The sequence below is a fragment of the Psittacula echo genome (assembly GCF_963264785.1).
Source record: "Psittacula echo genome assembly, chromosome: 5".
NCBI lineage: Eukaryota > Metazoa > Chordata > Aves > Psittaciformes > Psittacidae > Psittacula > Psittacula echo.
The window spans coordinates 50,179,307-50,314,029 of NC_137739.1; the positions used below are offsets into that span (position 1 = coordinate 50,179,307).

The window sequence follows — 134,723 nt, forward strand, 5'->3', positions numbered from 1 at the left end:
CGCTACTCATGCAGCCTCAAGATAAGAGAAGGGAAAGCTGCCTCAGCGTTGTACTGCTTAGAAGTGGGCTTTGGAATTCAGAAATGGAAATTGCCTCTTGGAAATTGTTCTTGGTACAGCTGTGGAAAGAAGCCTTTGAATATGCATTTTGTAAATAATTAAAAAAGCTGTTCTTTAAACAATTTTCGTGTGCACAGTCTGTTTCTGGCTTGATACCGACACACACAACACATTCCAAAGTACTGACTTACTACTTGGGTCAAGAGAAGTAAAAATACTTTACAAGATTCTGAGGAAGAGTGTGTGATCACTGTTTAAACACCGACCTTCTCATGCTGAAGGGGTAAAGACAGAGGCAAGCAGGATAATTATTTCTGGGGGTTGACCTGCATGCGTTAGAATCCTGTTCAGTGCACAGCCTGGGCTCAATACCGTACCACCACTCCATCTAGCAAGCATCTACTTTCCTAGGAAAACTAAAATCAACGACAGAATGAGTGGGGTTTTTTAACATTCATTATTTATTGTTAATACATTTTTGTAGGACCAAACAACCTAAGTCAAAGAGTTGAGAAAAGGCTTCACAAGTAATAAAGAGACAAGTCCCTCTTCCAGGGAACAACTAAGTAATCCAGTTGATGGGCAGGATGACCATCTGAGGTGCACTTACAAAAAGTAAGGTTATATGGTGTCCAGCTGGTTCTGGGATCAGTTCAGTCATGTTTTGGATGGCTCAGGAGGGACATCAAAACAACAGCAGTGCTGTGGCTCTAAAGGTGCTCTGTACCAAATGACACCAAAACTGCCAAACAGCAATTCTATCCATGATTCTAATCTTTCATACAGCCTTGATCAACTTATCCCAGCTCCATATCTTGTCCTACTTCTGTCCCCATGCTCCTCTCCACTGGCAGAGCAATGCTTGCTGCAGGCTGTTTCTGCTTCAGCAGCTGGTAGATAGGTCATATATGCCACGGGGACACCCTAGCTGGTAGCTGGGAGATGAGCACTACCTCTTCTCAGTGCTCTTTTGGTCAAGGCTCAGTTTAACAAGCCTGCTCTGGGGCTGCAGGATCACATCCAGTTTCCACTGACAGCTGAGCCCACCCCACCTAAGGAGTTTCCATCTTGGCTGTTTACACAGTGACCTTGATGTCCACATAACAATAATAAACCAGGTCAATTGAACTAAATATAACCCAGCAAGAATGAAATTGCATATTGTAACTGAGGCAATCTTGACAGCCCTTTGGTACCATCACATTCCTCCCATCCTTCTTCACACACCTGGCTGTCTACTTTACACCAGCTCTGGTCTTCAGCAGGCTCTGACTCCAGTCTGTCTGTCACACCAGCAGACAAATTACACAGGATGAATGAAGGCAAAAGTGTTTTGACAGTGAGCTGCACTGGCTCTGAGGAGGATGCAGGAGTTTGAAGCCAGAAGAAAGGAAAGTCGAGGGACTTTCAAATGACATAGGATCATAGAATCATAGAATAGTTAGGGTTAGAAAGGACCTTAAGATCATCTAGTTCCAACCCCCCTGCCATGGGCAGGGACACCCCACATTAAACCATGTCACCCAAGGCCTCATCCAACCTGGCCTTGAACACCGCCAAGGATGGAGCACTCACAACCTCCCTGGGCAACCCATTCCAGTGCCTCACCACCCTCTCAGTAAAGAATTTCTTCCTTAGATCCAATCTAAACTTCCCCTGTTTACCTTTGAACCTTGAGAAATTACTCCCTTTACCAGCAACACCTCACTTTTGCTCCATGATGTGCTCTGATTCACTCGGCTACTCATCTTTTGACTCATTTTTAACTCCCTGTTTTCCTCATTTTTTCTTTTCGGGTACTGTGTTTTATTTTATCTCTTTTTTACCTGCTAAACTCTTGAGGCAGGGATTGTCATTAATCTGAGTTTACAGAGACAAAAGCAGAAAGAGGGACTGATCCTGCACCAATTAGGGGAAAACTGCTGCACTGTTGTAATGCATAGGTCTTCAGGTTTAAAAACATTCCCCTGCAAAGACTCATAATGTCAGTAGATGGTGCTATATACATATTTTTAGGAATGCTTCCCGGCTTTTCACCCAGCAAGTACTATTTCCTTGTGTTTGAGCGTGATATCCCTGGGAACCTGTGATATCTCTGGAAACCTAGAAGCCACACAATTTAATATTTTGGCTTTTATCAGAGAGTCACTGCAGAGATCTAAAGGTTTTCCACACCATGGCATCATGTCATATAGCACTACCTGTACTGTGTGACTAATCATGGAGTGATTCAATGAATGCATTTGATGCCTGCAAGCGCTGTAGTTCTGTTGTGGTTTATGATATTTCATTAGCTGATACGCATCTTTAAAAAGCGTGAGGAACTATTCTCCATGCACTTTTCTCTTTTGAGAAGTCTTTCGACCTTCCCTTCTAAACCAAATTAACTCTCAGTTTCCCTCAACCAATGTCATGTGTTGTTAATATGGAGCTCAAACACAGCATCTTGCAGACAAACTGTGGCCAGCAGGACCAGCTTTCCTGTATCTGTGCCAGACTGATTCCTCCTTTTTTGTCTTTGAGATGAAAATATTTTATTCCCTTACATACTTCATCTGAATTTTCTCTAGTGCTGATAACTGAAACTGTATTAAGGAACCATATCATTAAAGCTATATTGCAAGGCTTTTTGTGGCACAGCAGATAATTACATTTTAAAAAGATATATCAATATTTACCTCTTATTTCTGTTGAAAACTAGAGCTTTTGCGTGTAATATTTTCAGAGGATTAAGACTGAAGGAGAAAAAGGCTTCAAAGCCTTATTATAAAACCTGTCTGAAAAGCTTAGTTAGCAATAGAGGCTTTTTACCTGCTACATGGAGATAGGTAACTTCATAGCAGAAAATTACTATCAAACTGATCATATTGCTTTAGAAACACAAAGAGGATATAAGCTTTAGGATTAAAAGAACGGGGGGGGGGGGGAAAAAGTATGATATTCTAGAGAAGAAAGCAAAATATAGCTTAGTACATTATGTGCCAAGTAACTTTTAGCTACTCTGAGGAACAATAATTTCCATCAGAAAAAAAAAAAAAGAAAAAAATCTGTTTCCCAGTGTGGAATAGACTTCTGTGAATTCCAAAGCATAATGGGGCCATATGCAAATAATAAGGATGTGTGGGTTTCTATTCAGGCTGCAGGGACCCTGAAAAGGCTCACTCTGCACTTTTAAAAATCCTGGCCTCCTTGTGCCAGATGCTGGCTATACGTATGCATATAGATTGTAATGCAATTCAGCACACTTCTTCCCTACTAAAGAATCAGATTTTTTCTTTTTGCCTTTTTAAAATTCATTTACATGGCATTATAGACACATTCTGTCTTTGTCTGCCATGAATGACTTAATGCCTGTATACAGCTACACTGATGCAGAAAGCTGAACTATCTAAAGCCTCATTTTTCACCAAAGCCATGAACTAATGCCAAGAAGCTGTAAGGGGAAGAATATATTATGCAGTTAACAGAGGTAAAAATCCCTCATTCTGAGCTCTGAACCTTTTTTTTTTTTTTTTCATTCTTTGGATTGCATATTGTTATTAACCTAATTGTCATATTTCTATAAACAGATTGTAGGCAATCATTGCTCTACACAAATACTTCATTGCAAGTGGGTGCACAAGGAAACTGCATCTCCCATAGCCCCTATAAGGTTGTCTAGGAAAGAGCCTATAAAGCAGCTCTCTCCTTCCCTGGCACACAGGGATGCATAAAAATGTTTACAAATAAACTCACAGACTGATCAGCATTTCAGCTGCCTACTCTGGACTTCAAGCCATTGAACTCATCTCTTCCTAAACTCCAGTCCCTTCTCCTTTATAAACCAGATGAAACATGGAGCACTTCAGAGAATATTCTGAGAGAATCCTTTATTACTCTTCCCAATTCTTAATTTGTCTTTCTTCAAAAGAAAGCCAGAATTTCTGGCCTCACCTTTTCTTCAGACTAAGGGTTCTGCTTGTACCAAGTAGTTGCGCAAAATTCTTTAAATTATTTCAACAGAATTTATTATTACAACAGAAACAAAAACCTTTCTGTTTACATCATCAGCCTCAGTAATTGCGTGGTAGGAGCATTATGGGGGACTTCCCCAAAGCAGTTGTATTACTCTTTTCACATCAGATGTGGACGAGTCTGAGGTAAAAATATGGAAGGCCATTTACAGTAGTGCTTTCATCAGTGCTAACGCTGATGATTCTTGTCAGGGCTAGGGAATAGTAAAATCGATTCAGGAAAAAACCTCAGTATAAATAAGACCTTGTTGATGAAAGTGTGGCCAAGAAGGATAAAAAGCAGATTTGCTAACACTGACCTCATACACGTCATTCCTCAAAGGCCAGCTCTGCCCCAGCAGGGCAGCACCAGGCAGGGCAGACAAAGCAGCTCTTGTCATGTCTTGTCACTGGTACAATAATGGGTATCAGGAAGGACCGCACAATGCTGCTTATTTTGCCAGAACAGACTGAATGACACTTTCTGCCTAATTCAGTAGATACCTATTGTTGGGGACTATTAGTCATTATTATTTGTCTTTTGCTCCTTGTTATCTTATTTCCTTTTCTTTTACTACTTTTTTGTTTGCTTTTCAATTATTTTCCCCTCTTTCTATTATTTAGCATTTTCCCTTCCTAATCTATCATTCTCCTTCCAACTTGTCTCTTCCTTTCTCCTTGTTTGATCACCCCACTCGCTGCCCCAGTTTCCTTTGGTCTTGCCTGAGTATAACTGTTCTCTCTAGCTCATCAAAAAATGTCACCCCTCCCCTCACTCCCAAGGCTTCAGGTCCTCTGTAATCAGTCCCAGCTCGTTCCGTTTTTGTCTTTTCTTATTCTCAGTCTTACATTCAGTCTTCTGTTCTTCTCATGTGCTCTTCACTGGCTTCTTATCACAGAATCAACTAGGCTGGAAAAGACCTTTAAGATCTTAAAGTCCAAATTTTACCACAGCACTGCCAAGTTCACTAAACCATGTCACTGAGGGCCTCATCTACACATTTTTTTGAACACTTCCAGGGATGGTGATTCCACCACTCCCCCAGGCAGCCTGTTCCAATGCCTGACCACCCACTATGTAAAGAAATTTTATCTTGTATCCTGTATAAACCTTCCCTGGTGCAGCTTGAGGCCGTTACCTCTTGCCCTGTCACTTGCTAGTTGGGAGAAATGACCAGCCACCACCTCTCTCCATCCTCCTTTCAGGTAGCTGTAGAGAACAATAAGGTCCCCCCTTGAGCTTTCTCTTCTCCATACTAAACAACTCCAGTTCACTCGTAAGACTTGTGCTCCAGATCCTTCACCAGCTTTGCTGCCCTTCTTTGGACCTGCCCCAGCACCTCAATATCTTTCTTGTAGTGAGGGGCCCGGAACTGAGCACAGGATTTGAGGTGTGGCCTCACCAGTGCCGTGTACAGGGGGATGCTCACTGCCCTGGCTCTGCTGGCTGTGCTATTGCTGATACAGGCCAGGATGCTGTTGGCCTTCTTGGCTACCTGAGTGCAGGCTGGCTCATGTTCAGCAGCTGTCAGGCAGCACCCACAGGTCCCTTTCCACCAAGCAGCTTTCCAGCCACTCTTCCCCAAGCCTGTAGCGTTGCGTGCAGTTGTTGTGGCCCCGATGCAGGACCCACCACTTTGCCTTGTTGAACTTCATACCACTGGACACAGTCCATCAATCCAGTCTGTCCAGATCCCTCTGCAGCTTTCCTGAGATCTACACTCCCAGCCAACTCAGTGCCATCCACAAATTTACTGAAGGTGCACTCAATCTCCTCATCCAGATCACTAATGAAGATATTAAACAACACTGGCCCTAGCGCAGAGCCTTGAGGGACACCACTAGTGACCAGTCATCAACTAGATGTGACACCATTTACCTATCCTGTTACACCTATCAGGGCCATAGGCAGCCAGTTTCTTCAGGAGAATGATGTGGGAGACAGTGTCAAATGCTTTACTAAAGTCCAAACAGACAATATCTACAGCCTTTCTCTCTTCAACCAGGCAGTTCACTTGCTTACTTAAATTTCATTGTTACCCTCTTTTATGTCTGGCAGGTAACCACAATCTTCTGAGTTCTCCCCTGAAAACCTTGGATGAAAACCTAGCATGTACCATGAAGGACAGTAGTATTAGAGCATCACTTGCAGCATAAGACAATGTGATGACCACTGACCTGGTCTGCTTGAGGCAACATTCACAAGTTGGCTAAACAATAACAGTGCATCTTGTATCTTCCTGCACATATCAGGTGAGCCTATCTGACCATCATCCTAAAGGGACCAAAGGGGTCTCGTTCCAAATGATCAAAGATAAGCCAAGAAAATTAAAAACAAAAACAAAAAAAACCCCAAACACCTGCATCTCTTGTTCTCATTTCCTGACTTAACAGCTATGGAGATGTAGGTGCCTACTAATTTTAAATTGTGTTGAGTAGCCAGTAGGCATGGGTTAAAATGCAGCCACACAGAGCACTCACTGTTAGACTTACTGCAGTTTTACTTCCAGCTGTCTGGGTTTGAGTTAGTGTCTCCTGAGACAGCTTGATTTGACTGATGGTGCTTACTGCAAAACAGCCAGGATGTGCAGGGCAGTCGTAGCTGCTCTGAATAACTGATTCCCACAGTACAGCCACCACCACTAGAGCTGCAGCCCATCTTCCAGACAGGCACATTTTGTCTGGTTTATCACACAGACCTCTGGATCTGGAGATGCTCAATGTGAAACAACTATAGAGCATATTTTGGGTTAAGCCTCTCATGGTTTAACCTCAGTTGGCAACTAAGTATCACACAGCCGGTTGCTCACTCGCTACACACACCCCCCAGTGGGATGGGGAGGAGAATGAGAAAAAGGTAAAACCTGTGGGTTGAGGTAAGAACAGTTTAATAATTGAAATAAAGATAATGATGATGGTGGTGGTGGTGTTGAAGAAAAAGGAGATAACAAAAATAGAGAGAGGAATAAAACACAATAAACACAAATGATGCACAGTACAATTACCAGCCACTGACCGATACCCAGACCATCCCTGAGCAACTATTAGTCCCTCCCAGCCAACTCCCCCCAGTTTATATACAGGGCATGACATGCTGCGGTATGGAATACCCATCTGGCTAGTTTGGGTCAGGTGTCCTGTCTCTGCTCTCTCCCATCTTCTTGTGCCCCTCCTCACTGGCAGAGCATGAGACACTGAAAAGTCCTTGATCAGGGTAAGTGCTGCTGAGCAACAACTAAAATATTGGTGTGTTATTATTATTCTTGTACTAAATCCAAACACAGCACTGCACCAGCTACTAGGAAGAAAACTGTATTCCAGCTGAAAACAAGACACCCATCAAAGGCCACGCTGTTGCTGGAGGGGAAATCCTGCCTCCCCCTGAGCCCCTACTCCCACTGGTGTCCCAGTGCTCCCTCAGTGCAGCCCCAGGGACAGGCAAATGAGAGAGCTGTTCCAATTTACCTGTTTTTCTTGCAGGATCAGTTTCCAGCCAGCTCACTTAAGCCAGTACAATAGGAACAAAGGGGGAATATGAAGGGTCGCACCTCACGTTTCATCAGCAGAACCATCACCACCACTTTACATCGGCTTAAACCAATCAGGAAGCCTTGTGGCATTACTAATGGATTACTTCAACCTGCATGTCAGCAAAGATGAGCTCACAGGTACATTACAATAAAGGATCCTGCTGTGAAAACCCAGTGGGTACACCAGGAAAAATTCAAGTGGCTCCTGCTATGGTGTTTTAGAGTAGTGTAGTGGTCTTCACTGATGGACAAGATGTGCACCAGGCAAACACCAAGCCTGTCTCAGCCCAAATTCAGGTAGGATAGCTTGCATCACAACAGAGGTCTGCACAAAGCATGCATGCCTACAGCTAACAAAGGCACTTGTCCATCAGCGTCTACCCAGCACAGCTTTATGATGTTGACCAGGACAGGCTATAATCTGAAATAAAGGCTAATGGAATAGCATTTGGATCTCCATTAGCACTTTATTGAGTTGCAATAGTCCCGTGATGAAGGCAGCGGTAATATGATATTATGAGAGGCTGTATATTTGTAGGCAGAAATTAGAACTGTAATTCTGTATTTGAGAGCAAACAAGCCGCGTGTTGCAATGTGGGGATCTGAAGCATTCGGTATTTGAGACACTGACCTTCACTGCATGTATTCAGAAAGATACATACTTGTAACGTCCACAAGCAGGTCCAGGATGGGCTCTTCAGTGCTTCAGAGAGCACTGTTACAGGATCAGGTCTTCAGACAAGAACTGAGCAGTGGTACAGATGCTTTTTGTCCCAGATGTGCAATGTATGGAGGAGGGAAGAAAGAAAAGCAGAGGTGCTTTGGCTTTGTTCTTTATTTTTCCACACTCACGCCTTTTAACTTACAGATTTTTGCATCTGGGTGCATGGATCTGGTGGTGAACAGGTGAACCAGCCTCACTGAGAATTTTATATGTGGCCAAAGGAAATGCTGGGATACATGGGTGGCCCTGGAAACAGGGACTGAGCAATGGGAAACAGCCTAGGAAATGATTCCAGTCCTCCTGCTGGGATGAAGATCTCTCCTTCCCAAGGTAAATCAAATCTAGAACATTAGTTTAGGTTTAGTTTAACTCCTGTGTTCAGATCTGTTTGCAATTATCACAGCAACCGTGACATGTAGGGCCAAATCCTGCTGATACATGAAATAACATGGGCACCAAAAATTCTTCTATCAGAGCAGTGTTTGACTCCACGCAAAAGGCAGGGGTTCAGAGTCTTGTTCGTTGTTGCTGAGTTCCCAAGCCTCCCTGTTATGCCCTCTCTGCCCTTATGTTCACAAAGTTCACAGTTCACAAAGCAATACGTATCAGGAGTGGAGCAGGGAGCTGTGCCTCAGGACTGGTGAGGAATTCTCAGCCAGGCCAGGGGGAAAAAGGGAATAAATTCAGACCCTCTTCTGGAGTGGGTGCCTAGTGCACTCTGCACTAGGGCTGTAAATGACAGCTTTGGCACTGAAGGAAAAGGACCTGCGGAAAGGAGCTACAAAAGAAACACAGACCCTTAATAATCTTTATTCTTGAGAATTATTTCAGGGATATTACCTACATAAGCAGCACAGTCAGAAATGCACCTCCATCCACTCAGCTCTTCTGCTAGTGCGAATCAATATTTTTCCATTAAAGTCAATGGAGCTTTGCTGATTACATGAAGTCAAGATTATTATGTACAATTTATTGGCTCTAGTCATTTGATAATACTCTACATGGGAAATCTTTTACCTCTGCTTCTGTTCTAAAGCACAAAGGACCTGTACAGTTTCAGATCATTGTATTTTGCTCCAGTCCCACCTTCTCTTGAAAATTCCTTTTGTTATTTCTCACTTGAGGGGGCAGCTATGACTAAGTGGCTGAACAAAACCTTCAGATTTACCAAACCTGCAATGCAGATCATTTCCCACCATTTAAGGCAATGCTATTCTTGGAATTCGCACTTTGAAATCTCCCCACCCAGAGACTCAGTACTGTAGGACAAAGGTAGGCACCAGTGTAAAGCCCCATTGCAAATGCATCGCATACAAGTTTTATGTTAAGATTCGCCTTTCACATCTCATAGGAAAAAGAGTTTCTTTGCTGTATTTCTTATTTCACATCTCCATATAATCACCCAACTGTAACACTGAAGGCAGAGGAGTTGCAGTAATACATCCTAGCAATGGATTCCCCTTCCAGTCTGAGCTGACCTTTCTTAGCTCTGGACTTTATGTAATCCTGTCTCCCAGTCATACAGTCACAATATCAGCACTGAGCCACTAACAGCTAAGACTTTTACTTAACCATAACTACTTTATCTTAGAATGCACATTAATTTCTGCTCCATAAAACGTCTCAGTGTGCTGTAGTGGTACAATATGGTATCAAATCCTGCAAGTACAACAGAATTGAGTTACACAAAGTCGGTACCTGTGTGACAAGCTCATCGGAAACGACAGCAAAAAGTGTCATGCTGATTCATGAGGTGATGTTCTTCCCTGTGCAACAATTCTGAACCAGTGCCCTAAGGTACACAGGGCTCTGACTTCCACATGAATCATAAAATGTTTTGGCTGCTTAAGATGTGATTGTCTATGACATGCATAATCTTTGCGATGAGGTAAAGCAAATAACAAGAGCAAGTAAGGTTCAGTCAGGTTCAGTAAGGCTCTTTGTTACATCTGCATATTTTCAGCTCAAGTTCCCTCCTAGCATTCTAGCAATTCTTCTAACCCCCTCCTCTTTGAGTCACCTGCAGTTCACATCTGGTTCTGAATCTAAAACATATCAACACTGAAATTAATTTTAAGTATATTCAATGTAACAGCTTAGCATGAACTGTTACCAGCTCCTGATTCATATTGGGCAACAAGGCTATCACAGAGGGCTCCACAAGTAAGGTAACAGCATGCCCCATAGTTGAAAGTTGGCTAAGTGATGCTTATAGAATTTGGGAATTCCACCCACAATAAAGTTTACAGCTGTTTCATTCTTTTCATATTTCCCCTCTTTTGTACATTGCTGAGACACTGTTTTATAATTATTAATAGAATATTATAAAATCCCTTAATTTGTTATAATTCTTACCATATTTACTTTGAATAAAGTAGCAAATATTTGGGGCTTAATTTATTAACAATAAAGGTGAGATATCTCTTCATATTAATTTTTAGATATATTCAAGAAAGGGACTAAGTCAACTAGGCAGTTGCCAAAGCATGTGTGTCTGAGTTGAATGACAATCACATTTGGAAAGGAAACATAATAAAAGATAAAGAAGGATATGGACATGGGATGAAAATTCCCACTTCTCATTGCTAAATTATTCTAGACTTGTTTGATATATGTATTTGATAAAATGACTGCCTTTTCTTTACTGAGATAGACACTAGACCTAATCTTGCTGGAATCCTGAATGTATTTTGTATAACATTAATTAAGGTGAAAATCAAGACTAATATATGAACTGTAAAGCATATAAGAAACTGACTGGACAGGAGTATTCTGTCAGGAGAAAAGGGAATTATTAATGCAGTTTCCTAGATTCACTCTGGGAACAACCTTATTTAATCTTCTCATTAATGACCTTGGCACAAAAAATAGGAAGTAAATGAGCTAATGAAATCTGCTGACAACACAAAACTGGAAGGTACTACTGATACCGAAGAGGATTGGGGTATGGTGCAGGAAGACCTTCACGCCATTGAGGATTGCAGTAATAGAAATAGGATGGAATTTCATGGTAAATAATGCAAGGTGATGACCTTACGGGGCAAAAGAAATTTCTATAATCATGACGAAAAAGCAGCAGAAGAGAAAGAAGTAGAGGTTTCAGTCACAGGACATATATTAGGCTTTAATGGAGGAAAGCATAGGATCCTGTGATGCAGAGAAAGCAATGCAAGTCTTTCTAACATGTAGTGATAAGGCATAGTCAAACATGCTCAGAAAAGATGCAGACTGGACCAAGTACCAAGAAGTGCTGCTAGAACAATTGAGGGGATGAAGAATGTATTCAGTCTGGAATTAAAATAAGGCTTAAAGCCTCAAAGCAAGATTCTGGAACATCATCTCCTTGTAGTAGTAGAAAGAAAAATAATAACTAATTCTAAGGTGAACTTGCCAAATCTGGAAGGAAGAAAAAGAGCAGAGGGGCTATATGGCTTGATAACTGGCAATAGGTAGTTGCTGGAATGAAAGCCGCATTGGGTGGCATCAGGTTCTCTATTGCCTGTCAGTCTGATTTGCATAGAAAAATGATATGCAAACTTTCACATACACAGCATGGAGTCCTGACCTGTACCACACCTGAGCTCTGTGATCACTCACAGACATTTCAGGTGGTGTGGAACATCATCTGGCCAGTCCATGGGTAGAGGAGGTCTCTGTTCCTTTGGTTGTGGTAGGACTATGCTTCAGCAATGCACAAGACCAAACAATTCCCACATAGGAGGAAGTGGACAAAATAGCTTTGATCCACTCAGTGAGTCCACTCTGCAAGCCCAGCAGCGTGGGTAGTGCTGTATTTGCAGCAGGAATTGATTTTTATAGCTTACTGAGACACCTCTCACTTCCCAGATTGTGAGTGTGTGGAAATATTTCTTGGCATCTCATCACTGGAGCTTAGGCTGAGAAAAACACATTCACCTCCGTGCAAAGACAGTGTTTGAAAGATCATTTCTGGAGGAAGTAAATTAAACATGCATGATGCTATGCCAGAAAAATAAATATTCTTCTGACAACTGAAACTGATTCTTAAAAAACCTAGCAGGCTTATTGAAGAGAAGTACTGAACAGACATGAGTAAGGCATGTGTTAGGTGTGGAGATGTTAGTGTCCATGGATACTAGAGTTAGACCTGGTTAGGGCACTAACATATGAATTGGAACCATAACTAGTCAAGAGGGAGGTGGGTTGAGGCTTCCTCCATAATGGATGGATTTTGTTTTCTTATGGTTTCATATAAAAAATGGAGGGCACTCACCCATTTTCTAATTAATATGGCAATAAGACTGGGCTGTGCAATGTTTGTGCTGAATCCAGCACTGTCAGTGTGTGCTAGTCTTGTTTATAGTACCCTTACTACACTGGCCCATGGGGGAGACTCGGGTGGGAGAGCCCAGCTCCTGCCTTACAAATGGGCCTTGATGTCAATGCTGTTTTCTGAACACAAACTCACCAAAATGAGGTGCACTTCTGTGCATATATAGGACATGAGGAGACAATGCAGGGGTGCTGATCCAAAAAGCTCTTAACAGATATAAATGGCCACATGATAAGACAACAGCATTTATCCTTGTATTTCAGGCATTTAAAAAGTGAGCGCTATTGGGTTAAATTAATAATGCATATTTAACATAATATTTTGAGTAAAAGAATCATGGCTTCTTTTCCTTTATATATTGAGACCCATCATATTCCAGTCTGGACTATACTGTCTTTGTTGTCTAAAGCTGCAAATCCGTGATACGTGCTCTGAAATATGCATAATGCATGTAAAGTATTTGTCTTCATGTACTGTACACCCAGAGCATTCCCCTGCTGTCATTAACATCACACCATGCTGTTCTAATGATTCCAGACACTAATGAACTTGTAATAAGCATTTCTAACTTCCACTGATTTTAATGGAGCTGCCTCTGATTATGCCTGGATTACATTAATCCTGACAAAAAAAAAACCCAACATACAATATTTGCCCACTGTAGGAGAGGATCAGGTTCGAGTGTGACCAAATAGCAGCCTTCCATTATCTGAAGGGGGCCTACAAGGATGCTGGAGAGGGACTCTTCATAGGGGACTGTAGTGACAGGACAAGGGGTTTAAACTTAAACAGGGGAAGTTCAGGTTAGATCTAAGGAAGAAATTCTTTACTGAGAGGGTGGTGAGGCACTGGAATGGGTTGCCCAGGGAGGTTGTGAATGCTCCATCCTTGGCGGTGTTCAAGGCCAGCAGAACAGAGACAGAGCCTTGGGTGGCATGGTTTAGTGTGAGGCATCCCTGTCCATGGCAGGGGGGTTGGAACCATATGATCTTAAGGCCCTTTCCAACGCTAACCATTCTATGATTTTATGCGTGCTCTGACTGAATTCCAAATACACACCAGGTGAGCCATTTTGCCTATTACTCTTGTTTTCTAACTTGTCTGTAGTAAACTCATAATTTACTTTTCCACTCAAATCACCACTAGATACAATTCATCTAGAATGCTAACAGAGTGCTGAGGTTGAACAAAGTTTGTCTCACCAACTAAATGAACAAAGCAAACCCCAAACTCTTTAGAAGTGCTGCCCTTGGATATTCAGAGCTCTGTGATGTGCTGTACATGGAGCGTGCTTGCCTACACCACTGGGAATACTATGGCATGGCAGGACTCCCAGTCCCCGAAAAGCCTATAGTCAGAACTTTAGAATCTGAGGAATTCAGTTAATTCATATCACAGATCTTTGGGGGGAAGGGTGGCGAGAGTACTGTTAGAAAGAGTGAAGAAAGCAAGTGAGAGCTGGAGTCAGGCATGCACATGTCTGATAAGGTGAAACGGAGTTACTCTACAAGTTAAACATTAAAATGCCTTTACATGTCCGTGTGGCATTACCAGCAGCTGAGATTTGAGGAACTGAATTTCACCACTGCAGTAGTGAAAGCAGTAGGAGTCAGAGTACTGTAAAGTATGAACATGACAAGAAGCTGAGATGAAAGTAATCATTGGGCTTTCCTGCTTTTTGCCTGAGATTTCCCAGTAGACACCTGTGACTGTGTCAGAATCATTCATGTCACTTACTACACAAGATGTATATAATACAGTAGCCTGGTGTTGCCTGGAAATGGACAGAGCAACATGCAGGAGTACAGTGGCTGTCACAGACACCAACTTCAGCTCCTCCACAGACACCCTGCATACCATATACTGAATTACCAAGACCAAGGCAATTCTCAGAAGCATCTGGAAAATTTCAGGTGTTGTGCCTTCCTAAACAAGCTAAAAAAATAACCTTTCCAAAATAAGTGAGAAGTGTAGATTCCTAAATTCACTGCCTGATCAGGCAGGTATGGGCACCATACCTGGTAGAAAAGAGGGGGAGCATTCAGCCCAGCTTCTGGAGGAATCCCCCTCTCATTGCATATGTGTCATTAGATTGCCTTCACTATGTTGTCGAACAGCACCCTCAGATGGCCCTACTTCATATTTCTCTTTATCAGACTTACTTTCTTTTTAAGATCAAGAAAATGAAATAAATCCTCACTACAACGCTGTTGGTTTCTTATGCTTGTGACTCCAGAAAAAAGCCCAAGGAGACGAATAAGCATAATACAAGGTTTCAGAAAAGGAAGCAGAAGAAAACTCTTAGAAGATATTATATAACTATTATACAAGAAGCTACTTCATGATTATTGAACCTTTATTTTTTGAACACATAAGGGAGTAATACGGCCTTTAATCTTTGTCGCAGTTTATATACATATATATATACACATATATATACATTTTATAATACTGACATTTTCTTGATTAGCCTATGAAGCAGTGCATTTGACTATGAACTTATGAGCCATGCAATTAACTTTCGGGTTTCTATGTTGATACACAGTTTATTTCATACCATTTCTACAGCTTCAGTTTTCAATATACTCTAAATTCATGCATCTGTAGCATCTCCCCACACTGTAAGTACTTACCACTTTTGTGGAAGTTAACAGCTGAAACCAAATGCTTTAATGATTGCAAGAAATGACAGTTCGGACTTCTGGCACTGAGGAAAGCATAAAATAACCCAATACGGCAACTCCCCATCTAAATGGTGGAGTCTGGATTTTAGAGTTAAATCCTGTGGACAGAAAGGAACTGTTCAAACATCTGAGAGATTATTTCAGACTGTTTGCCACTTTGGCAAGCTGTAGCCAAGTTTACTCCTTGAACAATTTCTTCATAAGGTTACATATTTTTAACAAGAGAAGCCAGTAAATGGATCCAAGTGTTTGGGGTTTTTTCCTTCTTTGCTCTATGTTTATGATAAAGACTAAAGCACGCTGCTAATGTGAGGGAACAGGACCAGAGGAGAATTGGAGCTAACAGGGAGGAAAAAGGTGGTGATGAGCACAGGTGAAACTGGGGTAACTGAGAAAAATGTGAGGACGAGAGGCAGCAGGTGAGCAATTTCTGCATGTAGGTGAGAGGGGAGTAAAATGCTTTGGAGAAGGGACACAGAAAGCAAGTCAAATGAAGGGGAAAGGCTCAATTTCATTTTCCTGGTTAAGGAAACAGCAGGACAACTACCTGTTCAAAGGAAACTAAATGTTACTGACAAATTCTGATCTGAGAATATTTTTTATTCATTTTGCTTACAGCATGACTTGTAAATTCACCACCATTAAATTCATTTAATGTCAGTGATAACAGATACTATGCACCACCAACACCCTTTCTATGTACTCTTTCACACTGTGCCCAAAAGATGGAAAAGCAAGCCTGATGACATTATAGCAATTCCCAAAAATAGATTAAGTAAACTGGTGGCTTCTATAACATCCACTTATTTTTCAGCCCTGTAACAGACACTGAAGAACTACATTTCCACTAGTTAAGAATCATCTTTTTATAAACATAACATGTGAAAACATCAAAACATTTGTCGTGGTTTAAACCCAGCCACACAGCTCATTCACTCACTCTTCCCCTTCTTCCCCCACTCCCGGAGAGATGGGGAGGAGAATCAAAAGAATGTAACTCCCACGGGTTGAGATAAGAACAGTTTAGTAGCTAACGTATAACACAAATCACTACTGCTACCATCAATAATAATAGCGATAAAGGAAATAACAAGGGAAGAGAATACAACACCTCACGACCCATCGACAGATACCTTGCCCCCACCCCGCAGTGTGCTAGCCCTTCCGGATAACTCCCAGTTACATCCCTGGGCATGACGTGCTGTGGTATGGAATACCTCTTTGGCTAGTTTGGGTCAGGTGTCCTGTCCCTGCTTCCTCCCAGCTTCCCCTCCTCCCTGGCAGAGCATGAGACTCACAAAGTCCTTGGTCAGGGTAAACATTCTGACCAGCAACTGAAAACATTGGTTTTATCAGTACTGTCCCCAGGCTGAAAGTCAAAAACACAGCGCTGCACCAGCTACTAAGAAGGAGAAAAATGACTGCTACTGCTAAACCCAGGACAACATTCATCACAGGTATAAATACTCTATCTGGAGAGCTCCAGGTTTATAACAATGGCAAATTATCTCAGACTAATATCATAAAGTAGCTAGAATATTCATCTCAAATGCTGCCACAAGGCTGATGAGATGGTCTATGATTATTTCAGGATTAAGCACTACAATAATAATCTCATTCCCATTGAGTGCTCCTAAATACTCCCAGCAAACCCAGTAGTCGCTTTTCCTTAACTGTTATCCCATCCCTGTAAAAACGAATAGCTCCATAAAACTGGGTCAAGCAAACAATTTACTCTTTCCTACAGTAACTGTATATTTTATATACACAATACATCCTTCCTTTGATAACAATTTAATCCAGTCTGTATTAGACTGAAACATAATGCAGTGTGGAGAAAGGGAGAACACCAAACCCAAGTAACTAATAAACTAGAAAGAAGAGATTTTCATGGGCAACTTACAGCATAAGAAATTTGTTAGGAGAGAAAAATGCAAGTTTTTTGAAGTTACATTTTGTTCCTCCCAGAATATGCCCTTCAGTAATTTTAAGTTTTTATCTCATAGCTCAAAACCATGTGCATGTTCATATTAATACTGTAAAATGTGACCTACAAAAATCCTATGTTCTTGTCCGTTAACCACTGAATGTGATCCAAACACTATTTTGAGAAGAAACTGAGAGGCTCTGTATTTGCACACAACGTAAGATGCTGATGTAATGAGAAATAACTCTTCTCCTCTTCCCACAGTTAGCTGAAAAGTGGAAAGACTAGTTATTAATTCCAGGTTCCTTGAATATCTGGACAAATAATATTTAAAGCACAAGCATGAAAGTGTATTATCCTATTTCCTGGATATTAATTAGTAAACCTTGGGAAAAAACTTATCCTCCCTATTTTCCAAAGAAAACAGCTACTAAAGTAAGATTATAAACTACTATTGGTGTTAAATCTATTTTTATGTGGACAATTACTTTGTGCACAGGATAACTGCAGAATACATAGAGCCACGTGCTTCTTGAAGCTGGTGCGCACAAAGCTACTACTGGAAATATCTCAACTGTGTATTTCCGTATTAGAGCAACAGCAGTCCTAGTGCTCCTGAAGGCATCTCCAGCTGTCAGTCAGACTGACTTCTGGAGTAGAGAAGCAACGTACAGTTGCAGAAAGAGAAATTCTAGAGTAGGCCTTGCCTTTTGACGCTACAGAGATGCTGCAGAGACAGAGCTGGAGAGCCAGACACTCAGCCTCTCACCACAGCAATTTTCTGGAGGTCACCAGGACACACACACAACTCGAGTTTGACAAGGTCACATTTTGTACCTGCCACAATAGCTGGAAACAATTATGATGCCCAGATGTAATTCCAGTGCTGTATTTTGGCCTTATGTTGCGCAGTGCTATGAGAAGCGTTCTCTTTTGCCTTCTGACAATCAGGAAAAAATAAAATTCATAGCTGAAATGGTTGACTGAATAACTGTAAGAAAAAGCTGTAAGGGCAGTCTGCCAATTCTGTTTAGAATGAAAAAGGAGGTGAAATGCTTTAGACAGTGATACCACAGTAACCTCAACATGTCCCAGGACAGGAAATACATCCAGCTATGCAAGAAAGCAAAGCAAACTGCTCTGATGAGAATGCTCCAACACTTCTTCAACCCTACCATGAAGATCTATGGCATGTGTTCAGTCACGAGCTCTCTGGAAGGCCGCTTGATTTGTCATCCTCATTGCAAAACTGAGACCAAGCTATAGAAATAAAATCACCTTAAACTACTACTAATTTTGATGACGATGACTTTTAAATGTTTATGCTGTGTTATGAGCATAGTATTGGCAATGCTGGACTCTAGGCAGCTAGGCAGTTAATGCTATAATGGAATTAAAGGCACTGAATTAAAATAATAATGAGACCAAAGCAACTACCAGAATTATTGAAAGGTTTTATGCCTGAATATAGCTTGTCCTGAAGGTACTTCCAACCACTGCATCTGTTGAAGTGAACCTATAAAACTGGCTAGAACCAAAGCCAGGTGTTTTTGTCAGAACAGTTCCAGAAAAACATTTAAGAAGTGGTCATCACTGTGAGCCTGACAGCTGTTTCACTCAGCCGTACTAGTGAGCAAGGCATTCCGCCAGCTTGTAAAGCTTTTATCTGAGCAACATTAAGGCATTCTTTTCTGTTTCCACAAATCTCCTGGGTTGGGCTGTTACACACAAACCTGAACGGGCTGATGTTCCCATCAGAATAACCTAACAGTCACAGACAGCACACAGGGCCAAACATGTTTGGTGGCCATGCAGGCTAATGCCATGCATTTGTTTCCTATGGGTGTTCTACAAGATGCCTTTCTACTTTAGTCACGCTGAATAAATATTGTTTAGGAATTCTGGTTACTTGGAAGGAGAGTTCTGGGAACTCATTTTGAAGTGTGGATGCAGAGAAATAATGCAGCACCACAATGGGAATTCACCAGCGCAGAAGAATAAAAACCTTCAGGTGACAGATTCTGCATCAGCAGAGTCAACGAAGAGCTAAAATTATGCTACTGCTTCTTAAAAGAATTCATGCAGGCAGTGAATTCTGTGGACTGGGAAGTGTTTCATCTAAAAGTCATGCTTAAATAACAGGGCTGACTCTAAAATATGGCCATAAATTATATTTGTCACTTGCAGTCACCTAATTAACAACTACACCCTTTCATCCTCATTCCCAACCAATGTAATAGCTTCATTATTGTATTTGGCGTAATCAAAATATACACATTTTTAAAGAGCTGTTCAAAGGCAGTTTAAGTGCATCACCTGCATGGGATCTTTATCCTAGAGCCCCATTACAGCACGGCTTCATGCTTGTAGGAATAAAACAAATTTCACTGGTACAGAGCTGAATGTTCACATTGCATTACTTAAAAGCATTGAGATAGTGGGACTGTGGAATCAGTATGTTCAGGCAGAGTAAAACATAACATAACCTCAGCCTTTACAGCTGCAAGCTCATGCTGAAATTGAAAGGAAACTAATCCTCTGCTGTAACCCTTTTTTCCCCAGCAGATGCAAAGGTCTCTATGAAAAACTGCTTCTTCTAAACCTTCCTCTGCTTCTCTGCACCTTGTTTGCAACATGCACATTCCATTTTCTGTTGAAACAGCCAAAATGGAAGAAAAGCTTAGCTCTCACATTAGCTTTAATAGAAGGTCACAGATGAAAGCAGTGCTGCCACTAAGAGGAAGCAGACACAAATAAGGCTATCTAAACTGGTTCTCAAAAGCACCATCTCTTTTTTCAAGTCAATGTATACCCGGCAGCTGTGCTCACCAGAGAGTAACTGATGCTTTTAACTTTCTGCATAATAGAAAAGCTTTTGAGGAGCATAATATTACAGCATTTAGTTTTCCTAAATCAAACCCCTACAATCACAAACAACAGAGGGAAAAGATAGATACTAAAAGGTACAAGTGGAGATTGTCTGTAAAGCTTTACAGAAGATGGAGGGCAGCTGGTGGGGATTTGCAGTGACACAGCTGTTTTTAAAAATAAAGAGGTGGAAGAGGAGAGGCATGATTACAGCTACACACACATTCCTGAGCCTGTTCACACAAGAGTAAAAATTAAGCTAGCAGCAGGAAACTGAAGTTCGTGTATGTTATTTTTTTATCATCTGAATTGACATTTATAAAGTTTCTTTAATAATCGGTGACACTTTCAAATTCTTTTTCCAATCTAAGTAACCATGAAGGTGACAACAGAAATACTAACCTACTATCAGACATGAAAAAGGCAATGTCGAAACTACTTTCAGCTCCTCCAAATAGCACACATTTTTGCTGTATGCCTTACAATATAAGAGGAAAATGCTATCAAATAAACAACATAAATTGTTACCCATTTGATTTTCCTATGAAAGGCTTCAATTTTCCACTTTAGGGTTTATTTTTTTTTCTTTTCAGATGTTATCAGTAGATTGTGGAAATAAGCAATGCAAGAAATAGTAAGATGTATGGGAGTTATTGTTGATTCAGCACCATAGGAGGTGAGGCAGGGAAATGCCCAAATTCAACAGGGTATCAAGCACTGTATATTAATATACTAAGAACATTAGTTAACTAAGCAGTAATTTGTATTAAAATAATTTCATACAGAGACCTTTCACTCATTTTTAATGTGTATTTCCATATACGTCCCCTACAGCCACAGAGAAAGCATGTTAGGTAAACACTAAAAAGGCTGTCACTCTATAGCATAAAACCCTGTCTTCTCTAGAGAATCAAATGTAGCTGTTTCTTGACAGCTTTGTTTGCAACATGAACTCTCTTCCTATTAGTGATTCCTAGATCCAAGAAATTTTAGATTAAGAGGAGAGATACCACTGATTACAAGAGGATTACCTTTTGGTCATTCTTCTTGGAGCCACCATTTTCACACTACATCAGCTCACTTTCTTCACGAGTATTAAAAATGACTTGTCAAGTGTAAACATTATTTTTTGCTACCTTTTAAAAAAAAACCCAACCCATCCATCCCATTTTGTCAACGTATGAGCTAGGACCCAACACAAGAAAAAAGTTATCCAGCACCAACCCACTAAAAACTTCTCCATACCCACCTCCAGAGCCATCAGTGCTGGCTTTTTGTACAGCTGGGTACTGAACTGAACAGGCTGTAGGTGAAACCCATTGCAAAAGTGCACATATTCCTTCCACCCATTTACTCCATAATCTCTCCTTTCAGTTTCTGGGCTGCTCCCAATCCAAAGAGAACAGCGAAGTGAACGGTGTAGGTGCTGCCCAGCACACAAACACACTCAACAGCTGAGGACATTTAAATTAATTTTATTTATACCAGGTTTTCAAAATCAGAAATATTTCAAAGAAATTCAATACTTATAGACAGGTGCTACATTGATGATCTTTGATCCACCATTTAGTGCCATGTTCTCACTCTACAACCATTAACTCGCCACCACAAACTAAGGGGAATTTAACAGAAGTTTATAAAAAATAGGCAGACATGAAAATTTGGTTTATACTGGAATTGGCATAAGAGTAAAGCTTATTGTCAAACTGTGGCAACTGCTGTATTCCACCACTCATTCTGAGGGAATGGTACAACAGAAAAAGACTCTCCCACTTAGAGCAACACTTTGGGTTTTAACTGAACACACTCAAAATCCATTTAATGATCTGACTGGGAGTGATTCTTACACTCGAGTCCATATTAATTTCAAGGTTTGCATTTCTAAAAATCGCCACAAGCATAAACCTCACCTACTCATCCGGTCTTGGACCGATTTCCCTTTTTGGAGAAATCAAACCCGTATGTCTATACCTCTTCCAGGATTTACCAAATCAAGCAAACAGCTGCTGGTTTTAAAGTATATTTTAAGAAGAAAAATGCCATTTCTGCACAAGCTACCTTCATGAAAGTTTCATCTAACATTTCTTTATCAATAAAATAACTGCAGCCAAGATACCCAAAAGTCACGTCTACATGGAGATACACAGAAGATACTCGAGAAGACTTTCCTCCACTTCTCTATCACAATGAGGCCCTCACCATTTTGCATAATGACAGAAAACAACAGCTGACAAACCATTTTGGAACAGATGCCAGCTGTCTCTCATTTGTTTTACAATTCAAACAGTAACAGTTCTGTAGCACTTTATTGGTTTGGTTTTTGTTGGTTTGTTGGTTTTTTTTTTAAAGCAAGCCATCTGAATTGGACCTCGCATCAGTCAGTCAGTCATTTCAAGAACAAACTGAAGGCAGGCTGATCCATTTGGATCCACAACTTGTTTTGGTAGGAATCTTACATAAATACAATTTGTGCTTCAATTTTTTATCTACTTGGACTGAGTGAATATACACCTAAGCTAGTTTAAAAAAAATAAACTTGATTATTCAACTCGGAAGCCACAGACATCTTTCCAGACTGTTTGCAGCAGAGACAAACAATAAATTTAAACACAGTACTGCTTAAAAAAGTTTACTGTCTAAAATGAAATTCAAATGGTTTATTAAAAATCAACATTTTCCGTTTTGGCTTTTTTTAAAGAAAGCATATCTTGTGAAAAAAATCAGTTAAAAGATCATTTCAGGATACTGAACTCAAGTCAAACATAAAGCACAAAGTAGGTCTTTACATTAAACTGGGCTTTGCACACAACGTGAATAATCAGAAATAGACTATTTCTAGGAATAAAAACTTGATTATTTTTTTTTTTCTAGACAACATGCATACCATCAGTTACTTCTCCACCTTAAAAGGTACCTGAAAGGAGAGTTTTGTAGAAAACCAGGACTCATTAACACACTTAGTAAGTCAGTGGTCATCATGCCTTTTTAGTTAAATTCTAGTAAATTTTAGTCTACATAGAACAGCTAACACAATGAGGTGTGCAAGTCATAGGGACAGCCAGAAGCCTGAAGCAAAGTCTTAAAGTTCTACAGGACGAGAGAGACTAAACACAGTACCACCATGTTATTTGAACTGTTACAAAAAAGGGTATTTATTATTATCTGCTTCCTTGCTGAAAAAGGGGCAACGGACTGAATGCAAACGGCCCGCATTCAAAAGCTCCACAGTTCTACTCTACCAACTTTTTAAAATAAGGTAATGATAAAGAGCATTCCTTCCAGCAGCCTGTACAGTTCAGCTGCCAGTGGCTGCCTAACAGCGCTCCTTCATGCATACCAGGAGAATCATGTCCAGTTTTGCCATTTGTGGATAACGATGACAAGATACAAAAGCATGTGTTTGCCATAAATAGCTCTGGCTAACGGAGGATTGTTCACACAGAGCAGATCAAATTCTCTATAAGGAGAGCATTATTTGGCTCCCAGCCAAATCATGTCCCCAATGCAAGCCTTGGTAGTGGCAAACACTTTCCAGTTCTATTTACATAGAAGCTAACAAGCAGAACAGTTCACTTAGGCTGTTTCTTGTACCAAGTCCGTCTTAAATGCAACACTCAAAAAACCTCAAAGATTATTTACTGGCTTCATATTCTGTGTACAACTCACACTACAAATCACCTTACCCAAAAAAAGACGGCGAGCTGCAAGGTTTCGTGCAAGGTTTTACTCTGACATGTAGAACTTTAAGAACGCTCAGGTATGGAACACACTGTGTGGTTCATTACTTCGTACGTGTCTGACACAAGTGTTTCATGGAACAAATGGTCTCTAGTAGTGGTAGCTTCTTTAACAGTAAACTAGGAGCAAGTCCTTTATCAAATGATCGGAACAGAGCCACAAAGTATTGTAAAGCAGTACCTAAATCACAATTAGGAATGAAAAATTTGCATTATTCAAGAAGAGATTAATGACTGTTTACCTTTACAATACTTTCCACAGAAGTTATTTGAAATATGCTTAAATTAAACATACTTAAAAACTGTATTTTCCAATGAAAACAAGGCAACGTTCTGTAATAAGCCACAAGTTTTATTGCAACGTGGCCAGTTTTTGATCTCAAAAAACAATGTTCCATTTAAGGCTCTTTTTAATACAGAAATTGCCACCATGACTGATGTTTTACAAAACTTTAGTGTTTCAAGACTCATATGGTAAACAGATAACTTCTACTCCTGTTCAGTAGTGTACATTCAATGGAAAACAAAAAGGCATCGTAACAGCTACTTCATTTGTAAAGATATGCATGTAACAGGAATGAAACTGAGGTACTACAATAATTTGATGACACAGTTACAGCAACTTAATTGGCATTCCTTTGGGGGGGCAGGTCAAACATATTACAAAAAAGTGCTTTAAATGCATAGTGTTGTGTGCTGCCATGTCACAAAAATAGGCTTGTCAAGGCAGGTGAGGTGTATGAATGCACAAGAGCCTCATGGAACTGCAATCAAGTGCAACTGTAAATAATACTGTATAGAGTCTACCATCCGACCAGTGGACAATACTTTCAAGGCATTCCATTAGCTTACCTTTTGCTGTCTGCTAGACTATTTACATTAACTATCACATTCATTGTACATGTTGCAAGGAATGCCTGCGACGTCAGTTTTGGCTAAGAGTCTGACGTGAAAGCATTCCTTGGATCCTACATAAAACTACCAGGATTAAACAGTCTAATGGCAATCGCTGGTAGACTGCTTAACAATGACATCTCCTTCAGGGGCATTAGGGAAGGGCCTTATTTTTTGAGGAGGGAAGGGGATGGGGAGACTAATACTATTCCAATTGAACGAGCTGCAGAAATGGAAGCTCCTTAGATCCAGATGGCACTTGTTTGTCTTTTTATAAGGGTTTTCCTTCAAGTGAAACTACCACGTTGCCTCCCAATTTCTCTCCAAGCGTTGAACGGTCCTTAATATCATCCAAACCATTTACTTGCCACTCATGTTTAATACCTGGAAGACAGACGGACAACAATGTACTTGTGAGAACCTCAACATCTAACCAGCATTATAATAAATGAAGAAAACACTTCTAGATCCATACCTGTAAATTTCTTTTTAATGGCATCTTTAGAGCTTGCGTAGATCATCTTGCTTTTTAAAGGCGCGCTTTCAGGAGCCCTTTAAAGGAAAGAAGAAGACCACAACAAAGCAGTTATTTAGTCATCCAGCGTTAACTCCAGAATATTCAATTTTAACAGCAAGCTTTACTTTTACACACCAGAATATAAATACCAGGTCTTCTTTCTTAGATTCCTTTGTCTCATATGTGGCATCATACAAAGCGTATCGGCAATCATTCAAAGGTAGTAACTTCACAAAGGCTGTATAGGGGTCCTCCACTGTATCTCCAATGTCACCAACCAATATCTGCTTTGCCTCCTCTACAATTATTTGTTTTTTGTCATCACTTAAGCAGAAGAGAACGGCTTTCTTTCTTTTTTTAATCTCTTCTGGGGTTGAAGATTTCCTTACTTTCATGTCATTAAAAACCTTTATGACTTCATCGTTCACTGTTACTCCAGAAGCCTGTAAAATGAGATCAAAGGAATACCGTAAACAGCAAAAATTAACACTCACTAGAAAAGATGGTAGCCCACAGTGCTAGATAAACAAGTCTGCCTGCCCCCATAAGAATAAAAATACGACACTCAACCTGAACACACTATGGATTTAGCAATCTTTGCAGGATTGGAGCAGAAGAGATAAAAGAGGTGTAAATTCTGCACTCTCTTGTTGCAGATCTCAGCATCTTCAGCTGTGATTCTGGATAGCAGTTTTATAGAGCTAGGCACACAACTGTACTACTCAAGCAGTTTTCCATTACCTTATCATGCAGTTGGCTTATTTTGGGGAGGGGGAGAGTGTGGAGGGGAGTGGAAACTGAACACAGGAGAGGAAGGAGTCTGTAGCTTTGCGCTGGGATGGTGGGTGGCTTTTTGTTCGATTGGTTTTGTTGGGGTTTTTTTTAGCGGAACAAATGCCACAGCAGCAGCTCACATCCAGCACTGTCATTTTGCTGGGTGAGGTAAGGCTCTACAAGCAGCAGAAATGTTTTCTGCATTGTGTCAGCTTTAACACCGCGCTTTAAAAACTCCCGAATTTTACTTCTCGCTACTGCGCAAGCATTATTTAACTGCTCTTCCTTCACACAAAAACACCAGTTACAATGTGCTCAGTTCCCCGTGAGGCTGACAAGCCGTTCAAAACCCGAGCCTAAAGCAGAAAGGAAACAAAACACTGACACGGCAAGCGGGGAGATCACGGCAGAAAGCAAGCAGTTTAGCAAGCCCTACTGCGAGCGAGCCGAGCCCATCCGCAGCGCGCTTGCTCTCGGTCCAACAATTACATCCGAAGAGGCGGGCGCTGCCCGGGCAGGCTGCTCGGGAAGCAGGTGCACGGCTCGCTAGGAGCCGCGGCTTTGTGCCCGTGGAAGCCCGCTGCCCCCTTTCCCGGCTTTGTTCGCGGGGAACGGGCGTCCCACCGCCTGCCAGCCCTGGTCCCGGCCGCCCTCGCTCCGCCGGCAGCGCTCCCACACGATCGCTCCCGGGCTCCCCGCTCTCCTGCCGGCCGGGGCACCAATCCCTCCGGCCCGAGCCGCAGCAGCGGCTGCCGGGAGCCCCTCTTCCCGCACCCGCCCCCCACACCGCCGCCAAGCTACTCGCACGCCCGAGCCATGCCGCAGGGAGCGCTGCGCTGCCAGCCCGGCCCCGGCCCCAACGCCAACCCAAACCGCCGGGCCCGAGCCCGGGCCCCAGCCCCGCCGCGGTCCGCCCCGCCGCCCGCTCCTGCCCCGCGGCCGCCCCCACCGCCCCTTCCCCCCGCACACGGCTAAAATTAGACTAAAATGGCCGCCGAAAGGCCTCGGGGCCGCGTCGCTCGGAGCCGAGCCGAGCCGGGCCGGGCCTGCTCAGCTCAGCCCCGTGCCCCAGCGGGCCGCGCTGCTCGTTTCCCCGCGGGCCAACCCCGCCGCCCTCCCCGCTCGGCCGCGCCGCGTCCCCCTTACCATGGTGCTGGGGCGGCGGCGGCTGCCTGCTGTGCGAGGCTGCTGCACGCAGGGGAGCGCTGCGCTGCGCTGAGGGCGAGGCGGGCGGGGACTCGGGCCGGGCGGGGGATGAGCAGCGGCGGCCGGGGAGGGCCGGTCACATGGGCCGCGCCGCCACCACGTGCCGCCAGGCCAGGCCGGGCCGCGCCGCGCCGCGCCGTCCATCCGCGGGGCAGGGCCGGACTGGGCTGAGCCTGCAGGAGAACGGGATCGGCCACTCTCCTACCGCCCTGTGGCGGGGCCCGGCTGGGTGCGGGTGCTGTCCGAGCGTATGCCGGGCGGGCTGCGCTAGCAGCGTACGGGCGGGCCGCTCCCGCCGCCTCGGCCTCGCAGCCCCGGGCGTTCCTCTCTGCCGGCCCCAGGCCCCCCGCGGCGTGTCGCTGGCTGTTGGTGGGTGACGCAGCCCCTCAACCAGGCGTGGAGCAGAGCTGCCGGTAGCCGCTTCAGGTCGGGCACGGTGGTGACATGGCCCCTTCTGGAGCTAGCTACGACTGCCTGGAGCGGGGCTGTGCCCTGCCCTGGCCAGCCCAGCGCAGCTCCCTTCGCCGAGGCGCTTTGTCCTGCGCTAGAGTCACGGGTTTGCTTCGCTCGCCGGTTCACCCCTCATGCCTAGGCGCTGTCTGCCTCTTTGCCTGCACACACCTGACACGTCGGCATACATAGGGAGTATTTTGAAGTTGCAGCGTGCCACAATTCATTGTCCCCCCTGGAACAGGAGCTGCTGCCATGGTTGCCCTTGCTCTATGCAGGGAAAGGCCTAGGGCGTCTGGCGCAGACAGCGCGTTCTGTGGTTTCGGGAGAGCTGCTCAGACGATGGGGCGGCACACAACTTGTAAGGCAAAAGGAGGAACATTAAGAGATAGGAAGGTGCCTTACACGTAAACAAGGAAGGGTAACCTTCCTGAGAGTGTTTCACTTGTCCATACTGAGCTGGACTGGGTTTCAGCTGCAGGACACCAATCACGGAACATTTTATCTCTAGCCCGTAAAAGCGGACCAGAGGATTGTTAGCGCTGTGCGGTGCTCTGTGCCCTGGACTGGTGGTGTCTGAAAACCCAGAGTTCCTAAAAGTGCAGGATCTCAGCGTACATGTGAGCACCCAGCCTGCGCTGTAGCCACTCAGCCATCTCTCCCCATACGCCTGGATTGCTAGTAGTACCTTGGTGGAAACCAGCCAACTAGTGCTTGTCAGCATGCAGGTGCATATATACATACATAGACACATTCATGCTGCATTGTGTGGGAGATGTGGGACTTTTCCCCCTTTATCCATTACTGTTCACCACCGCATTGACCAGATGAGTCACGATGTTTCTAATCACTGTTCTGAGTTATGTCCTGCTCTGTCTGTATGCAGAATTCAAGACTGAATTGCATTCATCAGTATCCAGAATCTGGCCCATCAGCCTTGAAATCACTGAGCAGGAGCTGTATTACACCTCAGCTCCTCACAGCCATACGTTCAGGACTCAGTACTGCCACTAAGTCTGTTAGACTCTACCTTTTCCCGTCTGATGACCACTCATGTATTCTTGCTGCCTGTTCTGTGCCAGCAATGTGAGGCCCAGGGAGGAGTACCTTTATTGTGTGTTTGCATTTAAAGAGTCAGCCATTACCCAATTCAGTTTTCAAATACAATGTGTTGCTTTTGGATCAAACAAGTAACTGGTTAGGAGAGGTGAAAATTGTTAAGGGAATTAATAGCACAAATCCTGAAACGGATAACTCTCAAGAAAATGTTGTACGGTTGGTTTAAACCAACGTAAATCCATAGGATATCTTAACAGCCCTGTTTGCAGGTATCTGCAGCTCTTGTGCAGCTCCGTGGGGTGGACTTAAGTGGTTACACATCCTCATCATCACAATGGTTCTGTGTATCCCAAAACAGCCTTCATGACACTGCAGTGTGGCATGGGATGCTGCGTGTGGCACGGGCCGTTCTCAGCGTCCCAAACGGAGGTCTGTGTCCTTGCAGCCACACACAATGTCAGGAGGCCACTGTGGCAAGCAGCAGCAGGGGGGTTCCTTCACCTCTGTAAGCAGATACGCACGTGTGTGGTACATCCTCCAGTGCCAGTGGCCACAGCCACTGCCAGAGGCTCAGCAGGTTTCTCCTAATGCTTGTGCAATACCATGAAACTGCTGTGTGTGAGGGCCCTATGCCGCCATGGAGGGACTCTGCACTGCACATCCCAGGCTTTTAAACAAAAGCTGGAGAAGGAGTTACCAGCTCCAGAGCTGCATGGCCCGGTGGATGCTCTGGGGATGACAACTCCATGACTCACCCTCTGGCTTTACTGCCATGGAAACCGAGTAATGGGTCAGAAGTGCTTATTATACTCTTCACCTCTCAGGGTGCGCACCTGAGGCGTGCAGGCACACTGGGCTGCTGCTGCACATCACTGACCAGTGCCTGCCAGTTGTCAGAGTACAGAAGCAGCAAGGGTGAAGAAGGAGGATTTTGTGATTTTACAGACACCTCTAAGAAAGAAATGAGTTTACCAGAACTGGAGAGCATTTCTCAGGGGTGAAAAATGGGTCACAGGTGAACAGGAAGGGGCCTCTCATTTTCAAGAAAATGAGCAATGGACTCCTGGTGACTGCAGCAATCAGAGAAGGAGCTTGTGGTAGAGCCCGGTGGTGACCTTGGAAGCAACAGAAATGGCCGGTATCCAGCTAAGAGCAATAGTGACCAAGCAAATCTTACTGCTGGAGCACACTCAGACAAAGCTGGTTCCTCACCTTGGCATCTTGCTGCACTCAGGAAGCATCGAGTTTCACTACCCTTGTACCACAAGGCCTGCATCCCACCAGGCACCACTGAAATAGCCCTATGATTCAGAGATCCCAGCAGCAGCAGCAGCACTAAAACCTTTGTGAATGATACCCTATGTGGAGCGCATGCCTCTGAGGAAGCCCTCTAAGCCTCCCCTCACCCTCTGTGGATGGAAGTAATGACTCACCATGAAGCAGAAGGCACTGTTTGTTTGGATTCAACTCCTGGATGCTCTTTAGTGTGAAGTGATTAGAGTGGACCAAGTTGCCTTATGTATTGAAGCTCTCTGAAATCACAGTCCTTTTCTTCTGTATGCTGTACATCCTCTTTGCTTCTCTGTCTGTGTCACTAAACTCAGCATTACCATTTCAGCCTCATTTCCCATGGAAGCAAGGCTTCTGCTTGGCCTCCTTGGGCACCCCCTCTCTCACTTGGGCTAGTCCTTGTCCCGGTGACTTTTTAACTTGTTAGCTGATTTGAGTTAAAGCTGGCAGAAGAATAGGGGGATCACAAAAGTAATTAAGATCCTTAATTAAGTAATTAAGTTTCATAAAATAATTCATTTGAGATAGGAGAAAGTGGGGCTGCATGTCTGCTGATTCAGCTCAGGAACTTGCTGGTTTCTGCTAGGAGACATCAGATCTCCTATGGTGTAGCCAGATTATCTTCAGGAAGAGGACTGCAGAGGGAAAGCAGAGGAACTTGTGTAGGTGTACACTGAAATAACAGGAAATCGTAATACCATTCAGTTAAAAGATTTGATCTGTTGTGGGAGAAGTCCATAGGAGACTGCATTTGATGAGATGTGTCACTCAGGGCACTTGATTTGCCCCTTTCCTCTCCTGCCTCCCCCTGGAAAATGTCTGGTTTCCCTCCAACAATTCTGTATTTTCAGTGGGAGTGCAAAGAATGCCGGATAAAATCTTAACTTCTTGTAATGTAAGAGAGTGTTAGAGAAAACCCTGGTGAAAGGCAAACACTGAGGTTTTATGTGTTTCCTTACACTGCGGATACATTTCCTTTAAACAATTATATAGCAAATATATTTGACTGTAGGTGGTGGATCCTGGCACGATTTTGCTGCAAGTGTCTCCCATGTACAGTGATCCTGGGAGCCCACAGCAAGGGTCAGGATGCGTGCTGGTGTGGAGTGCGGGTCCCCATCAAGCCTAGCTGTCGGACCAAGAGATGGATTTTCCCCCAGGGGAAACTCCGGCTCCACCGTCCTTGGCAGGGTCCCTTCTGCTGGCTTCAGCAGCCTCTGCCACCGGTGTGGTCCCAAAATCCCGCGGGGACTCCGAGCTATCAGGCAGCTTCTTAACGGCGAGGGCTGGCTGAGGATGAGCGAGGCGCTGGCCGCCGCTCCCCGAGGAGCCGGGCCGTGCCCACCGCGGGGATGGGAGCCGGGCTGTTGCGTCACCCTCGCCGGGCGCCCCGGCTCCCCGTGCCAGGACATTCCTGCGGCTGAGTCATGGCCCGGCTGCCACCCCGCTCCCACCACGCTCGATCGAGGGTGTTGCTGGCTGCCAGCGGCTGCTCAGGCGTGTGGAGCTGCCGGCCTTCCCAACGCCTTCCCAGCGCCTTCCCGGCCTCCACCCGGCACTCCAGGGATCCTCCCTGCCAACCCCTCGCTGCACTGAGGAGACACCGCCGTAAGACCTGGGGTAAGATTTCTCCGAGCTGCGATGCCAGCTAGGGTGCTGTGATACTTCAGTTGGTTTAAGCAGCCCCTTTCCCTGCCAAGTGGAGCTGCTTTTCTGACTGTGCAGGGATGCGGCTGAAGAAAAGCCTTTTTTTGTTCCCTTGGAACGCTGTTCGGCTGTGCGCATTCCCTGGCCAAGTTCGCCTTCCGGCCGTCTGCCAGGGCAGCGGGCAGAGGGAGGCCGGAGGAAGCAGCAGCAGCAGCGTGAGGCCGGCCTGGCCAGCACGGGCGCCCGAGGAGCAGCAGCCGCAGGCTCTTCGGGCAGGGTGGAATTCCCCCCTCTCCCCCCGTGACTCTGAGCGCTGTGCTGGTAAGTCACACGTGCCGGTGAATCATAACGCCGGGCGGCCGCGGGCCTGTCATTGCTCAGCGGGCAGTAAAAGAGAGGTTTAATTAAAACGTTATGTCTTGTAATGACATCATGTTAGGGGTGGTGGTTGAACACAACAAAAAAGGAAATAAAAGCTCGTCCAATGAGAGAAACGTGGAAACTGACAGCAGAAACATGGCCAAACAGAATACAAATTTCCCCTGAAGTCTAAAATACAGGAACTCTGCTCAGCCTTGTTCATACAACCAGGAGATAAAAGTTGTATGTAACTAACTGGCATGTGTTCGACATTCACAAAGGTTTGCACATTCATGACACTAGTAAAAGTAACTACCATTTACCCTGCTACCCTTCATGAATTCCTGTGTGCCCTGCAAAGTCCATTTTCCCCATGAGCAGTTTCTTCCCAAGTCTCTCTTCTTGCTGCCTCTTGTTCACAGCTGAGATAAATTTATAGCATAACCTCGAGTAAGGAGGATTTATAAGATCAGCCACTGACTATAGCGGTTGTTCAATTTATTCACTGTTTTTTCCACAGACAGCTTTCACTTCCAAGCTGAAGACAGTATTTCTTCTTTTCTTCTTATTTCTTCACCCGTAGCATTTTTATTTCAAGGTCTCAAAGCTCTTCGTTAACGTCATTAATGAGGTGTCTCTGCCTGGTCAGTATTAAATCCCCTGATGGACGGGTTGCCTGGGGTCATCCAGGAAGGCTGCAGTGAGCCCTGGTGCCAGGCAGGGAGGCTTGGATCCCCATCCCTGAGTGACACCCCAGACCATCCCTCCTCCTAGGGAAGGAAATGTAGGCCAGGCAGAACAATTATTTTCTTGAAGCCTCTGTTTCAAGCAAACAGCAAAGTCAGCCTTTCCTTCTCATAAGCATCCTCTAACAAGAGTAGGTGTGAGGAGTTTGATGTTGGCTGTTATTTCCCTACTACTGATGTGTCAGTATATAGCCCTGCTATATAGCAGATGTGGATGCTATTTGGTAAGTCCTACCTAAAGAGAGGAAATGTAAAAAGCAGCACAACTTTCTGGGAGCACGGTAGTGGCTGTGCACCACAGAATAATGTTTATTACAGTGAAATGGCAAGAAAGGAGCCAAAGTGACCTTTAGAAAACCAGGCATCTGTGGCTGACCTATACGCTGGGTAAGTGGATTAAGGGGAGAGCTGCCAGAGCACTTTGGAAGAATGGGCTGTAATACTAAACAAGATAAAGATTATATCATTTGATTATTCTAACAAAATGAAAGACCAGAAATGTTCTTCAGGCAGCCAAAACGCAACAGCACAATGTGCGGGATGTATCAGTCACCCGGAAAAAGCTCTTTTGGATAATCCATTCCCTTTGGGTTCTTGTTTTGTATACATGACTTTTTCATGCAAAATGAGCTATTGGCAGAGTCCCCTAAAAGTGAGAATCTCCCACAGGAATAGCGTGCCAGTGTGAAAACAGTATGAAGAAAACCCAGACTGTTCTCTGGCACTGCCAGCATGTTTCCAGCTGAACTGCACCGTTTGTAGCTTGAAACGCGTTATTCTCCCCCTGTCTGTGTGTGCAGAAGGAGCTGCTGCGCAGGGGAGGTAACGCGCCTTCCCACGCCTGGGAGCTCCTGCAAGCACCTTCCCCGGCCCACGGCATCCACTCGTGGCTTCAGAGGAATCCTCGCACTCCTCATACGCCGTCCTGGCGCTGTTCAAGGGCACACACACCGGTCACACAGAGGAGATGCCGTTAATAGTTCTGCTGGTTTCTGTCAGGAGTTCCTAGTGCAGCTATAAAACCGGGATGCCAAGGTTAGCAGGGATGTTAATCAATGTGAGGGCCCCAGGAGGTGCTTCTTCAATAGCATTTGCACCCCTTGCTGGCCTCTTCATGTTTATGGCAAAAACGCCCTGCCTTTGCCCCCAGAAGAAAGTTGTCTGTTACTACAGTGGGTGTGCAGCACTGTCGTGCACCTTGCTCGAGCCGTGTGTCTTTTCCTGCCGCAGGTTCCTGAAAACTTGTCCAGCCACGGAGCAGGGATTCCTCTCCGGGGAGGAGCAGGACAGCTGGAAGGGGTGATGTCCTGAACGGCTTCAGCCTGGTTCATAGGAGAATGACTGCCAACAGCTAGGATGTGGTTGGACATCTTGGCAGATGATATGGTTTAAACTGGTGTCCCTCCAGGAAAAGGTGGCAATGGTGTCAGAAAGCCCTTTCCCTCTGGGTAGATGCATGCGGACCTTCAGGATGCTGGGGAGGGCTGGCACATAAGGAATATAATGACTCAACTTTGTTACATTCTTCTTTACAGAAGAGCCCCCCCAAAATGATCCCATCCAGGGTTCCTGGTGGGACAAGGAATCCTTGTTTTCCTGCGGCTAGACAAGTGCATAGCAGCACTGTCCACAGATTGTGCACAGATTTTGGGCACTTATCCCAAGTCTTGCAGCCTTGGCCTGCTTTTGCTACTAACCTTTCATTGCTCCGTGCTTCCCCTCCAACTGGGGTTGTGTTGTCTCACATTGGAATAAGGTCCTTGTCAAATGGGCTGTTTCTAATCGTGATCAGCACTTCTGTGCCATTGTAGGTCTGATTTAAGGAGACATCTTTGCAATACATAAAAATAATCACCAGGAAGGGAACCAATCCTCTCCAGGAGATGGAGGAAGCCATCAAGAAAGTGCCAAGACAGGGGAGATTGATTCATATGGCCTGCTTAGATTGGAAGTTGCAAAGGCCAGACAAAAAGGAGCATAGACACCTTTGGTTCTGAAGTTTTAACACTATTAAAATTACTCCAGACAGACAGACCTAGTACCCATTTTGCAGCATCACATCTGAATGGAAGGAAATTCTGTCCGCTGAAGGTTGAACCCGAGGACTGACTTAAGAAACCTCTTAGAAGCAGAGATGGACAACTGTGGAAACAAAAGACGCACTGACTAAACCTTCTCAAGCATTGCGAAGCCCCCTCACAAAGCATCTTGCTTAGAAATTTGATCTCGCCTGTTAAAACCGCTACGTTTTTCTTCTTCAGATAGCAATACTAAAAATACAGCACTAGCTAAGCCAAACATGCTAAATACATGAGTTGAGATCACTTGCTGGTGGTTGAGGATGGGCTTTAGGATGACAGGGCCACAGGAATATTTATAACCCTTCCTGGATTGCAGGACCTGTCGGTCAGTGCGAAAGTGTCCTCTGGTGACAGCAGCACGGTCGAGCGGTGCCAGCACTGCAGGGCCGAGCATGTGACTGATGGTGGGATCTGCACTGGAACGCTCGCGAAAGGCAGCTATGAAGCCCTGATCCCACAGGCAAATCCCTGTGCTGCCGAGAATCAGGTGCAGAACTGATCCAAAACGCAAACGTTTCAGCATCCTGGCTCACGTTTCTGCCATTTCAAACACATGATGCACAGCACAGCCCGTCTCTTCGAGGTCCTTTCCTCCCCAGACTAATTTCATCTGTAAGCTGCTTGGAGAATAAAAATTGGAAAGGACACAGATTATTATATACGCTCTTATAGGACTGTTAACCTAGGAAATACCTGTATAAAGCCTAAAGAAACTGGTAAGCTAAGAATAGCAAACTGACAAAACTCAAGTTGGACCATGTGTCACCCTAGCAGAGCAGGAATATCCTCTACGAGACAACTGTTGTTACAAGGGGAACGATGGCACAAGCGTGCCATTTTCTGCTCCTCCACGGGGCACTGTTAAGCCCAGCTGCATACTGTGCCAGAGTAACTCTGTGCTGTGACACGGTGCTAGGGCAGTGGCACTCCGCTGCTCGAATAAAGACCATTGCTTTTGTGGTTCCTTGAAACAAACCTGAGAAAGGAAAGGTGAGCAGCTGTGGAGGAGAGTAAGTGAAAGCTGGTCTTCCACAGGCAGCGGCTATGGAGAGTCCAGTATCCCTGTAGGAAACTTGGCCCAATCAAACGTTTCTGTCATCAAATGAGAGTGACCTGAACAGCTGGATGCACCCTGCAAGCAGCGGGGAGGGTGCAGGCTCAGCCCCAGGCTTGGTGCCTTCTTCCTTCCAGCAGAGGCTGGGGGGACCTCACCTGGGGCCAGCCTGCCGCATGCCCAGAGCTTCTCCCTGGATACGCTGTTCTGTGTGCCCAGAAAACATGTATTTTCCCCTCTTCTTTCGTACCTAAAAACTGTTAAAGGTGGAGTCGCACCTGAAAGAAGTAATCTAAAATCAGTTTTAGCCATTTTCTAGAAAGCAGCACCACAAACCCGGGAAACCAATGTATTGTGGTAGAGAAACAAACCCAAAGTTGGCCTTAGTGCACTTTTTGGGAAACATAAGCAGCCTGTGGCCTTCTGCCACTGTGAACGTGTCAGGTATAGTCTCTACTGATGCTGAACATTTTAATGCACTCTAAGTATTAAAAAGCATTGGTTTGGAAAAGTGTCTGTTTGCCAGAACACAGCTGCAGATGATGGAGTGCTTCACCAACAGCAGGTCAGGTATGTTTGATTACTTAGGAAAAATAAGCCCAAGTTTAAGCACAACCCCAGCCACACATTGTCACTGAAGCTAGGGCAAGGGGATGCTGCTGGGAGCATGGAGGCAGGAGGACACCGGGCTTTACTCCCAGCACCACTCATGGTCTGAGTAAATCACAGTTCCAGTGGCACCTTCCCAGGTACTGGAGATAAACCTTGAATGAAGTACAGCATTAATGATAAACATTGTTTAATAGACAGGGGCTTACAGCAGTTAAACGTACAAAACTTCGCACAAGTATACACACATAAACCCACAAACACATTTTAGGGATGTTGCTATTATAGCATCCCTCTTAGGCAACAAATCTGAAACAAGGTGATGGCGTTACATACCTGTCTTTATAATTCTTCTGATTTACAGCACAAGTCATTTCACCTTTTGCATTGGACTTAATCCAAACATCTTCAAACCTGAGTGCCCCAAACCAGGAAACTTTCTTACTGGTAGTAACTGGAGATTCTCCAACAGGGGTTGTTACACAGGCCTGATACATACATACAATCGAGCTCTTAAAGGCAAAGTTTTACTAGGGTGCTGTTTAAGGAGGCATCAAATTAAGGGAAGTACACTGCTTGTTGAAGGGCAGGTGGGAGGAAGAAGACATCACATGGGCCTGATGGCAGAAGACTAAGAAACCTCAGAACATCCCCTCACAGCAAGCTGGGTAAAGCACAAGGAGCACCTCTGCAGAGCTGGACCTAGAAGTCACTGCTGTGGCGATGAAACTGCCTGCAGTCATCTGGACACTGGCAGTTTCTTCAGTGAAATGGCTCTCCCAGGGTGGAAAGAGTTCTTGGTAGCCTCAGGAAGCGTTAGCTGGAACTGGTGCTGTTATGACAGTGATCCGCACAAGGCAACATGATCAGGGCAAGGTATTATTCATTTGAATGTACACAGATAAAACGAGATAACCAGTTCAGCAGCAGCATGGCGCTGGGCAGGACGCCACCATGGTGTGGTGTCCACAGAGATCTGCTCCCTGCGCTCATCCCTAGCACAATCTCCACTTCTGGACTGTGCTTGTTCCATGGATGGTTGCGGGGCCGCTGGCAACTGTTGGGCTGTTCAGGGTCTGTCAGTCTCTTCCTCCTTGTAATTACACATGGTGCCATAGTCAGGGGTTTGGGTGTTTTGAACACGGAACCCAAGTTAGTAGGCCAGGTCTACTGGGGGCTGGTGGAGCTGGTCTGACAAAGAAGAGGAAGAGTGGTTTTGGTAGGAGGCTTGCCAGGCTGGTCAAGGTTTCTTTAAACTAGATGTGTTGGGGGAGGGAGGCATCATTCCATCCCAACACACCCAGTCTGTTGCCAGCACCTACAATAAATGCTCGGAGCAATGTAGAGATATTCCAGCCGCTCCAGCCAATGAGCCGGCTTCATTTGGAGCTCGGCTCAGATGCCTCTATACAAACACCTGTAGCATGGGGAACAAACAAGAGGAATTAGAGATGTGTGCACATCTACAGGGATATGTTATAATAGGCATCACAGAAACATGGTGGGATGGCTCCTACAACTGGAGTGTTGGAATGGAAGGTTACAGGCTCTATAGAAAAGACAGGCCTGGCAGGCGGGGAGGGGGAGTTGCTATTTATGTTAGGGATAGGCTAGAGAGTATGGAACTCTGTCTGGGGACTGGTGAGCAGTCGACAGAGAGTTTGTGGGTCAGGGTTAAAGGGAGGACAGTGATGGGAGACATTACTGTGGGGATCTGTTACAGACCGCCTGATCAAGAGGAATCTGTGGATGAAGTGCTCTATAGGCAGATAGGAACAGCCTCACGCTCACAGGCCCTTGTTCTCATGGGGGACTTCAACCACCCTGACATCTGTTGGAGTGAAGGTACAGCCCGGCACAAGCAATCCAGGAGGTTCCTCGATTGTGTGGAAGACAACTTCCTTCTGCAAGTAACAGAGGAGCTGACAAGGAGAGGTGCCGTGCTTGACCTCGTGCTCACCAACAGGGAAGGGCTGGTTGGAAATGTGACGCTCCAGGGCAGCCTTGGTTGCAGTGACCACGAGATGGTCGAGTTCGAGATCCTCGGGACAGTGAGAAGAGCGTGCAGCAAGCTCACTGCCCTGGACTTCAAGAGAGCAGACTTTGGCCTCTTCAGTAACCTGCTTAGTAAGGTTCCATGGGACACAGCCCTAGAGGGCAGGGGGACCCAAGACTGTTGGTTGTTATTCAAGGATCACCTGCTCCAAGCTCAGGAGTGTTGCATCCCAACTAGAAGGAAGGGCAGCAGGAGGGCCAGGAGACCTCCTTGGATGGATAAGGAGCTGCTCAGGAAAATTCAAAGGAAAAAAGAGGCTCATAGAAGGTGGAAGCAGGGACAGGCAGCCTGGGAAGCATACAGGGATGTTGTCCGGGAAGCTAGGGACCAGGTGAGGAAGGCTAAGGCCCAGTTAGAATTGAACTTGGCTAGGGATGTTAAGGATAACAGGAAGGGATTCTGTAGGTACGTAGCGAATAAAAGACAGACTAGGGACAACGTAGGCCCCCTCCAGAAGATATCGGGAGAACTGGCTACCCTGGATTTGGAGAAGGCTGAGGTTCTTAATGACTTCTTTGCCTCGGTCTTCACTCGCAAAGGCTCTGACTGCACCACCCAAGTCTTGGAAGGCAGAAGCAGGGACTGTGAGAATGAAGACCCTAGGCCCACTGCAGGAGAGGATCTGGTTAGAGACCATCTTAAGAACCTGAACGTGCAGAAGTCCATGGGACCTGATGAAATCCATCCACGGGTCCTGAAGGAGCTGGCGAATGAAGTTGCTAAGCCACTGGCCATCATATTTGAAAAGTCATGGCAGTCAGGTGAAGTTCCTGATGACTGGAAAAAGGGAAATATAACCCCCATTTTCAAGAAGGGGAAAATGGATGACCCAGGGAATTACAGACCAGTCAGTCTCACCTCTGTGCCTGGCAAAATCTTGGAGCAGATTCTCCTGGAAGGCATGCTAAGGCACATGAAAAACAAGGAGGTGGTTGGTGACAGCCAGCATGGCTTCACTAAGGGGAAATCCTGCCTGACCAATTTGGTGGCCTTCTATGATGGGGCTACAAAACTGATGGACAGGGGCAGAGCAGTTGACGTCATCTACCTGGACTTGTGCAAAGCCTTTGACACTGTCCCACACGACATCCTTGTCTCGAAATTGCAGAGACATCAATTTGATGGGTGGACCACTCGGTGGATAAAGAACTGGCTGGATGGCCGCACGCAAAGAGTTGTGGTCAATGGCTCGATGTCCGGCTGGAGACCGGTAACGAGTGGTGTCCCTCAGGGATCGGTGTTGGGACCGGTCTTGTTCAACATCTTTGTCGGTGACATGGACAGTGGGATTGAGCGCGCCCTCAGCAAGTTTGCCGATGACACCAAGCTGTGTGGTTCGGTTCATACGCCGGAGGGAAGGGATGCCATCCAGAGGGACCTCGACATGTTTGTGAGATGGGCTGATGCCAACCTGATGAAGTTTAACCATGCCAAGTGCAAGGTCCTACACCTGGGTCAGAGCAATCCCAGGCACAGCTACAGGTTGGGCAGAGAAGAGATTCAGAGCAGCCCTGCTGAGAAGGACTTGGGGGTGTTGGTCGATCAGAAAATGAACATGAGCCGGCTTCAGTGTGCGCTCGCAGCCCAGAAAGCCAACCGTATCCTGGGCTGCATCAAGAGGGGCATGACCAGCAGGTCGAAGGAGGTGATCCTGCCCCTAGAGGGACGGATCTGCTCTCATGAGACCTCACTTGGAGCACTGTGTGCAGTTCTGGTGTCCTCAACATAAAAAGGACATGGAACTGTTGGAACAAGTCCAGAGGAGGGCCACGAGGATGATCAGGGGACTGGAGCACCTCCCGTATGAAGACAGGCTGAGAAAGTTGGGGCTGTTCAGCCTGGAGAAGAGAAGGCTGCGTGGAGACCTCATAGCAGCCTTCCAGTATCTGAAGGGGGCCTACAATGATGCTGGAGAGGGACTATTCATTATGGACTGTAGTGACAGGACAAGGGGCAATGGGGTAAAACTTAAACAGGGGAAGTTTAGATTGGATCTAAGGAAGAAATTCTTTACTGAGAGGGTGGTGAAGCACTGGAAGGGGTTGCCCAGGGAGGTTGTGAATGCTCCATCCCTGGCAGCGTTCAAGGCCAGGTTGGACAAAGCCTTTGGTGGCATGGTTTAGTGTGGGGTGTCCCTGCCCATGGCAGGGGGGTTGGAACTAGATGATATTAAGGTCCTTTCCAACCCTAACTATTCTATGATTCTATGTAAGTTCAGGCTGGTTTTTGGCTGCTTCTTGCTGTTTTCTAATGCCCCTATTTGCTAAGATTATGCTAAGAACATCTTCCTTTACTGTTAATACTAACATTTATGCGCTCTCTCCTATGATAGTGAAAACTTCACCCTCCACACAAGAGCCATCCAGCGCTTCGGTGCTGGCCACAGCCCAAACCCCACAAAAAGAGCGCTGGCTCACATCTGCCATGCACTCTGCCCTCCCAAAGCAGCTCGAACTTTGTTAAGGTTTTCAGAAGCTAAGCTTCCAGCAAGCAAATGTGACACTGAATATGCCAGCCAAGGTGATCACCTGCCTCTGAATACAACTTCGGTACTCTGGTGCTGCTGTCTGACACCCAAGCCTGAACAGCAAGCATCGGCTTGATGCAATCAATCATCAAACAAGGCTGCATCCAGCCTTCTCCTCCTGAACTCACCCTCCTTGGGTAGGAAGGGCAGCTTCCAGTAACAGCAGCCACTGCAGGGATTTGTCTTCTGCATCTTCATCAGTCTGTGGTGGCCAGGAGGTGAGCAAGTTGTATTTGAGGAAACACCGAGATCTGCTGGAAGAGAGAGTCCTTTGGGTTGGAGCCCGATTCCTTCAAAGGACCTGGCCCCATGGTTATGAGAGAGTTACATACAAAAACCATCAGAAATGGCCCAGGGTGATTACCCTGTAATTCCTAGCCCTGACGTGAATGAAAGGGGCTGAATTTGCACAACAGGAAAGCCAGCAGGTATAGCAGCCTCTGGGTACCTGCCAGGGTAAGATATATATGAGCTGCCAAGAAGGGAAAGACTTTCACTACTGGATCTTGTCAAAATGCTGCTTGGTGGACAGGCACTGGACTTGGAGCCTGTTTTCCTGCAGTGTCTGGTACAGCCTGATTAGTGCAGCTCTGAATCGGAGATGAAGCCGTTGACCCTATCCATTTCTGCACCTTTATGAGACTTTGGCTTGGAGCCCTCTGCAGATACTGCACAACGCTTCGCCTGGTGGTAACAGCACATGGCATGGCTGGTCATGGTATGACGTGAGTTTGTTTTGGTGGATAGGTGGACATGGAGCACAACTATGCCATGATTATGACCAGTAGGGAGATATTAAGCAATTCCCCTTTTTCCAAAGGGATATGCCTGAGGGAAATAAACAGCCATAGAAAGACATCTTGACATAACTGAGAGAAAACATAGCTGAAGTCTGAAAATGCTGCACTGAAAGTACTGACTCAGGCAGTCTACTACCAGGAACCAAAGGCTCGACCCATGCCCTGTGAGCACCACCGAAGCCGAGGGCATCTCCACTGCACATGCAGCATGCATTTAAACACAGCTGATCAAAGGACAAGTGGCCACTTTTCTGATTCAGGGTGTTTAAGTAAGGCTTTAGGCTTGCAAACCTCATGACAATTTGCTAATTTAGTTCATGGGACAAGCATACAAACACCACGTCACAAGCAGAGAGCTGGGTTAAACTGTTCCCACCGGCTCTACCTAAACTCAGACTGACCATGGTGTTGCTGAGGGGAAGCTTTCGAAGGAAATAACCTTGGTGGAACAGCGATAGGAATGAACAGCTGGAAGGTTGGGGACAGTAACCATTTAAATTGCATCTGCCACAGATGGACTTGCTCAGCCGGCAGCACTCCCCCCCACACGAAGTATTCACATTTAAGTCAATGGAGACTATTCATGTGAACAAGAACTCGCACAAGTGTCTGTGCAACCTGCTAGTCAGGATGTTCACATCCTCTTGGGACTAGACAGATGCAGGGGTATCAAGTACCACCTACACCATGCAAAGAAGTCTTCTGCTGCTCACGTTCCTTGTGGAGTTTGGCATTCTTTGTGGTGGGAACAAGAAATGCATCTTTAGACAGGAGAGATGTCAGCTCTGAACAAGGGAAGGCTCGCACAGAAACTCTGAAGTATGAACAGACATTTCTAAACAATATCCCCACTGTTCTCAGGCTTAGATTATTTTAGATTTGTTTTTTTAAGAAAACACCCCCACCCCACCCCCAATCCAGCATTTCAATCTGATCAGTCCCCTATGTGTTGCCATCCACTCCCTAGACTCAAGGGAATGCCCATTCTAGCCACCTCTTGCTACCCCCAGACTTCTGATCCATGCCATTTTTTCAGTGTAGCATACCTCCAGGTGGGCAAAACTGATTTTTAAAGGGTCTTAAAGGTATTGACTCAAACAGAGTTTAATACATTTAAGTTAATATATACTGAAAGTAAAATTGTCGAGAAGCGCAAGTAGTTTAAAGAAGGTGCTGGTCAGCTAACAAAGCTATGAGGTTTTACATTCTTAGGATAAAGATCCAAATTAAGTAACTATACAACTTATGCATATAATTCTTACATTACTCCTTACACGCTGGTGAACATTTGCATCACTCAGAGACCAGGTGTCACAGTGGCTGCAGTTGCTGAAAATGCTGACTGGGGTACTCACATGGAAACCAAGTTCTGCCATGTTCTCTCCAGCAGCTTGTCCTGGTAGGTTAACAGGGAAGATGGTGCAGCAGTGTAACACAGAAGGAAATGCCAGTAAGCTCAAAATACTTTGAAAAATGTGTCATTTTATTTGTGCACTTCCAAAGTTGTACGTAGAAACTTATAGTACAGTCCTGTAAATTTACTCATTGCTAGAAGAACTGCCAGGGCCATGGGCAGGTGTTTATTGATTGATCATCAAGTTAGAGGGGAATAAACAAACAAAAAAAAAACCCCAGAAAAAAAAAATTTAAAAAGTTATGGAACTCCTCTTTTTTTTTGTGTGTGTTTTTTTTTGTTTTTAATCCCCAAGTACAAATTTTATAAATACAAAACAAATTCACAAATTACTTTGAATGCTAAATAAATATCTACTTAATAAACTCAGACTGAATACCTCCAGCCAGCACTGGTACAGTACTTAAAAAGATATGCAGTTGTACTCACTCATGTGTAGTGTTGAGAAGATATGCTCAAAGAAGTTTCAAACACACACACACACACACACAGTTTCCTCAACTGTGCTACAGCAGAAGATTTTATCTGAGTTGATAAAGCCCTCCATACCACAGCTCCTACAAAATCTAGAGGATGAAACAAGGTCATTTTGTGCAGGAAAAAAAACAATGTTCTTCTGGAAGATATTTGGACACATGAATGTATTAAAAATGTACAAAACCTCTGTAAACCAGTACTGTATCCAGTACATCTATCAAAATTATCAGACACTGAATAAAACTGTAGCAAAGGTAATCTTTCCTACGTTCTCCTGAGTGCTTAATATTACATTGAGAATATAGTGCAGGCCACACTTCAAGGTGGTTAAACAGTTGTTATTGCTTTATACAGGTATGACGACTGCGTGATTTAAGATTTAACATTTCATTTTAATGAACATAGCAGATTCCTCAAAAAAATCCTTTGGAAGGTAGAGGTTAGATTCGTGACTTCTTCGCTGCAGGAGCGGCGTGGTCCACATTACCAGATGTGATTGGAAGTCCAAGCTTTTGAGCCTGAATGTGGAAGAAAGCTTGAAGTCTAGTTCCAGCTTTTGCTTCACTTGTGTTACGAGGGTTGTATTCAAAGCAGTTTGAAAACATCAGCTCAATGTCTTCAATGAATTCCGCTAGGAAATAAAAAGTAAATCAACTGAGCGTGTCTCAGAGAAGTACAATAAAGTAGTATGACACCACCGAATCACTACATTGATCCTACAGTCACAACACAAAAATGTCTTTGCATGTGTCAAATGTCTATCATTATATTAGTGCCATGTAAACTTTCTTGAAATTTCTCTTATTATCAATAAAAACTACAAATCCAGCAGTAACAACAGGACCTTTTCTAAATATTTTGGTGCCACTCAAACGCTTGAGAAATTACCAGCAGCTCCTCAGCTGCTCATTTCTTACCTATCTGTACGTCACACACCTTGTAGTAAAAGAACTGTTCAACAAATCTTATTTTAAAATATCAGTAAATGCTCTTTCAAAAAAAACCAAACCAAAACCACCAAAACACACCACGAAGCCCCAAACCAATTTCAGCTTCCTAATCCTCTGACACAGCTCTATTTTATGACAAGAATTTATTTTAAAGTGAGAGAAGAGGGTTCGTTACCTCTCTCATCAGTTATACTTACATGCTAACTTGTATTCACATTTATTCACTTTTTCACGGATAATATTTAAGGCAATAGGTTTTTTGATGATATCATAGTAGTCTGGTACCTAAAAAAAAAAAAAAAAAAAAAATTTCCATAGACAAATGGAAGCTTAAAATTCTACCTATAAACAAATGATGTATTATCAAAAGCATTTTGGTTTTGCTTTTAAACACAGGAGTCACAAGCAAACACCTCTATCTCCTGAACTGAATGTTAGTTTTCAGGTATTGCTTCTTCATTTCTGTATCATTCAAGTAGTAGACCACAGCAAATATTAGCCAGTGAATAAATCTAACCCTAAATACCCTGTGAACAACTGTAAGAAAACTGCATGAACAGATAAGCATTACAGTGTTCCCGTCTGTCAAGCGCAAAATGATTTCCAAGATTTAAGAACCTTTCATTTTCCTGCAACATATTACAATATTAAAAGCTCCTCAATCATGAATAATGACCATTTTCACTCCACTACTATTCACTGTCTTAAAGGAGAAGTGAAATCCTAATGCTCCATTTCGTTGTGTTGAACAGGAAGTAGCGAACTTTTCCGTAGCAAGAACACAGTATTCAAGTACCAGAGAGAAGCAGTATTTATGTGATGAATGTGAGGGGAGGAAAAGGATTGCCTAACTGACCATTTGGACCACAGATTTTGAATTCCAGGTAAGTACCAAGCTTAGGCTGAGTGTCTCATTCACAAAGCAGGGCAGGGGGGTAAAAGAAAAGGATATCTGATCCAAATGTGACTCCTCCCCTCAAGAAAAGATACCCACATGCACCATCATATATGTTTTTAAACCAAGGTCTTGTTTGTGGCCTGTAACTTTACTATATAAAGTGCAACCTGCAAATGAACCTAAAGAAAGAATTAATGGAGATACAGAATTAGATTGACACATTTTACCTTCCTTTCCCTTTAGAAGTGCAGTTCACATGAGGACTAAAAAGAGAGTTTTCTTTTACTGGCTTGCTGTGCACTGACCACTCAGTGTATTCTTTACATTGTCTTAAAGGCAGCAAAAAAATTAAACCAGAATTTCTGTCATGATGAAGAAAATCTGAACTACTCAGGAATGGATTTTTCTTTCCAAACTATACAGAGAATGACCCTTAGTGATTGATTCAGGCAAACAGTAACACACTGAATTCTAGCAGTTTCTTTTTAGAATCAAAATTAAGCTGAATTCTCCATCCCTCCTTACATTCACCAGATTCTTGCACTATCCAGTGTAATTACTGTATATGAGTAGGCAGACACTAGTGTCTCATTTCATTCAGGATTCCTCTCCTCCTCCTCTGCACTTACATCTTTCATACATGTTTGAACATCATTCTTTTTGTCCAGATACATTAATCCTTCCAGCTATATGTGACTCTGAATTCAGTTTCAAGTCTTCATTTAACAGTCTCAAAAATACCTTTGTGTAAATTGAAGGTTACTCAAAATAATTAATTAATCAACATAAATGTACCTTTAGCAGTCCCATGCTCTACCTTTTTTCCCCCCAAATCAAGGCATTTCATATTTTTTAATGCCTGACAAATACTTGAAAATTTCCCAACAACATGTCAATTGTAGAAGTTATTTCTGGCACCATATTTGAGCTGAAAGGCAAGCGTTCTCCTGAATCACATTGCTTATCTGTATCCCCCTGTTTGAGCAAGACTATAAAATCCCAAATTTCTACTGGCAGCAAACACGATTCTTAACCATTATCATTCCCCTCTACAGTTCTATCAGTTACCTGGATTTTGGAAACCAGTTTCATGAAAGGCCAGCTGTCATCATGTCGTACCAGTTCCACTACGAGTTGTTCGAAAGCTGAGAGTTCATGGACTCCCCCTTGACGTCCTGAACTTCTTCTGTTCAATGAGGTTTGAGGAGATGATTCTGAAAAAAAAAACCAAAACCAAAACCCACAAAAATCACCCCAACAGATAAAAATAAAAACCTGACAAGAAAAAAGTTTCAAAAAGTAGTAAAACACCATTATTCTTGGGTAGTAAAACTGTAGCTTCAAGACAAAACTTATGTAGTTTGGCTTCAGGTATTAACTATACTACAGCCTTGTTATTAACCACTAAATGTCTCTCTTGCAGTACAAAATGCAAAGTACCAGGGCTTAGCTGGGTTCCTCCTCCATTCTCCTGCATCACATTAATTTTGGAAAGGATTTTTTTCCACTGATTTCAATTTTAAGACAATTTGTTAAACACTGAAAGAAAAGCCCTATTAGAGAAAAACAGAATAAGGTGCCTGCTCATAACTTTTGCTTCCACAAAACCTCTATTCAGAGTGGTTTTATCTGCTTTCAAGAGTAGTCAGCAGGGTGGTTAGAGGATAAGCCCAGAAACTCCCAATGGTGAAGGACAGAAATGGCACAAAATACAAGGCTGCCGCACTGGAGTGCAAGCTCTTTCACACTCTTCAGTCTCTCATTGGGGCCTTTCTGTTTTTAAAAGGTTATTGTAGCTTTCCAAGTATTCCCCTACCATCAAATACTTGTTATTAGCTTAACAAGCAAGAACACTGTTAGCCCTATACCAGATAGATGACATTTTTCTTCTGGCAGCAGCTTCTTGTGGTTTGTGTATATTCCAAATTTCGCTACCTTGCCTACATCTGTGTTCTGCACTGTTTAATCAAACAAAACCATAAAAGCTGTAAGTAAGCATTTGCATTTTTAAGGGTTAAGGCATAAGTATCATTTTCACATTTTCTATCCACTTATTAGCAATTGCTCCATATTGTTAGCAAATATGAACCTTCAAATATGGGTATGATAAATCTCCTTGGCAATTTAAGTATTTGTTCTTTAGATGACTGAATTTTTCTTTTTGAGGTTCATTTCTGTCACTGCAAAAGAAGGGATCTGCCTTGTTGGAAGAGGTAAAACGGCCTTCAAGCATCATTTCTAGTCTCCTTGCTCTACCACACAAATATTTTAGCAAGGAACAGAACATGGTTTTCGTTTTGGGCAAACACATTTTTCTAACCTGTGGATTGTCGTTTCCTGCCTCTTCTCTTGGGTTCAGTAACAGGAAGAGAAAGCTTTGAAGTAGAAACTGGATACTTCCGAAGCCGCTCGGTTGGGTCTACAGTATCAACAATTCTAAATCCGAGAGAATTGGAAGGGCTGTTTTCCAGTGTGTTATCAGCATTCTTTCTTCCTCTTCGTCTTCTTCGAGGACTGAGTAATTCCACGAATACATCTGCTTGCAATGAACTTTGGGTCTGACGAGTGGTCCGGCTATTAAGTCTTAAAGAAGGCTTTGTCACTGACGGAGGGGCTGATTTTACCTTTCTCAACCCCCTCCTGGTAACTTTAGATGAAGTTTCAGTTTGCTTAGGTGTGTTTTGCTGACTCCGAGAAGCGTATCTTGCCTGACGCTGGCTGTTCTGACTTGAGAATGGATTGTTGAGTTTGGCTGCTCTCATTTTTAATGGAAACTTGACCTGAGGTCTTCCTGGCTTGGATGGGCTACAAAAAGTGAACAATTATGTTTATTTATCCCCAAATTCCCTGTGTCCCTCTTCCCTCAGTTTTCTAATTCAGCATTTAAAAAACCGAACCATTCAAGGTTGGACTGGTAAGCAGTTGCCTTTCAAGCTGATGCAGCCATCCAGCTACCATTATCTTAAATACTGAAATCTCTTAATTAGATACTATGTGAAGCACCTACTATAAAGAAATGCTTGGAAGTTCCATCACCCTTGCAGCTTGTGCAATACAAATGCATTAACTGGAGCACCAGCTATCAATTTCTTTAAATCACTTGCTTATTTCTCACAGCAACTATAAGTAACTAGGATTTTTAAACTGTATTACCAGCTATGTAAATAAACTGCAGTTGTAAAATACTCAATATAGAAGTTACGCTCTAGTCAGGGTTTATAACTAATAGTCAAGACTCTCCTTCCATTATAGGACAGAAGGAAGATCCCAGAGATAAATTTACTTCTCAAGGAGATGCAAGTTTTCTCTAGCTATTGCATTCCAACTGTCAGAGCCACAACAGTCTTGCTTCAGTCAACAGGTTTTCTACTGTTTGAAACTCTCTCCACTTTACATTGAAATAGTAGCCGTACAGAACTGCAACTCTGATGGCCATCTTACTTATACATCCTAGGCTGGAATTTTCATCCTGAAAAGTGAGTCTAAGTCCACTGGACTTAAGTTTTGTTAATATTAAACCCATTAGTAAGAGCCAAATTCCTAACAAGCTGCAATTTTTTAAAATAAACATCTTTTTCAGACTGGATTTTCAAGATATGGCTTATGTGAACAATTACTCCACCTAATAGTAAAGGTATTTCCGTAAGACACCTGCTAAAGGGGTTTCTATTTACCTCATCTCTTCTTCCTCTTGAGATTCATCTTCCTCATCTTGCTCTTCTTCATAATGCTCTTCCTCACTTTGCCCCATTTCATCATAATTTGCCTCTTCTTCCCCTTCTCCTAGTCGTTCAGCAGTCTCTTCATCACTTTCCACAGAAGGTCTTTGTCTGGAAGAGAGGCGTCTAGAGCGCTGTTTTGGTCGGCACTCTGGGCAAAACCAGTCTCCTTCAGGGATGACCTAGAAGAAGACGTTAAAAAAAAAAGAAAAAAAAAAGAAGAAAGAAGAAAACATTAATAGTATGCAATTAATCTGTAAGAACTACTCAAGTTTTGTGTGAAAATGAAGTGCTTCTTTTTCCTCAGATACCTTCAGCCTGGGCCTGATGCAGTAAGTATGATAGCCTCGATCGCAGCCATCACACAGCACCATGCTTTCTGCATCGCCTTTCTTCCGACACACTTTACAGCGAGCATTGAGGATGGACTTTGACCAGATGACACTTCGATCCAGTGTAGACAAATGAAGGAAGACTTGGGACAAGCTGGTAGAAGAAAGAAGTGACTCTCTCCAGCGATCCAAAACTGTTTTATAGGCCCGTCCACCATCACTGGCATCTTCCATTAAAGAGACGTATTGAAAAAAAAACCAAACAAAACAAAACACCAGAATGATCAAACTTGTTAAATATCCATGTTATTTTAGACTATGAGGTAAGGCTCTGATTCTCAATACAGCAGTAGTAAACTGGGATAATATTATAACCTTTGTCTTATCTCTTCAATACTTAAATATTTCCCCTTTATTTTCCAAGCTGCTGATGCCATTAAGAATTTTCTCTTCAATACCACTTCAATTTCAACTTGCACATACATGGCACATAAGGAAGACATAAAAGTATTACTCAGATAACAACCTGGAAGCCCAACAATTTGATTAAATTTGTAAATGAAGATTACTTAAGATTAAAAACGGACACTCCCAATTTACTTTCCCTTGTAGGTACATTTTGAAACCACAAAATTATTTATATTTAAATATTGTACCTAGCATTAACCAGAGACTTCGCTGACAAAAAACAGCTTAAAAGGCTTTTCTCACCTACACTTCTCGGCATAATCTAGCAGACAATCTTTTAGTCCTCTCTCCACACCTCTATGCCCTTATTCCTGTCCTGCACTTCACAAGAACCTGCATGTCAGTCCAGCTAACCAGACTGGGTGACTGCTGTAGCTGAAATATTACTGTTTTCTTGGTATTTTATAAGCAAGGGAGTACACATGAATCTGTGGTGCACACCTAGTGGCAAACCAAGTCAGACCTGGGATCCTAATTCAGTTAGAAATAAACGGGGGGGCAGGGGATGAGAGATTATATTGTATTTTCACATGTTTGGTTTGCAACCCAGGCCACCAAAGCAGACACACAAATACACATACATGATAGTGAGGGAGGAGGTACTGAATGGGAATGAGCAGCTGGAAATTACAGAATCAAACAGGCTGTTCGAAGAGCTAGAGAAATGAGAAGGCATAAATGACACCCTACATTGCTGCTGCTGAGCAGAAAGGGTATTTCTTTATGAATGTTGAAAGTTATTTCTTGCATTTTAAAGAAAGAAGGTTTAAGGAAAGGAAGACACAATATAGTAGTACTTTTGATTATGGAAATGTTCAAAGATTTCCCTTCTAGAAGGAGATAGTCCAGTTATTACTGTGACCTCCATCTGATTAATGCTGCATTCTAGTATAAAATGCCACCTTGCCTGACTTGCTATAGTCACAGTGGGCACAGAAATGGCACATGATCCACCTGCCAAATGATTTCTCCTCAGCAATAGGATGAGAAAACATCTAATAACAACCAAAATTAAAGAACAAAAATGAGACTAATTGCTCTCCTGGCAAGGCCTTTTTGCCTCTCATCAACTGGCTGCCAGGATTTGCCTTATCTTGCATACATCTGCATTAGCAGCAAGCAGCACAAGAGGAGTGATGGGAGAAGGCAAAGGATAAACAGGCAACACAGATTCATAAATAAAATGTAGCCACTCCTGAACTGTAAATTCAAACCTGGATTTCCTAAATTTTCCTATTACCTTATCCTTAGGTTTCCTGTCTGATGTTCAGTCTAAGGATAGTGGTCAAGTGCAAAGGCAGCACTACAGTCTATCTTCCTGGTGTGTTTTTAAAAATCAGCAAGAAGAAATTAAATCCACTTGTCAGGACACTAGACTAACATGAGACCCAATTCAGTTCTGCTGCAAATTTCTACTATACCTCTGGCAAAGACACTTTATCTTAAGCATGTATATATATATATATATATATATACACATGTATATATATCAGATTGGCAAGCATTTCCTTTGCTGACAGTGGCAGCTTGAGCACAATTACTGGGTTTTTTTGGTGGTTATTTTTAGCCTGAATTGGTTCACCAATATAGTTCATGACATAACACAACAAATATTTGCACTGCAAAACTGCAAATGCAATATAGAGATAGAAATTACTGACCACGACCTGCTTCAGCACGTCCTGCTGCTGAAACATGCCAAACAACACTTGCTGCTTCAGATCCCAATTTGTAAAATAACACTTTTTTCTTCCATCCATCATCTTTCTCATTTATATTGTTAACTTAGAGGGAGAAACGGCCTCTTCCTTTGTGTCTCAGCAGCTCTACACTGCGCAGTGGGATACCCCTCTGTCTGCTAAGCCCTCCAAGCCTTGCTACAATGCAAATTAAGTTGTTTGACAGATCTATGCACTCATCTATCAATAGCTATTGAGTTCAGGGAAGGGTTTCCATTTTAGTATTCCTAGAAAGGATATGCAATTGCACAATGCTGCAAAGTTTCAAAAAACCCAAAAACACCCAGAGGCATTAAAGGTGTGGGGGGAAAGGATTACATGAACATGCAAATTTCTGTTCCAAACTGATAAAATGAAAATATAGGGGTTTTGTGGGGTTTTTGTTTTTTTGGTTTTTGTTTTGTTTTTTGTTTTTTTGTTTTTTTAATCTGTGAGTTGTATTTTACTACAAACAAAACTATAAAACAAAGGTTTTATATTACTATCCATGTTTAAACCTTTGGCTTCAATAAAAAATTTCTTCAGTTTAAGGAATTGGCTACAAAATTATTAAACAAAAAAACTGATAAAATATTTAATAGTTTCTAATTCTTAGCAATACGAGTAACATTTAAAATTTACCATCTCTCTGACTACTGTTGTCTTCCCTCTCCTCTTTTTATCCCCTCAGTGCTTCCGTTCATTATCTTCTGCATTACCCAACATAAATGCAGTTATTTCAAATACCTTTTTGAAGTGTGGTGAATTATTTCTTTATTAATTTTTCTCATCCATGCTTGTGGAGCCCAAAAATATAACTAGAGCAGTGTTTCCCAACATGTGCATGTGGAAAAAGGTAGGCAGGGAAGGGTAAGAGAATAACATGCATGAAAGAATTGCTCATCCCAGGATTTACTTTGACTCCCACTACAAACAGAAGGCTTAAACCTACCCTCCCTTATCTTCCTGTCCCTCTCCAGTACAAGTGGCTATAGCAGCAGCTTACTGACCACTGGTTTCTCTCTCAGCAAACACTTTGGCCTATGCTACCACAAACCTCCTAACATCTCAAAAACAGCCAGTTTCTGGGCACACTCCTCAAGGACCAAGACAACTAGCTCACCTGCCATGTGAAACAACATTCTTAAGACATTTTTGTGCAGGAGTGTTCTTGAGTATTAAAATTATGTGTAATGAAATGATTTCTAAAACACAATTCACAATTAAGAAATGCATATAATTCATGTTACATTTAATCACCAAACAGCAGATTAGGGGCCACCTAGCAGCTCTTAAAGGCAGAGGGTGTAGTTTCTGGGGTTTCTAGATCTCCTTTTGCATTGCTATCTTCTGTGCCAGTCTTTTCTTGCTCTTCCACTTGAATATTTGGTATGCACCTCAACGCTAAACTTATCAGAATCACCAGTGAGGCTCTTGGCAGCCTGATAGAGGCTCAGAACAAAAACGAAGCAGAGAGGAGCAGCTGGTCCTTTTATTGCTGTGCTGGGTCCCTTTGTCTGCTCTGCACCCTGGAGGCCACCGGGATAAACTTGCCAGTGACTGCAGTGAATTTCACTGTGCTGTCTTTAGTACTAGAAGCTGTAAATAGACTGAAAACTAAAAATTCTGAATTATGGCGCCATTCCCTAATAGGAACTGAGCACAGTGAAGGGGGGCGGGAAGACAGAAGGGGGAGCAGAGAGGGAAAAGAAACTCCACAGTGAAGGGAACGACTGAAATAACAATAAAGCAGGTTCAACTTGGTTTAAAGCAGAAATGCAGGGGTACTCTTTTTACCAAGTGTTCCCCTGTGCTACCAAACAGAACTCCTAGCACTTGCTTGACTGCCAGTGTTTTTACCTCAATATAATTAAATCAGCCTAAACAGGTTGGGCTTGTCAGGTTTAACATTAGAAACAGATAGGCAGGCATTTGGTCTAGCGATGGTTCCATTAAGCAGTTAGAACAACTATTAAAAAAACCCTCCTGTTAGAAAAGAAATGAGTGTATGGACACAAGGGACTAGATAAGATTAAGCATAACAAGACAGCAAACAAACCCAAAACCCCCACAAACCAAAACGCAGTGGTTACAAACCAGAAGTTAATTTCTATTGTCAGAGTACTGCTGGCCGCTTTCTAGAGGGGCCAACAAAAGAGGGTATCACAGTTCTGAGCATAAGGCAGTTCCCCAGCAGGCAGCAATGTCCACTTTGTATACAAAGTTTTAGTAACACTACTAACACCTCCTTGTCAAGCTAAGTAGAAAACTCTTCTTTGCCTGTTATACATACACAAGTTGCAATCTAAGAAATAGAACCTGCTGCAGTAGCATGCAAAGACACTGTTTCCAACTGAGGAGCTTAAGCTCAATATAAGATGATGCAAATTTTACACTCTTGGTTTTTTAAACATCTGAAACACCGAATATAACGAAGAGTTATATCCAGAAAGGTGTGCATCCAGAACTGCTGCTTGAGTGCTGAAGTGCCCAAGTTTGACAGATGCCCCTCAAACAGGCTCCCTTGACATTTGCAGTCGCACCTTCTGGTCACATCCACAAGTTCCCAAGTCAGAGCACTTTTCATCTAACTAACTGCCTAGTGGTCATAAAATCAGAAGTGAATAGGTGTTTTAAGCTTTCTTTGCTACAGAGTCACGCAAAGCCAAGGCTCCTCCAAGAGCTCTCTAATGACAAAACTAAAACCTTGCCTTCAGTCAGACTCATCTCCTGCTAAAAGCAGCTCATTACGCAAGCAAAAACATAAGACACTTGGCACCAAAGGGAAAGCAAGGAAGAGGGAACATGACACCATCCCTTAATGGTTAGGACAGTAAGCCCAAGCAGAGCACACCTGGGATCCTTCCTGCTCCTTCAGCTATGCAGGTTGTTCTACATATTACTGTAAGCTTACAGCAGTACCATTCTTCAGAGCAGAAGAGGTACACAGGCACAGTACAATATACAAATATACAAGATTTAAGACGTTCAAATAATATAAAATTACTTTCCCTACATACTTTCTTTGTCACACAGTATAAGGTATCCAAAGGAAAACAGGATTCCTGAGTTAAAAACAAACAAGAAACCCCAGCATCATTCAAAGGGTCAGGCAAAAAGATGAACCAGCATTAGATTATGGCAGAGTTCGGACCACTGGAAAAAAGATGCAGGAGGATTGCTAAAAAAACCTTTACCTCCAATACTTCAGGGACATTTCTCTTTTAATCAGTTTCCTCTAACTCAGGACACCCAGTCTATTGCTATAGCCTACTAATAACCATGCCTTTCTCCTTAAGGGCACACTGTAGTAAACTTACAGCTGTCAGCAAGATGCTGTTGCCAAAATACCCTCAGAGAGAGTTTGGAAGTGCAGCACATGCAAAGTAAATACAACAAACATTGGATGTACTGTTAATTAACTGTCTCATGCACATATTATAAATCTAGTCATATAGCAGGAAATAAGTCCTGCTATGCCTGGCTTGGAAAAGGCAGACATACCTGAGTTGATGACTTTGCCGAGTAACGCTTTTAAACAGATGCAGTTTAAACTACTCCTGTGCTCTCCCCTTTCATCTCAATCATTTACCACATTTCCCTCTTCCAGAGGTCATCACAATGATAATGAAATCTTGTGGAAGGGAACCCATGCCTGTGTGTCAAAAGTCTCTGGCACAAATTTAGCTCAAACTCATCTTCAGTGGCAACTGATACCCAGACACTAGACTCTGTGCAGCAGCAGAGGCGCAGAAACAGTTTTAGGTCAACTGTGCCATGGGGCACTAACGTCTAATGTTAATGCACCAAAACCTGCATTTTCCCCAGAAAACAAAGGGACTTTATGCACTTTGACTCTCACCCTCAGAGCACATCAGAGGAGTCCAAACGATGAATGTGTGTTAAAGTCAAGCTATAATCTTGCTTTAGTTTATATTTTTCTTACAACATTTTACTTCCAGGTTTTACAGCTTAAATTCAAAACCTGAGGATCTGAAAGTTTATAATGTAAATCTTTGCTATGTTATACCATAAATATTCTGTTACTGATGAACAACGTGATCCAGACAAACCAGACCTATATTGCTTTCACCAAAACAGTATAAAAAGGAATATACATTTTTGCTACCTAAAAACCACACAGAATAAACTCATTGTATAGTTGCATGACACATTGGCCTCAACAGTAAAGATGAATTAAGAGAGTATTCCCTCAGTAAGCCTACTAATTTCTGCATAAGCATTTCCCAATGATCATTATAATTGTAGGGCCACATAAACAAGATCACTGCAATGATCCAGGTTAAATATACACATATTTAAGAGTAAAATACGCTGTTACTTAATACATGTAATTCAGGACACAGAGAATAATGAGAGAAATATTAGTATTTCCTCATGATCTAGGGCCTTATAAACAGACCATTTTTTAAATTTTAATTTTTAATTTAATGACATTTCAATATTTTACAATGATAGATGGTCATAGGTTAGTTATTTGTTCTTTTCCCAACATGTCCCTCTAAGGCATCCAGTCTTATGTAAGAAGCCATTGGGCTTGGGTGGTTTTCTTTTTTGGTATAAAATCTCACACAAAATTAGAGACATACAGTTTCAATTCAGAAAGCTTACCAAGAGGTGCTTTGAGGAACCTGCGCTCAATTCCTTGTTCTATCTGAAGAAGTGCAGATGCCAAGCAGTGGACCACATTATTAACTGGCTGAGGAGTACTTGTACTTGTTGATGCAGCACTTGGAGCTTCAGTTTTTAACCCAACGAGTCTAGAATAGAAATGTAGTAAACGATATTACTGGGTTTTTTTTTTTTAACAGAATTAAACACCACAGATACTTGTTTAGGTCTGTATCCACAGTAGATTTTTATTTTTGCTTATGTGCATGGACTATAGACTTGAACAGGTACTACACAGGTGTGATTAAGCTATCCCAGTTCTCAAGTTTGCTTAATTAGTTAATCTAGATAAAACAGCTTTAGGTAACAAAGTTAATAATTGTATTGAAATATAGAGAAGATTTCCAGAAGACTGGATGCAACATCCATCGGCTAGCTCATGAGAGATTTTCGTGAAGACTATAGTCTCAATAATTCTTCAGTGAAAACACTTCTACTGGTGAGGTGTAGCCTTTTACAACACTTCCATCTGCAGAAGTTCAGCTACATATATCCCCACAATTAATAAGATTCTTTAAAATAAAATAAATGAAGTAAAACCAGGAAGTAATTTTAGAATGTTAAATCAAGAATTGTTAACTTACACATTCTCATCCTTGGAGGATTCTTCTAAATTAACACTTCAAGTAAGGAGGAGGATGGGGGGGGGGAAGTTAGGTTTCCAATAAAACAGCCTTTTTTTGACCAAAGACTAAGTAATCATTTTAAAGTGCAATTTTCCTGAACCACAAATATTAAGTATAGTGTAGGAGAGCAACTCACACGAATGAAAATAAAATTCAATTTCTACTGGGGGTTTATTAAAAAAAAAAAAAAAAAAAGCAGCTAATTAGACTGTCTGGATTCTGCTTTATTCTGGTGAATGAGCAATGCTTTTGGTTATCCCTGTTCTTTTTTTCCACACTTAAAAGCTGTTCATTATATTTTGCAGTCACACACATTTTGAGAGCCTGAAAGCAAACAGAAAAAAAGCTGTGCAGTTATTTACATTTCACTAGTCAGACTCCAAGGTCTTAATGAGATGTCACTAGCTGTGAGGTGGATAAAAAGCCCAGCATCAAAAGCAATCTGTCACATGCTTTCAGAATCCCATAGTCTTTCTTTTAATATGCAAGACATTATTAGAGTAGACTTTATTCAGAAACTTTGACAGAGTCAGTATCAAATGGAAAAAAAATGAAGCAACAAGCTTCTGCAGCTGCATCAAGTTGGCAATGGAGCAAGTGCCCAAGGTAACCGAAGACAGATAAATTTTATCTTCTTAATTAAAACAGTGGAATATTTCTATGCTGCGGCTTTCATAAGGCAAATATCTACAAATTGTGTCATTAATATAAAGTAGGCTGACCCTCTCCATTCTGCGTGTAACTAGAGAACTCAGATTCAAAAGGCAGCGTTGTACAAAAACACTAATTCATCGAACTGAAATAAAAAGGGGAAAACCTCAAAGAAATTTGAATTCCTGTATCGAACAGAGCATCCAAGAGTTCATCCAAAAATACAGCTTTCATAAAATAGAAGTCTAATTCCTCTCTCAAAGAAAAACTTCACAGAATACACAAGCAAGTAGTATGTTAGTACAATGATAGCCTTCAGTGAACCTTTTTCCTGCAATATTTCAACATGCACATCGTATCAAGGTATACAATTAAATGTATTAAGTAAATTAAGGTAGAACTTTATTTCTGTGAAGTAGGTAACTTCTAAGAATTAAATATTTCAAAATCTTCACAGTTTCTATAGTTTGACTTATAACACACACTGATATGGAGAGTCCCACATCTGTCTCAAAGAAACACCAAAACAAAGCCAACAAAACACTTGTACTGTAGCAACACTATATGATTTGATGTTTCCTCTCTTTTACTATGTTGCAGCTCGCTCTTCAGAAGGGCAGTTATTCATGAAGTTGTAAGATACCTCTGTTTTGCTGCAGTGCTAAAGGTTAATGCAGACCATGGCCTTTTCCACTGATGGTTCTTACTGTGACACATGAAAAGGTGTACTGGACGGTTCAACCAACGATTTGTTACTATTCCCATTTTCCCTTTTAAACACTCCCACTTCTTCCACAAAGTGGATTGTTACTTTTTTTTTAACTCCCCTCCTGCTGGTAAGCAAACCAGAATTTTCTAGATTAAATTTTCTGTGCATTTTAAACATTTTCATAATGAATTTACATATCTCTTGTTTGACAATTAACATCCACTTTGAGCAGTGTAATATCTGAATAGAAGTAAAAATTGGTGCCTTAGTTTTACAGGGTAATAGAACAGTGCCATGTGAAAATATATGAAATTATTTTCATATATAAGTATAAATAATGTAATTTAAATAATATAAACTAAGGCAAAAATCTCATGTTACAACTCAAATCTTAAAAAAAATACCATTCCAAAGAATTTGAGGGTAAAAACAATTTTAAAGTTGAAAAAACAGAGCACTGCTACATAGGGAAGAGCCATTATTTAAATCACAGCTCTTACCTGTCTTTCACAATAAATTTATCTTGATCATCAGTTTCCATTTCTTCAGATTCTTCATTCACAGTCTTAATTATACCATTTTCTTTGTTTTCATCATTCAGGAACTCATACCGCCCATGTTCTAAGGCTGCTCTCCAAGCCTGTCTGTCTGTAACCTGAAGCAAACATACAAATCTGAAGTTTCTGAAGAATCAAAGGGTACAAAACTTTTAGTGCCAATTACTGTCTACACAATTTAATTATGCTTTCAGTAAAACCTGTAACATGCAAGAGTTCTCATGTAAGTTACAGACTCGCCGGCACCACTGTGCTTCTAGGTATTCTACAATTCACAAATACCTTAATAGCCCCCAGTGTTCCTTGGTAGATCCTGTCTTCAATGTCCAAAAGAAAGTCTCTAAGTCTCAGTTCAAGCTGCTTCTCTGCAGATACATGAGATCCATCATGGGCATTCTGCATCCTTCCCCGTCCTGAAGGAGGTCTGACGTCACTTTGAGGTTTATCTGCAAGAATACCAAGCAACTTCACATTAGTGGACTTTGTTCCTTGAAGTAGCCACTGGTGGAGAGAACAATAGTAGTACAGGGCAGAACAAACTAAACACACAGGTTCAAAATTCCCTTCTTATATGTAGTGACAGTTGCCAACACCAACATCTCCACACCAACTAAGGATTCAGATCCAACCAAGCAGAGTACAATTTTAAGGGAAGACCTATAGATTAGCATCTACTTATCCCAACACACAAGACAAGAAATCCTTGTCAATTTAAAAGTCATTACTTTGCCTTAAAATACTTTCTAAAGGAGTAGATAATCAACAGTAACTCTGTTGTAAGTGCAAGGAATAAAGTCCATTTCATTTGACAACCCTTACTTTAGAGGAGAGCTCCTCAGTTTTCTTTCCCACACAGATCTTTATCATGGCAACATTTAAAACAAGCTTATGCAACTGACAGCTGCAAAAACTAACAGAACAATACCTAATCCCTTTTAAAAACCTAACTTTAAAACAAAGCAGAAAGGAAACATGACACAGGCACAGACTAGACTGACTGTCCCCTCTAATTAAAGGTTTTGGGAAAAAAAAGGAACAAGACAGCAAGATAATTTATTAAAAAGAGCTGATGATGGGCTGTCAAGCAAAAACCTCTTCATAAAATAACTCAAAATTAATGCAAAACCTCAAAAGCCACAAAGAGCTGAAAGGATGCCCAGATCCTAAATTAGTGCTTGCAAATCTGCATAGGTGGCAAACATTCCTGTTCACAGGATCTACCTTAAATCCTATGAATGCAGTACTGAGGAGGTATATGCAAGAACCTGGAGATATTTAATAAAAAGTTACCATAACACTGTTGTTAAGGAAGTACAGGATAAATTTCTAAGATGCTCTCAATTGCAGAAACAATTCCCTGTAAGCGAAAGTAACTACGCAAATGTTCCCAAAATGCATGCTAGCATACTCTGATGTTTGGACGTGGGAAATATCCTTTCTGAATTAAAAATCTTTTCTTTTTCTTGAGCAGAACTGAAACAGCAGCAATAAGCTTGCAAATAACTGATGAGGAAAAGTTAGTGGATACTGGAATAGAATCAAGTGATAGCACACATCAACTTTATTTCCATTCTCTCCTGAATGGGAACTTAAAAAGGGAGAAGGGCAGCCTACAGCTTAAGAGTGATTCGCACTTGTCCTGCAAGTTATTTGAGTGAAGGGAATAGGGTAGCAGTTGGAGTCCACAGCAGTAAAGCTCCCTCCAAAGTACAGCTACACACCGTCACTTATCACTGCCTATGCCGCTTCCTCTGTGTAACTGGTATTGAACCACTGCATTTGAATTTTTTTGATTTCTGTTTAAGTTCAAAGCTACTTAAAAAAAAAAAAAAAAAAAATCAGTGTTATTCTACAATTCACAAGAGATGAAACATCTATGGCTGTGAAAATCAAGTTGCTTCAGGGCAGAAAGCAACATGAAATGCAACACACAAAATACAGATAAAGGTGCAGCAACTAGGAACAGAAGGAACCACACACATACATAAATTTATCAGAAAATTACAGAGATTTTCTCACCAAACCCCACAAACATAGCCATAAACCTCCAAATAAAGCTTAATTACTATGCAGAAACTCTGTCCCATACTAGTTTCCACTGAAAGAAATGGTAAATCAGCTATGAATTTACATATGTGATGCATTCATGGCATGCCCTGGCATATACACACTCCAGTAAAACAGACCTCAGTTCTGATACAAGTAATTCTCCCTTGCCCCAGTACAGCTAACATGAAGTCTTCTCAGTAATTTTGCATAATTCAAAACAAAATGCAATTTCTTAAACATTCCTCTCAAAGGAATTAGTATGACCCTGCAGTACGCATTCCCTTGTTCACAATAGGCCAATAAAGGCTTTTGAAAGATTTTCATGCATTATAATGGTATGAAAGAGCGTGTCCTACTCAGAAATCAAGGTAATAGTAATTGCCTCTCTTTGCAGTGTTTCTGTTTCCAGTGTCGTATCTTGTGTCTGCTTTCATCAGACTGGAAATGAGGACATCAGATGATCAATACTATGATTTATCTTTAGCAGATAGTAATCTTTATTCCTCAGTTAATCTTTTCCCAAAGCTCAAATTACTTCCTAGGGATGCTTGTCCAAAATCCAATCCCATTTTACTAAGCAGTGAGATAACCGAAAAATTACTGCTTTTTTTAGCATAAGCCGCCAGAAAAATACCAAAGATCTATCAGAAAAAAAACAACAAAACTAAAAAATAAACCCAAATCCATTTTTCAGAGTGAAACAATTCTTAAGAATAATTCTTATCTCTTAGCAATTGCAATTAAATGAGAATTAGGGGTTTCTAAAAATATTATATAGAAGTTAGAGCTGCAGAAGCAAGACCAAGAATTCTTCATTTCATTTACCTGGAATATGGAATTTTTCCACAGGAAAACTGCTTAGTTGTTCATATATTCTACTTTTCTCTTGTAAAAGAGTTTCTTTTAAGGCACTCTCCCTATGTCCTCGGGAATTGAGAGCCTCTAGGAGTTGGTCCAGTTGTTCCCGAGAATTGTAAAAGCACCAACGGTTTGGTTTATATACTGGCCTTGGCACCTCTACGACAACACTGGTGTGTGAATCTTGGTCAATATTGGAGGTAGATTCAGAAGATTTCAAAGACTCTCCAGTTTTACTGAATACCTGAGGTTCATTTGTGCAAGACTGTACACTATTCTGAAAGGAAGAGGTTCGAGGCAACAACATGTCTTCTGTGAGACCAGAATAGTCCTCTTCTATAAACAATCCAGGAACAGAGGGGAAAATCCAGTAACGTCGGTACAGACGATCACGACCCAGTGGGGTGATATTTGTGCAGGCGGTTGCATTCTGAATCTTTTCTAACAGTTCCTTCTCTTTCTTTTGTTGCTCCTGCTTTAAAGCTTCTTCATCTTCAGCAGTAAGAGGTTCACTCTTTTCACAAGCAGTCTCTTCTTGTCTTGTAAATTCTTTATATCCATTTTGCCCTCTCCTTCCTAAAAGTTAAAGGAAGAAGTATGACAGCAATGCACTTATAAATTCTTTCCTTAACCAAAAACTCAAGGAAAGGGTGGGGTTTTGAGCTGTCCCTTTGTGATTATCAAAACTCACACTCTAAGACCATCAGATTAGTCAAGAAGCAAAACTAGTTTTGTTAAAGAAAAATTCAAGTGATTATTCCCCTTCCCATGATAAAGGGGTAGCCATCTTTAGCATACTTTCAATTTACAGAACCTAGACCAAGTCTCATTTACTGACATTGTCATTTTTAGCACTATAAAAAGCCTAGAATTTTAAGAAAAGTATGTTATAGAAGTACTCTATCAGGATAAAGTGAAATTCTAGCAATTTCATTACTGAGTGCAAACTGATCTGGATTTAATTTATCATACTCAAAATGATAAACTTAAGCCTAACAAAAGCCTCAAGCAAGACCAGAATCCCTAGATAAGGAGTTTTATGACAAACTCAGTTACGTTACCGCTTCTTTTTTTTTTTCCCCCAATATACATACTACTATTATGCCTCCTCAACTTACGCCAGCTGAATATACTCCAGCTTACATTTTAGTTTATCAAAGAATAAGGGCCTAACAGTCATCTAGAAAAGTACATCTTATAACTGACACATGCAACAGTGAACGATGCTGTTGGCACTCAATTTCTACCAATTTCCAGTGTGACCTTCAGCTTCCCCAACTGCAGGAATGAAATAACAGTTATGTGCCCTCCCATCACAATGCCTCAAACATGGGCATTCAAGAATCTTGAAATTCTGTTTAAGATGAGTGCACTACTCATAACTTTGTCAGGCAACAGCCTGGGCTTTAGACTATAAGGAGTCCAGAGATCAAGTAACGGAAGAAACTGGAGTGTGAAAGGACATACAGCCCAATGCTTTAACATCAGACTAGCTCGACGCAGTTAACAGCCCATTATGATCTTGTTTGGGTGGGGTTTTTTTGGTTTTGCTTGTGGGTTTCAGGGTTTTTTTCCCCTTTTTCTTTAAAAAGTTTACAAGAAAGATTGATACTTTATAAGAATTTACTATAAACCCCAAGAACTTCCCAGGTGCATGCAAGCGTGTGTGCATACATGTACACAAATGAACAAATCCATTATAGTATTACCCCTTCTTCGTTTTTTGTTTGGTCCCAACTCTTCTTCATCCTCTGTCACTGTGTCCACATCTTGCTCTTTACGTTCGACTTCTTTGCTCTCTGTACTAGTATCAAGGTCTTCCCGTTCCTCCTCCCTGACACATAAAAAAATAACCAAAAGGTGACTAAGTGACCAGTCATTAAAAGCTGAATAGAATGAAAAAAAAAAAAATACACAATATGGCACTTTCAACACAAACGGCACTTTCAACACAAACTGCATTTTCCTCTCAGAAGTACTTAAGCTAGTAGAAGACCTATAATGCTTTAAAAAAAAAATAATTTTAAGTCATATTATATTAAAACCCAAAAGAAACCCACTGAACTGTAAATGGAAAGTTCCGTATTGAAGACAAAAACCTGCTCTTTGGTATTCATTCTTTCATTTGAAGAGCATTATTATTATCAGATCTTTTGTCAAGATATTTTATAGTATAGTTCTACTGATCTCAATTTTTTTCATGACTAAAAAAATGCTTCCTCAGTAAAATGTACACTGTTCTATAAAACGCTTACTACACATTTTTCCCCTCATGTAGCAAATATAATGAAAAACCTAAAGAACTTACATGCAATCATTACAGGATAATATTCCTCCCCCTCCCCTCCCAACTGGAGCTTCAAAAACATAGCACAAATCTGCCTTTGGCCCATACTTACTTTTTGCAAGCAAATATACTTAACTAACACCCTTCCTCAAACAGGTAAAGATATGCTGTTGTATTTACACTTTGCCTTTTTTTTTTTTTTTATGGAATCAGATACAGCTGCATGAATCTTACCATCTGAAGCCATACAGCTTTACTAACAGAATAAAAAAATCTTAGTTTTATGGAAATCACCTCGGATAGCATGGTATTTTTTAAAAAAACAAACAAAAACCACTATTTAATTTTATTTATGAACTGTCGTGTGAGGTCAGTATTATGTAGCTCAGATCAGACCAGTTCCACAAACTAGAATGGTCTATTATGATGATATTCATAAATCTGAAATCAATGCAAGACAAAGTAATACAAAAACCACCCCAACCTTTTTTAAGTTTCTCGTGTCAGTAGCTTTTTACAGAATTATGAGTATAATAATAATGAATTGATTTTAAAAATAAAAAGCTCTTTCACAGAGCAATTCTAGAACACTGGGAAGAAAAACGAAATCAACATTGATGGCCATATACTTAAAATATACCTTAAAATATGACTGAGAAAATTAAAACTAAGTAAGGAAGGTCTGGCCACATCACTAAGTGCTTTATCATATGTATCATAGTAATAGCATGTATCATACCCAACAGATACTTCTACTGCAGCATTTCTTTGCTCCTCTTCCTTCAGCTTTTCTTGTTTCTCTTTCATTTTTAACTCTTGTTCTTTTAACCTTTCTTCTTTCCTCTTACGTATCCTAATAGTAATAAGGATATAGAAAACCAGTTGCAATTAGTCTAGTACCTGATCTGTCTGCATCTACTTTCTTTTATACTACAGCATCATCTAAAAAAACAACAGTTAATGTGGGAAAGCACAATGCGAGGTTTCACTCCTCATTGTGAAAACCTAGGGGTCTCAGGAAATCACCACAAAACACAAACACTACTACTGGTTGTCACATACCTTTTTGTAGCTGAGGAATTAATCTAATTTGTAGCAATAAAATTTAGCTTTCCATATCCTAGTTTTACCTTGCTGCTGCCGCCTCTCGCTCTTTGCGATGCTGTTCTGCTTTTAATTCTCTGAACTCTTGTTTTGCCTGTCGTAACACATCAACAGAGTCCTCAATGAAATCTCGAGTGGAGACGAGAGTCAGAAGTTTCCCACAGAGGGCATGAAGGATCTTCATCTTCTCTCCTAATAAAATTTAGACCACTTCATTATACCACTGATAAATAAGCCTTATGCTTACACGCTCCAGACTGATGATTGGCTCTCACTTGAGAAAAAATGAACAGTCAAACATTTGTAGTGTAAGTGTACCGGATGCATTTGTAAAGCAGCATTTCCTGAAAAAGATATGCTTTGCTCAGAGATGCAAGCCTTTATTTTTAATTTATTAAAGCACTGAAAGAACTACAATGCAATATTATCTTCAAAATGGAGATAAGTAACAGTAGGTAGTATTTCTTTTCTCCATTTCCAAATAACATACAACAGACCTAAACCAGAACAGCAAGAAAACGCAGGGGCTGAATGAAACACTCAGATGCTTCTCCCAGAGAGATTCCCTTCTGCAAGTGAAACTGACATTTCTCTAAATGAGATTTTAAAAAGCTACTCAGAAGTAATGAGACTGCCTATCTCTGCAATCTCTGATCTGCTTGTAGGGGCCAGAGCATAGGGGGTGGCTGTTCGTCTAGGTGACCTCCAGAGGTCCTTTCCAATCTGGATTATTCCATGATACAGTAAATTTCAACCATTATTGATCTGAAGCGGTTACAAAACCAATCACTTGATGAGCAATCTAATAATCTCTAACATTTATTGTCTTGTATTACCTGGCAACAAATCATACACTGAGGTACTTGAAAGCTTCTTCAAGAGACCAGGATTACTTAGTCTCAGCTCCATGCAAGCATCATCAGTAGCATCAAACCCTCCTCGTTTCTGGTAACGGTATTTTGCATTGGCTGATGTTACATCAGCGCCTGACGCTAGAATGTGAAGTCTGAGAATCTCAGAAAGAGTGCAGCTATCAAGATCCAAGTTTTTCAGATTGCAGCCTACAGTTGAGAAGAATGAACAGTTATTTTATAGAGGTATTTAAACGTATATGCGTATTTAAAAATGTGCTTTAAAATACAGAGCAAATTAATAACAGCAACAAAATAAGAAGTGAAACCCACACATACCCTGATGTAACTGGGGCCATGCAGCTGCCAAAGTTGCAACTGCAGACAGTGCAGATTTTGTGGGGTCTGTATCTTCATCCAAAGCCTCTGTTAAATCTTTAAGGAAATAAACACTTTATTCTAGTGCAAATTAAGACTTGTACTGTGGAGGGGAGGAAAGCAAGCTGGTTTTTTGTAAGTTGCAGACAAAGCAGGAAGAGGGCCAAATATTTACAAAAGCATCAATGTATTCAAAACTCAATTCAACATCCAAATTAAAATTTACATGTCTTTAAATGAAACTAAAAATCCAACTAAAAGCTAAGGACATGCACCACACGCTATATGCTGTTTTCCCTATGAGCTGTTAAAGCAACCACAATGCACAAAACATGCACAATGGCAACATAAAAGGCAGCAAAAAACAAATCCATAAACACGCTTGAAAGCAAAACCAACCAACAATGCAAGAAAACCTGTATTTCATTCCCTCAAATTAGCTGTTATTTCCTATTGTCATTTTGCTTTTTAGGAAAGGCCATCCAAACCAATCACACATTTTGATACTGGTTATCACCATTCACTGTATACTTCTAATCTGTTACTCAGACATAGCCTTACTGTCTTGCACAAATACAATTAAAACTAGCATCTGCACTTCATAAGGAGCATCACACATTAGCAAACTGACCAGGAAAGCAGGGCGGTGAAAGGGAGAAACAGCAAAATTCCTGTTTCTTAGACAAAAGTTTCCTTAGCACTTACAGGTATTTCTCCAGAGGGTTGGCAGATTTTTTCCAGTGTTGTATGCGGTTTCATCTATTTTAACTTATTCAAATCCAAATCATTAAGCAGTTATATAGCCACCAAGTCAGTAAAGAGTCACAAACCCAAACTAAGACTACATCAAAAGCAAATCCACAAGAGTCTCATATGATGATTGATGTTTGACAACTGTCACCCAGACACTGCAAAAGTAACCTGTGCACCTCCCCTCTCACTGTATAAGATGGTTCGAGAACATACTGCATACACCAAAACCTGTACACCCATGGTGTTTGCTGTTGCAGAAACACTGTCGGTACAAAATTGCAGTGAGCAAACATGCTGCTTACTACTAGTTTGGTTATCCAGAACTATAAAGCCAAGAACATATAATTCTTTTACAGGAAAGAAGATGTCTAAAGGTGACAAGACATGAAAGTTCCAAGGCAAGTACCAGATAAAGTGCCCTTCCCACAGCTCTGCTAAATTAGAACCGGCAGATTTTTTGCAATTGCCAGCCCCATATCATCTAAATAATACATGAAAGTTACGATTTTTCTGATCAGTCCTACGAGCAGTAAAGAAACTAATCAACTATTCTATGATTACCTGATAATGGGATCCTTCCTTATATTGCCCAAGCAATGCTCTGAGTAGTTAAAAGATACCATTTAATTGCTAAATGCAACAGTAATCAACATTCAGTTTAAATTTCTTAACACCATATCAAATCTGTAACTTTATTCAATTAAAAAGAGCAGACTCCACTGCTGAAGATACTGCCCATATTTTATACAAAGGCATTTTATAGATTGCACATAAATCTTAAGAATGAGAATATTCCTAGATTTCAAGGAGGGAATTGAAGGAACTCCCTGTACCTCATGTATCTGTCTTACAGGAGCACCACAGGATTCACTTGACCTCAAACAGGGAGTGCTCTGATGTTCCTATCTACTGCTAATGAAATAAACATTAGCAGAAGGGTCAAAACTTCTCCTTTAATTAGTCAGCAAATCTAGCAGTCCATAAACAAAGGACCACATAAATTTGGAACAAAGCCTGTACTTTCTTCTCATCAGTGGTTAGCACACAGTAAATACCTCTGAAAAAGTGGGCAACTTCAGCTTTAGAGTCCAAAGGCAGAGGGACTCCAAGATCCTTTATTGGAAAAACATGGAGACAGAGTAGCATCTGGGAGTTGTGGATGCATACTTTTGAGTCTTGAAGGGCAATGAATATTGAATTCTTGATTACAGTCATGCTGGGGAGTTTTAAGTTTTCATCCAGCTAGGTCCAGAATAATTTTTTTTTTAGGTACAGATAGAGACCTTTGAGAAGATTTAGGAAAATGCCTTGTTTCCTGACCCTTAGGAGAAACATCTCATAGTGCTGAAGGAAGAGGAGGAAGGTGAAGACAAGTTTTCCTCACTTCCAAAACATAAGCAGTGCTGTTAAAAGCTTATTATGCTTTGCTGGATACAATCGTAGCAACAATAAGCTTGTTTTTTCTCTATTGCCCCCAGAACCCACCCTCCATGCCCAGTTTAAAGCTTTAATTTCAGACAAAAGAGAAAAAACAAGTCCATTTACATAGAATATCCATGCATAATAAGACAAGGTTAAACAAAGAAATGCCATAAATCATGCAGTTTAAAGTTAATTCCAGTGGAATTTCAGTTTTTCAACAGTAAGCTAAGGATCTGACCTTTGGTCTCAGCATCAGCTATTTGATCTTTGGCCACTTCTTCTTCCTCTTCGGCCATTGCCTGAAAGATGGCAGTCAGGAAGAAAAACAGCAATTCACATAGTGGGCCTTCAGTGTCATTTCCTACAAGAGCTTCCTCTAAAACTTCTGTGAATAAAGTTTAAGAAGCGTCACTTTTGCCGCAAAGTTGGAAAACGATTATGTACTGAAGAACGAAAACATTTTTTTTTTTTTCCTTCAGGTATAAGTTACTTTTCCATAATTTACTGCAAATATTCCTAAAGTGATGGTGTCAGAAACATGGTGTCCCACAAAACATTATTTTCTTAATATATAACTGCACAGGTAAAGTACAAGTAGACATTTTAATAAGTAGATTAACAACTTCTACATCAAAATTTTGATTTTCATAAACATTGCAGAAGTTGACCGTGAAGAGCAAACTACATTGCTATGCACATGAAAGCACTGACATATTAAAGCTGCAGAGAAGATTTTGTAGCACAGGTACTTGGGTGCACCTAAGATGTTTGGCTGTTTGGTGGGAGAAGGAACATCAAGCAAATCAAGGCACCTTGCCACATAAATGACAACTTGCCTAAAGTCACTCCTTCAGGAAATTCATCTTGAAGATCAAAAAGTTCCCCAAAAGCATACAGAAACTCCAAAACCATCAGAGCATCACCAAAGATCTCAGGAGGAAGCCTTGTCTTCACTGGCACTGGAATAGGAAGTTCCTGCAATCCAAATGGGACAACTTAATATTGTCTTTGGTTTCTGCACAGTACACAACTGATTAAAACAAAACAATCTATGATTCTAAGAAGTGTATCTGTCAGGTTTCTTTACATTTTACTGAAAGTAGTTCTTCAAGACACAAACAGTTATTGTGGTAACATCTGTGGCAGTACTAACTTTAAAAACTGGCATGCATGCAACTTGGATGATATCTCAACCTTTTGAGATAAAAATTTATTCATGTTCATGCAGTTGAATGATTTTGTGTATTTGTTTAAAGGAGCTCAAACCCACTACAAGTTAAGAACATCAGCTGCCAAGATTTTTCCTTTAAACCTGTATTATTTCACAAGAGTTTTGTATTGAAGTTTGCCAGAACTGCCCAGACAAGCAAAAATAAACATATTCTTAAGAAGTTACTCAGTATTGCTTGCAAAGACAAGCAAACAAAACCCCAACATGTTCACATAAAACCACACCCATCTAGTACTAGGATATGCAAGATCATGTCTAATGACTGTTTTGGTATTTGGGTTTTTGCACTGGTAAGGCAGTTATGATAGCTACAGACACTTTAAAGGGAGCTGATGTAACCATGTATCAAGACCACTTAACAGAGACACCACTTCCAAGTCAGAGACAGCAGTTCCCAATACCAAGTCTGATTTTTCAAATTAACATCTTGGTGTAAGTCTCCCAAGATTTGTCTTCAGTTAATGTTTCTTAGTGGACAGTCAAAAAATTTCAATGAAGATGGCTCCTTGTCACAAAGGTGGTAGTTCACAAACATCAACGAGAAGAATGCCAAACACTGTGCTTTCAGAAGAACATGGTAAGGCATTTCACACATTTCTGGAGAAGGGAATTTTTTGAAAAGCAGTTCTTACCTAAACTCATTTTTATTTATAGTCTTGCTAATTTTCACTGTAGTGATACTACTTTCCCACCCCTCCCTTTTTCTTATCCAATTGAAACACAGCAGCACTGTTTTGCTCAGCTTTGTCTTGTTTTGGCAATGCTCTTCCCTTTCTTGTTTCTTCTCCCTTTCTAAACACAGCCAATAGTTTTCACTCTCATCTTCACGGGACTACACAGCTCTCCTCGAAAATACATTCAATTCTCATATTGCTCCCAGTCAGTGCTACCCCTTCAATTCATTTACCACTCTTCTCTGTTCTCACTTGTCCTCCTTGTACTTCTCACGTTTCCATGTGAATTCCAAATAAACCCCACCCTTGTGTTTCTGACATTTTTCCTACCTTTTCTACCCCCTGCCAAAATTAATCATAATAAAGTGTAAATAAATACATATCACTAGACAATCTTCTATTATGTACAACTGCACAAGAATATTCTTGTTTAAAACATTATACTCTTTGGGAAGTAAATTCTTGTTACTTTCTACATGTTTCCAGGATCATCCAGAAAGATGCTCATTAAGCAAGGATACTGCTAGAGTTTAAATCAAAAGAATGCCATAGTCTTTCTATCTTTTGCAGCCAAAAACTTCATTTCATTACTCCAGTCTTTTAAGTAACACAGGTCTATTTGAGGTGAACACATCTTGTATATTTAACAGAAAAGTCAGGCATGCTTAAAACCCTCCATACTAAGGTCAGCGTTTTAAGAACTCATCTGTTCCATGTTAAGACTGGGAACAGCCTGTCAAGTTTTTTTGGAGGGTGAAAACACAGATGATCCTATTAGCATCACCACTGGGAAATATTACATGACTGCAGGTGATGCACAACCTCCTGAATTTGGATCAGATCTAGATCCACCTCTGCATTTGGGAATCTACCTTGGGGACTCCTGTGAAGTACAAGCTTGACCTATTCACAATTCAGTCATACCTTAAGATCATCACACTCCATATCCTCCCTAGGCTTACTCCATTGTTTCAGATATTCCACATATTTTCTTTTTTCTTCACGCAGCTTCTCTCTTTCCTGAAACATGTCACAATTGTATATAAAATATGGTCAGAATGCCCTATTACAGTTTCTAGAATTGCATTACTTACTATCTCAATCAAAAAATAGTATCAAATTTCAATTAAATTAATGTTGTTGGGTTTTTGTTGTTAGGTTAGTTTTGGGTTTTGTTGGTGGGGTTTTTTTGTTTTGATTTTTATTAATGGAAGCAGATAAGGGAAAAAAAAAATATTTTAAAAAAGTATTTATGCAAGCTGCCACAAAAAAGATCACCAAAATAGGTAGTGGATGTGGCAAAGTACAGTGGAATAAGTAATTTCTTCATATTCAAGGCGACAAAAAGTTATCTAGCAGTTCCCATCCAAAGACAAAACACAACGAAACCCACAACTTTCTAACACACTGTGAATCTGATCCAATACAATCTTTAACATTTAAATAGAAGACAACCATCAAATCAAATACTATCATGCATTACTAACAAAAAAAACCCCACCACATTACTTCAGAAGTTCAAAGAGAACTCTATGATTCTAACTTCTTGTGAACTAAAATTTTAATATAGAGAATTTTATCCAGAAATACAAATCCATGTGATCTGATAACTGCCTATTCTTCTAAAAGTGCATTTCTCTGACTGAAAACAGTTAAAGGAAAATAACTTGAAGCAGATAGCACCTAAGAAACAAGTAAACTAAAAAGCCATTGTACTGTTTCCTGTGAAATATATATACTGCAAATGCATTACTTTTTCCTTTTCTATTTTGAGCCTCTCTTTTTCTTCTTTCTTCTTCATCCTTTCTTCTTCCACAATCTTCTTTAATTCTTCTCTCTTTTTTTCCTTATCTTCTTTCTCCTTTTTCTTGGCTTCTATAGCATTTGCCTTCTCTTGTTTTAATTTAGCTTTTTCAAAAGCTATAAAGGGGAGAAAAAAAAAAGAAAAAAACCACAAAACAAACAAACCACAGTTATTTTTTCTTTTACAAAATGTTAATTTTATTTATGTGTGCTAAATAATCTGATGCTTTTATAATTACCATATGAAGAAGATATTGTTATGAAGACTGAACTGTTTCTATGCCAACCAGAAATTCAATCACTTGAAAGTTCTTTACAGAATCAGAATTTTGAGCCTGTTACACGTTTTACAAGGTTATCATCACTGTAATAAAGTCAAATTTCTGTTTTATGAGTATACAGAAGTTTATTAGTTGTTTATTGGTTTCTATCAAGTGACATATAAAGATAAGAACTGATTCCAACCACATATAATTACAGCAACATATTTCATATTTAGTAATGACTACTTAATAGAAGCATGTCAAAACTAGGTATCGCATAAACCCATGAAATATCTGTTATAGTAAAAACCTTTAAACGAGTGATCTTTAAATATTTAAAAATTACTGAATTGCTGAAAAATCAGTATGTTTGAAACCTACTTAGTATTTCAGTGGGTTTTGTCTAAGTTTCACTTTTTACACAGTTTAACTGCAACTCTAATTAGTAATAAATGTTACTGCCTGAGGAAACCCTGATTTCTTTGTAGTTGTCTGAAGAAGAACAGCAGGATACAAATTTCCACTTTCTGTGGACAGACAATGCCTGTCAACCCACTGACAGGCTAACAAATACAAGCAGGTCAGGGAGCTTAACATTTTAAATGAATAAAAAAGAAAGCTAGAATCAGAAGTGAAGAAAATTAAAAAAGAACCTTACTTCCTGTTACCAAGTGGACACCACTTCAAAAGGATTTTGATTACATTTTCCTGTAAAATTCTGAAAATGGGCTAGATTGATTATACAGATAGCTACTACACATGCCAGCAATGTCTTTCACTCAGCAAACTGGGTTTTCAGGTACAACAGGACAAAACAAAGATAAAATTAAGCCAGAACATCTTAACCTGCCTTCTAGAAGCTGTAGTTAACACCGCACAAGAAAGGAAGCAGCTTTGATGTTGATCAGCTATTACCTTGTTCTGTGCTGTTCTTTCCAGCACATAAACAAATACATGCTAGGTGTACAAAACAGTGGACACACAAGTTTAGTGGAGCCCGTTAAGCCTGGTGTCCCAATCTCCTATGAGGAAAACAGCCCTGAGCAGCCCCAAACAGCTTTGCATTTATTTAAGCAGAGCTGTACTAGATAATTTCCAGGTGTCCCTGCCATCCTAAAGCATTCTATGATAATGGAAATGAGAGGTAAAAACCAGAAGTTCACTGAAGTATTTCCACAGATGAAAGCCTTTCCTTAGGAAGGACATCACTGATTAAAATCCAGAAGAATATTTCCTTGTATGAGCTTTATCTCCTCAAGATGCACCACTTTACCTACTTAGACCCATACAAAAGACATGTGGGTCACCTTATTTCATTTGAAATCAAGTTTAAATAGATCTGAAACAGGTCAAAACCAAGCTAAAATAATTCAGTCCATCCAAAATAAAAGCATCTTAAGTGATTTGTGCTCTTTTAATTGGAAAAAAACTGAAAACACATTCTAAGTAATCTTGCAAAACATTTAGACATACCTTAAATATCTACACAGAGACATCTTCAGAAAGACTCAACAATTCCCTTAAGGATTATTACAGGTTTAGGAAGAACTACAGTTTTTTTAAATTCTGAGGCAAGTTTTCCATTTACATATTTTCCTCATACAACAGATTGTGTTAAATGTTCATGTTTTGATATAAATGATTTCACAATCCAAACCTATGCAAAAATTTATTTTGCTCTTTATCTGAGATAGAAAGCAACATAGCTGCACCGCAAGCTTCCTACATTTCCCCAGTTCAGTAAAATAAATACGACAACCAAACAACACATACTAATTCAGGAAATAACCATTCTAACCACCAAAAGGAGCACCTTGCAATAGTGCTGTGGCAGTGCACTCTTATCATATTTTCCCTTTGAAAAGTACAACCTCAAAAATATTCTACTTATGGCCTCCCTGCAGACCTGTAAAAACTGGCTCTACTAGTCATAAGACTAAACCTTGACTTACCCATGGCCTGCGTATCTTCTTTTTGCTTCTGGAACCTTGTCTTTTCCCTTGCTACTTTAGTTTTGTTTCCTTGTGGATTTCGTTTAGCCACAATCTCGTCCTCCTAATAGAGAATTCGGAGGTGGCGTGGAAAAAAACCAAAAAAAGAGCATAATATCTACAGTGAAAGGACCAACAACAGATATTCCAATTTTTTTCTAACAGTTCTCTAAAGAATAAAAGTGGGTTCTAAGAGTTTCCCACAAAGTCCTCAGAGGTTTTGATTAATAGTTCAGGGGAGCAGTGACACACAACCTCATTCTTCCAGCTTTCTGTTTAAATAGCTTAGTGCACTAAGCTTTGCTGTGTTTAAAGATAGGCAAGTCACAGAACTGCAGCTGAGGGCAAGTGACATAGCTGTATCTGAAAGTATAAATTAAAGTTTTTTAGCAAATTCCAGAAGGGACAAGTACTTTATGCATCTTCACAACACACTGAAAAACTAGTTTCTTGGTGAGATCACAGAAATAAGATAGATAAAATTAAGAAGATAACGTATCAATCATGGTCCCTTCTACCAGCTTAACTATATTAACTATTAATAGCAATTATGTAATATATCCCAATTCATCCTGAAAAAATAAAACTTGACAACGTTATATTCCGACTGTTATGAAAGTTCAGAAAAAACAGAGGAACTTACAGACTATGCTGATATGTCTTCAAATAGAATTAAAACTGTTATTACTTACAAGACTACTGGATGCCCTCTTTGGAGGTCTCCCTCGCCGTTTGCTTGCAGGACTGAAGATAAATGTGGGTGGGTCATCAGGAAATAAGTAGGAGAAATTTTGTTCTGCTAGATTATATTTTGCAATTGATGTTGCCTTAATAAGAAAGATGAAAACAGATATTCATTGTGAAATTCTTACCTTTTCATAGTCTTAAGCTAATTAATGAATCATTAATTTGCAAAAGATGACTGTAAAAGCCCATTCCAGCCACCAGAACTCTTCAGTACTTTCGTCTCACTGGAGAACTGGAGACTGAATTCCATCTACAGTAAAATACTTTCCAGCTAAAAGCACTACAACAGGATAGTATGAGCTTACTGTACCAAAACAGAAATAGTTAATTTTTATTTCACTTAGAAATACCAGCTGCATACCTTGAAGAACGAAAACAACTCATGTGCTAGACTAAGCAAAAATATGTTTTAATAAGCAACATTTTTCTAGATAAAAGCTTCCATTTTTATTTTGCGGACTTTTCTAAACTGGTAGCTAAAGAATAAATTAGAGCATAGAGAACTCTGCTTCATGTACAGAAAAACTACCATCCTGTTTACAAGCAAAAGTTAACAAAAAACCTGGTTTTACAAGTTTACAGAGTTCAGTATTCATCCTTTTATTCTGGAGAAGTAAAATACTAACTCATTATATTATACTTAGAAAAAGCTCTATCCCACAAATTATTCCTTCTTATTTACCTTAGTTTTAATGATTCCATCATGCGGCTCACAGTGTTGTTTCAGAAAAAGTTTAAGTCTATCACGAGAAAAGAGATGTTTCCTCCGGCTGTATTAGGAAAAAAAGGTAGCGTTATCAACTACATCTTTAATTATCATTTAAGTACAGCTGACAATATGTGCAAGAACACATGTAACATCAGGATTGACCTTTTTTTCTCATTTTCCTATTTATAAATTACACTCTCACCATTGTAACAAATAGCCATTCTTTGCAACCCCAATTCAATGAAAAATTTCCTTATGAATAAAACAAAACCCAAGTTACACTTCGACAATTGGTTTACACATCTGTAATTTTTGTTTGGAAGATCTGGTATGTCCTCTTTTATACAAAGATACAGACCAACTCCACAGCCTATTCATCTCTCCTAGATCTTCCAAACATTCTTTTGTATCACAATAGCTTTTAAAATCCCTAAATAAAACTGAAGTCCAACTGCTTCAGAAGACAAGGAAAACAAACAAGCAAACAAGAACAGCAGGAAAGCAGCATTCACACTTCTCAAAGGGGGAAGTAAGGCATGGGCATTTCAAGCCACCAAGCGAGAGGGGTGAATCCACACACTGCTTTATCAGGCTGTGGCACTCCTCACTCCAGGACAGTATGTGCTCTAAATGCTTCCTGGCATCCCAGGGAATGTGCACTACTTCATGAGCAGGAGAAAATTAACTACACAGGAGTAGTTAATGAAAAAAATTAATCTCTATTCATGCTGGAAACTAAAAGACATGAAATCACTTAAGGGTTGGGGTTTTTTTCAAAGTATCCTGTTTAAAGAGTTTCGATGCACAAGCCACTCTTGAAACAAAAAAAGTTTTAACTAAGTTCAAGACACAACTGTTATTTAAGCAGCAAAACCTCTTTGCAGCTTCTACTTTAAAGCAGCTAAGCAGTCTGATTGTCAGTATCTGCTCTAACATTTCTAAACCAGTAATGCTACCAGCCAGAGCAAGCTCCCAATGCCATTAGTTCATCAATATTAGAGAAAAGGGTTCTCAAACTTTTTTCCATCTATTCCCATCAGACACAGCAGTACGCACAGGTATCAGCAGCAACACCAGCTCTCTTCCATTTGCCAACAAAAGCAGAGACTTGTAAAGAGTGGGTATCTGTGTTAACGTTAGTAAAGCTTAGAACCCTTGCTACAGAAAGCCTGTGAAACACAGTATTTTGTTGCAGTTCCTCTAATTAATAGTTCTAACATACTATTTTAAAATGCCATTTCACATCAAAAACAACTTACAGTGACGTAAACAACTCACAGTTATAAAGTACAATTTTAACTTTCATATACTAATTTTTACCTTAGTTGAGATGCTTTAACGATAACAGTTTCATATAAATCTTTTTTAATAGGTTGGACTTTGTATTTAAACAAAGAAGGATCAGTTATGGCTTTCTTCTCCCTAAATAAATAAATAAATAAATAAATACGTTAACTGTATTGACAAAACACCAGTCTTACATTGTACACATTTTTTATTTGCATACACAATGGAACTCCTCAAAATACCCAGCCATATTTAATACAGGCTTTAACTTCCACTGGTACCAAGGAGGACCTGTCCACTTCTGCCAACTTTCCTGCCACTACATTTAGATCTGCATCAAAGACAGTTCCTGCAAGGAACAGCAAAAGGGACAGGGGATGTTGCTTTTCTTAGCTGGAAGATGGGAGATAAGAAGGGAGGTGAGAACAAAGAGGGAGATGAACAATGAGTACACCCCTATCTGTTAGAAAATCATCTTCTTAACACTCTCAGTACTCATGATGGCAACAGAAAGGCAGGAAAACAGAGAAAGAGATGATGAGAGACAAGAGTTAAATACAGTAAGAATAGCAGCCACAGACCTACGGATCACATATCAAAATGAATGAAAACCAGACAGCACATTTTTCTGAAATACTGATTTAGAAAAGACACTCTCACTAACAACATTCTGAAAATCACAGGAATCACAAGGCTATAAATCTATGCTTTAAAATAAATGCTTATCAAGTTACGTACTTTTTTCCCCAAAGCATACTTCCCTTTTACAGCTATTAGCCACAGAGAACTAGATTTTTTTCTCCCCCATGGAAAATATTTCTTCAGTTTTAACATAAGAGAAACTGTTTCCTACACCTCTTCCCAGGAGAATAACCACCCAAGTCTCATGTGCTACCAAAACAAAATTCACTCATGTAAAAAACAAAGAGAAGCTTTTTGCTATAGACAATATACTTTAAATAGTGTGATATATTTATGGACAAGTTTCATGAACAGAGCTGAACTACTGAGATTTTCTTTAAATAATGTTACGTTTTGCTATTAAATAACAGCACTAACTTATCATTTAATGGTAATTTTTTATCAGAAGTCATATTGCTTTATCAGGAAGAATTCAACTGTCATCTTGTTTCATCAGTAGGGACAATGAAGAAGTTACGTGGATGAACTAGGAGATTTACAGCTATGCATTTCATCATCAACAGTCCTTGTGGCATTTACAAAATGTCTGAAGGTGCAGTCTATGACAAAACAAAATACATCAATATACCACTTGCTATTCTTTACCCCTATGAAGAACACACAAAATACAGCAAACTGTACTTTGCAAGGTTGTTGAATGTGCAATTTGCTTCAATTCTTAGTTTTTCCCCACTAACTCTGTGAAACAGAAGTCCAAAAAATGCAACATTCAGATGTCTAATAACAAACATATTAATTCATATAAATGAAGCATAAAAGAAACAGTACTAGTGTTAGTGTCATTTTAGATACGAATAATTTCCAAATTTCTGGATAAAAATAGTTTACAATGATTAAATGATCAACACATAGTTAAAAACAAATGAAAGGACAGAAGATTCAGAGTTGGAAACCACAACACATCTACTGGACCTATAGATCAGCACTGTGATATACACTATTTGCTTTGCATAATGCTATCCAAGTTAAAGTCTCAGGCTGAGTTACTCTGACCAACTCCAATTTAAGAAAAATAATACAAACCCCCAACCAGTTAGTCATATTAGCAAGAGAGATAAGCTATATGAACAAAGTATACCTATCGGTAAGGTTTTAACATCTCTGCCTATAATTTTACATTTGTTAAAAGAGGCTCCATATTTTGCTCATACTGTGACTTGGTCTTCCATGATCACCTTCACTTTCAAGATAGGAAAGCTAAAGTAACAAAAGTTGATTCTTTAGGAACTTCTGGATAGTATCAAATACTAACTTGTTCCCTCACCATTCACACCTGCATCTCCAGCCCTTTGGTTTAATAAGTTAAAGAAAGGCCTAAATAGATAATGTTCAGGTACAAAATAAAAGGCATCAGAGCACCAATGTTATACCAAAAGTGTATCAGTTGATTTATACATTTTTAATAGATTTTAAGCTCCAATACTATCTGTAGTCAAAAGCAGGGCCCAAAAATAATCAAATGGTTAACTCTCATATCATTAACCTTTATTTTCTTGTTTGAGTAAATCTTTCTCTCACCTTTAGTGGATCACATATAATAGCCCCAGCCTAATTCCAAACACACTCAGTTTTTTCTGCTTAGTTTCTGAGTTTCCAATGATTATCCTAAGAAATTAACATATTCCCAAAATTCTTCTCCATAAATCCAAACTTAAAGTCAAAATTTTGCTTAGCACAGAGAGAAAGAAAAAGGTCATTCAGTACCTGTAGAAAGCTTTAAAAATTATATATCTGATTTAGTCACTTCAGCATAAAAGTCATAACATTCTATTTTGTTATATTTTACTTTATAAAGCATTACATAAACCACTTAAGAGTGTTGTGGTTTAAGCCCAGACGGTAACTCAGAACCATGCAGCCGCTTGCTCACTCCTTCCCTTTCTTCCCCCCAGTTCCCAGCAGCATGGGGAGAACTGAAAGAATGTAAATCTCACAGGTTGAAATAAGAACAGTCCAGTAAGGTGCAATACAAAACTACTACAACTACCACTAATAATAATAACAATAAGGGAAATAATAAGGGGAGAGAATATAAAACTAAAAAGAAAATAAAAACAATAAACAAGCGATGTACAATACAACTGCTCACCACCAACCCTGACCCCGAACACTGATCTGGGCCTCCCGGGTTAACTCCCCCCAGTTTATATACTGGGCATGATGTGCTGTGGTATGGAATACCCCTTTGGTTAGTTTGGGTCAGGTGTCCTCTCTCAGCTCCCTCCCAGTTTCTTGTGCCCCTTCTCACTGGTAGAACATGACAGACTGAAAAGTCCTTGATCAGGGTAAGCATTACTTAGCAACAACTAAAAACATCAGTGTTATCAGTGTTGTTCTCAGACTAAAGTCGAAAACACAGCACTGCACCATGAAGGAAAAACATGACTGTTACAGCTGAACCCAGGACAGTATCCACCCCTTATTTCATACGATTCACATCATGCTCAGATCCCACATATTTAAATATACCATTGCTTTTTGTCTCTTGATATATACATAGACACACACACACACAAAGAGACAGATATCATTCTATGATTCATTAGTCCATGGACTATCCCTATTAAAGCTCGCGGAGTTCATTCAGTTCACGTCAGGCTCCATGTGTTGTAACAGTCTTTCAGGGCAGGAGGGACAGTGTGTAGTGTTGGACTGTTGCCTGCTGACAACACTGCTAAACTCATCTGGTTCCATCAAAGTTTATTGTTTGTTGGGGTGATGATCGAAGGGAAGTCAGGGTCAGCCAGTGGTGACCTGAGGACAGTTCTGCTGCTGATGGCTTTTCCCATGATTTCATTCTTTGCTGATGATCATGACAGCAGGTATCTCCTTTTCAAAGCCCAGAGTGACAGAGATGGCCATCTAGTTGATGTGCTATAGAAGTGTTATATAGCAGGCAACAGCATACAATTGAGTTCACTGGTTGTTTTCCCTGAAAATCAAATCCCCTTGAGGTACACATCGGACTTCCCCATCCTTCCACATTACCCACCAAGTGTATTTGGGCCCCTGAGCAAAGCAATCCCACGAGTGGGTTTGCCTTTACCTGAAGCAGGAATAACCCAGACTGTCTTCCCCAGCAAATTCTTCATGTGCACCACAGGAACTTTGTCCCCCTCTACAATATGTAAAAGTTCTGACTGGGCTGGGCCAGCCCTGTTGGCAGATCCTCTGGTGTTGACCAACCAGGTGGCCTTTGGTAAGTGTGTATCCCAATGCTTGGAAGTTCCCCCACCCATTGCTCTCAGTGTAGTTTTTAACAGCCCATTGTACCGTTCGATTTTCCCAGAGGCTGGTGCATGGTAGGGGATGTGATATACCCACTCAATGCCATGCTCTTTGGCCCAAGTGTCTACAAGGTTATTCCGGAAATGAGTCCCATTGCCTGACTCAGTTCTCTCTGGGGTGCCATGACACCACAAAATCTGTTTCTCAAGGCCCAGGATAGTGTTCCAGGCAGTGACGTGGGGCACAGCGTATGTTTCCAGCCATCCAGTGGTTGCTCCCACAATGGTAAGCACATGGCGCTTGCCTTGGTGGGTTGGTGGGAGTGTAATATAGTCAATCTGCCAGGCCTCCCTAAATCTGTACTTCAGCCATTGTTCTCCATACTAGAGAGGATTTAGCAGCTTGGCTTACTTAGCTGCAGCACGTTTCACATTCATGAATAACCTGGGCAATAGTGTCCATTGTTAAGTTCACTCCCAGATCACAAGCCCATCTGTATGTTGCATCTCTGCCCTGATGGCCTGAGGTGTCATGGGCCCACGGGGCTAAAAATAATTCATCTTTATGTTGTAAATCGCTCTGCTTCAATTGCTGCAACCACCACCCCAGGGCATTTGCCACCATCCATGAGTCAGTATAGAGATAAAGTACTGGCCACTTTTCTCGTTCAGCAATGTCCAAGGCCAGCTGGATGGCTTTCACCTCAGCAAACGGACTCGATTCACCCTCTCCTTCAGCAGTTTCTGCAACTTGTCGTCGGGGACTCCATATGGCTGCCTTCCATCTCCGATGCTTTCCCATGATACGGCAGGACCCATCAGTAAACAGGGCATACTGCTTTTCACTTTCTGACAGTTTATTATATGGTGGGGCCTCTTCAGCACACATCACCTCCTCCTCTGGTGACATTCCAAAATCTTTGCCTTCTGGCCAGTCAATGATGACTTCCAGAATTCCTGGATGACTGGGATTTCCTGTTCCAGCTCGCTGTGTAATTAGTGCAGCCCACTTACTCCACGCAGCATCAGTTGCACGATGTTCAAAGGCAGGGTCTCCTCTACATCCCAGCACGGGCAACTGGGATGCCGGGAGGAGCTGTGCTTCAGTGCCAATCACTTCTGAAGCAGCTCGAACCCCTTCATAGGCTGCCAGTATCTCTTTTTCAGTTGGGGTATAGCTGGCCTCGGATCTTCTGTATCTCCGACTCCAAAAGCCGAGGGGTCGACCTCGAGTCTCCCCTGGAGCTTTCTGACAGAGGCTCCAGCCAGGACCACTCTCCCCAGCTGCGGTGTACAGTACATTTTTCACATCTGGCCAGGTCTGGACTGGTCCAAGGGCTACTGCATGAACTATCTCACGTTTAATTTGCTCAAAGGCCTGTTGCTCATGGCCCCATTTGAAATCACTCCTCTTCTGGGTCATGTGATAGAGGTGGCTTACAATCAGATTGTGATTTGGGATGTGCTGGCATGTGGAGCTCTCCAGAACTCCAGAACACCTAAGAAAGCTTGAGTTTCTTTATTATTAGTTGGTGGAGACACTGCTATTATCTCAACCATTCATGCCTCACATTGGGTGCCACAAAGGACTGTTGTGGTTTAAGCCCAGCCAGTAACTCAGAACCACACAGCCGCTCGCTTGCTCCCTCCCTTCCTCCCTGAACCCAGGACAGCATGGTCTTAAGGTAGCTTTACCAAGAAATGTCTGAGTCCTTCTTCTTCTGAGTTACTCATGTCCAGTACATGACTATCTAGTCTGAGTCCTGCTGGAACTATAATACGTATATATCTGAGTCCTGCTGGAATATAATACCTATATCTTGCTTTTACTGCAGAACATAATAAAAAAAGGTCAGCAGGAACGCTAGTACTGAACACGGGGCTATTTCTGCTCCACACAGACAGGAGTAGGGTCAGAGAAAGGTTGGGATCTCTAATAACGTCTATTTTCAGTTAAGATTCTCAAGCTTTACAGATTCTTTAGGAAAAAATATTTGCAGATGGCCCATCAATCTGTGCTGCACTCCCCTCCCCCCCCTCACAAACACACTGAGCATCTGCTGCACCATTGTTTAACAGCACTGCAGCTTTGCATGAAGGCTGGGTCTCAAAACCTGGAGATCTGTCTGCAGATGGAGGCAAAACTGTGGTTCTGCACATATCAACTTAATATTGGTCCCAAGGCAAATAACATCCATACTCTCTACAGTTTCTCCATGAGCAGCAAAATATAGACCCTGAAGAATTGGGGCTGCAAAACCATGTAATTGAGTTCAGTGGGATTTCTTATTGTTACAAATAAGGGTATAAAGAACCATAAATGCCAACATACAAAACCTGACAACAATGCTCTACCTTTAGATAGGTTTTACAGGTACAACAAATACTTCCAAAGTTTGCATATACCCAGAATATATCCAGAAACTAATTTAACTGTTATTACACTCTTGATTTGTTAAAGACTCACTTAAGTGAGAGGTTTGTAAGAGGACTGCAATTTAAGTTTGTAGCATAAATGTCAGTTATGTATGTCATAAAACAGTGCTTCAGAATTTAGTCTATTTTCACCAGATTTCCCTAAGAAATGATCTTCCCTCCCGTCTCTGCATTGTCAAAATAAGTAATCAGCTGGGGAGAACCACAGACAGAGTGTAAGACTCAGTCTTACTACCAGCTCTGTATGCATGGAACTGACAGCAACATAAAGGGATCAATCCCACAGTCAGCTCTCTGCATGCTTGCGTAATTCCAAGAATAACCTCCTCTCAAATGCCACATGCCTTGTGGAATACAGAAAATGCATTTATTTTCTCAAAGACGTAGGACGTCTTCATGAACAAGTTGGACACTGCCTTCAAGAGACAGTAGAGAATTTTTCAGGTTATTTATCCCATGTTCCTTTCTTAGCCAAGCCAGAAGCTCCACCCTGCTTATTCAAGGCATGTCAGGACATGGAAGTCCTCTTGCAGCCAACAATGAGAGTAACTTCTGTATCCACATGACATCTCAAAGTCAATAACAGTTCATGTAAAGCCTGTATGTTTCTTGATACAAGACTGGGGCCCACTTAAAAACCTCTTTCATCAACATTGTGCTTGTGAAGCACAGAAACCTTTCCTTTTGTTATACTGCTAGGATAAGCTGCATGTATAACTCAATTATTGGTCAGTAAAGGGATACTCCACATTAAACATCACAATTAAAGCCAAAAACCTTATTCAATGTTATTAAGCTACTCCAGCCTACAGGCAAGTCCTTAAGACAAAACATACACTGCTGTTTCATTGAACCTAAAATCATAATCAATTCATTAAACCTAAAATCATAATCAATTCATTAAACGCAGTGGTATATGTTTATATGGACACATGCACAATGAAGAAAGCTTTGTACATTTTTATATTTTGTATACAAACACATTAAGTCTCTGGAAAGCCTTTGCAGAGAGTTCCAGCGAGAGCACATCCTCTTACTGTAAGGCAATCCCAACTCAGCCCTATGACGGATGTCAAGTAATACATCATGCTAAGTCATACCAGACTGTAGAAATGCAGAACATGACTGCATTTTCCAGGCTATAGCAGGACAGGTTCTGCAGCACAAAGAAGACTAAGCATACATGGCCCTTCCACCATCTCTCAACAGAAACACTGTCACTGTCATTCCAAATAAATTAAACAATTATTATTGTGTAGGTACTCCATTTCTCATAACACACAGCTCTCTGGTGGATTACGCACAGCACAACTGGCACCCATGAATGTTCAGCTTATCACCTTCAGCTGAACACTCATGATCCATACAGATCAAGTAACCTGTTTCAGTCAGACCCTGCCATGTCTGCTTTAGTCTCATTTCCACCCAGCCCACATGCTTTGCACTGTCAAAGTATCATTTACCCATTTTGTGCAGAGTTATTGTGCGTTTCTGAGTCGTCACTGTCGCTGATGACAATTGTGTCTCCATCAGTGCTGCTGGCGTGGCCATTTGCCATTCCATTGTGATGGGCTGGAGCTATGACTTCCAAAATCTTACACTGCAACCTGAAATAAAACACAGACATTTATTACTATCAAAGTGTTTCACTAGTGAAAGGAGTCTAAAGTTGTAGATGTAATTTTAAGAGCATATTTATAACTGAACATTGTATTGTCCACTAAATAAATCCTTAAGAGCCTTGTACCGAAATATCAGGTAAAATACTAATTTGATGAGTTCCATCTAATAAATGAACAATTTCATCTGCTTTCACAGCTATCAGCTTAACTAGCCAAGACAAGAAATCAAGTCACTGGTAGAATAATTTATGGTTGTATTTTTTTTTCCAGTTCTCACTTAAGCAAACTAAAAAGTTAACTTTATGTGTTTCTTTAAAACTAGACACCAAATCTTTACATTTGTTTTGATAGCAGTCTAAGAAAGCAAAAGATTTTCAGATCGCAAAGTATTTTTACTTATAAGAGATCATCTTCTACTGCTGTTGATGACCTAAATAAACAAGGCTGAAATGATCATTATGCATCTAATCTTAATAATGGCCCATTTATCTGCTGACACATATTAAGGCTCCATCTGGCATGCACACAATTGACAAAACAAGTCTATCCCTTAGCTATCCTGAATGCTAGTTAGAAAAGGCAGAATTAACTACATATTAAAAAGTATAATTAATCGACACTTTGTGCTGGATAACTGTATTACAGCTGGTTCTTGAACACTAACTTTCACCCCATTCTGGAATTCCAGGGTACATATTTTTTAGTTTAATTTCCTAAAGCCTTGTCTGCTTCATGAAAACTAACTATTACAGTCAATGGATGCTGTCACACACAAAGAATGGGGGGAGAAAAAAAACACAGTGATTCTCTTCTCTGGGCACCAAACACTGCCAATAGAAATGAAGAAAATGGAGAATACATGAAGCACAGGGCTTGAATTAGTGTGGCATCATGTCCAAATCAGAAACAAACAGAAAAAAATACCAGCAAATCTATGGCAGGCAAACTCTAAGTGTTCTTCTATGCAAACACTAGCAAAAAGGAAACAAGGTCAAAATATTTCTTAGACACCTCTTTCTGTAAGCAGAGACTACCATCCAAAACCTGCAGATATTTGAGGGGGTGAGAGAGGGGGGAAGGAGGAAAGGAAGGGGAGCATAGGGAGAAAAGTTGAAAACATTAAAATATCCTGTGTCATATTCACTTGCGAACTTAGCTAGGACCAGTAACACAGTTAGCTGTACATAGCTGTCCTCCCCAAGCCTCTCTCCAACAGGAACAGACCTCCAGAATGCTCCAATGGGGCACGCTATTTAAAAAAAAAAAAAATTAAAAATCCCCAAACAACTATTAATATCCTTATATATTCCTAAAGACAACAATATGACCACGGGGACACCAGAGCTGCCTGCACAGAGGCAGCCCAAACCTGCTGGCCTCAATGACCACAGGCACATTGCCAGTCCAATGCAGCCAGTTTCCAAAGCTGGTCTGAGGCTGGAAGACACATTTTCCTGGTGAATGGAGCCCAAACTAATTAACTGTGCAAAAAAATAAATAGGCTTCATGAACAGAACCAAGAGCACCCAAGTATGTAACGGAGACAGAGCCTCATGGATGCTCACAAAATCAGTCCAAGTCCAACAGGGCTTATTAAGATCTGGCCCAGCACCAGACTTTGCCTGAGTCCTAAGAGAAAAGTCTATCACTAAAGTACCTTGGTTTTCAATATTCAGAACCTCACAGCTTCCCTTTCATATTAAATAATATAGAGCTGACTGCATGTCAGAATGTATATCATTAGGCTGGCTTTTTTAAATCCAACGAAGATCACCTGCTAAATTGTAGAATTGGTTTTGTTTCATATTATAAGGTACGTTTCCTAGAAAGTTCAATTCAACTTTAAAAACACTTTAAAATTAATTTCTAATGGAAAGCAATCAAAAGCACCAATGCTTAAAGCTACTGACACTTCTTCAATTTCATTCACTACTAGAAGACCACTAGAGGGAGCGCATACACACTCAATTCGCAATCACAGTAAAACAGCCACGAGAAGGCTAAATCGGAACCTATGCTACCCAATGACATGAAGGGACAAAGAGGCTGAAACACACACACGCGAATCAATCCTCATGGACAAAAATATTTGAGTATTTAGCCACCAAGTGTTTTTCCAACGCTTAATTTCCCTGCTTATCCATTGGACAGCTCTGTAATTTACAGGGTATCCTATCACCTTCTGTGAGAACCAAAGTTAAATATTCTATACACTTGATTCAGTAAGTAGCAAAATCACCAATAGACCTACTTCCTCCCATCCTCCCCCGCCTTTTTATTACTAAACAGGAAGAATGACTAATGGAACCAGTTATCACAGAAAGCAAGTGATTCTCCATCATCTATGCCTTCATTCAAATCATTACCATAAATCTTTGGGGAAGGAATCAAATGAAACACACATTACCTGTCTCAATAAAAACATAATTCAATGAAATTTAACAGTTACTAATAGGAGACTGAAGAAAGTGATTCAAATCCTTCCTTCTGGCACTAAACAAATAATCTACAAATGACTCTTTTTAGCCTTGCTACACTCAAGCCATGGGTAGTAGCAGCCAAGTCCCTGGGCTAAGAGAGACAGACACTCTGCCTCTAGTGCGAATAAAAGTCTGCTTTTCCCAATAACCTAATCATTCCCCAAGTTCACTTATTACAACTCTTCTTCTATTGGGCACAAAAAACAGTAGAGATGAAAGCTGAAGCAAGACACTCAAATGAAGCATGCTATTTAAAATACTTTCTAAAAAGGATGCCTTAAGATCTCTACAGGACTCATGTCAAAGTCAAATCATGCTCACTCACCATTTCCCATAAAAAAAGGACTGGGGGCACCTGAATTTAAACAGACAGCAGCATTAAAGTAAATACATACTCTAATATCCCCCTTAGTCAGGAAGCACTTTCTTCAAACAATAATAAATATCATGGAGAAACTTAAGAGCCAAATTACGTGAATGCCACAGGTATTCAGAAAATGATCAGGTAAATAGAAAATACAGCTATCATGAACTTCTACACAACAGTCCCAGCAACTAGCTCACACTGACAGCCAAAAGCTAGAGAAGTAAGCCTGCAATAGAATTATTCTGTACTCAAGCAGTTTTGCATACCCTTTCTGCACTACAAGCTGCTAGCAACAACAGGTACATGTCCTCTGACCTATCTCAAGGATGGCCTTTATGCCTACAGCTTTATTTCCTGCTATGCTCAGAAACCAAGCTCTTTGAGGTCTTTTCATGTTATCAGAAAGGTCCCAAGAAGGGCTTGGCCTATGTTAAGGGGAGAGGGGAAATATGTTGAACAACAATACAGGAGCCCCAAAAAGTTTTAAACACAAAGCCAGAGGAGGCATCACCAACATGAATGTAACCTTTTTTTTTTTAAATACCAGGGCACATCTTTCTCAAATGAAAAAAAAAACCAAACAAAACAAAACAAAAAACCAACAACAAAAAACCACTGCCATACAACAACAACAAAAACCCACGACATTTTCCACTGACTTCCATGAATTTTGGGTATGGCTGGTCAACTGCATAAGTGAAAAGAACATAACTGATTCCAGCTAAGGTAAGAAACACTGACAAAACTGTGGCACAGGACATAGTTTCTCTCGAAACCTAACTCCATAAGTATCTCTCTAGAAGAACAACTCTGGGCTCTGCTTTGAAAAGCAGCTTGACACAACGAGCAGAAAACTTTAAGTCTGACTGAACATTGTCACTGCCAGAAGAATGGTAAGGAAGCAGCAGTGTGAAGGTGTACAAAAGCAAACTGCTCCTGCAGTCTCTGGCTGCTGTTCCACAAGATGCAGAGACGCCTTAATAGTTCAACACCACCAAAACCTTCCCTTGCCAATCCTCATTCCAGCCACATACTTGGTGCTTGCTTTTTGTAGCTCCGGCACTCTTTATCATTTTTTGATTGCCATTAAACTGAATTCAACCACCTGACAAAAAACCCCAAACAAAAAAAAACCAAAACAACAAAAACCAAACACCACTACCACCCCCCCAAAAAAAAACCCCAAAGCCCCAAGCTGTATCAGCTGTCATATCACCTACATCAGGTGGCTCACTGAATGATCTGATGAGAACTAAGAGCAAGAGACAAATATTGGCCACAGACAAAAGCAGAGAAGGAAGGAAGAAGTAGCAAGACCTCATTCATTTAGAAACCCCAATACTTACAACTTCTTGAGTAGCTCAGTGATTTCAACAGTTCATCCTTACTAACTGAAAGTGACATCTAGGCAAGTGAATACTGGAATATCAGGAAAGCCTGTTCCAGGGAGACCACACACCTAACAAGGTAGTTGGGCAAGACATGGTACATGCTTCAAACTCACCAGCAGCCCAAGATGAGAGTGATTCTGGAAAACCCAGCACAAATGGTAATTGTAACTTACTTGCCAAATTTCACTTTCATTCAGCTCAGCAACTCAAAAGCATGTACACAAGCTATTACAAGTTACAGGACAAGCAGGTATCTCCATCTACCTCTGCTGAAGCAGTAGAACACCACAATCTGAAGAGAAAGAAAAGACACACTCCATCCTAACGGTCCAAATCCAGCCATCACAGGATGTCGAGTGGAAACCTTGACCCTGACATTATTCACACTTGCACTTACTCAGAAGTTCTTCCCAAATGCTAAGTAGGCCCCTTTACATCCAACCAAGGCTGAAGTTACAGGCTGTGAGAAGGGAGACCACTGCCCATCAATTGAGAGTTCTGTGTAACAGCTTTTGATCTGGCTCATGCTAACTACCGTGATACAATAGTCTGGCACTCTGCTATGTCCTCATTTCAAGTCAAAAAACAAGATCCCTTGGAGGCTCAGATGAGTTACAAACATGCCTCTATGCTTTGTAGTAAGCAGACAAAAAAACATCCCTTGGATGCAGAAGGTTGTTTCTTGTGCAGAAGGTGGGGCAATACTGGAATTCATTGGGGCCAACTTTTAACATAAAAACCAAGATCAGCAGGTCAGATGAAAAATAATTTTTAAAGAGACACCCAAATAAAAACAGTTTTTCAAATACCAAGATTTTAAAAGCACACCTTTTCTAACAGTATGTAAAGTTAGTTGAATACAGAAAACCCCAAGAGTAACACAAGAAGCCATAGCAGCTAGTACCAAGAAGAACCAAAAAAGCTACAGCCTCATTCTGTTTTGTCAACTTTTAGTAAGTTTTTAAGACATAAATGTCAGATAAGTGCAGCAATTCATATCTTTGTCCTAACAGTTCTCGTACACTTGAAAGTAATTAGAGATAAAAGCAAGACAAGATCTGAAGAAGTGACATCTTTTACTAAGCTAACTGGCACAGTTTAATGCACACACATAACAAAAGCACACAACAAGGAGACAAGTTTTATGCACATAGTGGCTCCCTGAAGTACAGCAAGAGCTGCTATTTTCGAGTTCTAGCATCTTCATTTGTCTGTCAGTCATATGTTTCGAAGAAACTAGTAAGAAGCATGATTTAAAAACCACACAACAAAAATTGTAACACAAACCAAAACCTGTACCTTTAAATTTATAGTTTAAAAAGCAGAGTGTGTGCACAGAAATGAGAGCTAACAGAGTGGCAGTGCCCAAAAATAGTTGTATAACAGCTGTTCAATAATCTATAAGAAAGGAGTTGCAGGTTCCTTCCCAGATACCATCATCTCAGCTTCCCTTAGTCAAACACAAATACAATTATTAGTCAACAAATATGAATATATTTATATCTCAAAGGACTGAAGGGCAATGGAAAGTAAAATCTTGTAAGCATGATTTTCCCAAGCCAGGAGTTTACTGATCCATAAACAGCAATGCTGGAAGAGTGCAAACTGTCCTTGCTCTATGAATGCACAAGCTGCTCCCCCGTAATGTCAGCTATGCTGTTTCATGGGCACCACACTAACTTTGCTACTTGAATTCAAACTCACCTTTCCAAATAAAGTAGGAAACTTTCTTAGTATGCACTTATGCTTAAGCCTTATTACTACAACAAACACTCTATAACAACTTTCTGATTCTCTAGACATTAGCCCCAGTGCCTCTGCATCCAGTCAGCTTTGCAGCCTGCATGTCAAAGGGGAAAATGTAAATTATTTTCTAGTCCACCAACACATTCACTGTAACTCATTAGAGTGGAAGACATTGCCTTCTACTACCTAGTGGTCTCATATTAACTTATCCTAGTGCTCAGAAAACAACTATATGTAAAAGCCAGTAATATCTTGTTCCCAGTTTGAATGAAAAAGTTGGAAAATCAGCTGTATCCTTATCTCTCACAAGGTTTATCTTCTACCATCCTAACTCCTTATCAGCTAGGCACAGTCTTGACCAGCAACACACTTCCTGTGTATCAGTTAAGATTTACAGAGATGAAACCAGTATGCAAATCTTTTAATTAGCCTAATGCAGTGGTTAATCCACTACGAACACCTACAGCACTAGAACACCAGCCAAACAATTGATGAGTTAAAAAAGAAGTTTCACTTACAGAGAAGGCTGCTCTACCATTATTTATGTTTCCTACAGGTTGACAGTGGTCGACATCAGATCATTCAGAGCAGAGAAAGGATGTCAACCTATACCCAGTGTGTGATCAGATGCAGCAATCTTCCCAACAGAGAACTTTGTCTACTACTTCTGTAAGTAGGCTCATTTTAAAAACACTATATTATCTTAAAGCATTCTGGTGTTGCTCACTCACAAGCATTTGGCAAATACCCTTTCGCAGTGCTGTCATCTAGTGGTCAAATCCAAAGAAAAAAGATATTCCTTTTTAGTATCTGCCATGTTCTGTATGATTTTTTTCTTTCTTATACACTACCTTTAAGCAACCTTTAAGACTTTCAATTAAGTTGCACATTAATTGATGGACAACAACTGGTTGTCCCCCAACCTCCATGGGGAAGGGAAGGCATTGTCATATAAGCTATTTTTAAGGGCAGGTGGAGGGGGAGCTGAAGAGCTAGTAGAGTTGCCCAACCTAAAACCTCAGATCTCTTCATTGCTCAAGTCAGACTGCAAGCTTACAGATTAATGAGCTACTTATCACATTGCTCACTTGTATACCCTAATAAAAACAAACATTATTTATTGTGATAGCACCAGACTCAGAACACTGATGAGAAATCAGAGTTGGCTGTTTATACATGCTTTAAATCTAGTTTTTGCTCCAACAAATTACAATCATTAAAAAAAAAAAAAACCAAAACACCACACCGCTGACCTCAAACAGAAAAGAACAGGTCCTACAGCTGACTGAGTTAGGCTGTTGAAGGTTTTATTTGGTGTGCCTGAGGCATTCACTGAGGTTATTTCAGGTAGGCCTTCCACACCACATAGTTCCAACTTTCAGGTAACTGCCAAAATATTGAAAATCGATTTCACAAATTTTAAGTACCAATAATACAACACAGTTCTGAGACAGCAATGGATGGACAGGTTACTGCAAGAGATGCCATTCCTTGTGGAAAAAAAAAAGACAACTGGTATGTTATGGGTCTTCAACTAAGTTCTGATGCACAAATACAGGAAGCAGTTCCAGGATGTGGTCCACTTTTTTCCTCTTCTTCAATAAAATGTAAGCTAAAACACCGGCTACTTATTTTACATCTTAAGTGATCATGTTTAACATGAAATATTGCTCTATTTTTTCCCCCCAACAATTTGAGATAATATTATATATTACATAATAATGATTTCCATGCCTTTTTCAATAAATTACTTTCCATAAGCAGCAAATTGACATTCTGAATAACAGTACTTACAGTGTCAGCTGTTTTCAGTTCCTTGGCAACCCAGACAAATTTAAACTTGATTTCAGATTAGGTTTTATGTTTATATTATGTTTCAGACCAATATTTCAAATAATTTTGTCTTGTACAAAGACACTACTAGAAAAATGTTGTTACACAACTCCTACAGTTCTTTAAATGGAAATTCAAGTGCCTCCTGTTTTAAAGCTTAGCACAGCTGCCACTTTGGAGAAAAGTCACACCCAGTTTGGCCAGAAAAGCTGGACATGTATAAACAAACAAACAAAACCTGGTCATTTTTAATCAATACATCATCAGAAAGGATTAAAAAGAAGCAGAATTCTCTCTTTGTTGTTTCTGATTACCAAATTGCACATAATTTTCAGAGATGACCTGAACAAGACACATCAGGACTGGGGGAGATTTCTCTACAATTTATTTCTGGTTGATAAGGTCTGTTAAGACACCAGACATACCAAAACAAAAGGAAGACAGAAGAACATCTCCCAGAATGAATTCCTCCCACCAGACTTCAGCAACAAGGCAGAAGCAGCCAAATTCAAAATTGAGCAGCACAACAAAGGGCTAGAAACGCAAAGAGCCTGATAGAGATGTTAAGGCCAGAAAAAGCAATAGGACATCAGATTCTGTAACCAGAACTCACAGGTTGGATACAAGAACAAGTCTCAACCAAAATCATCTTCTACCTAGCCTCTGCACAAAGCACTTGACCTCTTACTACTTCTAGATCACCTGTCTACTGCTTACTGTACCACAGACCACTTCATAAGCTCAAGACAAAACAATCTGCTTTAAGCCAAAATACTAACCCTTCTAGTGTTTGAGTCCCTCCAATTTACTTGGTTCAAAATCTAGAAAGCTGCATCAAAGCAACCTATCCTTCAAGAATATTACATGTGCAAAGTTAGGGGTTATAAAATGTCAATACTTAAATTGCTTGAGTCATCCCCGGTTACATGTACATTATGTTGTAGGCTTTGCGTTAAGCTATGCAAATAAAAGATCCTGCTGACATGTGCAAAAAACTCCATACATAAATTCAGTGGAAGAGTTCACAACACCATGACACAACTGGGTTTTCATGACCTGCCAAATTCTGTTAGTTTTATAGGATGCTACTACACTGTAGATGGACTGTGATCATTTTTGCTAGAAAAGATCACAAAAAAGTAGCTGCATGACAGACGTGCAAATTGCTCTGTTCGACAGCCATGTTATTTACAAGTAACATGAATCGGTATACTTAATCCCCAACGTAGTACTTCAAAATACAGGTCAAAGTCAACTGTTAATTGAGCAGAATAACAACGCCTCACTTCCTCCCACTTCATATTCTTTAATTATGTATCTGTAAGCATACGAATCCCTCTGCATTAGTGTTATTTGCTCTATTTCCTGGATTTAGTATTAAAGGTCTGAACTAACTCTCTGCTGTCATTTGGCTAAAATATCAGTGGCATACAATCAGCTTCAGCAAATTTTTCATGCTTCATTTCACTAGACAGAATTTTATACTTATGTAGTTTAAAACATACAACCTCTAGCAGGGTAATTTTTGATGAAAGTAGATTCTGTCTGTATCTTAGAGTCATAGAATAGTTAGGGTTGGAAAGGACCTTAAGATCATCTAGTTCCAACCCCCCTGCCATGGGCAGGGACACCTAGCCTACCCCAAAGGCTTAAGAAATCTAGCTTATATTCTATAAATACATTGATATGTGAAAGTGGAACACAAACACAAGATTTTTAGATACATACTTCAACACAACTTTGAATGACCAAGAAGACTGAATTAAAGTCTGGTAAAAAAAAAAAAAATTATAGTGATCCTCATGAGAGATAATCATGTCACAACTTTATCTGAACAGAATTTAGCTTACATGGTAAGTAGAAACCGTTTTGTTAATCAAACTTAAGAACTGATTAATGGTGGTCTAAAAAGAAAAGCAAAATAATTGGGATTTCGAAAGACGAAGAAACAAGACAGACTTATTTATCACATAAGCCTACTTTTAAGCTTTAAAAAAAATCCAAGAGGCATATGTATAAATATTTTAGCAAAAGAGTTTAGAAAAGTAATAGATTGATCTCTTAGGGGGGAGGAGGAGTTTGTTCTTCTAAAGCATTCTTTTTGCCATTAGCTTGGAAACTGACAGTATCTTCAAGGATTGAAAACAAAGGCATTTCATTGAGCAAACAAAAACCAGCACCTGAATTACACTGACAGTTGACAATATTCAGGTTTCTAGTTTAAAAAAAAAAAAAAAAAGAACACCACCACAAAAGCAAAACATACGACTTCACGCAAAATGACTGTAATACTAGTGGTAACCTGAGTCTAGTCATTAGACATATATAAAGATGAGAAAGATAGAAACAAACATTCAGATACATTCAGAAAGCAGTATCAGAAATACATTCAGAAAGAAATTCAGAAAACAACTTAAGCACTCAGTACCTAATTTATTCTTGTCCTGACTCTGCAGACTGGGACTTCACTGGTTGAAAGGAATAGAGCAGGGAAGAGACAGAAAGCTTTTCTATTAAGTACTGACCTTATGTACATGCTCATACAAATTTCCATACAACTTATCCCCTGAAGCTCACCACAGATTTTAATTCCTGGAGTACTACAAAATTTGCCTCAAATAAAATCTGTATCAGCCACTAAAAAGTCTCATATAGAATAACTGTTCCGCAACGACCATTTTGAACTAGCCCATTCTTACCACCAGATTACGTGCTGAGACCTCAGGCTACCCATGCAAACCCCATCGACTCCGTAGTATAAGCTGGTACCTTCCTCCTGAATAAAGCAAAACAAAACAACCCCACAACAACAAAACAGCAACAGCTGAACCCACAAAGGCTTTAGCACACGTTCTGCAGGTACTTCCAAGTTGAGCATGTTGAGCCTTTCCCATTTTAATGCGTTAGCTGAAACTACAAACTCATTTAGACAAAACATTGACCTTCTCTACCCCTCTCCCAGAAGCTGCTTTAAAAAAAGACTCAAGCTAGTTACATACTGTAAAACTTCTCTATATTACAGAGCACATGTACCAGCGACATGAGAAAACAAGCATCTGAAGCTCAAAATTCTTCCATGTTTTTAATCAAACTAGGATAACAATAAAAACATTCGCTATATAAACATCAGTATAAGAGTAAGCACAACACTAACCCCAAGTGTGAAAAAACCCCCCATCACACTAAATCCCAGATAATTGCCTACTATAAACATTTTACAATTAATTCCCGACTTCTGAGAATGCAGTAACAATTTTCACTACTACCTAAAAAGAAAAATTCCAACTTCTATTGATACTTCAAAGCTTTTAGTAGTTAGGCCATTCTGAGTACACAAAACACCATGTGATGAATTACATTCTGGACGATTCATCAAAACTTTCATATGATTCTTAATTCATAGCTTCCCCTAGTTTCTCATTAAACGCCATTCTACAAACAATCCACCTTTCTCACATGTGGGAGCTGACATACCTTTGCAAATCCACCACACAGACCAAAAAACTGCAGTGGCCAGACCCGAGACAACTGTTCTGCTTCCACAGCTGCTTCTAAGGAAATCTCAAGCCCAGCAATTCAATCCTACTTTTAATTAAGAGCAGGGAGGAACAGTGACAGTACCACTAGCTTAAGCATCCCACCTCACTTAGGGTGCATTTGATGGAGTTTATTATCCTGATTTTGGTTTAAAAGAAGCACACATAAAAATTACCCTCACCAAAAGGAAATACGTATTTATTTTTAAGTATACTTACCTTGCACCATTATTTCTAACTACTTCCACTGTTTCACCAACAAAATAACGATCCTTGACATAAGCAAAGATTTCATCACAGATCTCATGCAGTCGGGAGCAACGGGTAAGGGTGGCCAAGTAGAGAACTGGAATGATGAGTGCTTCTGGAAAACTCTGAAGATTCTGTCTGGCTTTCTTCTCCGATTCCAGTGCTTCCTGATATGTGAGTCCTGGTTTACCTGTGACAGCACAGCTCCACACCAGGCTGTTGCACAGAATAATGCGTTCAAAAAAATCACTGAAAGGCAAGGAAGAGAGAGAAAGAAAACAGTTCAGTTCTGAGAAACATTTTCAATTTGCTCACAATTACTACAAAGGCAAATTTCCTTTACAAGGCTGAAATGAAAAGGCAGCTCTACTCCTGCACAGGCTTTTGGATAATTATAAAATCATAGAATAGTTAGGGTTGGAAAGGACCTTAAGATCATCTAGTTCCAATCCCCCTGCCATGGGCAGGGACACCCCACACTAAACCATGCCACCGAAGGCCTCATCCATCAAGAGTTATTTACCACTTTTTAGCCACAGCATGGTAAATTGCTATTGTAAAACCAAAGTCTCGTCTCACTACAGGCTACGCTAATAATATCAAGACCTGGAAGTGCTGCAAACAAATGTTCATATAGAAGAAGCCTTACACATGAGAATAATCACGCTGTGTTTAATAGGTGTCACATCCTCCTCACATCCCCCACATTTCCACAAATATTTTCAAGAGGAGGGTCTAAAAGTGCACAAACATAAAATAACCTTAAGATCACAGAAACACGTCGAAACTTGAGTAACTTTCAGATTCTGAGTGCCCTAGCTCACAAATGAAAAGATGGGAGAGGTAAAATATTAATGTCAAGTAGTTCTCTAAATAGTTTTTATTCCTTCACTGTTTGCCTTTCTCTCAGAAGAAGCATTAAAGTATTTTCTAACTAGATTCTTCTCCTCCCTTATTCCATTAGCAAATATTGATTCTCTTCCTTACCTGTATTATTTCTAACTAATGCTAAAATTACATTGCTATTGCTTGCTTATTAGTCATTGGAATCAAGAAAGAGCAGCTTTCGTTAGTCAATATCTATCAATTTTTGACAAGTATCAGACAAAGAGCAGTTTGTTAAAACACTGTAGATGAAGTAGATGATATAGCTATTCACAAAACCATGTTAAAAACATATCATACACTATGGATCAGTGATTGGTCAGCAGAGTATTTCAACATGCTCCATCCAATTCAGACAATGATTTTTATCTGCCCTCCTTTAAAAATCTTAATGGACTAGTATGGATAAGTAGGCAACACACAACATGACAAACGCAGGTTTGCTCTGCCTTGTATCAGTCCAACAGCTATTTCATAGGAGACACTCAGTACTTTCAGAACACTGAATGCTACACAAGATATCTACACTGAAAATTCATTCATTTAAAAAAAAATAATAATAAAAATACACTGTGCAGGGTTCCCATTTTTAACAGGGTAGAACAGTATAAATCATTCCTAGTAGTGCGGTTGGAGAACTGGGCAGTTAACACTGAGGTTTTTCTTGCAGGCTCCCTTGCAAATTCAAGCTGGCAAACGTGCATCAGTTTGTAGATAACAATGTTCACTGCAGATGGATAGATGAACCATAACATTTTGTAAATGAAAATGGAAATTCCAGATTGAGGACAATGGAGGGTCCTGGCTCAGATAATCCTTTCTGCATGAGCACAGGATTCCTCTGAGTGAGAGATGCTTTAGGAAGAACATCAGCTGCAAGAAGTGGAAAAGTACAGAAGAGATATATTATCTGAATAATATTTAATAGCTACCAAATTTCAGATTTTTATACTATATCTAAAATATTTTACAGTACTTGGGTCCAACACTCACAAGTAAAACAGAATAATTTGGGTTTGCTTATTCTAAACAAGAAAAGGAGAATAACAAAGGAAAGAGAACGAGATAAATTATTCTTTGACATTCTGACACTCATTCTTTGTGTATCTTTATTGCATTTTTTCATGTGTTACCTTTAAGGTATAGTTACTTTGACATTTTGAAGAACAGGTTAGACAAAAACCTATTTTTCTTTAGGGTTTTTTTTTTTTTTTAGGTGATGGAATACATAAAACATGATCTCTTCAGGTCTCTTCCTGCCCAACATTTCTATACTTCTATATTAGACTGACAATTTTAGTAGTCTTAGACTTCAGTGGATGAAGTAACATTGATTCAATCTTCATGCAGCTGTGTGTCTCTACATATATTTTTGTGTCTCATCAAAGAGGTTCCTGATCATTATCTTTAGCTAGAAAAGTGAAAAACACCCTGAGAGTTATTAAAAAAAGCACTGGAACATAATTTTCAAAAAGTATGACATTAAAAGGAAATTAAAAAAAAAAAAAAGAAAAAAAGAAAAAAAGAAAAGAGGAAGGGAGCTCAGAGAATGAGCACAGCCTCTCTCAGAGAGGCTGAGGCTGATGCTGGCAGTGTTCCTTTAAGAGCTGCTGTTATTCTTTGTGAAGGGACACCGGGCAGTCATGCTATTTAAAGCAACAGCATTGAACTTACAGGAAGAAAAAAAAAATGGGGACGGGGGGGGCAGAAAAAAAACCAACCAAACACTTTAAAAAAAAAAAAAAAAAACACACCAAAAACCCCACAATAAATCCACTCTCAAAAAATTTTTGAACATTATTATCACAAGTGCAAAATTCTAAGATTAATTTAACTGAAACATATTTGAGGAAAGCCTGTTCCATTTGCATACAAGAGTAGTTTGCGCCTCTAGTTTCATTCTCTCTCATTCCCTCTTTTGTTTTGTGTGGATTTTTCTCCTGTCAACTTACAGGTAAAAAAAAAAAATACATTCTATTTTGAAAGCATTGTCTTTAGCTAGTCATTACCTATAGCACATCAAAACCACCTGTGGCTTAGCCTGTTAACACAGTTTTATTGCAATGTTTTAAGGATCTCACTTTAATTTGGTTTGAGAGAGAGGAGAAAACAAAAACCCAGTAGCAGAGCACTAGATGTTGTGGTACTCTTTCTGTCCCTCAGTGTCCGTTATCACAAAACTATTTACGAAGAGCAGACACAACAGCTAGCAAACCATGTGAATGGTAGCAACAACCATGATACCCCTTCCCTTTACTTAAAGAGTAATAATGCACTTGATCATATTCTACATTCAACTTCAATTCACAACAGCAAATGCATCTGCTGCTACATCACATCTGAAGCCTTACATACATATTTAACCAAGGTATTATCATCTTTGGGGCTTCCTCACTGGTTCAAGATCTAACTCATGACAACATGGAGAAAGAAGTTTATACAAAACACGTCCACAAAGCTCACTTGCATGGTCCCACCTGCCTGCAAGTAGTCAAATGGGGCTGCAGTGTCCTGGTGAAGATGCCAGTATCAGCTCAACTACTGGAGGAGCAGGGACTAAAAGCAACAGAGTTGCCTTTGTAGTAGTAATTAATGCTAACTTCTCAGCTGAATGTCTTTTTTCATTTATATTATAGTTTTCTGTCCAAGGTAGTGTAAACAGAAAAATTGTCAGCAAATCATTGAGAAGTAGTTTAATACTGCTACTTGGTAGGTATTTGATAGGAGGCAGTTCTTTAACAGAAGTAAATTACTTGGCATCTCCGTGCTGACTTGCACTGGATGTAAAAATTCAGCCTAGAAACAACTTCCATTAACCAACTATTTCCATTGAGTCTAAGATCTACTTTATTTTTACTGTGCTGCAAGGAACAAGTTTCTTTCAAACCATTTACTTTTATTCATTTTCTTAGCATATATTGAAAACAAACTAGTAAGTTATTTTTTTAAACAGAAGAATTATATAGTGGAGAATGTAAAATATGAGAAAGTCGCATTAAGTGAAATTAGAGGAAAAAGCAGCAAGAAAAAACCCAATGGAATGGCTAATTTATAATAATTATTAATTTCAATCCTGAAGCCCCTATGAGCCCCTAACATATACAATCTATTTAGTCTATGGTAGGAGGGTCATCACAGAACACCAACCCTGCCATTCTGTATCACAAAAGTATTCTTGTACTCTGCCTTGTCTCCCCAAGTGATCAATAACACATATTACAAAATAATGCCCAAAAGAAACAAGAGGAGAAGGGGAAGGACATTTATTCTTTAATATTTACAGGTTAATCATGCATTCAGGAATATATTTCAAGTTATAAGTTTCTCTTCAACAACAGAAAAAATACCTAATTTAACTAAGGGCACTTTAAAACGTCTTTTGAACAGATCTGTTTTTTACTGTAACTGAGAACTCCACAGGCCAATCTATAAAGAAGTTTCAGTAAGTTTTGAAGATGCAAAGCAGCTCTTTGCTCCCTGCGTTTTAGAATGAGGAATGTTCCTACCATGTATCTTTACTACTCATCGTTTTCTTTTTCAGGCCATTTTCACAAGGAAGACTTCCCATACTCTAATAGTTGCTTTCACAACACGTCTCCATCAGCTATTAACTTTCACAGACAAGGTGTCAAAAGACTGGTGGTAACATCTCACTGCTTTAATGTGTTTCTCATACATCCCCCGTAATTGCATTTCCAGCTACTACTGTGACTCTGGAGACTCTTACTGCGTCTGTCCCCAAGTCTGCCCCTCTAACCAGGAGTACAACCAAGCACAAAGAACATCAGTTCCTCTAGTTCCTGTTACTCCTGATAAATGTAATCAAACACTGCCACCTCACTGCACCCCCTTTTGAAGGGTTACAAAATTATGTGATGGCATTTCAGACTATAAAGGAAACTGGGGCTGTTCAGCCTGAAGAAGAGAAGGCTGCTTGGAGACCTCATAGCAGCCTTCCAATATCTGAAGGGGGCCTACAAGGATGCCTAAGAGGATGATGAAGAGGGACTCTTCACGATGAAGAGGGACTCTTCATCAGGGCCTGCAGCAGTAGGACAAGGGGCAATGAGTTTAAACTTAAACAGGGGAAGTTCAGGTTAGATCTAATGAAGAAGTTCTTTATGTGAGGGTGGTGAGGCACTGGAATGGGTTGCCCAAAATGGTAAATGTTCCATCCCTGGCAGTGTTCAAGGCCAGGCTGGACGGATCCTTCAGCGACATGGTATAGTATGCAGTGTCTATGGCAGGGGGGTTGGAACTAGATGATCTTAAGGCCCTTTCCAACCCTAACTATTCTATGATTCTAAATACATGATTAACGGGAAAGTCACTTTACAAAATATTCATCTTACCAAATTCTCCTCACATTAGCATAACGATTTCTTATACAGAGGAGAGTAATACTGATGTAAGATTTGTATTCATCTCTACTAAAGTTGTCATGAGCATGAACAAGTCTTTTCAATACTAAGTTTGTGCTCTACAAGAGAAAAAAAAAGCTAATCGAAAAACCCAACAAAAACCAGAGAACAGCTTAAGTCTTAACCTTTGTCACAATTGTGCTCATACAGTTGAGGAAGGGGTTAAATCCAGGTTACCACATGTATTCTTCACAGCCCCCTTAGATCTAGCCACTATAATTTTTAAATCCTCCTCTCAAAAAAAAAAAAAAAAATCAAGTTTCTATTGCAAAACTAGATTCAGCCCAATTTAGACAAAGGTTTTCTTTCATGAAACAGCTAATACAATTTTTAAAAGTGGGCCTTCCCTATGCCTATTAATCTAATTGCCCTTGCTTAGGCAAAGAAATAGGAAATGCTGTTTCCAGAAGACATTAGCTTCTTGAAGCATCGCTTTGCAAGCAGCAGAGAAAAACTTGCTGACAGATGACCCTATTTTCTCCAGTAGATTATGCCACGAGCAACTAACATCAATCTAAACTTACTCATCTGTTTCAGGACACCTTGCTAAATAAAAAATGCTAAACTTTTCAATCCAAAGCACCAATTTTACCTAATCTAAAAAAAAAAACAAAAAACAAACAAACAAGCAAAAAAAAAAAAAGCCAGAAAAGAATTAGAGGAAAAAAAAAGGGGGGGGGGGGGAATACCACACCACAAACCAACAAACAAACAAACCCCACCCCACACATCCAGAAAACCCAGGCATAGCAGAATTTTCTGCAGAGTTTTCCCAAATACCATATTCTAAGCTCTGACCCCTGAGCTAACCACCCGCTGACATTTCTAGGTATTGCCTGTGTGAACACAAGTCTAAATTTATCCCTTAATTTGTGAATGTTGGTTAACTATGGAATTCAGTCTTTCATACTACTTCTTAGTGACAGCATCTTTGCAGTATAAATAAGGCTGTCAGAGGACTTAAAATATTCACCAAACCCTCTGAGAGGAGAAAGATGTTTTAAAAGCATACTTTTCATGCTGAAATTTTAACAAAGCTACACATACCTGAAGCATATTTCAGCACAGTGTCAACAAATACGTGGGACTCATCTAACTATGTGATAATAATAATTGTAACCAGAAAAGCAGCTTTCCGAATATTAGAAGTTGGGGGAGGGGGAGTTAATTCCTTCAAGGACAGGAGGCTGTCAGCTCTTGCTCCTTAGGTTCTTACACACCCTATAATGAAAACACTCCTTACAAAGCTTCCAACATCACATTCTACACCCCCTTTGCCCCCCACAGTATATTGTCCAGGAAACAGGAAAGCATTACTCTTCAAAGTTACCTAATCCAGCTTCTTTAAAAATTTTATTAGGTGAAGTGTACTTGAGTAAGGAAAACAAGCCTAAACACGAAAAAGATTTAGGTGTGCTCTAATTTCATATGCTGCAAATGAAAAGTATTTCAGATTTAATCTCATTAGCCTGCACGTCTTTTAAAAAAAGGAGAGTTCGGATGTGGGGGCCTTTCTGAGGGCGGGGATGCGGCTGGATCAGACTGGGGGGCGGAGGGGGTGAAAACAGATTTACCAGCCTTTGAAAAAAAGTCTCGCTAAATACTTTCTGTTCGTTGTTCTTACAAGCGATAAAGTCAGCGCGGCAAGTTCGGGACTCCCCGTGCAATACGCTCGGATGTCGTTAACGCCGTTAACGACAATTGCGTAATTCCTACTAGTCTCTTTAGATACAGAGAAAGGGGGAAAGGGTAAAAAGGGACGGAATGAGAGGGACAAACCTCTCTAAGAGGAGAGGTCCTGAGGGGAGGGGTGTTCCCGCTCGGTTTCAGGCCGTGTTTAAGCTCTGGCGGTGGGAAGGGAGGGCTCGCGCTGCGGGACCCGCACCCGCCGAACAGGTGCACTAAACCCTCGCTCCCCATTACCTGGCCGGGCCGTGGGGCCCGCCAGCCATTTCCAACCGGGTGAGCCAGCGGCTCCCCGTGAAGGCAGAGGGAGCGCGGCCCTGGGAGCTGCGGCGGCCCCGGCTCCCCGGCCCGGCCGACGGCCGGTAACAAGAGGTTAACCGCAGCGGGAGCCGGCCGGGAAGCCGAGCCCAGGGGGATCCGCAGGCGGCGGCGGCGCCCCCCGCCCGGCCGCCACCACCACAATAGGGCGGTCGGCACATGCCGGCCGGGCTGCCCCGCTGCCCCGGCTGAATGCGGGCCCGACGCGGCTTCTTCCGCGGGGCGGCCTAGCGCCGTCCGCCGCCGACACGCGGCTGCCGTTGGAGAGGCGGAGAGGGGGAGAGCCCGGGCCCGGCAGACGCTCGTTACCGCCCGCCACCTCCCACAAGCGCAACTTTCACTTCCCTAGAGGGGGCAGGGGCAACACCGCCGAAGGAGCGGGGGGGAGGGGAAGGAGCCGGCTCCCCTCCTTTCCCGCGAGGGGAGGGGGCCGTGGGATACCCCGCCGAGGAGGGGCAGGGATTCCCCCTGCCCCGGGCGAGAGATCCGCCCTCTCCCCTGCTCCTCGGGAGGCAGCGGGCTCGCCGTCAGCCGCGCCCCCCCTCACGCCCCGCGCTTCCCCCCCAGCCGGGCTCCCCGCGGCGCTGCCGGGGAATCCCCTCCCTGCCCGCCCAGGTGTCAGCCGTTCGGCGTTCAACCGCTCCCGCCGCCGGAGTGGGGGGGGGGGGGGGGGGGCAGGACGGACACAGACAGAGGGGTTGTCTCTTACTCGTAGTCCCTGAAGATCTCATTAGTGACCCTGCAGTAGAAAACGCGCTCGTCCGGGCGAAGGTCGGCGGGGGGCTTCTGCCTCACGAAGGGCTTTCGGTGCAGCAGCGGCATCGCCCCACTCCGCGCTCTCTTCCTGCCCCAGGACCCGCTTCGAGGGCGACGGAAAAAAGAAAAATATACAATATGCGGAGAGTGAGCGAGTGCGGAAAGCGGCGGCCCCCGGCCCGGGGAGGAGGGAGCGGGCTCGGCGTGTCCCTCCCCCCGGGGGGGCCGAAGAAGGAGCAGGAGAAAGCGGCGACGGCACGGCAGTCTTTTGTGTGCCTGACGCGCCGCTGCCTGCCGGGGACTGAGAGCGGAGCGAACGGCGGATCCTTCCTCCCGCCTCCGCCTCCCTCTGCCTCACAATGGGGCCATGACGCCGAGCAGCGGGCGGAGGCGGCGCCCCCCGCCCCAGCGGCGCAATGTGCTCGGCTCGGGGATACCCCGACCGCCGCCGCGCTTTGTCTCCTCTGGCTCCCCTGCCCCCGGGCCGCCCCCTTCCCCCGCCTCTGACCCACACACGCCGGGCCGGACACCAACTTCCACTCCCCCACCGCCTCCGCCTCCTCCCCGCAAAGCAAACACTCTGGAGGGGCAGCGCCGACCACTTATCGCCCTTCTTCCTTCCTCCCTTTCCTGCCGGGCCGCTGCCCGATGGGGGTCCTCGCCCTTCCCGCCCCAAGCCGCGCCCCGGCCGGGCCGCCGCCGAGCTCTGCCGCCGCAAGACAGCGCGGCCGCGGCACGGGGGACTGCTACCGTCCGGCCCGCCGCAGAGCGATCCCCCCCTGCCCTGCTCTGGGGCCCACCTGGCGCGGCCGCAAGCTGCCCTCGCTGCTCGGCCGGTGCGGAGCGCCGTGCCCTCGCCGCGTTTCTGCCCTTTCCTCTGCCCCCCCGGCTCCTGGGAAGTTTTTGATCTACTTCTTCAAGCCCTCAATCAGGAAGAGCTGCGGGGAGGAGCCTTCCCTTGCTCTCCCCTACATCTTTATTGGCCGCTCGGTGCCTTCCAGCGTGTGTCACACAGGAAGACAGCGAGCTACATTATTAATTAATGGCTGAGAGGGCGCATCCTCCATTTTTGAATTATCAGCCGGAGATCTCCGGTGCGGGGGGTGGGCCTGTGCCGGCTGACTGCGCTGGGGAAGGCGGCTCTTCCCGCACGGCGCTGCCGGCCGGGCTGCGGACGGCACGGCACGGTACGGTATGGCGCGGCAAGGCAATGCGGGGCGGCCCAGCCTGCGGCGCTGCTCGCCCGGCCGCGGCTCCTGCCACCGGCACGAGCAGCGCTTCCCAACCGGGCGCCGAGGAGCAGCCGAGCAGCTGGGGACCACCAGCCCCGGGCGACCTTCTCGCTCTCCTCAGTAGCTGCCCTGCCCAGCAGGGCGAGGCGCGTCCCCGGTCGGGCTGGCTGGCTGGCTGTCCGCTCGGGCTCGTCCGCAGTGGTTTCGGTCTTTGACAGTCCAGTTCCGGAGACATTTCTCTGTTACAGCCCAAAAGCCAAGAGCGTAGTGCTGTGAGAGCGTACAGGGGCACAGGAATAGATTTCGCTGAAAGTGAGGTTATATACAGTTAAGATGAGCGTAAACGTTGTACGTGGGCCCTTTAACATTTTTTCCTGTTCACCGAAAATCTCACTACATGGTTTTCATTTTCCACCCCTCTTTTTACTTTTTCTTTTCTTTTTTCCTTTTTTTTTTTTTTACACTAATGCATTTACAGTGCCATTGGTAATTAAAAATTAAAACTGGGGTGTTAATTTAATTGTGTTCTCAAAAGTGCTAGTCAGCTCGAAGACACAAAAACACATAAAGTGCACATCCATTATAGTTCACTATTGCGGAGTCCAGCGCTTACACGAAAAAAAACCTACCAAATAATTGTAGAAACTCCACAGAACTCTTATGTGAATATTATCTGAAAGCTGATCTCTAAATAATTTAAGCTTACAACTTCAAGTGCTGCTCCTGCAAATAATGGTGTCGCGCTGTTTCCTGCACCTGTACATAGGTTGTTTTCTTTACCTCTGCAAGTAAAGGCAATGATCGGTGCTGCTGTAGCATGCATGACTAAAACCTGAAAGAATGTTTACATCCAATTCATGAATTACTTGGTTTAAAAAGTGCTCAGGTTTAATCAAAAGCACTGAGAAATGTTAATTCTGGCTCTTTCTAGTTCACAAAATACGAAGCTTGAGCTACAAAACAGGTTAACTCCTGAGTCCCACCGGTTTATTTACATTTGCCAGCTGGCTTCACTTTCAGTTTTTAATTACTTTCTAGCAAAGGGCACAAACACAGCTTGAGTTAATGCACTTCTACCTAACATCTGGTAATTTTTAGTTAGTTTTGCATCAAAACTGTACAGTACACCGTGGTTATGACATTGAGTGTTGCCAGCTCTTATGATTACAATGAGATTTCACAACACTGAGCTTTGTTTCAAGCTCTAGCTCTTCAGCAGATGTGATTAAATAGGAACCTCAGGTCTCCTTAAAAATAATTGTATTGCTAAATATCAAGTTTAAGAGAAAAGCTTGAATATTTGAACCTGAAAGACTCACAAGTTAGAAGGGAAATAAAAGCTTTGAGCTTTGAATTTCTCATTATTTAAAATCTCATTATTTTTAAGCCAGTATCGTGGTGTTTGGGAACTTAGCTGATTGTTTCTGTGCTCATGTTGTCAGCACAGCCTTATTTTAGCTCTAGTTGGTACCCATGAAAAATGCATGAGTTGATAGAACTGTGACATCAAAAGCAAATTCCCCCTTCCTTCTTGCTCACTCTTGCCCTCTTCCTCTTTTCTTCTCACCTTTTCCTCCTCCTCTTGTTCTTCCTCCCTCATTATTCTCTCGGTGATTTTCCAGGGAACAGATCCTCTCTGAGTAATAAGGTTGCACTCTGTTTTCATGTTCATAGGATACACAGGAGCAGTTCGTTCAGTTTTCACCTCCAAATCCAGCTCTGTTCTTTGAAATCCATAAATCCAAGCTCTGATTCTGCTCCCACTAAGGTGATCAGGAACTAGAACAATGTTTTATGACAGCAGCTAATGTCTATTAAGTCTATTGAAGATTCACTGGGTTTTAATTCTGAGAAATCAGAAAATAAGTTGCTTTCCTTCCATGGAAATATTTACTGTGTTTTTACACTGTGTTTAATTTTTGCAATAATTTGTGTGGATTTTTTTTTTTAACACATCACTGAAAGTATAGCTTTGATTCAAGGTACAAGAATGGAATTTATGACAATAACTGGGGTTGTTGATGTGTATTTTGCCACAAAGCAGCAAAAAAGAAGCTGCTTTCTTTTTAAAAGATGACTTACATCCAACAGCCATACTAACAGAGTTCCCTAGCCAGGGAGACTGGCTCTCATTCGTGGCAGTTCATGGAACTTTAAAAATAGTTATATTGGGAACATAAAACCTTATAAAACACTTAGTCTCTTTGTTTTACAAAGGTAGAGTGATTTCCCCAGGACAGAGTCAGCCCAGGCTTGGGGCAGCCCCCCAGCTGCTCCTTCAGCTCTCCCCACAATTTACAAATTCTTTATTTCTTTTCACTTGCTCCTTGCTTTATCACAGATATCATTCCTTGTCCTATCCTGTTTCTTCTTGTCTTGAAATCACCAACAACTGCTTTATGCAAAGATAATCTGAATATCTATTCAGATATTCCCAAATATCCATTCAGCTATATCCATTACCAAATGTATCTATACCACATGTATACCATTGTTATTCTGGAACAAGTAGAGCACATGGAATCATTTTACTAGATCATTGCCACTTTAAATTCACACCTAAGTTTACATTGGAATAACTAATGTTAAGCCAAATCATATACCTGGAACCATGCAAAAGCAAAATTTTAGTCGGTTTTACCTGTGTTGTCATGCAATTGGGAGAGGTTTTTTTCTGTACAGTATGTTTAGCTGCTTGCTTGTTTTTTTGTTCTTTTTATTTTACTCACAAAGTTGCCACTTTGTTCTCTCAGGGTTTGGTTGAAGTCAGAGAAAACTTCACTGGATTTCTTCACAAAGAACTTCTTTGGACTTTGAACAGCATGGTAGCTTCTCAACTCTAATTATTATCAAGAATATGGTTGAAAAGATAAATGTGAAAAAATGCAACTATTTGTGCAAATGAGAGATTGCTAGTTGTCCAGTCAAGTGACATCAGTAATCTCTACCTTTTTCTCAGTTGACTGGAGCATGTAAAAAGGGAAAAGTGTAACATATGTGAGCGTTGACTCATTTTAATGCACAGAGTAGATTTTTGAGAAATAGTATCATTCCTTTTCTTTCCAAATGCTGTTTTGAACGTCCTTCATTTCCATAATGCAAACAAGCTATAGATCTTGCGCCACCCAGAAGAAACATATTATTTATCTGATTATGGATTTTATAATTTACCAATACAGCTTTTCTTTCAACATTTGCCCTTTCTTTGCCACTTTTCTGAGCCAATATACTCTTTTGATCATATATCTTTATTTAGACTTAAAATTACGTGAGCAAAGACAATGTGCTGGTTTTATCAATCCACCCCAGCTGTGGGTAGCAGTAACATTTGGTCTGTCATCTTTCGCTAGCTGTAAAGCACTATGCTTGATTTTTACTAACACTCTCACTTATGAATAACATATTTCAGTCAGAAAAAAACAAAGAGATACACAGATGATTTTTCACAAATATTTTCATCTTTCATTCTGACTCAGTTGTGTTTCAACATGCTTTGAAAGCAGTTCTGGAGCAGAAGGTTAGGATGTTGTTTTCTGCAGTTGCTAGACACATTAAATGCTTGTTGCTTTCACAGGAGTCACAAATAAAGGTGAAGAATCAATCCCTGTTGTCAGTAAATTTTTGGTACAGTCACATTTTTTTGGTAATTCCTTAATAGTCTTAACCCAAGCATTCCACAGTTGCAAATGTATGCATAACCTTTGGGTCTGTTGCTATCCTAGAGGGCAGTAAGTCACGGCCAGAGTCTGCTTCCCCTATTGCTAAAGTTAAAAAACAGCCGATACAGCAGGGCCTATCTCTCAACAAAGCCCTTGGGGAGGGAGGGAGGTCTGAGATGTTTCTTATATCATCAGAGTTCTTCTACCTAAAGGCATTCCATCTTCATCATTTTTTTTACAGCTTAAAAGGATTTAGACATACAGTTCTCATTGCTTTTATCGGATATGGCATGTTTGATTTCTGTGGAACACCAGAAATAGAGATGTTCCTCTGAAGTTTACTCTAATTGTACCCTATTTTTTCCCTCTCTGAAAAGGCTATTAAAGGTATTTAGGCTGATAACCTTATACTAGTGGGGAGGAACTCCGACCTCATCTACTTCACAGCAATGATCATGTATGATTGGCCTGTAGCCTGATTACAAAATGATAAAATGATGTTATGAAACCACTATTCATTTCTTAATAGTGTCTCTGAAACCAGCTTACATTCTAAGAGGACTGGTACTGTGTTTTCTTTCTTACAGTTGTAGTGCACAGGATACAGACTATTGACACTACTGTAATTTTCTGACACTAAAATATACTGAATTTCTCCTTGCTAACCAATATTTAGAATAGATGATGACTGATGAATGATTTTCAATGAATGATGGGTGAATTTGCTACCTTTTGCTACATATGCACATTGTCACTACTGAAGCGTGTATGGCTTTTACAATAGATTTAAATATCCTGCTTGAAACCTGGATCTGAATCTATAACAGTCAAATTCATGCAGTCTTTATGCAGTCAAATTTAAGACTGAGGACTCTCGAACTGCATAATACTAACCTCCTACCATTTACCAAGTTTGCATTCATCTTATTTGAAATGCTGATATTGAACACCTCTCTGTCCAGTTGATGAGTAGAACCAATAATTTCAAGGATGTTACTTTATGAATTTGTTCTATGACTATATAGTCCCAACTTTTATTTTTTTCAGTAATACTGAGATCAGACAAACCTGCTTGCATATTGAAAGAGATCCCATGCAGTGCAATTTCTGTTGAGGAGCACATAAGAGAAGTTGGCACAGTAGCTGATCACAGGGGTTTTTAGTCAAAGATTACAGCTATGAGCCAATCTGAAACATAATTCTACTTACAGACAGACCACGCTGGATTTTCATAAAGTCATTCACTGGACAAATGTGATGACTCACGACTGTGACTAGTATTCTGACTTATCTATTTAATATGAGACTCCTTTGGCCCCCACCTTACTTTCTTCTATTCTGCTACTTATCTCTCATAGAGGGCTTTAGGAAGGATGAGGAAAAGATATTAACCATTTAGGCACTATTCCGATGGTAGATCTCAAATAGGAGCAGAGTTGAAGAAGCCAGTAGCTGGCTTGACAAAGACTCTGGGTGCCTCCCCACTTAATGACACACGGGTGAGTTGTGGCGTGTGCAGGTGGAACAGCCTCACTATGATGCTCCTGCATGTGCCTAGACCCTGGCCACCACTTCAGCCCACGTAGATGAGGGCTGGAGTGAAGAAGTAGCTTGCCCTGGGTACAAAATAAGCTGCAGTTTCATGCCGTTGTAGGACACTGCTTTTCCATAACTGTATTAAAAATGTGCTGGCAGAGTGATCAAAGCCTGGTGTGCGGAGTCCTAAAGCTACAGGGAAGCCCACCACACTACATCACGGCCACAGAACATATTCCTCAGGGGAATGCTATACACAAGGGAGATACTCCAAAAGGAGAACTCCTGAGGCACAGCCTACATAATCATTCTCCCTCTTACCACAGGTCCAGGGACAGGCATGCATTAGGTAGACACCTGTGTCCCACGATGCCCATGTTTGGTCCTCACACCCAAGAGAGATATTGATGGAATTTCTACATTTCTTAAAAGTCAGGGACTCATAAGTGTGTTTGGTTTATATAAAGCATTTATGTAGAGCAAAACTAAAGGAAAAACGATGTAAAAGGTGGTAAATTCAGTGTGTGCTTTGGTCTTGCTTACTTTAGAAGATTTAGGACAGCCAGTAACAGTAGGATTGTTACCATTAAGTTGCTAAGCATTCATAGCAAGGAATAAAATGGTTTTGTTACTGGTACCAATTTACTGCAACAATTTACAGAATTAAATTGTTAAAGATTCAGTAACTTGTGAATTAAGATCTGAAAATTATTTCAGTTGCATATTCCAGTCATCCAAGAAGTTTCTAAACAAAAAGCAAGAGCAAGACTTTACAATACTAAGACCACCTTCAAACATTGAAGTTTTAGTACCTGAGACCTTATTCAGTACAACCGCACAGCATGGACACAATGTTGCAAAAATGTTTAATATCCACATAGTTTATTGTTCTATAGGGACACTTTCAAGTGATGCAGTTTACCATTATGCATCTCTCAATGTACCCATGTTTAAGGTTTAATTGGTATAAATATCTCAGGCTAAAATACTTTTTGTATTTGTTCGTACCCTAGTTATCATAATTACAGAATGTCATTAAAAAAATCCAAGCTTACAGAGATAGCAACACTTAAAACAGCATACCGACCATCCTGTTGGCCCAGAAATCAGAAAGTTACTCTTAATTCCAGGCCTCCTTTAGGGCAAAACAAAAGGTCACCTACAGCTCTACAAAGTCCCTAAAGGAAGCAACAGGTCAGACCCCTCCTTTAAAGAAAACTTTCAGTTACACTCAGTACCCCTGACTCATATGAGGTCCAGTGACAGAAGTGCAGGTAATAATGAGAAAAAGGAGAAAGTGTGCAAGTATGAAAGTGTTCTTTTATACCTTATCTCAGTAAGTACCCCCACTAAAGTCAGTACCAAGGAGAAAGGTTTAAAAGGTCAAACCGTGGCCTTCCCATCACTGCCCTGAACTACCTTGATTTTTGCTTTCTTATGTCTGTGAGTGGGTGTGTTGTGCCTCTGTGACAAAACAAAAGGTCAGTGAGAGAATTTCCTGCTTCATAGATAGGACGTTTGACCATGCAAGGCATACGTGTGACCTCAATTCTCCGTTTCTTGCCTGTTGTGCAACTGAAAGTTTAGCAGTGAAAGGAGTTACAACCTCAGCATTATCTAATTCTTGTGCATATTGCATGCACACATGCTTGGATAAAAATGTTTAACAGCTGACATAAGTTGAAATAAAACACTTCTAATCTCCCCCCCTTCCTCCCAAGTCATACTCCGTAATACTTCATTCACACAGTCTGAACGAACCTCCTGGCAGGAGGACAATTTGTGTTAAAAATCGGGAGGAGGAAAGGGAAAGGTATGCCAGGAAACACTGCTTGGTCTGTGCCGGTGGTTGGATTCTTGATGAGTTCCACAATAGCCTGTGACTACAGCCCATGTCTGACACATAGCAACACATACAAATCCTTAATGTTCACACAGAACCTGGTAACAAAAAGTTGTGACTTTCCAAACGAGTTTGCAGAAGCAGACAGAAGCTGTGCTCTTCCGGCTGTCACAGCTCAGTCCGAATGCATGAATGAGTAAACGCTGCCAGGGAGGTTTTATTCGCTGCTGTCAATTTGGCTGTTAGTGTTAGGCCAACACTGCCACTCCAGTGTGCACCAGCTCCACTGGCTGGCCTGTCAGTGGGATTTAGACAGAGTCTGGCGCCAACTGTGGGATCTGGAGGGAAAAGGTCTGCATTTTGTGAAGGAGGCTGGAGCCACTTCTACACCAGCCATGTTTTAACAACCAGGCATCACCGCAGTGCCTGCATGATGGTGGGAGCTTCCACGCTCAGCTCACGGCTTTCCTAAGGAAGAGCCAGCTGTCTGTCTGTTTTCATGTCCTTCCTCACCACTTCATGCCTGCCTAAATCATGAGTTGTTTGGTGGGACAGGGACATCCGTCCACCAAGGAGCCTCAAGCCCCTCAAACACGCTCACAGGGAGCAGGCCAGAATGGTGGGTGGGCCACCTCCTGAGGCTCTTTCGCACCCTGGGCACCAATCTTGCCAGCAGCCCAGCAGTGGGCACTGCAATTTGGGCCTGGGGCCATGCCTGGGGTTGGGGTCAGGGCCAGGGTGCACAGCAGAGGCAGGCAGGTGGTCCAGCCAGCATGACAGGAGCAGGTGGGGTCCTGAGTGGAGGGTACCCATGCTGTGGGGTCTCTGCATGGGCAGTGGCACCCTTACGACAAAGCCCACCACAAGCTGCTCATCAGGGGCAGCCTCGTGGCGGGCGGAGTGTCTGTGCTCTTGCCTGTAGAGAAGGAGGCTGGTTAAAGCTTAACCCGAGGTGAGCATTGGTGGAAGGAGGTGTTTTCAGGAAAGCCCTTGACATTTGTCTGACCTGTCTTCCCAGGGGTGTGCGGGAGGCTGAAAGTTGCTGCCCAAGGATGGAGGCTGGGGTTTGTGGCTGCTGTAGAAAGGCTGTGAAGTCCATCACCTCAACCTCCTCTGCACGTTCACATGTGCCTCCAAATGGCAGGCTGGCAGCCTGGGCAACCTCCAGGGCTGGCACCAGCCCCAGCACAATAGTGGTGCACCAGCAGCCTGCCATGAAGCAGGTCACCATGGAGGCCCATTGCCCTCCCCACCTTTTAGGCCTTTGCCGAAATTCAGTAGGAAGCACCTTTTGGCTCCAAGCCACAGGAAAGCTTTGAAGTATATGTGGGTTGTGAGCACAGGGTTTGGCCACCCCTTGGGTCAATAGTGAAGAAGCAGCGCTCCGTTTGGTGCCATAAGCTGCGCTGCTTCTCGTACACCAGATCATGCCCAGTGCTCAGCAGTGGTGCGTGGTACAGGTCTAAAACCTCTCAGAAATTAAGAGGTCCTTCTGCTGAGGGTCATAAAATGTAATCAGTTCCAGTGAGGGTCGAACAGCAAAGTGCTGCTGGGAATAATTTGGACTTTGTTTCTTCAGTTAAACTAGAATTAATCTATGTAACTAGTCTTTCATATTTCCATGGTGTATAGACCTTGTGCATCTGACCATTCTTTTTTGTAAAATTAGGTCTGTCCCTTCAGCCCCTTCATTCTGTAAACTATCAATTCACAAGGATTTAGGGAAGGATAAAAGTTCCCGTAAATTGTTAACAGATTCACAGTGTTAGGAAATGCAGGAGGGAACCTTCCTTACTCCTTTTTTAACACAGTCTACTCTTAAATCCTACTCTTAGATGTATCATGAGCTTTGCATATAGTCGAGACCATGAACTAGTTTAACTAGAGTTATTTTGGAATTGGTTTAGCTGCTGTGCTCTGAACTGTCAGGTGGACACACTGAGAAATAAGGTGTGAACATTATTTTAGCACATTAACACAGGGTTTAAAGGTATGTAGTCAAGTGGGCATAAAAAGTGATCAAGATTGAGCCAGTGCAAGCTTTGTGCATAGGCTAGCTTTAGCATTATTTGGAATTAAGTGCCTTTTGTCTGGAGTTTGCCTGTGTAGGAACTATGCTTAATTCTGTATCAGATGACTGGTGTAAGTATATACTTGTCCCACCAAAGGGAGATTTGCGTTGAAGTATCTGAAATATGTGACATAGTATGCTTTCCTCCTATATTAGTATTAAAGCTAAAAATCCAGCCCTATCAGCTGACTTATATGCTCTTTTCTTTACACTTAAATGTAATTTATTAACCCCTTTGACAGTCAATAGCTATGTATTTGAAGACGTAAGTATATTTTCCCGTGTGAGTACGTTCCACAGCCTTTGCAAAACATCTGTGAGAGGAAAAGCTCATTAATGTGCTTGAACATCTAAAGAAATTAAAGGTAGCATGAAAGTAAGGTGAAAAAGTATCAGTAAGGAGAGGATGTTACCCCCGTTAAGTTCAATCATACTCAAATTGCTTTTTAGTTCATTATGAAACCTGATTATTTTTTTCATAATAAAATTAATATGGATTAATATGATCTGAAATCTTTCTAAAGGAGTAAGTGAATACACACACATACAAACCCCTTGTGGGCGGGATCCTTAAAGATTCAGTGGTGTTCAGTATGTCAAAACACTTGAGCAGCTGTAAGATCAGAACCCAAGGGCCTACAAGCAAGGATGAGCACCTGGGAGGGCGATTAAGGTAAAGTGAAAAACACTTACACGGGTCCCATTCTAGCTGCTGTTTAAATAATCCTATCTGAACTTAACCATTGTACTAAAAAAGAGTAATCAAGTCTTGCAGGTTACATGTGCTTATGCAACTTGAAAACAGAATCTATCAGTTGAGCCAGCTCCTTGGCTCTACTCCAATAGGTTTGGAGCCAGCTTAACTGCCCCGAACATGAGTATTTTCACTTCTCCAGGAGCAGCTCTGCAGGGCATAGACCCACTGAGACAGCCTGTACTTCCCTACTTCTGAACTCTGACTCCCAGGACACAGGTAAAGAAGCAAATGGCTTGGGCAGCATGTACCTGCTGTGCAGTGCCTCTCTGCCCCAGGAACACTTAGCAAAATGTTCACTGCACCTTCCTTTTTCTTTTTTTAAATTTTTTTTTCTTCTTTTTTTCTAATTTTTTTTCTTCTTTTTTTCTATTTTTTTTTTTAATTCTTCATCTTTGGAGATAGGATAGAATCAGCACTCCGAAACTACCATTTTTTAATGTCGACTGATAGGGTTCAGGCATGTTTGCTTTTCTTTGGTCTCTAGTGAAGCATCCAAGGTATCATTTTTGAGTTCCTGTAGCTTGTTTTATACAGACACCCTCTCAAGCTTCTGTCTGGTGAGGAAGTAATGAGAATTTGTGGAGTAATAAAAAAAGAGTCAACATTTTACAATGTTGAAAACTGTTAATAGTCAGCATCAAAAGGCTTTAATCTGTTGACAGTCATATACTTGATTTATATAGCTGGCTGCCCTACTGACTTTTCCTTCAGGCTAAACGGAGGGTGCTCCGAGACATGTGTCTTTGTACAGTGATAAGTCTGGAAACATTGAGGTAGCAACTATCCAAAGCAATAGGTTGAATCTTAAGGCCTGAGCAAGAAGTATCCAGGCAGGACATGTGATTTTCTCGGGTTGATGTGAGTGAATTAAGAGCAAAAGCACTGCCCCCAGGAGCAACTAAAAAAATCAACCCCAAAACAAAGCAGAACAAAAACCCCAACAGTAGTAGTTGCCTAGAGCAAGGGGATGGAAATTTTGGTCTTGTTTTCCTGTTGCCTAGAGTCATCTAAAACCTTTGCCCTTTTACAACTACCTACAAATCCTGGGGCTGACTGGGTATTACACTGTGTGAGAAGGAAAAAGAAAGAGAAGAAAGAGCCCTCTGGGGCACTGAATGGGCCTGAGGGCCTAGCACACGGCTTGGAAACAAGAAATTGCATACTATTTATTTACAAAAGCCATAGAGGAAGGGCTAGAGCTGGTACTACCCCTTTGTCCTGATAGACACACTAATTCAAAGATACCAATAGTAACTTCTAAAGCCAGGAAGAAAATGTTATTTTCCCCTTTTATGACAATCAGATGTTTAGTGGGAGGAACACTCAATGTGCATCTAATAGATAGGTGATGCCAGTTGTAAGGAAAAGAGGACTCCACACCCTCAAACTAAACTAGTTTGGTTGCCAGTACAGTAAGCAACCTAAATAGTGCAAAGATAGGTTCATAGTAATTTAAAGTGTAGTAGGTAACACATAAAAAACCTTATCTAGAGACACCATAAACTTGCAGGGCTTGCTTAGCAAAATAAAATGGCAGCTAAGGTTTTCCAAATGTCAGCTAGTCTCTTTCCAGGTTTGACTGAGAAGGGAACAAAACAAGGACACCTGAGAAAGATGCTGATTTCAGCCTGTTTAAAGGTGCTTCACTGGCACAAGTGATTACTGTGTCCTGTTCTCTGTTTTTGCAGGTGCATGAAACCCTATTTCAAAGAAGGATTTTCACCAGTACCATATTTCGGAAGGTCAGGCAGCTACAGCAATGAACACATGACAGCCAAAAAATTAAAAGGGAGGATGTACCTGTTTGAAAATATTCTTTTCATCATTTCAGCACTCACCTTCTCCTAATTGGCTCCATCTGCTTATCGCTTCATGTGAACTTTGTCTCATGAAAAGATAAGAAAAAATTATGCACCAAAGGATTCAGCTGACTCCCTATTCTGACACACTGCAGGGAAAGTGGTATATAAATGTCATCTGTACAAGGTGAATTTCACCCTGCTTTTCACTGCCCAGTTTAAAAAAATACTAGATTTTAACATTTCTGTTAATATTGCCCTTTTCAGCTGTTTCCTAGAATTTCTAGATCTGGAATAATTTAGATAATTAGGAAAAATAAATTGCTAGTGTTACTTTAAGTGCATCCTTCTCAATCTGAAACACAGCTCAGCGCTGGACTGTCATATCCAGTTTTACAGCAATACTGTACATCAAAAGTTAGCTTGCTCTGATGTTATAAAATGTTGTCAGTGGAGAAAGAAGTCACAGTTCCTTGGGATATTTATAGTATTTTAGAATGCTTTTAAGTAACTTGTAATAGCAGATGCCATTGGGTATTCTGTCATAAGCGGTTTTCTTATTCATAACAACTAATGCATATTATGGTACATTTCAAGCTAGGCCCACATTAAGCTTTGTAGAAAAAAATAAAGACCATGTCTGTATTACTGTATGAATTTCATTTGGATTTTTTTATTGCCACATTGTGTTTAGCTTTTTGTTTTGAATACAGCTCTTAAGTGGGGTTTTAGCCATCAATTTGGTAACATAACAACACATGACAGACTTCAGTGGACTATGTTTAAAGCTCCATCACAGGTATTGATGGCACACACTGAATAGTGTTACCAATAGTAGTGCCCAATTTAAAAAAAACACCAGATTTATGACATTTCTGTTAATATTGCCCTTTTCAGCTGTTTCTTAGAATTTTTACCCCACATTACCGTGGGGTAGAAAATCGACTTATTAAACAGGACTAACCTTTGAATGGCCTGAGCAAGAGGCCCATGGAGTGAGATTCCTGCTTTTGCAAGTGCTGGCCCCTGGCCCCTTCTTCTCTTTCACAGGAGTCTACCTGCTCCCACCACTGCTAGGAAGCCTTCCCCCCGATCGAATTCTCTTCCCCCAGGGTATGAGGCTGTGGATTGCTGCCCTAGAAAACAGGGACACGGCCACAGCACATCCTGGCTTGGGTTACAGGAGCAAGAGGGGCATAATGGACCACTGGGAACTCAGAAGGGCTGGGATACCAGTTCTGGGATCTAAACAAGGTCCCACTGCTCCAGAAGGATCCCAGATGTGGAGCTAAAGTTGGCAATGCATTAGAAAGACAGAGCTAGGAATTACTGACTTGTAAGTGATGGTATCAATTCACAACACATTTCTGTACTCTATGCCCCAGTCCCACTTACTGTCTCTGGCCTCACCTGTGCTTCCAGCCCTGATGCCTTCCAAGTGCTGCTCTTAATCATCCAGTTATAAACATCCCTTTTAACATATGCTCATCTGCCAGCTTACTTGTCTTCTAGAATGGCTGTGGTTATCGATTACTCAAAGTTACACTGTAATTGAAAGTAACAAGCGATTTCACAGTTGTTTAAAAACTTCCAAGAAAATACAGTTGGAACTTCAGGGGCATGTAGACAAAAATTATTTACAATTGTTGTTAAATAGCTTAAAAAGTAGGTAATTTTTTTTTTTTTTTTTATTTCTCCTCTTTCCTCTGCCATTTAGCATCATATGTGAGGAAATTTCTTTGGTAAGTTACACAGCTGCCTTAATCACCACTTCTTCGTCACACAAAAACCAAAGAAACTGAACTGGGAGCTTCTCATGTGTTCTCGGTTAAGGCGTTTAGTCCAAACTCCATCTTAAGCACTGTTATTATGATCCTCACTGAGAAGATGTAGTTCTGCTGATTTCTGAGTGGGGTTTTTCTTTGCTATTTTGTTTTAATACATTAATGTAAAACTAAGCAGATAAGTCTCTGTGTGGTGTGCCTTGACATGCTTCTTGAGTCACTCGGGCTTTCTTGAAGGACTGAATTAACACCTGTCTTGGTTTACAGCTCTATTTGTAGCTGCTGAGTCCTGCCTACCACCATCATCCCACAGCCGCATAACTCAGCAACCTGTCCTTTCTCTTGTCAACACAGCATTTCGCTAAAGAATGCTGTTTACCAAACAAATACCTGCAGAGAGGATGAGACCATTATTGCATGTGTAGCTTTTAAAAAAAGTCAATCATCTGCTGAGGTGGTGGGAATTTGGGGAATTCTGTGCTATAAATATACAGATGTTTATAGTACATATATGGCCTGCTTGTAGACAAAGCCAGCACTCAGGAGACTTCAGCATATAGAGACAAACATAAACAGGAGATCTTTGGTTCTGTCCCAGTGAATGTATGTACCAGACACAGAAACTGGAGATTCTGGAGATTCTGAGGATTATTTTTGACAGTCAAGTGTGTATGAGTCCTACACCATTCCTAAATGCAGTGAGTGAAGCAGGGCAGAAAGAAGAAAAGTCAGATTTTGGTGGCAAAGGAAGTCTTCATATTGCTGCTAGCCTAAAGTTTTCAGATATTGCCTTTAATTATTCTTGAATTGTATCATATTAGGCATGGCTTATTCAGGTGTTTCTCAAGGGCAATGAATGTTTTGCTTCAGCACAGCGTAAGGGTTACCAAAAGAGTGACTCCCAGCAAGTAATAATTCAGTACAGAAATGTAGATTTCATTCAGAGGAAACAATTTTTAAGATGTGTCATCACTGACAGAACAGACTTTGGTTGGTATAAGCTAGTTATTAATGGCTTTCTCATGTCAGGCACAGTATAGGTCTGAATGTGATTAAGTTTGCAGGAATCCTGCCGCTCTTTGGTGACAATGACGTTGAGTCCTGAACTGAAAAATAGGAATATCTTAGCAAGAGTGTAGCTCTTCTGAATAGTTCAACTAAAACATTAGAAAATTTCAGGGTAAATGGAAAGAATAGACCTCAGCATGAGCGATTAAAAAGAACTGCAATTGTTAAGATCTAATTATTATGCAAAGACTGAGAAGCTTAAGAAATCCCTCATGTTGCAATTTACCATTATCAGCCTTTTGAGTACCTTATTTCTAGGTGACAGCATGATTAGCATCTACGAAGGGAGCTCAAATTCCTCATAATACTACATTAGCTGTTAGTAATGCTATCAGCCCTCACAGAATCCCTAAACCTTTTCAGCATATTCGTACAGGAATGATTTGTTTCTCAACTGTTACTTTGAAACATATTGATTTTTCACCCTGCACATGTTTTGACTTGCTTGTGATCTTATCTTATTCAAATTTCAGAACCACACAATTCACCACTGAGATAAAGAATGCAAAATTATCCACCCAGTTTGGCTTCAGACAAACAAATTCAACTCGACACAAACAAAGGGAGCTGTATCCAAGCGTTATTTGCCTGTGTTCTTAATATTTCAATACTTTGTGGAAGAAAGTAGGTTGGGTAACAAGCTGTTTTGACTTCATATCCAGTACACTTTCAGGTTTCTCTAGTCTCCAAAGCCAAGAATCCAGTGTAAAGATGCTACAAAGCTTCAGCGTGCTTAAGGCAAAGCAGGTTTTTTTAAATCTTTCTTGCCATACTTTGGAATAAAATTAAAGTTTTGCTGTAGATAAAAAGAAAAGCATATCTGAGACATGACCTAAATCTTCTACACCTATTGCATATATGATTTATGCTTGGAGGAAGAAACCTTGGATTTGAATTGGTTAGATGTGCTTTTTCTACTGAAAAAAAGCTCTGAGCTCGAAGTGTTTAATTAGAAGCCCTCTGCTTTGATGAACTTTCAGCAATCAGAGCTGAAGCCAAGCTCCCCAAAACAGGGCACCACAGAGACCAGGTCTCTAGTCTCTGACCCATTGGCAAATGGTGAGCAGATAGACCATCCAAATCATCCATCTCGATACTGGCTGACACAACTTCCTCAAACAGGAAAAGCTCAAGCCTCCAAAGTGTAGATGTTGGCATGTAACTGTTGCTCTTGCTGTCATGTAGGAAATGGGGTCAGCTTTGCAAAGAGCAGCCTTTTGACTGCTCTGGGTTATTAAACTGGCAGCTTGAAAGCCAACCTCCCGCAGCCCCAGAAACCTCCTCCTGAGGATCAGAGAGCCTAACTGCAGCCCTATGGAGGATTGCACTGTCTAGCTAGGTAAACCTCTTTTTGATTCCTTGTCTTTTAGTGTGGTTTCATTTTGGAGTGACTTGTTGCTACCCTTAGTACCAGGGAGGACAGGAACTGACCTTTTGAATAACTTTTGTTTGTCTCCAGCAGAACTTGACACTTCTTGCCCATGTTATGCAAGGCTGTCCTACCTACAAGTGACAGAACTGTTTGGCAAGATCTACCACCAGTTTCGTTACAAACAGGGCTGCTTTTTCAGTCCTGATCGAATGGAATGTGTTTGCCAATTTATGTTTTATTTTAATTTCCTCTGCACAGATCTGGAGAGTGTGTGCCTATAAGTACTTGTTTAAAGGGTGCTTGGGGAACTGCTGTTTTCTCCAGAGATTAGATTGTGTTTTCTAGTCATATCTTGTCACAGAGACAGACAGGTAAGGAAGAATCTGAACTGGGTTTCTCTGCACCAACATCTCAGTCATTCATTCAACCAGGTGACAAAGACTCATGAGAAAATAAAGGCTGCACTCCAAAATGATGGTTACAGTAAAAGCAGGGTCCCAAAACCGAAGGGTTCACAGGTTAATAGAGATAGATAAGCAATCTTTTCCAAATCAAAAAAAGTAGTGCAATGGTACCTACCAAATATGATAAGGAAATTCTCAGGTCTGACTATAGAAAGTTTTCCAGTCAATTCTGAATGCATTTCAGACTGGCCTTTAAATTAAAATATGTATATTAAACCAGAGACCAGAATGTGTGACTGAATTCCAATTCAGTCTTTGCAACTGAATTCCAGACAGCATAGAATGATTTTCAAGATGTTATTCAAAGCAATGGCAAATGTATTTTAAAGTAAGCTTAATCTTGCCCAGATTTTGCACAAAATCGTTTGGAAATGCATGCTATTGCAGCTTTTTATTACATCTTAATCTGTTACAGTATTCAAAAAGCTATTGGAAATTAAAATCTGTGATTCTGCAAAGATCACCATTAACTTCCATAAAACTACCAGCAAGTTGTTAAGGGCTGCTAAATACGAAGAATTAATAAACAGAAGTTTTCTTAAAAGTCTTTGCTGAACAAGTACAAAACTTTGTCAACATTAAAATTGTTCAGATTTTTCACGATGCTATTGAAATTATCACAGATTTCTGAATATACAGATCAATCTGTATAAAAAAAAAAAAAATAGTCAAAAATTTGAGAGGTTTGGGAAAGACCAGACCATTATTTGACAAAATACCACACTGAAATGCCTAGAACCCTCGCAATGGATGTAAAAGATTTGCTGAGATCTGTCTGTGCTGTTGATCAGAACAAGAGACAAAGAGTATCCCCAAAAAATTTACCATGTGTTTGACAGCCCTTAGTGAAGACTGAAGAAAGACCTTAAAAATCTGAGATTTCTAGGCAGAGCACATAGTTTCTATTGTTTTTAGTAAACCTTGTAATAAGTCTTATCATATTATTTTAAATATTATTTAAGAATCTTAATCTATAACAGCAGTTTACAGTACTGTCATTCGTGGGTAGGAATTACTAATTGCTTAGTATTTTTACTATGTGTTAGCTAACTGCAAAGTGTGATTGAGATCAATGAGAATGTCAGTAGAGAAGCAATTTTCTTATCTTGTGCTTTAGCTTAGCCCTTTTTCCTCTCGTGTGAAAGAGTAGTGGTAGCACTTTGTTCCGTAGCCTCATTACTCTATGGACTTGTCATTTTGTGTCTGGTCGTCATTCAGCCCAGTCTGTACCTCTATCGTGACGTCAGCCTAGTAAAAAGGGTTGCAGGAGCACTCTGCCAGAAAGGTGAGAGAAAAAAAGCCATAGAAGGGCTATCTAAGTGAAAATGTTTGGAAGTCAAAGGGAGGGCGCATGTTTGACTTCACAAAAGAAAATGCTGGTTTCTGTTGCAATGTTGGTTACACAATCACATAAGGTTTTATTTTTAAAAGCAAGTAAAAAAATTATAGTGCATCAGCTCCTCGACTGGTGTAAATCAGCATAGTTTTATTGACTTTGATGGAGCTATGTTGATTTATACCAGATGAGGATTTGGCCCACTGTATGGAGATATTTTTATTTCTCTTCTCACTCTATCAGTTAAGGAAAGGGTAATAATCAGCAAGCTGGAAGCAATTATGTGTGTGTGAGGAGGGGGTAGTTTCATAATAGCTAACTTGATATTATTTCCTGTAAAATGCATCAGAATAGAGCCTGGAGCCTGCTGACCAGTTTGTTTTGTAAAGAAACATTTGTTCAAATCTGTTTATAATAATTTGTCAAATGATGGGCACACTCGGCTCAAGCACTTGCCTTCCCCTGACACCAGAGGTGGCAGTTCTGGTGCCGACCAGGGCACAAAGTGGCAGGTGATGAGGAAAGACCCAGGCAAAATCTGGCTTTTGCTTGCATCCACATAAATCTGGAGAAATTCTACCAAAATCAGTAGAAATATTCTCTGTTTACAACAGTGTGCCTAAAAGCAAAATTTGGCAGCATTTTTAACTAAGCATTTATAAGCTGTTTCTGGCAGCAAATAAGGATGGAGGAGGGGAAGATTATTCATTGCAGATGCTTCGTAAGATTAACAGAGACTTTCTGGTGACAATAAAGTCTACTAACATAGTCATTTTTGGAAAATGCTTTTCAAAATGCGATTTGAAGAAGTTTTCTGTCATCCTTTAATTCTTAGAGCATTTTGTAGTGGTAAAAAGTGCTAACTGAGTCATCAAGTAAAATGATCTAAATTGTTCTCTTTACCCTGGTGAGGCAGATGATTCCTGACCTGCGATACTAAGTGGGCTAAAGCAACGGATGGGAAGAAATAATTTTGAATAAATGTGTTTCGTTAGGTTCAGCTTTAACTGATAGACATTGACAAGGGAATCAAAGATTGACTGGTCACAACTAAAAGAAATTGATTCATCAAAGTATTTTTAAGTTATAATGCAGTTATATTTAATAGTTAATATTCTATATTTTTAATATAAAAATATTTATATATTATTTATAGTTAATATTCTCAAGTACCTAAAGACACTAAAGTATTCCAACCAACTCTTGCAATATGGCTCACTCTCTGTTATCTTTGCTCTCAAGGATGATTTAAACGTATTTTGGCAATGTTTTTAACTTATAAATATCATTACAATTACTTCATACTCTGTTAGAGTGGATGTAGTTATTCTATACTAATGGTGCTTCTGTCACTGTAGCTTGTACCCATATGGCTACCTCTTTCTGAACTGATGATCTACAGTTAAACTAATCCCAAAACTGGCATGTAGGTGAACCTTTTGACATTAACAGACAACTCATAAAGGACTGGCAAATACATGGTTCTTTTTCTGGAAAGATACATAAATGCAGTTCTTGCCTTGTCTACGGAGAGCCCCATGAAGCTGCACAGCACTCCTTCCCTGCACCAGCCCTCTCCAGCCCTCCTAGCTGTCTTTCCCTGGGAAAGGTCAGGTAGACAATCACACTCTTGTCTTTGATTTGCAGTATAGATATGTTCAGTGCTTCCTTTTGAGGCAAGGACCAATGAGCAACTTTCCAAGGAAGGAGTGGATTTGCTTATTTTGAGATTCTTTTTTCAATAGCTCAAATACAACCTCTGTAAAACCAACATAAGGCACTGAGGGCAGGTGACAGCAGTATGACATTGAATTGAAATCCACGTTCCTGTAGTGAATATGTAACTTTAGTATAAACCACTAGTTTTATTATTCTGTATGTTGTTACAATGCATCTTTCACCGGTCTTGTTATTCAGGTTTTCAGCTACTTATGGAAATTCACAGGGTGTTTTTTCCCAGTAAGTTTTCAATGTATATGCTGTTCTGCACTGGAGAAGACAACTGCAGGGTCATTTTAGTCTTTTCTAGTAAGAACACAGAATTGAAGGAAGTGTGTTATTGTAAGCAATGCTACATCTTGTTTGATTGATTTTCCGCCGTTATGTGTGTGTATATATGTGTTGTATGTATAAAAAAAATATTCTATTCTTTATAAACACATGCACCCGGATCCTATTCACTGTTTAATATGTTGCACAAAACATAACTGCTTACAGACAGTATTCCTAGAATCAATACCGCAAAATCAATTCACACTAAGAATAATTTAAAAAGGATGAGAAAACTTTGAGTGCAACACATCATTGAAATGAGAGTAGTCTCTTTTCATTATTTTTCCGCTTAGGTTTTAGATCTTTACAGAAGAAAAAAAAATGAAGAAGAAGAAAAGATGAAAAGATCGTTTTCAAATCTGGTATGTGCTGTGAAAATGATATCCCAGCTGATTTTGATGTGGACAGAGGTTATGACTGAAGTCAGGAATACACAGAAGATTAAATCCTAAACCATAAACCTGTTTTCATAGAAACATATTAAGGAAACAAAATAGAATGACATACCTAAACCAAAGCATTTCTAAGTAAGGCATCTGTTAGATTTTTCCATGAGGTGTAGGCAGTTTAAGATGTGCTGTGATGGTATTTGAGATTGTTGTGGCTTAGTATTGCTCAGCTTTCAGGGTAAGGGTGGCCCAAAGCCTGAAGATTAATTTCAGGGACAAGCTGAGAAGTAGTCAGGAAAAAGGTTAATATTACAGTAAGTACCAGTTCATATGTGTCAGCTAATCTTTAACTTGAAAAAACACTGGACAAGGTCATCATTAAACAAAGTGAAGTTTGAATGTATGAATGAATTTCAGTTTGGTGTCAGACTGTATAAAGGATCAGGTATTACTCCAGTATCTGATCCCATACATACTACTGGAGTTGATGCTTAGCACAGCAGAACTTCAGGCTGTAAGCACAAGATCTCATGGGCAATATCTGTGGGATGTGGTGACTCCATGTTTGGTCTTGATCAGGGACTGAAATAATCCTGTCACCAGAAAGAACCGAAGTCTGCTGAGACATCTTGAAAGGCACCTCTATGTGTCCTTCAGGAACCAGCACTAATCACCTGCTGCTTTAATCACTCACCATTACCCAGGCACAGGAGGGAAAGGACCCGAGTACCAGCTGAAACCCCCAGCCAGGCTGGATTAGGGCAAAAACTGACAAACCACCACAAGCTCCCTTCCAGGTGCTTTAGCCTGATCTGAGAAGAAATACTAATCACATCTCTACTGTCTAAAGTAGAGCTCATGAGTTATATATTCAAGGTTCTGGAAGCCTCCTGAGGTTTCCTGTGGGCTGTTTTGGGGTTTGCTTTTGGTGTTTGGCTTCGGTTGGGGTTTTTTGTTTTGTTTTGTTGTTTTGGTTTTTGGGTTGTTCGTGTTTTTGTTTTAGTATATATGTAGTTAATTTTTTTGCCACTTGGAAAGAAATCTTTGGAAGCAAGAGGCACCCACCTCTTTTTGATCATCATGTTCCCATAGATATTATGAAGACTGGAAGAAATAAGGCTGGGAGGGATCTCTGAATCCATTTCCATTCTAAGGGAGGTTGAAACAGCAAAGATCAAATTGCTGGAATATCTTCACACACATTATCTGTGTCTAGTGTGCAGCCTGCGTCTGCCTCTGTTACAAGGTTCTACAGAAAGAATCAGTGTGAGAATTATAGCTCCCCAGGGAAGGACTGAAAACAGGAGTGGAAACAACAGAATGACTCCTAAAATGCTGTTGCTCAGCTTGGCCTCCAATTGAGTATCAGTGTAGTAGAACTGTTCATTAAAATAAAAAAACCCTTAATTTGATTACTCTGGTTAATCCTGAAATTTAAGAGGCCAACAGAGCCTGAGACCAGCTTCAGTCTAATTACTAGGCTGGGATTTTTTAATTACCACAAAAAAGACTATTGGGGGAAAACTGTCATGATTCAGAATTCGGAAACCCCATTCTCCCTATTTTCTAGTCATCCCACTCAGCCTGTGAGAGGGAGTGTTGAGAGTGTAGTAAGTGGAGGCAGATAACCACATCCCCAACCTGCTGTCCTACTCAGACAGCAGAATTTCCGGTGTGCTTTCTGCTTATCAAAGAGAAATGATGAAAACAAAAGGGATGTAACTCTTTAGCAGGTGACTTCACAGTAATTACTCATAGTTGGCCTTTTGCGTACAGGCAAAATTTCCATTGGCTTTTTAGCAAATTTCTGCCATGCTTCCACTTAGAAAACTCAAGAGGAAGATAAAGACACAAAGACAGTGCAAATGATTTAAGACATCTTAAACCCTAGTAGATCCTCCTGCTCAGGAGTAAAGGGGCTGCAGAGCTCAGATGGATCTCCCTCTCTGAATGTCACCTTTGTCGAAAAAGGTTTAAGATAATCATTGTCATGAAAAGTTACTGTCTCTTTTGCCGGCTAGTAGAGCAGGATTCAAGCATTTGTGAAGGACATCCTCACTGACAGCTTGGTCTCAGCACCAGCCCACCTTTGTCACTGTATTAAGGCTGCGAAAGGGGTGAGGTGTGGTATCCATCCTGTTCTGCTCTGGTGGGAAGAGTAGCAAGCTGGTGGTGTTAATGCATTAAACTGCATAGCTATTTGGCTGAGGGTTCCTGTCCAAGTTTCCAGTTCCCTATAAGCAGACTCTGCTGAATAGCATAGAACTGAAGCTACTTAGTTTGTAACAGAAACCTCCATCTTGGGAGTGAACGCGTGTTAAGGGCTCTGACAGATGGGCTCTGTTGGACTGAACAGCAGCAGTCCTTAACGCTTTACCTCCCCCGTGTCTGCTGTAACCCTCTCCCAGTGCTGTCTGTCCCAGCAGCTTGGAAACAAGAGTAGATGTTGGCAAGAGTTGTTTTGCCGCGGAGCCTGGCCCAGGGCCTGTGCGGATTGAGGCAGCAAGGCCCTGCTTTGGCCACCACTGGTGCAGAGGCTGTGGCAGTGAGGAGGAGGAGATGGGACATGTGCCATGTGTAGCCATCACTGCTAAACCTGACAGTGTCCAACCATGATGTCTCAAACTCAGCTGATTTGCCAAAACCTCCTGTAGCCGCCTCATGCTGTCAGCACCTCCACACACGTAATAATTTGACCACAGTGGAAGCTTTTGCTTAAAGGAAAGCATAAGAGAGTGCTGGTGCAGCGCAGGCAGAGAGAAGAATGGAATTAAAAGCCCTTTCAGAGCTTTGATCTGAAGCTTTCGGGTTCCAGGAAACCCCTTTTGCCCTGCCAGCAGCAATCCCCACAGCAACACAAACATGGGCCCTGCCTCCTCCTTCTTGCAACATGCACCCGCCTTGTGTCTGGGCATACCTGCCAAGTTTTGTGCATCTCTGTGTCTGGCACCTATGCAAATTAAGCAATCTGTATCTAATTCATCTGCGGTCATAAATACGGCTTCTGAAAAAATACTGGCTTTAGGGTTGGTTAAAAGTGTTAGGCTGAGCCTAGGCTTCGCAGGGAGAGCTCCTTCAGGTACCGGGGTCTGAGCACAGGGGAGATGGGAAGGAGCCTTCTCATCAGCCAGCCTGGAAAGACCAAGGTTTAATGGAAAACACAGGTAACAGGTGAAGACCAACGAGCACAGTGGTGGAAGAACAGAACTTGGAAAGGGGCTGTTCCCCACAAAAGGATGAGTGCTGGCTGCTGTCCTATGTTGTGTCCACATTCAGCGCTGCCAGACCTCCACTGGCAGAGCCCTCCTCCTGCTGATCAGCTCCTTGGCCCCTCTTCACCCTAATCCACCTCTGTGTTGGATGTTCAGTGCCTTAAAACTGGCCTGGAAACAGGAAGCACCCAGAGGAGGAAGGGAAGGCTGTCCCACCAGCTATGCATCACCCAGCTCCTGGGGACAGACACAAAAACAACAGCCCACACCAACCTCGTTGCCTGGAGCAGTTTTCTCTAATTCTTTCAGAACAAGCCTTGCTGCTCCTGATTTCTCCTGCTTTTCCTTCTCACCTTTCCCCTCTCCCACCTCACAGGCAGGCTGGCTGGGAACCAGCATCCAGGTGAACCAGTTTGGGCAGAAACAGATCCCAGGCTGTCGATCTCCGTACTCCCATCTTCCCTTACTGAGGGGTAGGGTAATGGGGCAGCCCTTGCGCATTTCTGAAAACACTGTAGGAAGAGTAAAGGGGGGAGCACGACTGGTAGAGGTGGAACAGTTCTGCAAGGCCGGGGAGAGAAAACTGGGGGGGGTCATACAAGAAGCCAAGTGGGAAGCTATGGGAAGTTGTTCTGGCTTAGCAAACCCAGTGGCTGCAGCAGCAGAGCGTTGGGCTCCTCAGGGCTGTGAGCAATGGAAAGGGCTCAGCTAGGTTGCAGAGCTAATGCGGGCTCATCCCTAGGCTCAGGTCACCATTGGGGTTTGTAGGCTTTACCTCCTCTCTCTGGGGCACTGAGCAGTATATTGCTATTTCCCCTACCATACGACCACCAGGCTGCTCTGGAGATGCTGAGAAGTTTGTGTCCTGTTTCTCTTGCGCCACTTCTCTTCACCACAACAGTGAGGTGAGCCCATTTCCATGGGCTGGAAGTACTTGCCTGGAAGCTAAGATAACTCTGCCAGTTAATCTAGGCTGGGCATCACCCACCCATACATATAGGATGCTTGTCCACTCTCCCCTCTGCCAGGGTCCTTCACCACCATTAAGACCTGCGCTGGGAACAGGGGAAGTTGTTTCTGACCAGCGGTGTGTCTTCTCCACTATCTCCATGCCCCTGCAGTCACCTGCAGGAAGGACAAGGGAATAATCCCAAGTCTGGACACTATAACACTGTAGTTACAAGACAACAAAAAAACCAATACTGAAAGGCCAGTAACTCTGGGCTGAATGGTCTGCTTCTAAGTCTCAGTAAAATAACCACTTTCTAGCTACGAAATAAAAACTAATTTGTTATTTGTGAGAGCTAAACCATATGTACAGTTATGATGAAATGTGGGTGCTGCCACTAACTTCTCTTAATTCAGAGCACGAATATCAACTCAAACCAATGAGTGGTAAGAACATCCTTCTGTTACCAGAATCTTTCAGGTGGGTATGAACTGTCCTGAACGGAAAGTCTGGGCAAAAGAGTCAACCAGAAAGAGCACCAAACAAAACCAAAGGCAAAACCAAGAAGGGCAGACCTCAGCAGCTCAAAGGAAAAGGAATGCGGTGCTGGACTGTATGTACTGCCGTCCTGGTTTCAGCTGGGATAAAGCTAATTTTCTCCCCAGTAGCTGGTGCAATGCTGTGCTTTGGCTTTAGTCTGAGAACAATGATGATAACACACCAATGTTTTAGCTGTTGCTCAGCAGCATTTACCCTGATCAAGGACTTTTCAGTCTCATGCTCTGCCAGTGTGGAGGGGTACAAGAAGCCAGGAGGAAGCAGAGACAGGACACCTGACCAAAACTAGCCAAAGGGGTATTCCATACCACAGCACGTCATGCCCAGCATATTAACTCGGGGGAGCTGGCTGGGAGGGACCAGTTGCTGCTTGGGTTGCACTGGGTATCAGTCAGTGGGTGGTGAGCAAGTATATTGTGCATCACTGCTGCTTGTTGTTGAGGTTTTTTTGTTGTTTGCTTGGTTTTTTTTCTCCTTTTAGTTTTATCTCTCTCCTTGTTATTTCCCTTTTCGTTATTATTACTACTAGTAGTATTATATTGTACTTTATTTTTACAATTAAACTTTCTTATCTCAACCAATGGGTTTTTGTTTTTCCCAGTTCTCCTCCCAATCCCACAGGGGGACAAAGGAGTGAGTGGCTGCATGGTACTTAGTTGCCAGCTGGGGTTAAACCATGTCTACTCCAAAAACAGCATCAGTTTGAAAGGGACTGGAAAATTTCACAGAAGCCACCTTGTTATCTATGTAAGTAAAATGAATCTAATTCTCATCCTGTGCTCAGTCGTGCTGTTCTCGTGAGCAAAGCTCCCTCAGAACTGAAAAACAGAACAAGTCATTTTAAGGCTCCTCTTACTTGCAGGAAAGCCTTACGAAGTTGGGAAGGAAGAAAATAGTAGCCTTAAGAGGTGCTTTCAGCCTTCTAGACATTGCCTGGTATTAGAGACCCTGGGATAACTGATAGCCAACTCATATTCGGCTATTCTGCAAGTTAAAATCTTATTTATTTAATCAGAGCAAGCAAAATAATACAGATGTGGAAGAATTCAAAGGTAGCCTAAAGCCATTTTTGTACTTTCTCCCTCAGCCCACACCTTTGGCTGTAGCTCAGGATCTGAGTATCTGTGCATAAATAGGTTTAAAGATCCATCTTCTGAACTCTTGCTGCTCTGAGTTAAAGGTAGAGAGCCACATACTCAGCTGATAAGAACTGAAGGAAATCCGCTGAAGTTTTGCACACATGGAGTTATACCAGCAGGCACCCAAACCAGCACACTCTCCTTTACTTTTATCTAACAATTTCTGTGCTCAGCACCATCTCATAGGTCACCATGGCTCTTGTTAAGGGAAGATGCCTAAATTATACAGACTTCGTGCTGCACAGAAATGCTTCAGCTCACTCAGTTACCTGATGGGAAGGGATTATGGCCTGTAGCAACCTCATTTGCTGGTGCCAGACTTCTGGCACCTGAGCTAACATGCCTCTCATTCCCACGTGTACCTCTGAGGCACTGGTTCCAGGGCAGCAGCACAGTGTGCTTCATCTCAGATGCACACCAGCATCCAAGATGAGGCACAGAGCAGAATACAGGCTAAACGCCTCTGTGAAGCATGAGCTGAGGTTCCCCCTCAAAGCCGGCACTCAACAGGAAGCAGTAAGCAAGAGTCTGGGGAGCTGGGGTCAGGGAACAGCCCTGCAAAGAGGTGGGACACAGTAGAGCTGGTAGCAGCCAGGGATGGGCCAAGATGCAGGATCACACCAGAGGAAAGGAAAAGCTGAAAAGATAAGCACCAGGACAGTGTGGTGGCAGGAGGAGATGGTCTGAAAGCAGGAGCTTTTTCCTCTCAGGGAGGAGATGCTGCATTTGGAGCCTGCATGAACAAAAAAAGTAGATATATCTGATATAGCACACCAGCTATATCCCACAACTGTGAATGCACAAGTAATGTGGCAGAGGTAGCACTAAAAGCTGATATAACACTGCCACAGCCAAATGTCAGCAGTAGCCTAAAGAGGGAACTTCACTCTGAAAAATGCATAGCTGTAAAATCCATAGATAAACCTGATGTCTACTTCTATTACCAAAACAGCAGTTTGAACTAAACAGCAATTTGTGTTTGGCGTTGAAAGACAAACAGGAATAAGGTCCAGAATATGAGTCATTAAAACATAAAAAAAGCCCGACATGTACTGTATTCCACAATCAGCCCCTTCCTGAAAGGGGGCCAAAAGCTGTACATATTTTGGAGTCTTCTCTTCCACAGCAAATCTTAGTGCAGCTTCAGAATTTTTGGCTGACACCTTGATGACACTTAAATAGAGTCAGTCTCTGAAGCATAGATGTTAACCAGGCAGTGGTGATCCTTACTAATTCCAGTAAGTGCATTAGAATTACAGACTCATAGTATTGCAACACCACATGTTGTACTTACATGTGTGGTAGTTTTGATTATAAAATCCTTGACTGCTCGCTGTGCTCATTGCCTGGCTCTGTTTTGGACTTTTTTGCTATGACCTTCTGGGTTATATTGCAATGGAGCTCTGAGAGTGACTAGTCATCAGTCCAGTCTTTCTAACATGCCCAAGTGAGAAAGAACCAGTGAGAATGCCTGAGACGCTCCTGTGCAGACTTCAGAAGGATGGCCCTAGTACACACGCATAGTAGTTAAAGATTTCTTGAACCCACTAGTTCAGGTTATCATTTCCTCTAATTGTCACATTTCCTAACTGAAAGGTACTTACTATTCAAAATGCTTTCAAAATTACCATGAAAATGTACTAGTTTGTGCACATTCTAAGCTTGCACGTCTTATACGGGGCTGACAGAAAACATGCAGGCATCTATTATCTCTAGCACAGAATACTGCTCCTCAGCATCCAGCCCTAGTTAGTTGGCAAGTGCTCTTGCAACATCATGCTTAGTTTCGTTTTAGAACACAAAGCCTTGTGTTTTGTTAGCTTTCCATGTAACTTACTACTAAAATTGTTAATTTTTCCCTTGTTTCGTTGTTCAAGCAGTTGGAAGCGGGCAGCTCCACCCAAATTCTTTTCTTCATTACACGAGTGCCCTTGCAATGTTTATCTGTGTGGCAGCTTGGTGCCTGTATTCTAATATCTTAAACGTTTTGCCAGGAAGCCATCAGTGATGTTCCCCTCCCCCCTCTCCAGTAAACTGTGTACTATTTATCTTCTTAATGTCATTTTTCAAATAGAGGATGTTTACTTTGACAGCTATATGTGTATTTTCATGCTCACAATTGTAAGTTCCTGAATATACTGACTATAAAAAGTGCACCCACCGATCCTATAGCAGACCATGTGTGTGCAATTACCTCATTTACACAATCACAATGACGACACAAAATTCAATGCCCCATCTGGAAGACAGGAAATAGTATTTCCTTTCTTCTACCTTTGTCCATGTACATACTAGACTCTTGAGGATAATCAGAGTCTCATTCTGC

General features: G+C 41.4%; 2 protein-coding genes across 4 annotated transcripts; both read right to left on the bottom strand.

Annotated features, from left to right (window-relative positions):
- Positions 1 to 21,556: 21,556 nt before the first annotated feature.
- On the bottom strand, positions 21,557 to 27,277 carry CFL2 (cofilin 2). The gene is made up of 4 exons (XM_080619207.1): positions 27,166 to 27,277; positions 25,381 to 25,688; positions 25,204 to 25,280; positions 21,557 to 25,112 (listed from the first exon to the last, which is right to left on the bottom strand). Exons 1-4 carry the CDS (start codon positions 27,166 to 27,168, stop codon positions 25,000 to 25,002), a joined length of 501 nt encoding a protein of 166 aa, XP_080475333.1. The 5' UTR covers positions 27,169 to 27,277; the 3' UTR covers positions 21,557 to 24,999.
- A 16,089-nt stretch (positions 27,278 to 43,366) lies between these two features.
- On the bottom strand, positions 43,367 to 107,177 carry BAZ1A (bromodomain adjacent to zinc finger domain 1A). 3 transcript variants are annotated; one of them, XM_080619333.1, is made up of 27 exons: positions 105,978 to 107,176; positions 105,131 to 105,280; positions 97,082 to 97,360; positions 85,351 to 85,494; positions 77,556 to 77,657; positions 76,209 to 76,296; positions 75,472 to 75,606; positions 74,741 to 74,843; positions 72,476 to 72,642; positions 71,647 to 71,742; positions 69,654 to 69,792; positions 69,056 to 69,202; positions 66,604 to 66,699; positions 66,250 to 66,474; positions 65,440 to 65,605; positions 65,049 to 65,162; positions 63,732 to 63,856; positions 61,990 to 62,598; positions 59,398 to 59,561; positions 59,059 to 59,213; positions 56,513 to 56,661; positions 49,674 to 49,921; positions 49,318 to 49,544; positions 47,964 to 48,448; positions 46,712 to 46,857; positions 44,943 to 45,030; positions 43,367 to 44,426 (listed from the first exon to the last, which is right to left on the bottom strand). In XM_080619333.1, exons 2-27 carry the CDS (start codon positions 105,241 to 105,243, stop codon positions 44,236 to 44,238), a joined length of 4,701 nt encoding a protein of 1,566 aa, XP_080475459.1. In that variant the 5' UTR covers positions 105,244 to 105,280; positions 105,978 to 107,176; the 3' UTR covers positions 43,367 to 44,235. The 3 variants fall into 3 exon arrangements, with proteins under 3 accessions (XP_080475459.1, XP_080475460.1, XP_080475461.1); XM_080619334.1 differs by lacking the exon at positions 66,604 to 66,699 and having other exon boundaries at positions 105,978 to 107,177; XM_080619335.1 differs by lacking the exons at positions 97,082 to 97,360; positions 105,131 to 105,280; positions 105,978 to 107,176 and adding an exon at positions 96,026 to 96,796.
- Between the last annotated feature and the right edge of the window lie 27,546 nt (positions 107,178 to 134,723).

Bases quoted from the DNA above. Each gene is read 5' to 3' on its own strand.
- CFL2 (XM_080619207.1), bottom strand. The intron at 25,281-25,380 runs GTGTGTAAAAGT...TTTCCTTTAAAG, and splicing joins GACCTGGTATTTATATTCTG to GGCTCCTGAAAGCGCGCCTT. The intron at 25,113-25,203 runs GTATGGATCTAG...TCTGTCTTCCAG, and splicing joins CATTAAAAAGAAATTTACAG to GTATTAAACATGAGTGGCAA.
- BAZ1A (XM_080619333.1), bottom strand. From the start codon at position 105,243: ATGCCGCTGCTGCACCGAAAGCCCTTCGTGAGGCAGAAGCCCCCCGCC. The intron at 69,203-69,653 runs GCAAGTTGTCAT...CTTTATTCACAG, and splicing joins TCCTGAAGGAGTGACTTTAG to AAGTTTTAGAGGAAGCTCTT. The intron at 62,599-63,731 runs GTAATACTATAA...TTTAACTTTTAG, and splicing joins AAACAAAAAACGAAGAAGGG to GAAGGAGAGGGCAAAATGGA.